The following is a 144,179-nucleotide window of genomic DNA, read 5'->3' as shown; positions in this document are numbered from 1 at the left end:
GAATGAATTTTCTTGACGCTCACTTCTTGGCACTGGAACAAGTGAACCGGTTCTCTGAGCTATTTACTTAACTCCTATTTTTAGTAAACTTTAAGAGTGAGAATAAAATAGGAAAGGTGGTCTTATATTCGGCACTACCCTGGCTTAATTTCCTGGCTTGGTTGCAGTCTTTCTGTGTTACTTGAAATCTTGTACCCTTTTCCACCCTGCAAAATTCTTCACTGTCTAACAGGGTCATTGTAAACTACTGCTCCTTCCTCTTTTTAGGTATAAAGGTACGAAATCATAAAAGTTTATATACATCCATATAAACATTAAGTTAAGATTAATACAGTTCCAGAGCTACCTAGTAACTCACAGAGATAGGATAAATAACTGAATTCATAAAAAAGGCTAACTTTTTATAGACTACAGAAAACTATCTGCAGAATTCTTATTTTGTTCCATAATTTTAACAAAAACAACAAAAAAAACCCCAACCATACTAATTTTTTTTCCCCCAAATCTTCCCCCAGCTAGGATTTAAACACTAAACAGAACACTTTTTTTAAGGCAATTATTCCACATTGTGTCCAGTGATTGTATTAATTATAATGCATTGCTCCAGAACTATTGGCCCAGACTTATTGCTGTGAACTTTGGTGTAAAAGGACTCTCAGAATAAGACCATTTCTATGATCCAGTCAAAATGGTGATCCCATCTGCTTGCTGTCAGAGCTGGAACATAGACTAAAACCAACTCTTCTCAGATGTCAGCAGAGAATTACCACGTATTTGTGGATCTTACTCTTGAGAAATGTTATGCCAAGAACACCCCCACCTGGTCAAGGAAAGAAATGGAGTCAGAGAAAGATTACCACATCCGAAATATATCGCACAAAACCCTACTATTCTGTGCTTATTTTTTGGAAAACTGCTGTTTCATGAATGTCAGCATGAATGAAATTCTACAGGTCATGCAGAGAGAAAATAAAGTTATAATGACAATTTTTAGTATTTTGGTATTGTCCATGAAAATTTGTCACACAATCCTTGTATTTCGGATTGTAGTGTAAATACTCAAGCTAGCTTGCCTGGCATCAGCAGTCAGGCCTCTGCAACATCAGCATAAGTACAAACTAGTTTCATTTGTTGTTACTGAGGAAGACCAGTTTTCTTACATAATAATCCAAGTGCTAGATATGGAATTCCTGTGCTCACAGGGACTATACCATACTGTACACATTTATTACTGAATTCTTTACATATGGCTGTTTATGTTGCCATCTTTTAATTCACAGTTAAATCTTATTTTACAGAATCTAATAAAAAGCACAATATCCATAAACTCTTTCCTCATTGAAACTCCCTATGAGATTTTCAGTGTTACTTTGGTGATGCTTGGACTGTAGCTTGGTTAGATCCCACTGGGAAGTTAAAACCAACAGCATGTTACAGAATTCAAATAGTAATGGAAATGAAGCATATGACCAGACTTACAATCTCATGAAGGTTTCATATAATAATTTTTCTACCAATCCTTTCAAAAGAACTTTTAAGTTACAGCTGGGTAAAGCAATGGTGTTTCTACCCTGTCTCCCGAGAAATGAGCCCAGGCACATTCATTGAAAGAATGCTGTGAATTTTAGCACATGCTTGGGGGTTTTTTTTATTATTTGTTTCTTTTTTTTTTTAGCAAGAAGATTTGTACAGTGTTGAACACTCATAAAGAGTGGCCACCTGCATACAGCCGTGCACACAACACAACATCAACACAAACGTTTTTCCTGCAGTCAGTCTCAACTTTCCAAGAGCAGAAAAGAAAATCAAGAAGGTCTATTTTATTTACTGTAGACAATCAACTTATAATCATCCCTAATTAGGCTTCCAACAAGATGTTTGGTTCCAGTCCAGAAGTTCTTAATTAGTCTATATAGCCATCGATTGCAAGGGGAGTTTTATCTGAGTCAGGATTTTGAATGAGGTCATGAGGAGTGAGCCTCGAGGAAGCAAACAGAGCCTCACCCTTGCGCAGGTGTGTGGGTGAAGTTGCAAGGAGCTTCTTCAGTCTCTGTAATCTTTTTGGTCTCCTGTAGGGAAAAGGCTGTATTTTTAGTGTGGTACTACAGGAATTTAGTAGCATCCAGACAGGGTTGAATGTGCTTCAGAAAAGGAAAACATCCCAGGAAAAACAAGAAAAAAATGTAGGGAAAAGGAATTCACAGTAAAGTTCAGGAACAGCAAAGCTCTAGAACTATGAAACGAGGGTTTCAACTTGACACTGGGTTTCTGTGAAAAAAAAAAAGCAGCTCGTGGCAGGAGACTGGGAGGAAAATGTGAGCAGGACGTGAAGAGCAGTGCCGGCGAGGAGCTGAGGCTGGACGGAGAATCAGAGGTCAAACCAGCTGCCTGGGAGGGGGCTTTGGGAGGTCTCTGGCCAAACCTCCTGCTCGTGCACAGGAAAGAAACTTGGCCTGAGAACTGGTGGGTCTGTAAAAGCGCAGACAATGAAATGAGAAAAAGGAATGACTTTACAGAGAGAATGGGATGACATGTGCTGCTGCGGGAAGATGAGGAGTGAGATGCTGTAAAAGGCACAGTCTTCCCCTGCCAAATGTAAAGCCTCATGGCATGTGGATAATTGGATTACTTAAAGTAAATCACCTCTGCAACACCAACAATATCATATACTTTTCTTAAAACTGATGTATTAGTTTTCTGAAACAGCTGAAGAATTTTGGACAAAATTTTCTATGCACATGCACAGAACTCCACACAAAGCAGATGCTTGGCTTAAAAATAGCAGCCCAGAAAATAGGAAAAATTCTGAACAACTGAAAATGGATTCCTGTATGCAGCAATGCCTTTAACCTTGATAAGATACAGGTCCCCCTCTAAGACTTTAAAATATGAATTGAAAGATTTCGCAGACTGTGTGCATCTAACAGTAGGTAGATGAAGAAGTCCAGCAAATGTAATTGTAGCAATCAATAGGTATGTATTGGCTTTGTAATTACCTTCCTATTAAAGCTAAATTAGCTAAGGTATATTTCAGACACTTGTTATAATTTAAAGGATTGCTGATAATTCTTATCTTATTGAAAAAAAGATTACTCCTTATTGGAAAGGCCATAAAGCAAACCTGCAAATCTTTATCCATGGAGTTTGTCTCACAGCCCATGGTGTCATCAATAAAACACCTCATGGACTGCTCACTGCTACTGCACAGAACTGAGGACTATTAAAAGTAGTAGGTATTGATCATTTTCTGTCCTGACACACCCTAACACATGTTTTAATGTTGGTATTGCTCTTGGATCATGTCTCACTCCTTTAGGACATGTCAGTTCAGCACCCAGCTGACCTATCCAGCATTCCTGGCATACCTTCAGTCAAGCCCCATGAGCTGATATCCATAAAAAGCCACTTCAGCTGACAGAAAGGGTACAATACCCTGGTTTTAAGTGCTGACTTTTTAAAATCTGCTTTGTAAAACTTATTTTTGCCTGGGCCACCCAGCTCTGTTGTTCTTTTGTGCTGCAAGGAGCAGCTTGCATCTTCCCCTCCAGCCGTTAGCAAACAGTCTGAGGGGGGAGAAGGCAGCGGTTAAATCTCTCATAAACCGAATGTTAACTCTCACAAATCACCTGGCGGGGGGAAGAGTCTGCCTTTGCACATGTCCCTCTTAGGTATTCTGTGCATGCTACAGTTTCTCTCCCATGCAGCCCAGGCAGTTTTCTCAGGATTATGTGATTTACATTCCACATAGGTCTATGTGGATCCATACCTCTCAGCAGGAGTGAATTTTACAGATTTACTGTACCAGCCAGAGGCCAGGGTAGGATTTGAATTTTTTTTCTTACCTAGATGTGATTCACAGCAGAGTCTCAAGGGCAGAACATCCCCCAGCTGCTGCAGGCTTAAACTCCTGGGAAAATCATACCTGTCCGAGGTGGAAGGTCCTTCCCAAGGCATAATCCCTGCCTAAGACTTTTTAAAGGAGCTGAAGAAAACTGAGGGCTCTGACACATGATCAAGTCATTGAATATTAATGAGCTACCATGCATCAGCTGAACCACAGCAGCTCCTGCATACTTAATTGTAGCCCATTGCTACCGCCAAGGATAACATAAAAGTATTACCTTTTTCACTGAAGTCTGGTATGACTCATTTTATCTACATTTGCTACAAACTAAAAGCACACACACAGAGCCAGCTACTGCCACTCAGCTGACATGTGGGAAGTCATGAAGCTACGGTCACAGGGGATATAGGGAAATCGGTAGTCAGGTTCATCAAAGTTGCTCATGCACTTCTGAAATGCCATGTCAAATGTCAGCACTGTAGAAAAAGCACTAGCAAATATCTCCTGACTTAAAAAAGACATCCTTCAACTGTCAGGAGAACAGCCGCAATGACACGCTGAGCACTACTTTGACATTGCCTGTACAGTGGCTCTGTTCCTAAACTCTCCCTCTACCTTAGGAGCTTGCACCTCACCCCAAAAGACCTTGTTTCTCACCAGAACTCCTTTGCATGGCCACCATGGTCTTGACAAGAGGATGAAGAGATGGTTTGCAGACCAGTGCAGCCCCATCTCAGTAAGATGTCTCAATCTGGTCCTCTCCTACTCAGTATGCGGCACAGCTTAGCTTTTAAATAATATTTTTTTAAGTTTATGCACACAAACAAGCCTTGTAGGTTAGTGAGAAAAGTGGCCTTTCTGGATTTTGGAGGTGGGTTTTTTTGTTGTTTTTTGGGGGTTTTGCTGCTGCAGAAAATGGCACGTGGGCTTTATCCACAAGAAATGTTTTGCTTTTAGATAATACCAGCCAGTGGGGCAGGGTGTAAGAACACTAGTAGGCTATTGGTATTTGGGTGATCTCAGGGGGCAGAAGCCACTGAACACTATTAAAATGGTGTTGCTAAGGTAATCAGGTAAATACACTATGCTACAGTGATCATTGCCAGTTTATGAACACAAATGCTAGGATAGGAGAAGTTTCTATGGGCCACCAGTGTAAGACACGCTGGATTGTTGCTTTCAAAATTCCTTCCCTGAAATATATGCTTCAAGTGTGGCACTTCTACATGACTTAGAGTTCTTTATATTTGTTCCTAGTTTGATATTATGCAGCTTATTTAATGCAGTTCAGCCTCAGTATTCTAAGGGAACTGAGTATTCTTATGGGCCTGCACCCAAGAGAGATAAAAATCTCATCTTGAGCTTAATTCAAGCTAGCAGCATGCAAATACAACAGTACAGTGCATGGGTGTCTGTGACATCTGTGCATCTAGACCTCCTCTGCACTAATCCCCAAAATTTCCTTTGGTAGGGTTAGTTTACGCTGAGATAATTCACGGTGTAGAAATCTCTTTGCAAGTCCATTCACCCCTACTTCCTGTAAAAACTGATTTAAAAAAAATTCATATTCCCTTATTATATATGCATTATTAGCATTCTGTCAACCTTACTGATGGCTTCCCATTAAAATCTGAATTCTCCAATACCTTCTAAATAGACATTCTAAGGTGGGATTTCACAAAACATATCATTAAGTGAATTTTGCACAAACCAAAGTCACTGAGAAAATTACAGAAAGAGTAGAGTTACGGCAAAGCTAGCAGGTTTTCAGAACAACAACAACAAAAAAATCAAGCCAAAGAGTCACTAACCAAGAACTCCTTTGCCATCGTCACTGCAAAATGACTTCACCAAGTAGACAGGACCACTCTGCTTTGACTGGTGAAGAAAGAATATTGAAAGGCTAATGTCAATGTGAAAAATACATTTGCTTCTTTTCATACCATTTAAATTCCAGTTCTGTTACCATACCATACTGATGAAAATTGAAATATTGAAAACATTATTTTATTTTACTTCCAGAACTCTTAGCCCTCTGAGAACTTCATGCCTTTCCATTTAAGATAGTTCAAGACCTTATATGAAGGCATGATTTTTGCAAATAGCCTTCACTCTTTGTACATTGTTATATCAAAGGACTTTTTGCAGCCCTTCTGTTCCCTGCTCATGCGTGTTTCTTGGAGCTGTGGATCCCAGGAGCACAAAGGAACCCCGCAATGGCTGCGCAATGGTCACGCCTGACAGGCAGTTTTGAGGACCTGTCTCTGGTGGCTGCTTCTAGGCAGAAACACTGACCGTGCCCACAGCACATGGTGTGATGCCCACTGCCCTTACATCTCATCAGGGATGTCTAGCTCCTTCCGTGAACTACATGTGGAATAGAAATGCATGGTTTTCCTGAGATCAGAGGGCCTAAAATCCTCTACCTTCTCCCCCCCCCCCCCCCCCATTGCACTAGAGAGTATCTATACTTAGAAATTAAACCATAGCAAAGCCTGTTCCTTGGGCTTACAGGTCACAGGTTGCTCAGAGCCCCGTCCAACCTGACCTTGGATGTTTCCAGGGGTGGGGCATCTGCCACCTCTCTGGGCAACCTGTGCCAGTGTTTCACCACCCTCATCGTAAAAAATTTCTTCCTTACATCTAGTCTGAATCTACCCTCCTTTAGTTTAAAACCATTACCCCTTGTCCTATTGCTACAGTCCTGCTAAAAAGTTTGTCCCCATCTTTCTTATAAGCCCCCTTTAAGTATTGAAAGGCTGCAATAAGGGCTCCCCAGAGTCTTCTCTTCTCCAGGCTGAACAACCCCAACTCCCTCTCTCAGCCTGTCTTTATAGGAGAGGTGCTCCAACCCCCTGATGATCTTCATGGCCCTCCTCCGGACCCACTCCAACAGGTCCCTGTCCTTCCTGTGCTGAGGACCCCAGAGCTGAACGCAGGACTGCAGGTGGGGTCTCACCAGAGCGGAGCAGAGGGGCAGAATCCCCTCCCTCGACCTGCTGGCCACGCTGCTTTTGATGCAGCCCAGGATACGGTTGGCTTTCTGGGCTGCCAGCGCACATTGCCAGCTCATGTCCAGCTTTTCATCCACCAGTACCCCCAAGTCCTTCTCCGCGGGGCTGCTCTCAATCCCTTCATCCCCCAGCCTGTATTGATACTGGAGGTTGCCCTGACCCAGCTGCAGGACCTTGCACCTGGCCTTGTTGAACCTCATGAGGTTCACGTGGGCCCAGTTCTGGAGCTTGTCCAGGTCCCTCTGGATGGCATCCTGTCCCTCAGGTGTGTCAACTGCACCACACAGCTTGGTGATGTCTGCAAACTTGCTGAGGGTGCGCTTGATCCCACTGTCCATGTCATTGATGAAGATATTAAACAGTACTGATCCCAATACGGTCCCCTGAGGGACACCATTTGTCACCGCTATTGGTGCTTCCAAAACAGGTTGCCTGTGTTCAAATTGCAACTGGGACAAGATGTTCCTGCAGAATTGAAGATGCCTCTGACAGCCTCAGGTCTAACCGAACTTCAGTGTTCAGACACAGCTCCTGACGCTTTACTAGTATATGCCTAATAGATCATTTTCAAGTTCATTACCTGCTTGACAAATAACAAAAAACTAGCACTTTGGTATTTATCTGTAACGCAGCTGTGGTAAATGTCTTCACCTGCTAAGAAGGAGATGAGAAAAAGCCCTAAACTGGTTACCAAGACGGAGGTTAGCATTTATGCAACTACCGCTTCTCCGTAACACTGAGCTTTGATTCTCCAAGGTTGAGAGATTATTTCTATTTTTTAATTAAGATTCGCAAGATAAAGATAAAGACAAAGTTGCCGAGCTTTTAGTGTTAAACATCAGGTAGAGAGGGAAATTGCATGCCCTAAGAAAAAAAGATGCTGTGAGGCAGAGGGGGTTTCTTTTTTTAAATAAGCACGATAAAAGCGTTTAGCAAAAGTAACAAATGTAAAGAGGAAAATAATAAACACGAAGAGGGAAACTACGTGGGTCCTGTAGTGAGGACACGACGCTCATTTCTCAGCTGTGCCTGCTCAGAAAGCGACCGTTTGCTGCAGGTTTAGAGACTCGAAAGTGGCCCCCTCCCAACCTCGCAGAAGTGATGTGCAGTTTTTCGCGGTCCGTAATTCCAGTGCTCCCACGGGGCGTGGAGGGCTGCGGGCGCACGGGAGCGAGTGGCCGGAGCCCCGTCGCCGACGGGAAAAAGATCGGCGCGGCTTGCAAAGACACGGAGCAACGCGATAGGGAAGATAACTCAGCGCAGCGTCCACCCCGACATGACTTTTTTGCTCAATTGCCGGCGTGCTGGCCCGCCAGCCCCCCGCTTCACTGGGATTAGCACGGAGGCTCCGGCGCGGGAGCGGTTCCAGACTGACCGGCGAGAGAGACAATAGACAAAGCCGGGCTCTTTCATCTGGGGGCTGCTGGAGCGGAGCCCTGACAGGTGATGGATGAGCAGAAACCCACACGACTTCCCCACGTCCTCCCCAGCACGCCGCGCTTTATGGCCCGACACACTGCGCCCATTATCCCGCCCCGAGCCCCCGGCTCCCCCCGGCCCTCCCTCCTCCTCCTCCTCCTCCTCCTCCTCCTCCTCCTCCTCCTCCCCGGGGCGGTGGGGGGGCGGCTGCGCCCTCCGCCCGCCCCGCCGAGCCCCCGGGCCGGAGCAGGGGGGGGCGGCCGGAGCCGGGAGGCGCCCGGCGGGGGCTGCGCGCTGCCCTGCGCGGCCCCGCTGCGCGCCCGCGGCCGCCGCTGCCGCAGCACCACCTACGGCCGGCGGCGGGGGCAGCGCCGACGGGAACGGCGGCGGGCGGCGGGCGGCGGGCCGAGCTGCGGGGCGGGCGGCGGGGTGGCAGTGCCCGGGGGGGGCGGCGGGGTGGCAGTGCCCGGGGGGGGTCGGCGCCGCTGCCCGCGCCTCGCCTTGCTGCGCCCGGGCATGGCGGGGCGGGCGCGTCTGGGTCTGGGTCTGTGGGGGTGCGAGCGTCGGGGGGGGGGTGTCCGTGTGCCTGTGTGGGTGTCTGTGTGGGTGTCTGTGTGTCTGTCTGTGTCTGTGCGTGGGTGTCTGTCTCTGTGTGGGGGTGTCTGCGTGCGTCTGTGTCCGTATGTGGGTGTCTGTCTCTGGGGGGGGGGGGGGTCTGCGTGTGCGTGCGTGTGACGCTGCCGTCGCGTGCCGTGTGCCAGCGTGACGAGGGCACCCGAGGCGTCGGACCGTTCAGCGATCCGTCCTCCTGGGTCTTTGCTGCCATCAGCCCCGTCAGGCTTTCGGCCACCTGGGGTACAGAGCGGCCCGGTCAGTTCCTCTGTCGCTTGTGGTACTCCAGGCTTTGGGGTCATAATCGCCGTCAGATGTGACCGTTGCACAAATGCTATGGAACAGACCCCTCGAGGCTCCCGGAGAGAGACTATGTTTAGAGAGGAACAGGAGCACAAGAGGGGGTTCTTCCTGCTCCATCCTTCCCTGGACGGCTGAATTCGGCCCTTCACAAGTCTCAGCCTTGGAGGATTTTAGCCTGTGCACGTGGTGCTTGTCCAAAAAGACAAAAACTACCTAACCTGCTTGGCAGGTCAAGACTTTTCGGTCTGGTTGCTTCTATATGAGGAAATACCCATTAAGCATCTTTACAGCAGCTTGGTTAGCTCTCCAGTGATACAAACATTTCACTCTGTGATTCAATCACTTCCCTCAAAATTGGCTGAAGTCTAAGATGCTCTAAAGTACCTAAAGTCCTCTTGGATGTGTGCTCCAAACTCATACTTACTAAGAAAAAAAAATTAAGCTTTAAAACTTCTGGTAGCACAGCAGTAGTGCCACTTTGGAAGCTAAAAAGGGATCTCTGATTAGCAAGCAGGAAATTCCCTGCAGTTTAACCTGGGTTTTTTCACTCATTTTTTATTCTATTTCAGATAATGAGACAAGAAGGACTAAGTACAAATATTATAAAAGAGATAATAGGGTAATTAATCGGGCTTGGGAGGGAGTGAGGAATGAATGAAGAATAAGTGACCTTTAAAAAGAGCTGAACGTAACAGAGGGTTATGTGTACAAAATTTAGAATATTTATATCTGTCATTGTTAACACAGGTATAGAAATACCACATCCATGGCCTTTTTTATGTATCAGCATAAGGGTGTGCGTTCCCTGCAAACAGGAGTTGTTGAGCATAGCTAATTTGGGTGGGGTTTTGTGCTTCAGGAATAAATCACAGAGAGGACTTAATGTTTGTCTTCGATGTGCACATCCAGTGGAGTCATTGCACCTGTAGATGATGATTCGGAGACGTAAGAAGCAGCTTGGGGAAGCAATGAGAAACCATCTGAGCTTGCTCCTGATAGACCTTGATTGATGTGCCCCCCAGTATTCCCTATGTTACTAGTCAATACACAAAAACTAATACTTCGGCGAAACACAGCAAATGTGATTAATATAGAGGCCTTTGAGTCCACCGTGTTATACAGCTGACAGTTCTATAAATTCAGACTTCAGGTGAGCAATGAAGAATGCATGCCATTAAACTGAATAATAATACTATGATGCCGAATGAGAAAGCATGAATATAAATGACAGCTAGATGGACTGGAAAAGCAACAAGATAGAAAGTTGAGGTGAACTGCTGCAGCTTTGAAAGGTAAAAAGGTAAACCTGATTATCAGCTTTTGGATTGTTTTGCTTCTTAACACTGGCAATTTCCTCACCTCACAAAACACACAGACCTGTTTTTACTAATTTCATGATGCACATCGTATTGTTGATGAACAGAGTTTATTTAGATTTTGTCAGCACATAAACAGGTAATTTAAAAAGCAGTGTAGTAAAGCCATTTTAGGCAGTGATGCTAGTATTTTAAATTACAAAAATTTGGATTTGATACAATGTTAGAGAGACCTTCAAAAAATTCAAGCTCTGGTTGGCATTGCGTACCAAATGTTACCCTTTTCATTGAACAGTCCAGCTGCAAGCCCTATGGATTTACCTAAGAAACAAAACAAAACAAAACAAAAAACCCCAATTCCTTTATTTCTACAACTTGCAATAGATGACTTCAGATTGCCAGTAAGGTTTGTGCCTGTCCTCAAACCATTGCTGGCATTTCCACCATGCTGTTAGATGAATTTGGTTGATGCACTCTCTTCTGCTCAGTTTAAGGCATGGACTGGTGGTATTTATGAAAATTTTTCTGTGCTACTTTGCAGAAAGTGGTTCTAATCTAATTAATAAATGGTTTAAGCATTTTGCATTTTACTGTGATTAGCGAATAGAGATCGTTTTGAGACCCAGGCAAAGTTCTCTGACTGTTACCTTACAGGTTCCCTCCCGCCCCCCCTATAACTTGCTCACTTTCTGGCGCTGTGATTTCTGCATTCCTGAGACCAGCTTTAATAAGGGTGTAGGGGTGGTGGAGCACAATTGTTTGCAAGCACGTAAGTTTTGCTTTGAAATCACAGGAGATCTTGACATTTCTAGCAGGCGGAACTTCCACTTGTGTAAAGCTGCTGGATTCAGTCCAGAGAATTTGGCTTGGATGAGTGAATAAAGCTGAACAGAGAGGCACTGCTGGGCATAGTCAAAAACTTAAATTAAAATTAAAAAGCTGCTTGCTTTGTCATACGTGTGTTTCTGATGATTTTAATGAAACTGTTCACATAGGGGAATTGTGCAACATTTCTCCCATTTTCCGAGGAACACTACCGTATTATATAACATCGTGCCACTGATGTTCGGCTAGCTGCACTGATGAAAGTTAGCTGTGTCACAGTATTCATTTTAAATTGCCCTGATAATATGTTTCCATAAATTACAGCATCTGATCTTTCTATATGCAGTCCCTGTCCATGTGTTGAAACTTCAACTTGTTCCCTACTGTTCTTACAAACGAAAAACATTGCTATAAGCAATTTTCTATATACATATATTAATTTTGGATTACCAAGGTTGCCTAATGAGATTATAATTCTCTGTTAAATATTTCTGACAGAGAATACACAGTACAGAATTTGGAAAACATCTTTATCTCATGATGAAACCAACTTCCAGCAGGTTTTGTCAGAAATATTCCCAAGAAAGCCTTCACAGTTCTGCAAGAAATTATCCTGCATAATGCTAATAAAGCAGAATTAGTTCAGGTTGCTGCTGACAGCAAAAAAACTTCTCAATTGTTTCACACTATCAGGCTCCCACACTTGGAAATTATTACAAGCAACTGCTAGGAACAAGAAAATTAACATGGGAGAAAGTGGAGAGAGAATTTCCTTTCCTCCAGTTACTCTTGGCACGTTGGGATGATCATCCTAAACTGGATCCCAACGCAGTTATATGGGCGAAATCGCCTCCAATGGAGCACCTCTTAACACACCGTTAAAAAGTTGGTTTGGTTTTATATGAATTCTGATTTTTGCGGGACTTCTGGATTATATTTTATTATGCAACACTGAAACAGTAGGGTTTTAAAAGAGAAGATTATTTTTCTCAAATTATTTTTGAAGTAAGATGCTGCAAACGTGTGCTTTACTAACTGATGTTCACAGGCAGGAGTTCAGTTGGTTGGAGGGAATGAGGGCTTTGGTAGTTTTTGGTTTAGTTTTCTGGGAGGCTTTTTTTTTTTCTGGTTTCTGTTTGAGATGCTGCAGCTCTGGTCACCTTGATAGAAATGGTGAATATTGATGCAAGTTACATCTTCTTGTGATTGCTGGGAAATCAGGGAATATGCTGAGCCTTTTACCACCATGTCCTGCTCACTGTGGTAAGATAGCATTGCAATAAAGAAGGGTATACTAAAGCTCTGACTAGCATTAAATAACAATGAATTTGGCCCTTTCCTATTCACAATGTCTGTACTAAACAGAGCCAAAGCATGAAGTAAAAAAATTATTAACTGATCATCCTTGGGTTGTGCCAAATTTAAGGAGTTGTGTGGCCCAAGAGGAAATGAAGCTGTAGAGCAAAACTGTTGGTGCTGAGGACATGATGCCCCCTGTATATGTATTTTGGAGGTTTTACTTAAGGCCAGATCTATTCTGGTGTCATGGACTGAATGCTCATTAGCACCTAGAGCTGTGAAGTGAACTTCTGGAGCACATCTCCTGGCTTAGTATCAGAGGAAAGGAGTTGTTTCATGTGCTCCAAGACAGCTCCACCACATGGGCAAGAAAGTTGCTTCAAAAACTCCATTTCCCTGATCTAAATTAAAAAATTAATGCATACACCCCCAAATATATAGTCTAATTACTACCATGGGGCCTGGTGTATATGGATGCAAACTTTGCCGTGTCACTCACCCTCATCTTAGATCCAGCCGTGGGCTATTATGTTTGCAAAAAAAGCCACAACTGTCCTGCCCCCACCGCACACACATCTCATTTGCAAGAGAAGGGGTGGTAAATGCAACTCACATTTCCTCGACTTAATCTGCAGATTGGATATTAAGGAAGTGGGAAATGTGTGTCTGATGACCTCAGGCTATGTCTATGCTTGAAAATAAAACATGCCACAGATTATAGCTTGGCTCACACCCATACACGTAAGCTCTCTTCCCTCCAAAACCAGGGTCTCCTCAGGTAAAAGCCTTGCTTTCTTGTAGTGAAGTTGCACATCTCTCTTAACCATTTCCTGCTTTTTTTGCTGTTGTTCAACATTTTTAATTTGAGAATTGAATAAAAACATCCGTCACAGCCAGATAAATCCTCTCTCTTTCTTCTCTCTTCAAAAGAGTGGCACTACCGTGCTACTACAGCTTTTTGTAATCAGAATGACAAAACTTCCAGAAGCAGAAGAGCCTTACTGTACACCCTGGCAAAGACTGGTGGAATGGGACATGATGATGAAATGATATTCCTATTTGGGAACTCAGTGTGGTGTACCCATCCCTTATTTAAGCATTCTTACTCTGAGGACCAGACCACAGAGCGTGCGAGCACAACTTAAGTCTGCAGCACCTAACACTTGACCTCAGAGACCAATGCATCTCAAATCCTCCACGCTTTGCACAAAACTAATACAACTCAAGCCCTTCCTGCAGATTCTGTGTAATTTGCAAATTGCTTTGCTTCCCTGGCACCCATTAAGATGCTGCTGATGCCCAGGGGCCCCAGTCATCATTGCTTCTAGTGTTGGCACTTCTGTAGGTGCTGTGGTCTCTCTGTTAGGTAAAAATTGCCTTTTATCCTCAGCTCACACTGAAATCTTCTCTGTCTTCTGCTGTTTTTGATGGGGTTTTTGTTTTATAACACCAAAAATGGTGGTACACGTTTGGTACACATAACACCAAATATTTCTACACAGACAACATAAGTTAAACAGGGTTCAGGTGTAAACTGCCAGTATTTTGCCTCAGAATGCAGTGCTTGGTACAGTCACATCCTCTACTTGGATAAATTAGAGTTGCTCATTTAATAGAGCTATTCTGATTTGCACCGGTTCAGGAGATGGTTTGATATGATGTGAAGAAAAAGTTCCTAAAATTTAGACACAGCATCCCGATGAAGGAATATATTCCTTGTATTTGGTACAGACAATTTCTTGATTTAAAAATCTCTGCATCTATAAAACTCCTGTCCATGGTCACTTTAAAATTGCACATCCAATACTTGTCCATATCAGGAGCATTAATTCCAGTTAGGAGTGAAGGCTTAAGAACTACCTCTTTAGTCTAACATCTGGATGTTCAGGGGGAAGTATTTATTTAAAATCCATTTGTCTAGTAGACACCTTACAATCAACTTAGCATGAACATGGTTGTATAGACAAACCTGCCTATCAAAATGACACACCCCCCCCCAATCCAGGTTAATCCAATCACTTAAATGAATCTCATAAAGGAAAAATGTACTTAGAGTCATCAGTAGTTCATTGCGTTAAGGAAGGTATATATCAAAAGAAGATTTGCAAAGGCCTGTCCTAATGCCCAGTGTTGTTCAATATATTTATAAAAGTCATGGACAATGGGCTAGGGAATACTTTCATTACATTTGTAGATAATACTAGTGTGGGAAGGACTGAAAATGCAACAAAAAGACTCAGGTACAGCTTGCTACTGAAAAATGGTCCTATTTTCCCCAGGCCATTCTTTCCCTCAGACACAATCATTCACGTAGCAGTTGGAACTAATGTGACCAAAAAAACCCTGAAAGGATTAGTTTTCAACTGCATATTGTAGACTGCAAAGTGACATGACACCTGGCTCTGAACAAGGAATAAGGTGGGAATGCGTGAACAGAGCTGGGGGCGGGTGGGGGAGATGCCCTTTTCAGCCACAGACATTGTAAAGAGACCCTGCAATTGCACCCTGATAAGACACTGAAGGCTAGAAGTAGAGTTAAAGATAATCTTGACAAATGGGAAATTCACTGAAAATAGGATTAAATAGGGTAAGAGCAAAGTACTGTACTTAAGTAATATAAATGGCCATTGTAGGTGGATTACAAGATTGCAGTTCCCCCTTTGAAGTTTATTTCCATGCTGACTTCCAAGTGCACCATCTTGATCCTGTGCCTCTGTGCTACCTATGTGAATTTTGGGTTGCCTTTCCAGTTTGGTTATGATTAAGTATTAGGGCAAACCAGAGAGAAGGCTGTTCTACAAGTCAGTGAGCCGATACTCAACCTGCTGCCAATGGTTACTGCAGATAACATCTGTAGTAATCCTTGTGTCCTACAATTGTTTCACCTACAGCCTCCAGTTTCTGCCTTTTCAAACAAGGCAGGAGATAAAACAAACAAAAAATTTGCTCTCACAAGCGAAAATCACAACCTAAACAGTATGGTTAGAAGGCTTCATGTCTCTCATGTTGCATGTCCACAGTTAAACCCAACGCTGAGGTCTTTCCTCAGTCTTCAAGTAGTCCTTACTCAGGTGGAAACCTTGTGGAAGGGCTCAGCTCACCAGAGCTCTCAGCTGCCTTCTCAAGGTATCATTCTCGCTTATATTTAGGCTTTATATTAATTTGCTTTTATAGACAGGCACCTCAAAGATGTACCTGTGCCCTTCTATACTTCAACAGGGTACAAGGCTTATATAGTTTCCTACATTGCCCTCGTTACCTTCCCACTATGAATGAAGCAGTATTATGTATGTCTAACGTGAGATTTCTTTTCTTAGGCTTTTACCAGAGGGATAATAATTTATTTTCCTAGCATTTAGATTAAAGGAAAGCTATTTCTTTTTTTGAAGAATTACCTTCTGATGTCATTTAAACTAATGGAATTACACTAGAATATAAACAATGCGCAAAAGAAGAAACTCAGGCTCCTGAGCCGTGTTTACATAGGCGTCTGAGTGAGGAAACCCTTTTTCTGAGCTGCACACACATCATTCTCCATGGAGCGTGGTTTGCATAAAGCTGTATTGTTCCGTCTTCCAACTCACTCAGAAGGCTTTTTGTGTTTTGGCTGTCTTCTCCCCCCCCCCCCCCAATACACAGCCCATTTTTCTCTTTTTAGCCTTACTGCTGCTGTGTCCTGCTTCTTTCTTTGGCCTCTTTGCAGGATGTAGCAGAGCTCAGACTCCCACCTCTCAGCACAGGAACAGTCTCTCTCTCAAACCAGCCTGCAGTCCGCAGGAACGCACCCTTACATCAGCCCCGGCTGGGGACTGGGAGCTTCTCCAAACAGATCCCGAGACCCTCGGCTTCTGGCGGCAACATGAACTGCAGGGTGGGGAAGTCCGTGGCTCACCATTTAGCCTATGTCAGCAGTAACTCACACACCCCTGGTTTTACTCTACAGGCATATAAAAAAAAAAGCCCCAAAGAAAACACGGAACGTGTAATACTGGATTTAAGTTTGCTTCCAAAACATCGTGCTCAACAGCTCATGCTGAAAAGAGAGAAAGGTCTTCGCCAGGGAGGATCAAGGAGTGGTGGAGCCGAGATAAAGAACGGTTCGCAAAATTCAGCTGTTGTTTGGCACCCATGGTTATTAAATCCATCATTGTAACTATTAGATTGTCTTTTGTTCTTTTCTTACTTATTTTGACTATCTGCTGATAATAATTATATAGCAGCAATAAGAGAGCGAGAGTAACATTTTACCCATATTCAATTATGCTACACTTCACCTTTCTCAGAGTATATTAATTATAATTCATGGCTTTAGCAAACCACTCTTAAAGAGCACTCAAATAAGGAAGAAAAACAAATGTAATCTCTCTGACTCCAGCGTACTCATGCAAGCCCTGTTAACCCACTGATTAAATGATCTAGCCTTGCATAATTATCCCCGTTATATGAACTGGTAAACAAAGGCAAAAACATGGCTTTCCTAGTGAAAACCAGCACGAGGATATCATATCAATTAATTTCCATTGAAGCTTTAAAAATATTATTGTCAGAATGTTAGTATTTTGCCTTAACGTTCACAAATTTCAATCTGGATAAATTCTTACATTTGTAATCAATTATGGTGTTTCAGCAGGGGATGAGATGACATGTAAGTCCCTCATATTTTAGACTGCATGGCAGAGTTTGTACTTCATCCGCTGGCTACAGTTTTATGTAATAACACTTAATGAAATTGAACATTTTCCTTGATACAAATGAACGTATTCTGGTGTTTGTTTAAAGGCATAACTACAGAAGAGGTATAATGTAATACAAACCAAATGTCTGATGAACCATTTTTTTTCCCCACCCAACATCTCTGTCTTCTTGAACCACAGTTCTCCGGAGTGAGATTCAGAGTGCCTACGTGAAAAGGCTACGTCGCTACTAATATATTGAACAGGTCTAGTTTCTGGCTGGTGGGCTGACTGGCATGATCTGGCTACAACCATACCCTTATTCTTTCTCTGCCTCCAAAACAGCACTGTCACAACTGACGGAGCAAAGGCTCGAGCTGTAGGAGGACGTTCTCGGCTACTGGGCTATGGGGTGGGACTGAAGCATGCCAGGCACCGAGAGACTCTCGGCGCTTACACCCGTGCCCTGGCCCCATGCAGTGGTACAGCTGGAGTGTCTGCGTTCCAGAAATGGCTTTTATTCACCCTGAAACAGATTTTTCTAGCCCACATTTCTTCAGCTACTTACAGGCAATCAGCGTGGGGTAGTATCAAAAGCCTCACGGAGGCAAATGACTTGATATTGCTGCTTCTCCTCTGCTACTTCTTCCTCTCTATTAAGGAAACTATACTGCTTTGACATGGTCTGACGTGGCCCTTTACCTAACTGGGCTCTTATTTTCACACCCCTTCCTGATTTTTAAGGGCAGGCACTTGCCTCACCTCCCCTTTAGAAGTAACCACATGCAACTACAGTCTGTACTAAGCCAGTTCATCAAATACCTTATGATGAAGTTCATCAGGCCCAACCTACTCCAAAATACTGAATTTAGCTAAGGCTGGGGTACTGAAGCATGAACTCGATATTTAAGGATATTACTTGCAGCATATCTACTACAGTTATGGGACAATGGTGAAAAAACACTACCTAACGGACTGATCAGCAAGTAACACTGCAAAGCTTTTCTGTTACTAGGGCTGTATTTTCTCCTATCAGTATTGTCAGTGCTATGTGCCATTGGAAGCATCATTCTTTTCTTTTCTCAGTCCATTTTAATGCTTCTATATCTTTAATATTTTAGGTTGAGAAAGATTCTTTCTCTACAAATATCTCCACTAATATCAATCTAGAGTCACTCCACTAAGTCAGTGCAGCAGTACCTACTGGAGACAGTATCTGGTTTTAAGTATTCCAAAGAGCTGAATTGCTTTGAAGTACCTCTTGGTTTCTTTGCCTAGTTCTAGAGGCTTTTTGTGGATCGTAAATATTTTCAGGTCCCCCTGCCCCTAGTTGTTTGTATTCGCCTCTCACGTTCTATTTCACTGTTTAAAGGGCAAGGAAAGTTTACTGAATGGAAAGACCTCGGAGTCTACAATATCAAACAGTGGAGTGACCTCAAAGGAAAACATATTTCATTAAAAAGAAAAAAGAGTTTGCTTGCAAATCCAGCTTGTTTTACCCACCCAGATCTGTCTTTTTGCTGCCTCTGTGGTAACACATGTTTTATATGAATCTATATTAAGATGAATTTTAACCTACAAATAACTAGATACAGCTATGCAGTAGGAGGGAATTCCTACAAGATGATGTAAAGTTTTTTAAGCAGTAAAATTAAAAATAGCACATAAAACCTGACCAGTAGATTTGGATCTGAACCAAGGCAACACATTTGGGAAACATTATCAAGTTTATCAGGGGTAACATATCACAGAAAATCTGCTTCTGTTTATACACCATTTATTATTCATTTTTGACATTTCCCTTTTTTCTTCAACCTTTTTTACCCCTAAGCAAATATATGTTAGACTTAACTGAAATGTGAGATAACAGACTGGTCTTTTAATTTTCTTTCCCTATAAGACAAAAGCAGATCTGACTAGGAGTAAAAAAAATGCTATGAAATATAAGTACAGGAAAAAAAAGTTGCCAGAGTAGCTCTGGTAATAAAGGAGAAATCTGCCTCACAATGAAAACCAAGAAAAATTAAAATGCCTAATAAGATTAAACTAAGGGCCAAATTCTGTCCTTTCCTATGCTGTCTTGCATTTCATGATGTATAAATAGAACATTACAGACTTCTGCTTCACGCAACATACCATATCTGTGATAAAAAGCTATTTTTTATGTCTAGAACACATACATTAATAGGGTTATGCCAGCAGACTTTTTTGCCCATGATTGTTAGAATGTTTGCAGGTCAAAACAGTTTATAATAACCAAGTCTAACTCAGGGAAAAATACAAACAATAAAAGCAAATTCAGTCTTGGTAAATGACCCAGTCCCTCAACTTTACTCACACAAATTCTCACTCATATCATCACAATACACTTTAAATGAGAAAGAGCTATAACTTTACTTGCTTTTGATCTGTCTTTGAAATAAATTAAAATCATTAAAAGTCAGTTTAAACCTGGTATAAAGTCAGCCAAGATTCATGCAGTCTTTCTGCTGAACATAGTTCAAGTTGAAGCTCAACTTAAATTTGAATTCTTTTATGTTAGTTGTTTGCCCATCAGTAGTTTTTAATTTTCTTCAATGGATTCAAATGCAAAATATCAACATGTCTTTGAAAGCTGTTACTGAACAGTGGTTTGTTCTGATGCTGAGATCTCCAGCTGAGGTGAATGTTTATTTTTCTTTGCTTGGATGAGCAAAACTTCTGGAGTGGTTTCAGGAGCAGATCTTTCCTCTGTGTGGTCTAGAATCCACACTTAGACCCCATCCTATCAGCAAACACTCCTTATATCTCAAAGAAAGCAAACACAATAATGGGTATAAAATGGTGAGGACATTCATTTTAAAATGCAAGCAAACCCCCAGAATATAATAGTATAAATATATATTATTTAGTGTTTATTTATTCTTTAATTTTAGTAAATGCTGCAGTTTGTAAGTAGAGGCTTTTTTTTAGAATCTATGTGAAAAAACAGCTCTGTGATTTTATCAGGTTTTGCATACTGTTGCTGATGTAAATGCTTTCTTTGAGTATCTGCTAAATATTTCCAGTTGAACAATTATTTATGGTAATAAAAGATAACTGTGAAGATTCTTGTAATTACAACGTACAATGAGTTTGCGGATTCACACCCAGACTTACTAAGGAAATTTTGGGTAAATCTCCACTACTGCGGCAGAGCATAAAACTCATGTTTTGGCAAATGTAAGGTAACGTGTCTTAAAACACGGAATTTAGAAGATGTCTATTCAAAGTGGATACAGATGGAAGAGACCAGAGAAAGTAAATCAAAAGGAGTTCCTAGTAACCCAGTAAGGTTGAACTGCTGAACCCTGTTGTGGAAATTAGCATTGCTGGTGATGCTGTCAGGTATCGGAGTGCTACTAGACAGAAAAGACGATTTGTTAGCACGCATGAAGAAAAAGTTACAACTTGTAAGAATGAAGAGGTTTTGTTTGGGTTTTTTTTTTGGTTTGTTTTCAGCTTGGCAATTTGAAGGCTAATGACTTGAACAGGCTTTGAATCAGATCCTCAAAGATAAACTAAATGAGAATGAAAACCAAGTCATTTATTTTATATTGCTGCTTGTGTTGCCTCTTTTTTTGCAGTTGCAGAAACCCCTGCACAGACACAGCACTAGACACTGCTCAAAGCAAAAACTTTCAGATACTGGGAACACTTAGATGCTTAGTTGCCTCTCCTGAGGATCAGTGTAGGAGCTGGCATTTCGTCCAAGGTAATAATCCAGGATCTCCATAGTCTGCAGTGGAGAGAGAATAATTTCTGGGGGTGATTCAGTCCACCCTAACATACAAGTCGAAGAAAGAATGAGGGTCTTTAGCGTTCTGTCTCTCCATAGTCTTTGGAGGACTGCACATAGAAGGACATAATTTGCTACCTCAGGCAAAGCCCATGGCTGTTGCAAGTGGTGTCTCTTGACATGTCAAATGAAAATTAAGGTTGTAACACTTGCCACCTGTATTTTCAAGATGTCTGTGGCAGGCAGGACTCAAAAGTCTATGCTTCAAACAGCGTATCAGGTCAAAATGAACACAACTGTGGAAGAATTCATCTGCTTCAAGTGGAGGCAAAAATATATTTTCTAATTTTGAAAAGAGATGATAAAAAAAATTAAAAATTTAATGCCATTAAAAAGAAGGCGAGAGGATGTCCTTTCAGCAGCTCTCATGCCAGTACTCTGACCATGAATTATCTTCATTCTGCTTTCAAGATCAGGGAGGTAAATGACCCGTCACTGCTAAGTCTAGAATGCTATCTTTCATTTTTATGCTTCTTGACCCATGAAGTTAATAAAAGATGTCTCAGGCAATTCTTCCAGCAGAAGTTTCTAGTACAATTATGATACAATTGAATGAACACCCTAGGAGAAATGAACTTTCCAAATACACACAAAATCCCAGACTGACTTTCCACGAGGGCAAAACCCTGCTATTTCATGGGCCTTTTGTTTTACACAGAAATGGTCCCACTACTATCTGGCATGAAAATAATCTGAATTAAATTGAAGCCTGTACCTCTCAGAGCTAAAAACCACAAATGTTTGCTTGTTAGTGTTTATGGGCTGATTTTTATTAAGCATGGCATTTCAAATTGTTCTTGGGGTCAAAGAGGACAGACTTTTTTTTTTTTAAATTTTACAAGTATGAAAGAACTGAGGAATCTCAAACTTTCCAATGTGAACAGTTATCAGTGGCTTGGATACCTGCGTCAAACTCTACCAAAATTGTTCTGTCTTTTCTAAGCTCAGTTACACTGTGCCTCTTGATTCAAACTCCTTGCATACTCAGGTAACGTAATATCTATAACAGTAAACCCCCAGTTTCTATTTGGAAAATACATATATTAATAAGGACTACTGATAACTTGTTTGAAAAATAATCTTGTCTCAGAAGTAATATTTTTCAACAAAATAATTTAAACTAATTTTCAGATAGCATGGATTTGAGTACTTTTGCTGACTTCATTTAACCTACACTGGATTGTATTATTTAAAAATCTGGCCCATTAATCATGAATAACAAAAATAAAGAAAAAAAAATGGTCTTATTGGCATATCTCAATTAAAGTAATTACAGTTATACAACATATAATCAGAACAGCGGGTCTCAATGTGAATGTGAAACCACTGAACAAAAGGAATCTTCATTAGCTTTTTAAGCTTCCAAATTTAATACGGCAAATGTCACTTTGACAGGCTGTGTAAAACAAATGTGGCATTCACCTTATAGTTTTAAAACACAGCTGCAAAGAATTGGCTAAGTCAGTGGTTACAAATAATCTTTCGTTGTATAAATATCATAGATATTATTATGAACATATACCTGAGTATGTGTAATCCAAATGTACATTTCATCTGATACACATAACAAATCTCCACAAAAATCCTTTAATTAGGTTGGCTAGATAACACAACTTTTCTTTCTCCAAATTAAAAATTTTCAGAGAGACGTAATACCTGGTTCAGTCTTATATTGATATATTCATTATCTTAGTAACTAGGACCATGTATCCCTGTTCGGTGAAGTTGCTCCAAGAAACCTAATTCAAGTCCACTGTAAGGAATGTTGTTTGGGAAGGTTTCTATTAAAGAGCCTTTGAGCTCTGATGCTGCATGCTATTTAAGTCTGAGTTTAATAGTTAAAGTGCCTGTAATTAATCACAGCCTTGTATGCAATACAAAAAAAAAAAAAGAAAAAAAAAAGACATTAAATGGATTTTAACTTTTTTTTCCCCAGCCACCCTAAACTAAATCAAACACAAAAGACCATAGAACTACCATATATCACTATCAGACTTTTTTTTATTATGAGTTTATAAAGACACAAATAGGAACCACATAGAAAATTCCTGTGGAAAAAAATTAAAATCATATAAACCCATAGCATTCAATTTAGAAATATATCTGAAATTGTCAAACATTAATACTGTTGAAAAACCAGTGTAAGATCACTTTTTTCCAATAACCTTCTCATAAATGTTACCAAAATGAGGTTCAGTTCCCATCTCTCTGAATTCACTGAGAAGACTGTTTACAAGAGCAGAAGGCAGATGGAGGCTGCGTACAGGTGAGCTAAGGTGAGCCACCTCGCATTCTCTCACACGCTGCTTTACATTACTCGATAAAGCCAAGCATCAAAGAGCAGAGGTTACAGCCTGAGGTGGGCTCTTAAGCAGCCACTGGAGTGGAAACAGGGCTCTGCACAGTGCTGTGCTGCTGCCACAGAAAGGGACGTAAGGTTAGTAAGAGCCCTTAAGCTTCCTCCTACCATGGCATCCTAAAATCATGTCTGTAAAGAGACAAGATTCTTCAGTTTGGGTAGAAACCTTTCCTGGTCAAAGCCCTTCAGAAGTTCTCTGTCCATCTAACATGATTTGACCTTCAGACATTGCCACGTCACACAACCCACCAGACAGGGTAGTTTCTGAACTGCACGGGGACTGCATCCATGTCAAGTCTCCTGCTTTATCCTTGCGTCATTATGGGATATCTAAACCAGTTGAGGTTGATCATCTTCCACTGTCCTCTTCCAACTTCTTTGTGTGTCTAGAGAAGATAGACAAACTCTTCCACAATTTTCAAGGCAATCAGAGAGAGCTGTTTGACACATCACTAAAATCCATGGGAAATTTCTTTGAACCCTAGCATTTCACTGAAGTGGATGCAGAATCAGAATGAGAACAATCACTGTAATTGCAATTTTGATCCAAGCCACATACAAATATTTTAACCTTTAAGGTCTGTTAGCAATTTTAAAATGTCAAGAGGTATGTCAAATTCTTAACACCCAAGCCTACATATTTAATTGTCAACAGCCCAAATACCCAAGACAAGAGAGTTGTATTAATTCCAGCTGGACCCCAAATTAAGATCTGTTGAAAAATCATGATATATCTTCCTCTTAAACTAGGAATTAGCACTTGGTTGGTCTACTTTTTAACTATATACTTATTGATTTTCTAGAACACCTACTGCACTGTTCATTTTAGTTTTAATTTCAAAGCAGTCAAGTGCAAGAGATCTCTGCAAGATTATCATGTTACATCATTGATCTGCAGCAGCAGAAGACTTAATTTGCTCAGTAATAAGCAACTTAGGTCAAAGGCCACAACAGAGAAAAGACAAAGGGTTTTGCTTACAGCCATGTCAATCACAAACAGCTCTACTGAAATCAATTGAGTTACATTTGTCTCAAATCGGTGTGAAAGAGAATTCTGTGTTTGCAGAATTTGGATTGTGTGCCAGTCACGAATTCACCTTTATTAGTCTGTAGAAGGAAGCATTACAGACTACTAACTTAAAATACTAGATCTGATATATTGGATTTTTAACCAAAATGGGTTTTATTCTCCTACTGGCAAATCAAATTCATGTCGCTATTTCAGCTCACTGGCTTCCATTGCATTATCTACCACTGCTTCACGGTATGAATTCACAGATTCTGTGATTTTGCATTAGACAATTCTTCTGAGGTAAGAGAATAGTAATTAGTGTCCTACTTTTTAAAGAAAAAAAAAAACCACAACCAAAAAACCACCTCTGCCAACTATTTGCAACTATTAACAAACTTTTGAATATGCCAGATTTTGTATTTCTTAACTTTTGATGTTCATAGAATCATGTACTTCTAACAGTCCTAGAACACATGCAATTTTAAAAGCATATTCCTGACTATACAACCACAAGCTGATTTACAGGAAAGATTTGGGAATTTTAATTTGACTTGTTCAGGGATCTGGTTGGAAGAATTGCATGGGATACAGCCCTGGAGAGAAGAGGAGCCCAGGAGAGCTGGATTATTTTCAAGGATCACCTCCTCCAAGCTCAAGAACGGTCCTTTCTGATAAACACAAAACCAAGCAAAGATGGCAGGAGGCCTGCATGGATGAACACGGAGCCCCTGACTCAATTCAAACATAAAGAGGCAGCATGCAGGAAGTGGGAGCAGGGACAAGAGACCCGGGAAGAATATAAAGACACTGTCTGAGCATGCGTGGTTGGGGTTAGGAAAGCCAAAGCCCTTCTGAAGTTAAATCTGGTGAAGGATGTGAAGGCCAATAAAAAAGGCTTCTACAGGTATATCAGCAGCAACAGGAAAGCTATGGAAAATGTGTGCCTGCTGCTAATTGGGGTATGGGACCTGGTGACAACGCAGAGAAGGTCAAGGAACTCAGTGCCTTCTTTGCCTCAGCCTTTAACGGTAGGATTTGCCTTCAAGGAATCCCAGGCCCCTAAGACCAGAGAGAAAGGCTGGAGCAAGGATCTCTTGGTAGAGAAGGATCAGGTCAGGGAACATTTAAACAAACTAGACATACGCAAGTCTGTGGGACCTGATGGGATGCACCACAAATGCTGAGAGAACTGGCTGATGTCCCTGAAGGCTTATTTATCTTGACTTTAGCAAGGCTTTTGACACTGCCTCCCATAACATCCTCATAGACAACCTGATGAAATATGGATGAGATAAACAGACAGTGAGGTACATTGAGAACTGGCTGAACTGCCAGGCTCAAAAGGGTTGTGATTAGCAGCACAAAATCCATCTAAAGGCCAGTCACTAGTGGCGTACCCCAGTGGCTGATACTGGGACCAACACTGTTTAACATCTTCATTAATGACCCAGAGGGTGGGACAGAATGCACCCTCAGGAATTTTGCAGATGACACAAAACTGAGAGGAGCTGTTGATACACCAGATGGTTGTGCTGCCATTCAGAGGGACCTTGACAGACTGAGAATTGGACAGACAAGAATCTGTACCTTTTCTGGCCAAAAACAGATGTGGCATGAAAAAATGATGCAGTATTTCCCAAATATGCATCCACCTAACTGGCACTGTATTTTTGTAGGAATATATTGATTCCATTAAACTTCTCAAGAAGTAAATGGGGAAGGGGGAAGAGAGATCATTTGATATCAAGAATTTATATCCTACTTTGTTTAATTCAGAGTAAATGCAAGAACACAAGTTATCTTACATAGTACTTATGTCTTCCAGTTTAAATTTAACTGAAATACAACACAGAAAGCAACACAGAGAAGACTTTTTGTTGCTTTGTAAATTTTAGTAGACATGGAAAACATTACATAATTTATCTGAGTGATGTGGTCTATCACATACCAGTAAATATAATCTTAGTAACTATCCTTCATGACAGCCACTTAGTAGCAGCTGAAAGCTTAGAAGTCATAAATTACGTTTCAAACCCATTCATTTGTTTGCAGCAGCATATTCTAGTCTTTCAAGTTTATACCACCCTAAAATAATATTTTCTTCTACCACAAAACAAGCAAATTTTTTAGGGCTGTTTTGACCCAAACTAGTCACGCTCATTTATGCACATTCTGAAATGCTGTCATTATGAGGCTTAAATATTTATCATAATACAAACATGTATTCTTACATAATGATGAGCCAAAATAAGAAGAAACACTGACAAAATGGAGATCAATAACTTTGACCATTAGTCTATATAGCTCTTCTTCCAAGAGCAATTCATTTGCACTTATCTTAAGATTAAATGAATCATCCTCTGGTGACCTTACTGATTATAAATGCAACCTGAGATGGCCACCATAGCCTAGGATGACTAATGTGAAGATATAATAGTCACAGAAGGGATTCATGCCCTCTACTCTGTAAAGAAGTATCAACAATTTCCTCTGGTCAAGATGACAGACAAGTGCCAAGAATTGTCAGAAAAAGCCAGGAATTGTTTAAGTGACATGTGGTTATATTGTTGTGGCATACAAGTGAAACATTTTAAATGCTTTTTAAATAAACTATAAACTAGATATATAAAGGTAAGCCTACTATATCTCAGATTCAAAACTTCAAATGAGATATTTCTCAACCTGTTTATGTTGTCTCTAAATATAGACAATCCCAATGCTTACTGTACCAAACTTTTTATTATTTGAAACAAACTTCTGTACAAAAACATCAAAGCAGGCAAAGAAATTCAGTGACTTCGGCAAACAGCACATGACAACTCACAGAATGCTTTAACGTTTACATTTTTATTATACAAGTGACAAATAGCTTTCCTCTGGGCTACTTAAAGATAAGACTTCATTGTTTGACAAATAATTGCAGGTAAGCGTGTATTAACTTCAGTTACCAAAGCTCAACAGAATGACCTGTCATCCACCTAGATTTACCTAACTGGAAGTGACTCTGAACACAGCAGGATTTTCCCTAATATACATTTTTAAATGTCGCCCATTAAAAATGGAGCTTGTAAACAGTGGATTTACTACTGTGAAAAAGCAATGTGATCACTGCTTCCAGAAAAAGAAAAAAAACTAGCGTGATTTCTAATTCTGTTCCTGACAACAACATAGTGATCTGCTGCTACAACTGCAGATGTGTGACATGAACACTGGAGTTGCGGTGCTGTCCAGTATCATGACACATGTAACATTGGTGCCTGTGGGTTCTGATCAGGCTTGAGAAACTTCACAGTGTTCTGCTCAGAAATAAACTCTAAAGCAATCCCTACTCCAAAGAACTTACGATATTAAGACTGTTTCAGGACCGAGTTCAATGACTCAATTTCTCACAGCGCAGCCAAATTTCAGCAGACCAAATGCATCTTCAAAGTCTTAAGGTAATGTTTTTAGAAGTGATATGCATGAAAATTCCAGTGAGAGCACACAAACTCTGATTTACGTACACAGGCATAAGCAAATACAAATCTGAATCTGTGCACAAGCACTGGAGTTTTCACACATACATGCAAGCAAAGTACACAAAATTGAACACATTCTCAGAACATGACCTCTGCAAGAATATGTACAGCAACTGCAGACCACCCAGAAGACACTTAACAGAGCATGAGCACTTTGCTGCTTTTGGCAAAGTACTTCTATTCCATTTACTGGAAAAATTACTAGAAAGTAAGAACAAACAACTCAGCAAGGAACTCAACTCCTTGAAGCATCAATCACATCTCAAAAACAAATGAGGAGCAGTCAGCTGATATATATTTCTGTGTTGACTCTGAATCATCTAATGAATAATACTATCAAGGAACCTGATGGAGTGCCTAAGAACAGCTCAGCTCTTAAAACTTATTTATATCATCCCTAGTTTGATGAGGCCAGTTTGACACTAGGGAAGTTTGCTGCTACAGAAGAGTGTTCTGCTTTATACCAGTTTATATCAGCAAAAAAATTACTTACTGGGTAGAGCTGTCTGAGAGATAATGTTCATCATGATGTATTTACATTGACAAACCCTTTCTAGTTAAGTCAAGGCATTAGTATTTTCCCTTTCCTTTCTAATTCTAATAACATTATATAGAATTTTCAAAATCTAGCAATTGTCTTAAAACACATTTTCTGTTTATTTATATTGAATCTGAAAAAGGACATTAATTTCCTCAATTGTTGAAAGGTACAGGTTATACTTAATAAGAAAGGTAAAATGACCTCTTTGCAATACCTTTTTGGATGTCAGCCAGCACATAATCCTTAATATTAGGTGGATCTCCACTTATTACAGGAAAGACAACGTATTTTATGAGAGTGATGACTTTCAGGTATTCTCCTATTCATACAAGTCTGAGGAGATCCTAAAACTAACTGACTACAAAACTGTGCACATGTTCTTAAAACATATCCAGTGAATTTAACTTTCTCTTACACTAACTTTCTCCTTCTTTAAAGTTCCTTTTCTGTGGTATCTTTGACATTTCAGTTTATTTGATTTCCATTTTGTCTTCACTACTACTTACTTCTCTGATAGAGAAGATGTTTAAGGATTAAAATGCACAGATAAACTGTCACAGCTGAAGTATCTAAGTAAAAAAGTATTTTAAAAGTCAAAAGATAAAGGCTAGCATAAAAACTTAGGCTGCACTATATAAAGTCAGTCAGGTTATGAACAGATTCATGTATTTTAGCAATGTGAAGAAAATGGTTATGTAAATACACACAAGTATTAACATCAAACCGTATTAAATTATGTAAACATACACATCTTCTGTGATCAATACAAACATCTACTTGTCTCAGGATACTACTGCAGCATAGCTCGAATTTGTTTTGAAGTAGATTCATCATTCAGGTGTTTTGTAGTGAACCTAGAAATTACAAGTTAAAACAATACTTTATGAAATGAACAGGGATTAGAAAAGTCTGAAAACTTCAGTGCCTGTTTTTGAAATCACTGCAGTTCAATTACACAAAGGAGGAACTTACATGTTCCTCTAGTCACTGATCACTGGAATTTAACTGCTAATAGTCTGGTGCTCTTTATCTTATAAATACCCCTTGCAATAAATTATTCCCTGTTAATAATGGAGAATTGTGGCTAAATCCTGGCTAAAATACTGTTTGCCATCTGTCTATGACATTGTCATAATTTCGGGCCAAAATTATCTTTTTTTCCAGTTAAAAGCCTCAAAAGAAGTAAAAATCATGGAAAGACATAGAAATAGGGTAGATACGAAAAGGACTTAGGAATCTAGATTGAATTTTGGCATAATCTATAAACCTAATTTTAAGCAGCTTTCTTAAATGTCCTGAGAGGACTGAAGAGCTTTAGTGTGGTTTTCTTCCATGTAGCCCCAAACATTCTCCACTGCTTATGTTCATAGGGAGACTGATTATCACATAAACTCAAAACACACCTGATACCTGTAGGATTTAACTCCACAGCGATTTTAATTCAAAAGACATGATAAGCAAATATGGAGGTGGTTATGGCTGCAGTTCTCGCTCTATCCAAGCTAGAGATTTCAATACAGTTCTGAACAACTTGGTACTAAGACTCCCTTCTCAGCTTCAGAGAAGTGTCAGACCATTGTGTCTTGCTTCCCAAGACAGCACCTTAAACACTTAGCTACAAGATTGGGATTTAGGTTGCTGTTTTCTTGAAGTTGTATAATTTAGCAAAATTAAAAAAAAAAAAAAAAGTCTTATTAAAAGGGAAAGAGAGAAGGGAAGTATCAAGGGTTTGAGAAATAGAAATTCTGCTCTGCTTCTAAAATGTTCTAGCTGCTGGGGTATTTTATATAACAAATCTTAGCTCAGATATATCGTTTTCTTTTGAAGTATTGTTTACCTTTTAGATGGCTAAGTTTTAGGTGATAAAACAAACTGTAAGTGTCTCTGAAGAAGGACATTATGACTTCCAATACTAATAGTCATTGCTTATTAAAGTGAAATGGAATTGAAAGAAATGAATATTACTTAAGAAAACCCCAGGTGATGAAGGCAAACCTGAAAGGACAATTCTCTTAATAAATTAATCTTCTAAGGTGAAAAGTCTTAAATATAAAGAGACTGGGAGAAAAACAAAGAGGAATTTGTTAAGGCTGAATCGAGTAATTATTCCACACATACCTGAGAGCATTCAGAAGTCCCTCCACAGTGTCAGGTGGTTGTTCCTTTAAAACTTTTATGCATCCCTTCATCTGGGAACAGAAGCATGCCACTATTGAACAATAATATATGAATTGCACTAGCTGAAAACAAGGAGAAATTTCACCATAGACAGGCAGGTTTTTTTCCTACCGAGTGTTAATGCTGCTTTATATATGACACAATAAAAGCATTATAGCTTATTAAAAATTATCTTAAGTTAAAAACCTAACTTTTGAGAAAACATCTACTTCAGTAAGCGTTTGTAGATAGTAAATTATATATCAAGTGTATGTATTTTAACTTGCACATGATTTCTCCAATTCCAACTTAAAAAAATATCAAGAACAGCTGATATAAGCTAAAAAAAGAGATTTTGGAAGAGCGTTCCATGCCATTGCTGTTAGCAACTATCAGAAGACATGTTTCAACTTTGACTTTTATTTTTATGCTTGCATACAAGGAAGTAATTTTCAGTATTCAGTTTTTAGTTGTAAATCTAACTGGTCATAACTTATGATTTGTTTCATAACTAGTGGTTACAAATTTAATCTGAGATAAGGAGTGCATGATGTTGATTTTAAACACCACACTGAACAAACACCTTCATGGAGACTGTAAAAAAACACACTGAAACTCTGTCCAAATTTACAAAAGGGGAAATGAAGCACACAAAGCAGAGGTAGAACTCATTTGACCCACTATACACTCCCTATCTAGTCCATAGAGAGAAATAAGAAATTCCTCTAACCTATTCAGAATATACTTTCATATGCAATGAATCGTGGTCCAGAAGTACCTATTTCTTCCCATTGCTATGAAGACATCTAATAGCTATCCAGAAATTAGTCTAGATTAATTTCATCTTATTTAAAATGACAGATAAAGATATGGCAGTGTCAAGATTGAACCTTCTAATTTTCCAAGTCACATTACAGTGCTAAATCCACATGCCAGTATTTTCTTTGCAGCTAAAGAGCAACTCTGCCTTATTATGGAAGTTGCTGATGAAATTGAAGTCAGGGTCCACGTATTTGCCAATAAAAATTATTCGGAAAATGTAGCTCAGCCTCCTGCACCATGACCAGCCTAACAGTCACTAATCATTGCTCAGTTGGCTCATTTCTACCAGGAAGATAAAACTAGCTTTGCAAGTAGCAGATCAGATGAAATTCTCAGGGTAGCAGCCCATGTTTTGAAGTGACACAGTTACGTTTCCTGAACTAGAGAAACTCAGGACTATATTCACGTCACTCAGTCCAGGTTTACATGCCGCATGAAATCAGATCAGACAAACTCAAAGGGGATAAAAATTCAAACCATTCTTTTCCATTTTTCTTAGAATCAGAATCCCTAAAACAGTCAAAAAAGAGAAGCTGTTAGGATGTTCAAGCTAGGAGCCTGTAATTAACAGCTTGAAATAGTCTCCAGTCTTGAAAGAGTAAGGAAAGGCTAATTTGTTCCACTGTCCCTGACATTCTCTTGAAATGGCTCCCGAGAAGTGACTAATTTGGAGAAAAGCACTGTTTTTCACAGTAAAACAAACTCATCATCTGAAATATTTTTTTTTTTTTTTATTAGAGAAGAATCATCAAACTGATTAGGCAAATTAAGATTTGGGACCATGTACTCATTTTTAAAAACTGAGTCATACATCTCCTGTCTCTCATTTATATCTAGCTAACTTTCCTGTAAGATTACAGGGCTTTAGGATAAATGTGAGAAACAAAGTACACACATCATATGTTTGGTCCTATCAAAATTTTACTTGTGGATTGTCTCTGTAGGCAAGAGACTGAATTAGCAGTCAGGAAGTCTGCATTCAATTCCCGGGCTCTATCTGCTGCATGACCTTGAGCGAATCAGTTCACCTCTTTGTGACATATCTTTCCCTCTGTAAAACAGAGTCAAAGAGGGGATGTGGTAAAATACTGATATCTGCAGATGAAAAATGCTAACAAAGACTCAGTGTCATGGAGCACAATAATACATATATATTTTTTCTTTTCTTTTGATGTAGGCTCTTTCGTAAAGGGAAAGACTTTGCATCTTTTTTCATGAATTACAGCTGATTTCTACTGAAAGATGTAGCACATGACATCTAGGTTTATAAAAACACGTAGCAAAAATAAGAGTACTTTTTTGTGTGTGCTTGCAGTATCTCAGATGAAAAAATAAGGTTCATTCCCCTGTCACTGGTCATGCCAAAGCTACAACTGAAGGCTCATTATCAGCATTACAACAATAACATTTCAGTTCTGCTACTTCAGATCTCGGACAAAGCAGATAGAATGTCGAATATCTGCTTATTTACAACAGAACTACTGCCAAGATGAACATTTTAGCATAAATAAAGTACATGATTAATAAACAATTATGACCGTAGAACTTATTCCAGGGTAGGTGTAATACAACATTATTTTAGTGTAACCATACAGTTGGCAGGAAAGCAGAGCTAACTAAGACAAATGAGTATCTGTGTCTGGAAGAAAATACAAAGAACAAAAGACTGACCCTTATTTTAATTTCAAACAAAGTACACAGGTGAAGATAAATTCTAAATGTTGCCATTCAAAAGTAATTAAAATGATGTATACAAAGCTGTAAGCTTGTGCTGCAAAAAAGCTGCAGACTAGTATTCTCAAACCTACAGAGTATTAAAGAAAAGTCACTCTTACATCAATCTTTGATGTCTTTGAGAAAGCTCCCACAGGATGAACATGATCATACAGAATAATAACTCCCACCATTACTCGCATGCAGAACATAAGGGTCTCTTCACTGGTGAATCTACTCCTGTACTCTCTGGAAAACAGAACAAAAGAAATAAAGTTGACTTTTTACTGGACAATTTTGCAAACTAGACTATGAGCGCATGAAATCTGAACTAAAACTGTATTTTAAGGTTGAAGATGCATCTTAGTAAAATTTTAAAGAATTTTGAATTGCCTAAGTCCTTGTCAATTTAGAAGAATGGTTAGAAAGCAAATAGAGATATGTAAACCCCTTCTAATAACCCTTCACAGTTCAGATCCTCACTTCAGCAAAATGTCTATGATGATGGCTTCACAGAAGACTTCCACAGTTCATGAAATATGATGGAGACTGACCATACTTCTGTTTAATCTTAGAAATACAACATATCAGGACCTCAAAGGAAAGCTACTCTTTTTGCTTAAATTCCTACTTTGAAACAGTTAACATTTAAGTGGGATCTAATTTCAGCAGCTAGTAAGTTCAGGGCTTCACCTAGGTGGATCATAGTCATTGCTCTCTCTCTCTCTCCCTCTTCTAAGTCCATAGGCAAGCAACTTCAACAACCCAGGTTCACTGAGCATCTAAAATGTGGAGGCCTACTAGACAGGACTGGACTGAACAAAAAGTTTTTCTTTGACTTTTCAATACCAAAATAAGAATACGGATGGCACAGTGTCCTGGTTTCGGCTGGGATAGAGTTAATTTTCTTTCTAGTAGCTGGCACAGTGTTATGTTTAGGATTTAGTATGAGAAGAATGTTGGTAACACACTGATGTTGTCAGTTGTTGCTGAGCAGTGTTTGTACTAAGTCAAGGATTTTTCAGCTTCTGATGCCCAGCCAGCAAGAAGGCTGGAGGGACACAAGAAGCTGGGAGGGGACACAGCCAGGGCAGCTGACCCAAACTGGCCAAAGGGGTATTCCATACCATGTGGCATCATGCCCAGTATATAAACTGGGGGGAATTGGCCTGGGGGGGCTAGCTGCTTGGGAACTAACTGGGCAATGGTCAGTGAGTTGTGAGCAACTGCATTGTGCATCACTTGTTTTGTATGTTCCAATTCTTTTATTATTATTATTGTATTTTTATTATTGTTATTATTATAATTTTTTTCCTTTCTGTCCTATTAACTGTTCTTATCTCAAACCACGGAGTTTTACTTTTTTTTCTTTCCCAATTCTCTCCCCCATCCCACTGGGTGGGGGGGAAGTGAGCGAGCGGCTGCGTGGTGCTTAGTTGCTGGCTGGGGTTAAACCACGACACACAGTTAAGACAGCCCTTATTGGCTCTAATCCTTGAAACCATCATCAGGAAATGAAAAATGAGCTACAGCAGAGAAAACCAGAAATTATCACAATTTTTCTAACAAATATTATTTTGAGTAGATAATACGTACATTTGTCTACTGTCATTCATTGATTTTCAATATAAAACTTGATTTTTTCACCTAAACGTATCATTAAAAATTCTAAAATCTGTGCTATACTACCTCTCAATTTACAGTAACCTCAACTTTCATTCTTATACAGCATCGTAACATGAACAGTTTTAAAGGCTACAGACATTTTGATGTGAAAATGGTTGATTGTCCCAAAACTAGAACTAAATATCAGATAATCTTCTGGTAGATGACTCACAACTTTCTGTTTCTCTACTTTTGCCAAAAAATGAGCTGACACATAAGGTTACTTTTCAATCACTTCTATGATCTCCCGGGATCGTGAGATGAGACCCACCTCCTACATACACTTCTCCAGAATTTTCATAAACAAACACAATAACCTCAGGAGTTCTACCCCCTACATGACACCATGAACAAACAATTCAAAGATGGGAAGACTACCCTGACTCTATCTTGTAGATAGAGTCCACTCTTGAGTCCACTCAAAGAGACCTCTAACCCAAAAAATACTCAACTACATGCATACCTAAACAATAGGAACCCCACTGCCTCTATTTACGCTAGTAGATAGGAACACAGTTGTACAGTTTCCATACAGCTGAACTTTCTCATATCCAGAATAAGATGGCTGCATCCAAAAAACATCTACTCAAATGATCCTCAAAATAGTCCCTGTGCATCATTTGCAAAAGCAGTACTTGGAAGAGCCAGAATCTTGCTAATAACTGAGCAGCATGGGCAAACAAGAGACAGTAGCTGGCCTATGGCCCTAGTTAGAGAAGAGACACAGACACTGAAGCACAAGATTACACTTGTATTTTAATCTTCTGATGAAATGCAGGCTGACCACGTAAACTCTCCGTAACAAAACTCAATGCTAATTCATGAAAAATATCATAAAGTGGTCAAAATAGGAGGCAAGACTTTCTAATACCAGGTCATGCTTTGTATACAAACGTGATAACAACTTAAGGCAAACATACAGGAATTCATTTGGAAAAAAACTGTGTTTATCCCAGATGGCTACTTAAAATACAATACAAATTCTCTCATACAAGAAAAACAAGATTTAAGGTAAAACTTACGGTGTTTCCAACATGACTTTACATACACTAGCCATAGTACTTAGACAGTCCGTTGTATTTTCAATTGGTAACGTTTTGTTCTAGAAGGGTTAAAAACAGCCAATGTTCAGTAAACCATCTTGTAAAATTAAAATCAAGAATGTCTGTGTTAGACCTTTTCTCCCCCATTACCTACTTCTGATACAAAATGTGTAGTTGCATTACTGAGTGTTTTCAGCATTGGTGTGGCTTCTGCATAAAACAGGGACATCCTATTGGCCATTTCATTGTTTACTTCATTCTCAATGTCTAGCTGATGAAAACATGAGAAAAAATAGTCAGTAAAACTCTTTAAAATCTTGCCAGCAGCAAGAAAAAGGTACAGTATATGCTCATGTCAGCAAGCAGATTGTTGCATGAATAGTTCCACTCTAATCACTTCATCCGGACTGCTGATTAACTCTCAGTGTGAAGGAGAGAACATGACAGCTAGTGTATCAAAAGAAAAAACATTACCACAAACGGTATAAATGTGTACTGATAAATACCTCAGTGTGAACAGCAGATCAGATTTCATTTACTTACATGCATGTTGTTTATTCTGTTGCGACTTATTGTCCGCCTGTAATAACTGAAGTCATTCTGAATTGCTGGGTTTCTCATCTTCAAGGAAGATAAAAAGGAAATAATCAGTTTCGGTTCAAAATACACAGAAAAAATCAGCATGTATTGAAAGACTTTGTTAACCTTGAGTTCATCAAAACGAAGAGTAAAATGTAAGATTTCTGCAAACTCTTTCGCTAGAGCCTGTTCCCGTTCCAGGTGCTGAGTTGGAGTATAAGGTGGGCACGTCAAGGACTCCAGTAAGCTCTGCAGGGCTTTCTCTGAATAAAAATCAGAAGCACAAATTCTATTCAGTCCACCTTATAACAAAGTTTTAAGTATTGGGAAGGAAACCTCCGAACACTCAGAGCCCTAATAGAAATGCTTTTTCTTACTATTCTAAGGTGAGAAACATTAGTCAAAGACACCTGTCTCTTCAGGCGCTCTGCCATTTTCTCTCCATTTTGTATCACTGAGATGTTTCCCCTTTTTATCACCCTTTATCTGGGTTCCTTATCAAAAATTCTAAAGAAAGCATTTTTCTGGCATTCAGATATTCAACTCTTTCATCTTCCCCAATTAGCCACCAGCTCAGTATAGAGATTATTCTGGCATCTCTGTTACTAAAAGTGTACTCTTAGGCACTGATAGCAATGTAATTCAGCTCCCGCAGCTATAATTACTAGCATAACTCAAAAAGTGAAAGACTTAGTAAGCAGGATGTTGTAGAATTCCCTTGCATTGGGAGCTCTCCCACTTCATACATACATTTTTGCACACTGGTTCTCTTGCAGAGTCCTAATTCAAGGAGTAATTACAGCATTTTGGAGGTTTGTAGGGATCACAAAGTCAGTGTAAAACGTGCCCAACTTTGGATTTTCACCCTGTGAGAGAGTTTATTGATACCCTTCTCCCCGTTATCCCTGTTTTTAAAGTCTCACAATGTTATTGGTTTACATTCCTTTTAAAACTGAAAGATCCAAATTAAAAAAAATTAAATTGCATTAATACAATATGGACCAGTGAAGTGCTGAAGAGTGGCAGGCACCAGAGAGAATATACAGTTTTACCACATTCTTTGCTTGTACTCTGTTTAGATAATACAGATCTATTCTAAGTGACAAACTAACAAACCATGAAAATTTTGAAATTAAATTAAGATTAAAAATATGCCTTGACAAATGTAATTGCAGTTAAATGTCTGTTGATATCAAGCAGAAAGAATAATAACCCTTTAATATCTGTGGAAGAAGCAGCTTTCTATTTTTTTAATATATAAAGTAGCCTAATAAACAGACATACTAAAACAGGGCTCACCTAATCTGAGTGAAAACTCATAAAAGCGCTTCAGCCTTACAACCAGAGGACATACTGAATTCCATGCTTTTTCTTGCAACTGGATATCATTGGGATTTTGTATTGCCTGAAATGAAAATATTACTGTAAAGAACTGCGATACATGAATAACAAGCAAAAGGTGGTTTGGAATTTTTCTACTACATTATTTTAGAAAGTAACTATTGTAAAACATAGAACAATTATGAGAAATTACATTGCATGGGAATAGGAAATTAGTAAGTCCAAAAATGCCATGTTTTCCACTTTCCCTCTCCCCCTATAACATAGTGATTTAAAATTACTCATTCCAATGCACCACTGACATACAGAAACACGTTTTAACATGTTCTTTGGGGAGCAAAACTATTGTAGAAGCATCAGGTAAAACCTTTTGTATGAAATAGCAGAAATGGCAGAAATAGCCTTTTTTTAAGGTTTTGATGTTTTTGAAATCTTCAACATATTCAGATTCTTAAGTAACCAACAGGTCACACTAACAGTAACTGCGAAGCTGATGCGGGAAAAGGTTTGGTCAGCTGAGAAAAATTTTAAGTTACAGTTCAGAATTGTACTTTGGGACCAGTTTCATGGAATAACATGCCTGTAAAGTGGATGTAAGGTTATAATTTACTGTGGTTCATTATTTCACTTACACAAAAGAACAACTATTTTCAACTTTTTTTATAGTGTATTTCTGACATCTGAGTATTATTTCTTCTATGTTCTGAACTTTGACTTCTACCATGAGATATATGAAACGAGGTATATGAAATGCTGTTTCTTAAAATGGAAAATAATTACTAATTACTAATAGTAAACCTAAAACAAGTTCCAACAGCCATCATTTAATGATTAGAGCTCTATATTCAACATTACACATAATCTGTAACATATTCTCTAAATACAATTTTAATGAAGATTTTTGTATCATTTCATAGAATGTGCTTGGATACAGAACAGAAGCAAGGAACACATCGAGTTTTGCTTGATTTTGCTTCCAAAGAACTGTCATTAACTTTAACAAACATACATCTCTAATTTCTTGTCCAGCTCCTTTGTAAGCCTGAAGGTCTGCAAGCATACTTTCTGAGTCTTGTAAAACTGCACTGATCTGATTCCATACCTCCCTTTCTCCATCTGTGGGCTGTGCATCTAAGAAACAGAAAAGCAAAATGCAAAAAGTCAAAAGGTAGCTGCAGTACAAATGGCAAGATTACTCAGCTCTACTTAACAACATTATATCCAGCTTGACTACGTGTAACTCTATTCTGATGTACTTTTTTAAAATATGCAATTATACTGCACTGCCATTCTGCTAACATCCAAGTTTCTGCTTTCTATAGCAAGGAAGGAAAAACAGTACAGGTTTTGCATGCTCTGAGTCATAATGCCTCTTCTCAAAATGCAGCATTTTAAAGTGAAGCAGTATCATAGAGCAATGTTATTAGAAAACAGGATAATGCATCAGTCCTTTAGTAAAAATGTCCCTCTCTTTCATGAGCTCCACAGCTCGATTACAAAGAATTGTTCATTTTTCTTGCAGCTTGGGGATAAAATCAGGCCTTTCAGTGGATGGAGCAGTGTGGTATTATGCCACTTTGACTCTCCTCCAGGCTTCCTTAACCAGGGTAATTTATTTCTCCTTTTGTAAAACACAGATACAGTACTGTTAAAAATAAACATTTTTCTTACGTACGTCAGAGAGCATTCCTGCTACTAAAATAAATTTAGCACTGTCAATGATCAGTTTTCAGAGTGGGAGTGACCTGTAGACCTTTATTGTTCAGAGAAATGACATTTGGAAGTAGATCAATTCTCCCATTCAAATCCCATCCGATGGGATTTTCACAGCAGTGTGACACCAGGGAGCGATGTTATCCCTCGAACATTGACATATTAGACAAGGTAGAGGAGATCTGCCTTCTTTTGCTTTAAAACATAAAGACGACTGGCACTGACTAAAGAATGGGTGACCTATATATAGAATTGTAGTCAGTATTTGTAGAAACAATCACTTTGTCCCAGCAGATTCCTACAGAGACACAACTTCCCCCCCCCCTTAAATTTGTATTATCTTGTAAAGATAGGATTTTAATTTTTATGGAAGAAAAAAAATACTTTGAAGGTGAATCTTAGGACTTAAGGACTACTTGTTTGAATTAAAAGCAATGAAATACCTTCAGTTCAAAACTCACTGATTAGGAAGAGCTACTGTATGCATGTCTACATTAATAGACAAGAAATATTAAGAATACTTTTTCTATTTAGTCTTCTCACTCTCCTTAAGAAATGAGACACAGTTTTCCACCCATATACCAGTATGTGATTCATTTACCCACCCCCCCATTAGAAACAAATGAATGGGTTCACCTTGGAGAGTACGGAAAGAGCAGGCATTCTCTCCATGACGTTTCAGATTGGGATAATTTGTTTAAATGTGTCAAGTTATCCATGGGCCTTGCACGAATGACACACAAATGGCTCAGATTTACATGTCTGTAGCTCTGAAGCAACTAGTACTTAAAATCTTTCGCATATTCCTATATCACCATAAGTGCCTGGTGGCTGGGCACATGAAACAACCCTGATTAGACTTTCCTTTTATTCTGGAAGTTTTCCCTAATCTTGTTTAAAAGACAGAACAAGTGAAAGTAAAACTAAGCTGGGCTTACTCAGCTGGGTTTTATATCCAAAATATTTCATGTAACTAAAAAATTCCGCTATCCTGCAAAAAGCTAGGGAAAGGAGCACCAAGGGGAAAAACTATCCCAAACAGGAAAATCCCAGCTGGGACACGGCAGTTCAACTGACCTATTAGTCACATTAAGTTTACAGTGTTACTGACTGGTTCTTTCCCCAAGCTGCAAGAAATCTCAGGTATACACCATAAGGGGTCTGTCACCTTGTGATAAAGAAACAAAACCAGTAAATGCTTCTGAGTTTAATGAAGAAAGTGGTAATCTTGCTAAACTGTTACATACCACAGAACAATGGAGTAGGGGCAAGGTAGGAGTCACCTATAAATCAATATCTATATTTTAATAGTTAAACAAAAGTTAATTAAAATAACATTTTCAGCAAATATTAAGTCACAAAAGAGAATAAGTAATTTATTAGTACAATTAATGAGTGTAAAATTTGCATGTTCAGCTCACCTGAAGCATGGGTTGGTTAACAAGGTACTTCTATGTTACTTTTTACAATTTATTCGCTTTAAAAAATATTAGCCCCTAATAGAAATGTAAACACTATACACTGCTCAGCACTTTGGGACTTAAAAATGGCCTTTAGCAACACCCTTTATTGTTAGTCTTTTTCAAATTTTCCCAATTCATCTTTTGGGCGTTGGGGGACGGTTGAATATTTGAAACCCATTAAGCTTTCTGTAGTATCCCAGCACCTGGGGAAGTAGGAGTAAGAGGAAGGTAGGTGGGCGGAAAAGGGAAAGAAAGGGAAGGGAGAGGAAGAGGGCTGCAAAGGCTACACAGCAACAGGCTTAGCTTGCATTTGCAGAAGCGGTTTATATTTATGCTGAAAGTGTTTAGCTTAAAAATAAAGGTAGGGAGGATGATTCAGGCTTTTTTTAAAAAACCATGCATCTTGGTTATGAAATATATGTTATGCAAACAGATGTTCTGCTAAGACCATGGTCATGTTTCAAAAGGGATTCTACATGAAGATCTTGCCAAAAATGGTCAGCTAAAATACCTCTAATCGATCACTTTGAAAAAGATTTCATCTTGCTGTCAACAACAATAATAATAATGGCAACAACAACTAAAAGGAATACAGACTTGTTCATAACAGATTTGGGCTTTTAAAATTGGTTTTCTATTCCAACAATACTAAAGTTTGTTTCTCTGTTCTGAGTAAAAAAAAATACCATTCCTGAATCACAGTGAGGAATCACTGCTTGGCAGTGCTCACCTCTTATCCCCATACCACCAGAGAACCTGCACATGCTTAAGCTTAGAGCCCATTTATAAATAAAACCAGAGCCACTGACTAATCCATGTTGAATGCAAGCCCTCTCCATAATAAGTTACCACAATCACTGGACTTACTGCATTTCAAGTCTGAGTTTTGAACCCTAAACCCGACAACTAAATGAATCCTCCATCAAATTAATTCAAGAGTCAGACCAGGCTTGACTCTTCTGTATACAGCAAATTTCCATTTAGAAAGCAAAAATTTTAGCTCTGGAGAAATGTAATTCCATTGGCTCCATCAGAAATAACCAGGATATGAAAATTCATTCATTCCATGAACAAATGCTCTCTTTCATCTTTACACATGGTCTATTCCATGTTTTGGATGGGGCTTCAGACTTCATTAAAAAAAGGGGGAAAGCTGGACCCACCACAATCCATTTGTGGATGCATTAAGTATTTCAGGTGCATGGTGGGGTGCGAAGGTGGAATCATCATTCTTTTCTTAGAAAAATATCTATTATTTGTTTCAGAAAAAACCCTAACAGTGCAAGGTGTCTACCTCATTCTTCACCAAGCGTGCATTAGAAAAACCGTAGAAACTGCTATGTAGGTAAGACATTAGTACTCATATGGCAAGATTAAATACAAAAAGGATATGAAGCCTTTACCAATACAAAATAAAGTATAACAATATCTCAGTAATTAATTTTTATGAAGAGATAACAAGACAGTACTAAAAGAAGTACTCCCAACCCACACACCCTTTCTGTATCTGAAATGCAGACCAAAAGCACAGAACTTTATTCCACTTTCAGTCAAACTGCATGTTAAGAGGATTCCCACTGAAGCTGGTTAGTGCTTGCATTTCAGTGAATATGGAATCGCATTTGTCAAAAATACATCACACCCTCCTGGCCTCGACTGCCTAGCAAAAGAATAGTGAGTAATACAAGTTGTCTTACAGGCTCTGCTTTCAGCTTTTCTTGTCCTGTCCACTGCTGCAGGTGGCCAATAATTCTACCAGCCACTGACAGCAAGTTAGAGAGCAGCACATGTATTTTACTGTATAATGCTAAAGTCCTATTTCAGGTTTGTCACCATGACAACGATTTTTCCCATTCCAGTCTGGGACAAAATTAGATAAAAGGCTAGTTTATGTCCTTAGAAAACACAAAAGGCATTACAACTACAGGGAATAATGCGTTTTAGGGGGTATCAGAACCTGCTATACTCCATATATTAAAAATAATAGTATGAGGTAGAAACAGTACCCTATCCAGTCTACACTGGATTTTTGAATTTCATCCTTTCTAAACTAGCTAGAGCAAAGTGAAGCTCCTTAAATGGCTAATACTTGCTATGTGCATGGTGCTGTGCCAGGGATATCAGCGCCAGGCTTCAGCTCCGTGGCAGACACAGAGCGGACAACCTTTCTCCGACTGAGCCGTAGCTTCTTGCTTAGGGCACTCTCTGCAGTGCGGGAGACAAGAGTTTAACCTCCTGCAGGCTGGATGCAGATTACATCTCTAGCCTTGCCGCCTGTGGAGTGAGCGTATTAATTAATATCCTATTACGCAAAAAGCGGGCAGTTGCTCTGCTGCCAGACATGTTCTAATAATAGACACTTTTAATCATACATGAACAATAACTGAAAATTGCATGAATCTTTCTGGGAATGGTGGGGGGAAATCCTAGAAAGCAAGTGTCCTTGATTCTTCAGGAGATGAGGGGGATTAAATTAGGATCATGTAACGAGCCCACCTAGCTAACATTTAGGAAAAAAGGGAACCTGCTCAGGTTAAGGTTCGAGAGTTTGGTCTTATAAAAGGTATTTGTATCTGAGGAGGATGGGACTGAAGGTGTCACTTAAGGACACCTCCTCCCAGTAACCTATAAGGGTTAGTCTATTAGGTTCAAAACAAATTGTTACCTCAACCTTCAAGTTATTTCCAAGAATTCATGTGGAATTATTTGTTTACTTTGCCTGAACAAGGCCCTCTACAGGCAGCAGTAATTTGACAATAGATTTTCTGCAAAAAAGAGCACTCGTAAACTGCTGTGGAAAGAGCCTCAAATGCCCAGAATTCATTTACCTGTGACTAATTTAAACAAGGTCAACATCTAAAGAACAAAACAGTTCTTGAACTGACAAAATCAGTTTCAAGAGACTTTGCCCTATGGGCTTGTGAAACCCTGAAATCCACAGACTCTAAGGCTTGCCATGCACTCACTCTTCCTAACATTATTTTTGAGTTGAGAGCTAAGAAGGAATTAAAGTAAAGTAAGTGGTATATAATCAAACCCAATACGTAGCAGTTTGATTAAGAATACCCACACCAGGATACAAGTGTAAAACAGCAATATGGTTCACTTTCCAGGAATGAAGAGATTCTTTTTCTTTATGTAAACCTTTCAGTAGACCTTAAAAAAGAGTAATTTGGCTGAATACATATAGTTTGCATTTCACCTCAAAGAAAAGGCTTTTTCACCTGCATAGAACACTATTCTCCGTATCACTTGCTGAAGCTACCACAGTCCCCATTTGTCCCTGTTTGCTTTCAAGTCTGGACTGAATGGTTCTTCAGATTGCTTCTTCTTGCACAGATCCAGAGTAACCGCCCAACTCTAAAATGATTACCGGAGAGCATAAAGAACTGCTTTTGCTATACAACATTAACTGAAATAAAAGCTGGATTCAAGCTTTTTCAAGTATGAGCGGGGAGTAACAAAACTTGGTTCCCAGTTTGGAATGAAGAATAATGACAGTAAAAGGTGTCCTAAAAATTGCAACTGATGATATAGACAGCTGCAGGAGAGGGGGGAAAAAAGATGATTTTAAACAATTTTTTTTGTAGCCTAAATTTTTCTAGGGAAAAATTAAAATAGCTATCTAAAAAAACCCCCAAACAACTGGGAGGTGAAATTTTGAAACTTACTTCTTCTTATTCTCCTTTCATGATTCTTTCCCATTTTCAAATATAGCACAAGGGCAGAATTTGAAAGAAAACACAACTTTGAATTAGGTGAAAAAATTTAATTTTTCTACGCGTTTCTGTTTCTACCTGCCCATTTTTCAAGACTTCAAGAATTGCATAGAAGAGATGCACTGGAGGGACTAAGGCTAAATATGAAAAAATCAGGTTGGTGAAAAACATGTAAGAGAAAAGTGAGCATGCAACTGATGAAAAGCAACTTGTAATTAAATGTATTTTAAAACAAACAAAAACCATAATGGCATTTTTCAGAAGGTGCAATACAAGATTGTCCTCCTCAAATTTTTCATCAAAACAGAATTCTGCCCTGGAGAACAATAATTCACAGGAAAATAAATTTATTTTTGTTGCATGGAACAACTCATCCTTACAACACACTGCCTATAAAATGTGTATTAATTAAGGAGGATAAGGGAAAACAATAAAATAAAAACCTACTATGGTGACCTTACTGTGTAGCTTCATGACTGACCTAAGATATCTAAATCTGTACAACTGCTTGCCATCCTCTCCTGCATTTCTGTTCCCATTCACATGCCACTGCTGGGGCTCCTCCAACGATGGCATCATCCACATCACCCTGACCTGACTGGAAGAGTAGTTAGTAGGTGGGGGAGAGAGGTAAGGTGGTAGTTTGGTGGGGTTTTTTTTGAACAGGTAGTTCTTAGCAAGTTCATTTTCCCACATAGCTATCATTCACAATGGGTGCAATCCTGTGTACATTTCAACTCTAGCATAAGAATCTGAGACTATGTGGCAAAGCATCACCCATGGGATGACCTCCTTGGAGCAGCACAGATTAAATTGACTGTCAAATGAAGTTAACACCCTAATGTCCTTTTCCCACTTTCTTTACATACACACTTGTATTACTTCTGACCAACATCAGCCCATAAAGCCTCTGACTTTTGAAGCATGGAGACAGATTGTATTTGTTCTACTCCTGCATACAAGGCAAAAAGCTGTTTGTTTTTTTAAGCAATGTTTGTGTTGCACATTGTATGCATAGCATGCACACACCCTCCTTTCAGGTACAATACATACCAAATGAAGAGCAGCAAAAAAAAAAAAAAAACAGGGCAGGAGAATCCAAAAACTCTGTAAACATTTCGGAAGTAGTGCTGACAGATTTACTTTGAGATTTCAGCTTACGGCTAATGAAAAAGTGTACAAAAACTAGAAAGCAATATGCTGATGCAAATGAAATACAGTAAACACATCAACTCAACATACCCCTCATCCTCTGAATGGCCAACTGTAGTGACCATTTTCATCCACAAACTCAAACTGAAAACTAAGGCCACAGAAAGTCATACGTCCAGTGAGCATGCAAGCAGGCTCTTACCTATGTCCACTAAGAGCGTCTTTTTACACTGTACGATGGCTAATTAAAGGAGACCAACGCACATAACTACAGGCATCTTCAGTCACATCCCTTTGACACAATACAGATTTTGTGCCATAAAAACTCCAGGACTTTATTTCACAAGTAAAACATTTTAACCTTTCGCTCAGGAGCATCAAACTCACTGAAATTTGGAGATGATAGTTTTGGTCCTCTCTAGGTAGATGTGCCTGACTAGCATGGCCACGTACTTGCACTAACCACTGGTCACCTCCTGTGGGAGCGGGTGCTTGGCAATGCACTTTTGCAAAAAAAACCCCCTTTGCTGCCAAGGCAATAAAACATGTATTTTCTCCTCTCACCACCACCTCCACTCCACCAAGGCTTCCCACTGCCAGACCACCCGTTTCCTGTCAAATCTGCAGCCTGGGTCAGGAGTACTTTCTCACCATCCAGGACATGATGGGGCTGATTAAACCTGGAGGCTCAGAGGAGCTGAAAACCTTCACGATAGCTTGGCAAAGCCACAGAGTGCTACTGAAGCCTTCGGAAGTTTGATAGAAAAAAATTACGTGGTGGTTTGGATAAAGGTTTGACATCCCAGGTTTACAATAAAATTCTTAAATGATATAGACAGAAGAGAAAAAGGGATACACGGCTTGCAGTACCTTCTCCTAAACCCAAACTAACCAATTAACTTTTTTTCATTATTTAAAACTGATTCTTCATAATGAGGTAAATAAGATATAGATGAGAAGATTAACATGTGTGCAAAGTTATAGTCATACACTCTAGCTCTCATCCAAGAAAGCATGTTTGAACAATTGCAGTAGATGTAAGTATGTGTTTAAATGACTTTTTGAACCAGTGCTTCAGAGTGCATACACACATACAGTCTCGTATCACGTCACTAACATTTTTCAGAAAAATACTTCAGGAATAAATGATTCAAGAAAGCTATTTCAAGGTGATAAAATGTGTGTCTCATCACCTGAAATTGTCTTTTAAACCATGCTTCAAAGTTATTTTAAAAACACTGGCTTCCCTCAAAACTTTTCTGGGTTTGTTTTTGGGGTTTTGTTGGTTTTTTTTTTTTTAGAACAAAGGTATTAAGAGACAAAACATCACACACTGTTAGCATTTTAAATAAAAACCATTTCACATAAGTAGTGAAGTAAGATTAAACCCATATTTAAGGATTTGATGACCAGTTTTCAAGACAATGTCTAGAAGTACATGCAGGGAAACTGTAACCAGCAAAAGTGAAATATCTTTGAATCAGATATAGATATGACAAGGAAATTAGAATGTGAATCACTGTTTTGCAAACTGATAACCATGCAATTAAGAGAGATGCAATCAAGCACATACACTTTGACCACTTCACTACTTTTTAGAAATAATAATAATCCCAGTTAAATCATCACTGAACAAGGCAAAAATAGTGCCACCTTCACTGCTTTTATTTTTTCAGCTTTTTATTTCCAGTATATATTTCCATTCAAGGAAGCAACATAAAGAAATCTTTTTTTAACCCTGATTTGTTAAAGAAAGCTGAGGCCAAGTTCATTTGTATGTAAATTTAACAATGGCTCATAAATGTTTTGAAATTAATTAAAGGTAAGGCTTTACTTGCATATCTATCTTTCTGCCTCTACTCAGAATGAATTTAAGTAATTTTGTATGGTTTTATAAATATCAAAAAGCAATATTTAACTGAAGTGTAATTTGATTTGTTTGCAAATCCCTTTTGAATTGCTTTATGATGCGTAAGCGCATGCAGTTTATTAGGAAATAATAAGCAAAGAAGGCAAGCCAGGCAAGAAGCTTTGCTCACTTTCAAAGTCAAGGAAAAAATTTGGCCCCTGATCAAGCTCTGTGCAAGTGAGAACTTTTAAAAGATTTCCCATTTGGTTCCTGAAAAATAGAAAAGGAAGAGAAAAGGAGTCCTGAGTGAACAAATGATTTTAGAGACAAGGACTTGGACAGATTGGTTGTGCTGGAAAATACACACTGCAAGCAATCAGATTTTAAAAGTTTTTCCTCAGTTCGCTGCTAAGTCAGGGAAAAGATTCTCTCATTGTCTTGTAATTGTTTGAACTTACTTTCAAAATCCAGGAAAAAATGTGGATAGTTTTCAATTTCCCTGGTAAGGACCTTAAGAAGATTACCCATCCCAGCAAACCTAGTAAATGCAACAAAATCATAAACAGTTATATACGTAAACTTAGAATACTACAACTAAGGGCTTGACACAGTCTGCATCATGTATTAAACATCTTGGCAAGTTCTGGACCATGAGAAACATTTTGATGGTCAATTGTGTGATATTTATGCATGGGGACAGAAAGAGTAAGACCTTGGATAAATACAGAAATAATTCTATTCAACAAATTGGAATTTAAACATCAGTATAGCATCACGGAGTACAAACAGATATTTATGAGTTTATTTATTGAGCAAGAGAAACAAACTCAGAACTATATCTGTATTTGTAAATCCTCTAAATTGTTGGACTCAGTATTACTGAATACCAGTCCAGAGTAAAAAATGAGGTCTTAATCCTTGGTTTGGATTCTTTAGCATAAATCCCTGTTATTTCATGAAAGTAACTCAATTTAATGAAAAAAATAATCTAATTTTTCTAATCAGTAAGGTTTTATAAAATATTACTATAAAAATCTATCAGAAAGAAAAGGTAAAAAGCTTGTTCTTTTTAACTTTTAAAAATGTATGGATGCATTTAAAAAAAAAAAAAGAGGAGGTTCAAATTCTATCTTTTTATCTGTTATTCCTATCTTTTATCATCTCGGAAGCCTTTGCATTTCAAGTTATTCCCCCCCCCCAACCAAAAAGTGAATTCTTAAAAAAGCAAGTCTCTATGGAAGACAAAAAGGAAGGAAGATTTGAAGAAAAGTTTTTTACCAGTACAGTCCTTAGGAAGATACATTATTCTAAAACTATGTAAAAGTACAGCTTTCTTGAGCAAACTTAAAACTTTTTTCTCAGAAGAGAGAAAAATTAAACCATGAAAAGCACATATAAGGATAAAGAGGTCTGCCTGGAGGTAGTAGAAAAATGTAATTTTAGATTTAGAACTCAGATTGAAAAGTGATTTTTGCCTCATAGATAAATATTCTCAGTTCTCTAAACCACGGCTCTTGGGGGGCTCACATCTGATGCTCATCTATTTTTCAGTTTAACTCTTTTCCCACTTAAGAAATCAGACCACAAAAAACTTATTCTAAGCATGTACATGGCTAATATTCCATATGAGGAGACAAAGTCTTTTTCAAATTCTCCCCCAAGCATTACAGAAGAAAAAGCATCACCAACCCTAATTTCTATATGCATATAAGGGATATATTCTATAGCAGGAAAACCTAGGAAGGCAATGTGAGGCTTGGAGATTTCAAAGCACCCATAGTCATTCCATAAAATGACACAAATTTAATCAATAATCCGTTCAGAGCATGCAGCTTCATGTAAACCAGGTTTTTGTTAAACAAATGGCTTTGTTATGCATTAGCTACTTCAAAATTTTCTCTCCAGAACAAATCCAGTGAGCAGACTGTCAAGCCCTTTACAGTTAGCAACATCTTGCATATACAATATTAAAACATGAAGAAACATTCTCCATTATTCATAAAGTTACATTCATTTATATGCAGGAAAAAAATTTAAAGTTTTACTTTCAGAACAAGTTCTGCACTGTATGAACTGAGTCTGACCTTCTGATTAGCCTACAGATGGGAAAAAACATGCAAACAGAGCAAAATAGATTTTATACAGCATTAAAACTTGTACCTTCAATAATTTAACATTTTCATCACCCTGGTATAATACATTTTATCAGCATCAGGTAAAAGGGAGAAGATAATGTGCATACACTTATTTTCCTTGTCACAACCTTGAAAGAAACAGTTTATATTATTATGAAATACTATCACAATCTAAATTACTGACTCAGTTTGGATTCTTCACTTTCAGCTTGTTTTAAGCCATATCTTACCTCATTGCCTTCAATCTTCAGAGAGTATCCAACCATTTCTTCTACTGCCAAAGTTAGCACTGCATCCAGAGACTGGTTTAGTTGGGAACATGCTTCGAACAGCAAGGGAGCCTTTTTGCCAAAAACCTGAGGATATGCTCCCTCATTTGCATTGAGTAGCTTAAGGTCATGTGCCTAAGCTCTGGTTTCTGATCCTTCTTACAGAAGTACAGCACATCACAGCTCTGGAGATTTCTGAGTATTTTTCCTGAACTTTTACTATATTTCTTAGCTTGTTTTTCATTTTATTCCCCTCTCCTTCAATCCCTGTGTAGAAACTGATTCAGCTATTTAGGTCACAAGTACGAAACAAGAACCCTGTCACAAACTTCATACCCGTTTTCATGGTCAGCCTGCATTTTCCAATGCTCTCAAAGGCACTGGTTTGACACATCAACCCAAACCCCAGTGATACTCAACATCAACATCTAGAAGACACGGTTCAGGCAGCTGCTAAACACGCTTTACTTCTTTATGATTGGAAATAATTTCTTTATAGTTTCCTAAAAAACAAAACTAAAAGCAAGACCTAGTTCCAAGAAACTTTCACTTTAAACTATAACTCATCATTCAACACTAAGTTTTTACCTCCTTAAGAGGCCAAGCTTCACCTTAATGGAAGTGCTAATAAACATAATTCCTTGTCCCGAACTGAATTATTTTATTCTATATAGCTTGCTGCTTCCCAGTACTTGGATCTTCCAAACTGTCTTTCCCTGAAAATTCTAATAATGTATTCCAAACCTCAGGAACTGTAAGCTACTTCCAGGAGGATTTTTAACGAGATTTCAAAGTAACTAATGACATAAATTCTAAGCAGGTCAGTATGTATACTGTGGTTGCAACAGAAATGCAAATAAACAGCTGATGCACAGAAGCAAGTCAGAAAGGTTTAACCTAAGAGCATAAAATTCCATTTAATTAAACTGGAAAGCATTTTATTATACTTACTATAAAGTTAGTTTAAATGTTGAAATGAGACTCAATGCATATATAAAAATATTGCTGTTGAAGCACTCCTGAATTATAGTGTCCAAATCTCTTAAAATTCCAACTTTTAACAGTATGCTTTAAAAATGATGACATGTTGACATGACAATGATGTTTGCACTTTCATGTTTTCTACTGTTTTCCAAACCATTAAAGCTTATCCTAAGATATTATATAAGCATATAGAAAGCACTTCCTAAGCTACTGTTGACAGTTTAAAGCTCATTAAGCAATTTTTGAGGCTCAACATGTAATTAGTGGCACACAGACACAAATAAACCATAAAAACAGTAATGAACAAGAAGGTACATTTAACATTTTGCGTTTCATATACCATTATCCAGTGGCATACCTAAAAATGTTGAGCTTTAAACAAAATAACACAAGCTAGTTTTCTAACACATCACTTTGTTCCTAAAATTTCATTAATTTAGTTTTGACATTCTAGAGGCATTATCTAGGGTGGGAAAATAAATTCCTTCTCCCCCACTAAACCAATCAGTTTCTTTTTGAATTGTGGTAAATAAAATACTACCCCCCCAAAACAAATCAAAATGCAGCCCTTCAAATCTGCCATAGATTTTATACACATATACTGAAAATATACTGAAATATCTATTTATTATATACTGAAATCCAGTTTTGAAAATTTAGCAAGTATTATCAACTAAATGTTGCATGTCCAAAGCTAGTATCATGTTATTTAACTCTTCTTTAAAATCTTTGTTTACACACTGTTTTAAGAGATTACATAATTTTGAAGTGTGGAGTTTTTTAAATGATAGCTATAGTACTATATAAATTGCTAGAGAAGTACTAATTTATTTCTTCTTCCTTTATAGGACTAACTTAATGAGTACCAGCTCAAAACCATCAGCATCACTGTAGCCACACTGAAGGTAGAACAGACAGACAAAGCATTTAAACCTCATGTTAGTGAAAAAGGACAAATTCACCAGCTCAACCCTTTCCTGCTCATCAGTACTCCTTTGCCAGATACTACTTCCTAAATCTGCCTGCTTACATAAACGTAGTCTAACAGGCTTTTGTCAAACTGAGCTGTATCAGCAAATGGCTACTGCTTAAACTCATTTAGATCACCCAAACGAAGTGGGGCCGGGAGTGTTCTCATGAGCAGTTCCATTAGGAATTTCAGGAGAAAGAGGCTCCCAAGTTCAGGAGTGGCAATGAATGATTAGGAATTGTAACTTCTAATGGCACACCTACATGGGTAAAGACAGCATCCAGTCTGCAGTCTGAGGGAACTATATTGTACTAAGCATATTAGCATCATTAAAGCAGTGGAACTGACCTCACTATGTGAATAATTAACTGTGGTTTCAAAAAAACACCAGCATCAAAAGCAAGATTCCAAATCGTTGTGATATTCACCTATAAAGTTTGTTGAGGTGCTTGTAAGGAAACAGAAGAAGTGCAAGACTCAGAAAACAGTTTTATTCTATTAAGGAATAAAATAAAAATTAACAAAGATTAAAAAATGCAGAAGTTTCTTAATGATAATCAACTTTGTTTTCTGAAGGAAATCCTGTATCACTGTTTTTTGTTTGGGAGAGGAAGGAAGATATAAAAGATCATTTTTAATTGCATTTGCCAAATCCACTACCCATATTTCTGCTTTTTTCCTATGCAATAAACATATTAAACCCACCTAATCTCTTCAAGTATTTGTGTAAGACTAACTCCAAGAAACCTAGAATGCTGCAGTGCTGGGAGTCACGCACAGAGTGAAGGTACAGGCAGGACTGGAGCACTTTCTCATGGGTGCCCCACACACACATCCCCTACCTTGCCCTTTCACCATCAGCACCTGAAGGAGTTCTGCAAGGCTCAGGCAACAGAACGGGTTTTATCGTAAGTCAGAAACTGGGAATATTATTGCTGTGAAAAGTGCAGTGCTGAAGTCAGGAATCGTCAAGGAAGCATTTTGGTTTACGTTCACAGCAATGCCATAAAATCACTGGAGATAGGGGTGGGGTCATCTAGATCCCAAACCAGGAATGGCAGCAGCTCTGTCATTCTGCACAGATGTTTGTCTAATCTATTCTTAAAGCTCTTCAAAAAGCTCTTTAAGCTCAATCATGATAGTTCATGTTTTATTACACCTGACCAGTCTCACTGCCCTTCTCTCTCCCCCTTCTCAGTGGGTCACTCAACTCTAGGTACAGTGCTCCAAATGCATCCAAGTATTGTGCCAGATATAATGCAGGAATTGTGTCTTGCAGAAAACTGTGCTTTACACATGCCTCAAATATTATCTGCATAGTTTTATTTTACCCATTGCTTTCCCTTCTGCATTTTGGCAATTCATTAGTCGTGCTTCTATACAGCACCTTATATCTATCCCCATCAAACTCCACAGTAGGGGTTTTTTTTAATCATCTCTCCGATTTTCTTACTGTTAAGAATATTTTCATGGATATGGTAGTATCATTATCTTCAGTTGTTTTACCAGTAAATGTCTAAATTTTATAAACTGTAGTTGCATTGATGAAGAGAAATATAACAACTGATGTTTAATAGTCTCAGTTGTGCAAATAGATGTTAGTTTTGAAAAGTGGTATTATTCCTCTATGGACTTTATTTCAGAAATAAGCATAAGACTGTATTGTTATACTAAGAAAAAAAATTAAGAAAAAAAATGTAAAAATAGTCATACATTTGTGTTTGTGATGCTGATTGCAAAAAAAACCCCGAAGATATTTCACCACGAAGTACCCACAGTATTGTCTAGCAAAGCACAGATAAGGGAAAAACACACCCAAGTTTCTTCAGAGGGCAAACTATATTCATTTTCCAGAAAAAAATCAAATTATCCCCAATGTTGGCCTGTAAATACTGTATTTATAAGATTCTTATAAGTAACATACTTGCAAAACAAGATGCACCAAGAAGCAATTTACGCACACAAGCGCAGAAGAAACAGTGCCACACATTCCTTAGGCAGGTGAAGCATAAACAGACAAAAAAAACCCCAACAAAACTGAAACCCAAAAAACAGATGTAAAGAAGTGAGAAGTGGAATAAGAGAAGAAAGTTGCTCAAGGTGAAAGTAACCCAAGATAAAAGAATCATTCCTGCTTTGAACAATTATTTTATTACAGTTCCTAGATAAGCAACACTTTAAGCCAAGAACTTTTGCTGTTAACTGATACGCAGATTGCAGGACACAAAACCTACAAAAAAGGGGAGGCAAGTCAAAGGGAGTCAATAAATGGTTTGTAATGACAAATACATTTTTCACTAATCATAAAATGTTAAAAGAGCTGGCCAACAATATGAGTACCTGTAGCCCCAAGGATTAAAGAGCTTGGCTCGTGGTTTCAATAAAATCAAAAGGTTAAAAAAAAAAAAAAAAAAAAAAAAGGATTACCTCAGATGAACTTATAACTTATTCAAGGGGGGGATTTTTCTATATGCCAACCCTCACACCTGAACATACTTTGAACAGAAGTCCTATATATTTTCAAAGTGCATAATGTCAGAAGAGCCATTATAAAAGGATAAAAACCAGGCAACCAAAATATCTGGATTCTGATTCATAGGTCATAATAAAAAAAAACCAAAACAAAACCAAACCCCAACAGAAAAATGTAGAATGGAAGCCAATTAAGTAATTAGAATAAAATTATATTTGAAATTAAGAAAACACTTGCACTTTGATCCTTCCACCTGAGTGTATAGTAACTACAGTAACCTAGCTTGAATATGGCATCGCATGCACAGATGCTTATACTCAAAACAGGGACAGAATTTCCACATACACAATAAATGGAGCCTCTATCAATTGATGCTGTTAGGTAAGCAAAGCAGGATACTAATGTTTACCCAAATGATACACAGTAGAGAGATACCTTTAACAGAAACAGAACAGGTTTGGTTAGTTCAAGTGTTTCTTCCTTCAAAACAAAACCACTTCATTTTTTTGCAGGTGGGGTTTGGCTTAGTTCTTCTGAACTCTTGTAAGAGAAGAGCAGTCACATCACCCTCTTCTGCTTAAAATTTCCTTGTCCTTGTCTTCTCTCACCAAAATCATGATGACAAAGGAAATAAACCACCTTAGAACACACTTAATTTTGGAAATCTGGATTTGGGCATTTGACAAGGTATCTGGTTTCAACATTTTTGGATATAATGAGTGAAAAATCTATTACTGATCATAAACAGATACAGAGTCAGAAACAGGACTTTCAGATGAAAAAATCAGAAACAGAAAAACATGTTGCTGCTCCTTTCTGCCTGTGAATGACCACCAATTATTCAGCCTTCTGACTACGCCATACAGAATATTTTGTACTATGCTCACAGAAAATCCAGTGCAAGTGTCTGAAAAAACCAAGACGAAAACTCTCATATTCTAGTTCTTCGTACAACTATGGTAAAGACTTTCCTCAGAGCAATTTTATTTTCAAGGTATTTCTTGTGCCAGTTGATAATGGGAATAAGTCTTTGCATGTTAACTTTATTCTTTATCTATTTTACTACTCTTTTTAATACATAAATGCCAAAACAGCACATCTAATCTCCATCAAGCCAGACATAAATCCTACAGTGACTGGATTTCTTACTGCGTATTTGCTAGTGATCTGCTCTGAATGTGTCAGTATGTAGGACATAATGCATTTTGCCAGCTAAATTTGTATTTCTGGTTTGGAGGGTAATAATCTATAAGATATGGATCTGACGCAGTCTTTACAAGTACTCTTTTCTGGAAAAGCGGAGAGAAGTCAAACACTATCTTAAAATACTAAACAGACAGTTCTGATCAAAGAAACATATTGACATTACTGGAATTAAGATAGCTGTGGCTGACTATATGTATCAATAGCTCAAGATTTGATGAATTAAAGATTAAATGTGGATCTTTGTAGGGGTTAGTTGTTATTAGTTTAAAATACTTCCAGTTGTGTAATACTGGTCTTATTAAATATCTTATTACACAAAATAAGAAAACTTGCTGACCAATTTGCATTGGAGTTCCACTAGGAAAAAAAAAAATTATTCAAAAAACCACTGTAAATAGACCGAAGGACAATATATACTTTTTTTTTTTTAATTTAAAATTTCAGAAAAAGGTAAAAGAAAAAAAAAAAAGAAGTCTCTGGGTGAGAGTAAAGGAGGAAAGAATAGGTATCATCCCAAGACAGCAATTTGAGAGATCACCTAATCCCCAAAAGGTTGTAAAGGAAGGTTTTGCTGAACTGTGGAGGCATGTAACAGAATTGGGCAAGAAGCTTCAGGAGGGTTCATTAACCATGCATCTGTACAAGCTCCTGGAGTGATAAATGTTCTTTCTAGAACACAGAGGAGTTTACCAGAGGAATGGCTATTTTAGACTTGTTTGATACTTATGGGGAGAATTAACTGAATATAAGGATGGAAATACAGAAGTTAATTAAAAACAGCAGAGGTTACTTAAACAAGGAGAAAACAGCAAACTAAAGATCATGATTTCAAAAAAGCAGTTTCAGTAATCTCAGATATCTGGAAGAATAGGTTTCTTGGAAAGTTGATTTAAGGGATAAGGGATTGCAGGAAACTCGACAGTTAAGAAAATACACAACAGGTTACTCCAATGGACAAAACAGAGACTTAGAAATCAATATGCCTGTATAAGCATACGGAAGAATTGAAGGAAGTGAAGAAATATATAAAAGAGGGAGCTTTGACAAATGACTGGAGATGAGAAAAAAGGAAATGCTATTTAGTACCATAAATTTGCTGCAACACTGAAAATCTGCAAAAGTAGTTGTCAGTAGTTTACTGGCAAAAGAGAGGATGGTATTTTTAAATAGTATCTGGTATCTGTTGTATAGATCTGGTTTTGTTCAATACTTTTAATTAGTGACAGCCAGAGAAAAAGAAAATACACTTTTAAAATATGCACTAAGCTAGAAGGGAATTAAAATATTCTGGAAAATAGGATCATAATTCAAAATCACTTTGATAAACTGCAGATACTATCCAGAAGAAATTAAGTAAATACAAATGTAAAATACTCAACGAAAAAAACAAATCAATCTCACAAATGCAGATGGACTGGTAAGCAGAAAGATTGAGGAAAAAATACTTAATCATTATACTGGAGTATAAATTAAACATAAAGCAGGTTAGAAAGCTGTTAAACTCCAGAATTTTTCAGATTGCTCTCACAGTCAAGGGACAAGAGGACTGAATATTGAACAAGAACAGATCTTCTCCAAAACACTAGTCTAACCTGTAATTATGCAGGAGTTACAGAAAAGCATAAATTCCAATAAAACTCCTCTTTTTTCTTAATTAGCTTTGCATCATTTTTTAATCTCTTCTGATATTATTTCATGAACTCCTATTCTTTCACATTAGACACTCAATTCATTAAAAAGTACAGGGGCAGACTGGGTCCATGGCATTTTTCTGCAAAACAGCTTGCCTTGACAATTGCATTTAGTTAACAGGCAAGCACATTAGCCCTCTTAATGATGTAAACATAAATGAGATTATTTTGCATTGTGCCTAATACTTTAAGAAGCACATTCCATAGTAAATCTATTTCCAAGCAATGTGTTTTACTTACACAGAAAGCCAAACAAGGTTTTGTGCCCCAACACAAGCTGCAAAAAAACTTTGCAATTTTTTTTTTGGTATATTAACAAGTCTGCTATCTGCCTAAGATGACAAATAAGGAGGAGTACTATGGGTGGTGCTGAATTACAACCATCCTTTTAATTAAAAATTAGGTTTCTTGTCAGTGTACATGAAAATTCAAATAACGTACTGACCCTGACAGGCTCTGCAGTAATTAATTCAAATCACTACTGGAAGCTATTCCTAGTTTAGCAATGAAATTTGCACAATAACTTTTTATTAGGACAATAAAACTGATGCACAGTAGTGACTTTATATCCTACTCCTACTCTGCTATAAAATCTATTTTTAGCTAATTGACAAATTCAGATGGCAATTAATCACAAACCCATTGATGACGCAGTTTGCTCCCTTCCCCACTGCAAGATGCAGAAGCCTATAGAGGCCCATTATACAAAGAAAACGGAATATTGTTCAACCATGCGAGCAAAGTTAAACCTATGCACAAAAGCGGACACTGTACAGTTGTTTTGCAACCCTACAATGCTGCTGGGTGGATTTCCTGCCAAGGAGACCCACGAAGCCAGCAGAGGAGCCTGCGGACATGCACTCAGCCGGCACGGGCGGGGTGGGGCGGGGCAGGGTGGGGCCGGGCATTTGGCCACCCAGGCTGGCACCACGCAGGACTGTCAAAGGACAGGCCAGAGGTGCTGACACAAAGCACAGGAAAATCCACGCTCTACGTAAAACCTGGTTGACTCACCTGAAACGCTCGCTGCCTTTACACCCAAGGAAAAGGCCACGACTAGAGCTAACCGTTGGTTCGTATTTGCACTCGGTCATTGGTGCTACCTCACTTCTGCAGGAGATGCATACACCAAACTGAGTTTCTGCAGGGACTACAGCTCCAGTTATCAGTGGATGACTTTCTCCTCTACTCTTGCTTTTCAAACTGAAGCCAAACTAATCCAGACAATATTTTAATAACCACATTTCAGAACAAGGACTGATATTAGAAAAAAATTATATTGCTTTCCCTTTCCTCCCACTGAAACTCAGAATTTAGTTTAAAAGTAACTGTGACTGCATCTAAAATTATGAAAACTGACATTTCTACTCAAAAGGTAAACAGCATACAGCTGACCAGGTGTAGCAGGGAGTGAAGTCCCAAGGCTGGTGAGCGTTCTTAGCAGGGCATTCCAGCCCAGCATCTAACACACGCTGCATCAGCCCCTGGCAGCAGTCCTGTTTTCTCCATGTGAACAGAAATACCATTTTTATTTACACTTGTTCAAGAAGTTTTGATTAGCATTACTTCTTTTGAAGTTAAGAAGCAGACCAAAAGTTGAGAAGGAAGAAATCTGGTTTTCCTTTTGTAGTCTCTGACTAAAAACCAGATACACAGGATGAGATATGCTAACTTCAAAATGCCAGCTATCTGCAATCAAAAATGGAGGGAGGTAGTTACATCCAAGATTTTCTTATTGCCTTTGTTGAATACTCCTGTTTGAAAGGCAAAAGATGCCTTTTAGAGCTAGAAAGTATAGAAGAGACACTACATTTAGAGCTTTATTTTTGCATAAAAACGATCCAAGAACCTTGTTTCATTTGCAATTTTAACTAACTCTCCATTCACACTTCCAAGTAACATAAGTCACATGGAAAAGAAATACACCCTTGTAAAGGCAACATTCATTAGTTTCCAAGAAAATTTCAAATTATAAACAACTATTTAAATAGTTAATTTAAAAATATTTTTAGAACGTTGCTGAAAAACTTAAACTACACATGCACACACACAAATGCACATAACGTACGTACATACACAGAGACTTGCAAATGAGCATGTTTAACCAAGAACTGAGAATTAGTTGCCTGTTACAGGAAAAAAATAGATACATGAAGATGAAAACTGTAAGAAAATCAAGATTAAAATAATTTACTTAACCAAACCTTTCTGTTTGCTGACTCAAAGGCATCTACTCTAGCTATCCAGAGACACAAGCTGTTGTACAACAGCACAGTGTACAGAGGTACGGGGAGGAAGAATGCCTGTGTGATTTCAGCAATAATGGAGTCTTAAAACTCGGGTTCCTCTTTGCTCATGACTTAGATGATGTGAATTCTCTGGAGGATAGGATGAGGCAGAAAAAACCCTCAATTATTCCCAATTTCATGATAAACAAATGGAAGATAGAGATTTTCTGAAAAATATTGTTACTTAAGCCAACAGAAGTCTTTGTATTGTCTTTCAATCTTCATCATTGATACAACCAGCCTGTAATACAGCACTGAAACATGTCTGGAAATTGAATTATGCTTTCTTCCTTCTCCTCTGAGCCAATCTTTTTTTTAGTTGCAATTTATTCAACTGACTTACTAATAGAAACAGCGCAACTGAAAATTTCAGAAAAGCCTGAGAGATCAAGTAAAAAAATGCTCAGTGATCGAAGATTATCAGGGTTGATGGAAAGTAATGGAAATTTACTTAGGGAAAAAAAAGTTCAAAGAACACAGTTTAAAGACTGGAATGGAAAGCAAAGACCTAAATCAATATATGTTTCAACAGCGCAAAAAACCTTTGCCATAAAAAAAGCCATTAACTGCAGAGGATAGTATTCTTTTATTATACAATGGATTTTTTTGATACACTGATATTAGAAAAAAATATACATATATACACAATATAAACTATATATATATGTATATATACATTGGTCTCAGATAAAAAGTTTGAATTTTTATATATTTAAATTTTACATCAAATACACCAAGATATTAATACTACCATCCAAACTACATAGCAAAAAAAGAGTCTTTATGAAAAGAATATATTCAGGAAGTAGTAATTGTAAATTACAGTGATGGAATAGACATCAGGCGTGTCTCACCTTTCTGATCTTCCAAAGCAGAATTATTTGAGGTCTACAAAAGTCCAACTAATGCAGGACCCAGTCCAGTCCTATACTCCCCTTTTGTGTATGCTCTCCACACTGTCATCCAAGAAAAGGCACTAACTACTTTCAGTCAGGTCCTTTTCAACTCAATTCCTGAAGAATCGGCTTGTTCTAGTTCAGAGTTTGCCCAGTCACTATCTTCCAACCATAAGGGCTAAAACGAAGCATTGCCTGAAACACCAAAATTATAACCAGACTACCAATTAAATTTCATTAACCTAAAGAACCAGTGCAAGGAAGACCAAGACTGTAGATTAATCTTTTCAATCAAATCAAATATGCAAATAAGAAGATCCTTATTTTCCTAGAAGACAGTTAAAATTACGTAATAAATGATTCCTACATTTTAATACATTTCATCCAGAAACTGGATATCATAAACTTCCTAAAATGGGGTTGATAATAAAAGGTTCCTTGAACACATGCTATGATCAGCATATTCTAGCCAGGAGGAAAACTCAGATATAAATCAACATAGCTGTCTGCCACCTGATTTGGTTTTGAAAAAAGGCTGCAGTTAAGGCTGTTATCCACTAAGTGGCATTATCAACTCAAACACCTGAATTTGACAAAAAATAATCATAGCACCATGCATTTTAACCTCCTACAAGCAAATTGATGGAAAACATTTTCTTTGGATTATTCATTTTATTCAAGTTTGTCATAAATTTAGGCATTATTCCAAACAGTCAAATGTATTAGTAAACCAGCATTACCAATTTACTTTTCATATCAAGACATTTGCAAATATTTAGCAGGATGGTCAGGTTAGAAATAAAACTATTGTGACAGACACATTAAACAAAGCAACCAAAATACTGCAGTAATATGAGCTCAAATTAGACACATAAAGGTATAATAAGGTATTTTAAAAGTAGCTGGGTTTTCAGAAGTGCTATACTTCAACAATTCTAGTATTGCCTGTTGTGAAGTGTGAAAGTACCAAGTCACACCACATATTTACTTTACTTTAGAGAAAACACTTTAAAAAAAAGTAAATTATTAGATAGACTGATGCTACAAGGTATTAAAAAATTACAGTAATTGGGAAAGCAAGAAAAGTACTATATTTCACTAATTATTTAAGGATTAGTTTTCAAAATGTTACTTAAGGATTAATGACTGTAAATATAGTTTTTTGAGAAACGTTTACTGGAAAAATGCATTCAGGAATAGTAGAAATACAAGAAAAAAGTATCAGAACAGAACTCTCATTTTAAAATAGGTTTCCCCCCCCATTCCTATTGTTTGTCTCTGGTCTTTTATCACTGTCAATTTGTTCATACATAAAGTTCTACTGAAAATAAAGGGGAAAAAAATCAGTATCACTGTATATAAGAGTATAGGAAAATTAAATGAGCAACTACTTCTGTCTCTCTGCCTCATCAAAGTACATATTTTAAGCTTGTGAAACGTCCATGTATAGGACAAAAATTGTATAGAACTGAAAATTCTGAGCATACTTCAATGCTACAAGGATCAAGACATTCCTTTTTTTAAGTGATTTTTTTTCCCCTCGCTAGCCACAGAGGAATTGCATTAGGACATAGTCCTTTTTCCCTACATCCGCCTACGACAAACATTTGCTGCAAGTCAGCGACTCCAAAACCAAATTGTTTACAATTAACTCAAAAAGCCATTAAAAAAAATTGTTTCTTTGTTCCAGTTGGAAAGAGAGACAGCCAGATGTGCGGCTTGTTGATCTTGCTCTTTTCTGACCTCTTGAGTGTAGGAAGAACTGCAGCTGAGGAAGGAAGTCAGCGAGTTGTGTTAATGAAGGTGAACATTGCAAAAAAAAAAAAAAGTTTGCAATTTTTTTTCATGAAAGAAAAATTTACTTGGAATTTTTTTTATTGAAAAAGGTAATATAAAGCTTTACTTTTTGCTATTGGTAAAAAATCAGAGCCTTTGTTTCAGGAGAAGTCAATAGAGTCTGTCTCTGCTACTTTTGAAAAATTCGACCCTTGTTTCAAGAACTTCATGAAGTTTCACTGCTGTGAATTAGCAAACACCTCATCATTAACACCTGCTGGAATACCATCCTCCTTTGAGGATGCAAAAATTCAAGAAAAGCATTCTAATTTTAGGCTCTGACTGAGTCACAGTCTACCACTACAGACCAAAATCAAGCCTAAAGCTGAATTCCAGATTGAGAATGTGCTCACTTCTTTGGAAAACACATCTGGCAAACACCACAAGGCAACCAACTACGGCTTCCACAGTACCTTTCTTCACATTTCTCCCTGAAACACATTTATGCATTGTATCTGTAAAACACCTGACAATGAATTAACTAGTAATCTGGTGTTGAAAACTTCATTACATGGTAGTCCTTGCGACAGTACAGAACATGAATGTACAAGACATTCTGCTAGCATAAAAAAGAACAGTCTTTCAAAAACTGCACAGTAACAGATGTGAAATATTATCATCTTGTTTCTGAACTTTGTATTACTTTCTAAATGTCTAAAATGCATTCTGAAGTTCTATGACCACACTGCTCCTCATTTTATCAAGGTAGCTGAGAAGATAGTCAAAGTTATCAAGGCCTGAGGTGATACCTAAGGACACATTTGCGTGTGAAGCACAAATTCACTCCAGAGATTCAGCTATTAGATATTAATTCTAGCACCTGGGCATCAATCCAGACTCCTTATGCAGTTAGTGAAGCTTCCCAAATGTACTCCAGGCATCCAACTTAATTGTCTGAATTAGGTTAAATTTTTTATGTTTCTCTCACTGCATTGCTAACTTAATCTTAACAGCTCACACTAGTTTTCGTAGAAAATGATGCCTAATTCTTGTCAAGCAGTTACTATTTTACAGATGTACATCCAAAGACCTGAATATCATCCTCATAGTTCACCTTTCAACTTACATTTACTATCATATTATTTGAGAAACTTTTGTATGTATTCTTGGAAAACCGGAAATTGAAAATGAAAACTAGTTTACTTTCTTCTCACTCCACATTCTCCTGCCCCCTAAGGTCATTTAAAAACCAACATTAATAGATCACCATATACGTGCATATGTACACACAAAACCATTTCTGCAAACAGTTATACAAACATTTAATCTGATAAGAAAATTCAAATTCTGGAGAATTAAAACAATATTTCATGTCATACTTTTCAAAACAGTTGTAAGGGATACTGGTCATTTTAAAAACAGCCTACGAGATTGAATCTTTATCTTTGCACTAAGAGAAAGGAAAAACCTTATCATGTAAGACTTTCAGCACAGCTCAAACAGCTCAGAGCTATAAGCACAAAAAATTGCTTCTGCTGCATTAGTATTTAGAAATTATTATTGGCTTGTCACTCTCATATTAAGATTTGATTTTCAGAACCTTTTCTTTTAGAAAAAAATTGTTTAGATGGTTCTACAGCCCATATTTTGTCATAGCCTTCTGAAAGAGTCAATCTTTAAGGTCGTTAAAGGCATATTTAAAGGGCTTCATTTTGAAAAAATAGTTTGTCTTAATATCTGTAAAAGGTCTCCAATAGCAAACAGTTAGGACGTCAAAAATTTATCAGGTAAAAAAAATACTACAAAATTTTCCTACCAGTTGTAGTTCCTCCCAGTTTATTATTTCCTACCAATGGAATTAATCAAAGCAGTGAACTACACTGCAGTAATATTAACTTTCTATGGACTAAATTTAAAAGAATCAATAATTTAGCAAATCTCTATTTCTTCATTTCACAGTGTTTTCTCATAATTTCCTGTTTGTTCTAACATGTTAGAGTGTTCCATCTCCATTCCTACCATTTTTCCTTTTATTCTTCCTTTTCACTCTACTTGTTCTGTCTCCAAGATCTCCCTTCAGCTCATCTCAGTCCCCTCCACTAGCATGGATAAGCCCATGAGGAGCACTCATTTTTGAGATCCTTTCCTCTCAAGCTCAGAAAGATCGTCCTTCATTTAAAGTAGAATGGCCTTAAATTTTAGTTGAAACGCTATCTTTATAAAATTTAATAGGTATGTCATATACATAATTCCTATTTTAAATTCCATACGATGTAACGTAATAGAAGGCTGGAAGGCCTTTTAAAGGAGAAAAGAAAGTGTAAAAACAAAACACACAAAGAAGCTTCATGGGTTAAGTATACAGTCCTTACAAGTATCACATCATTAGTTTACAAGGTAAAGAAGAATAATTTCTTACACTGCAGAAATTGTCAAGCTATGATTATAGCCTTTAATCTTAATAAGTCTTTTCTTCCACCCCTCACACCCACCTCCTCCCTTGGACCTGGGTTTATTTGCCCATCCAGTGAAATGAAACGGGAATACTGCTGTCTTTCAACTACGCCAGTTCCACATTCACCAGAATCCTTTGTAGCTTCTAAATTAATGAATCTCTACACATTCCAAACTCCTCTGCAGGCAGCTTTATTTCTTTTGAACAAACATCCACATGATTAGCAAACACCTTTACTTTGACAGACTGCCACTGAGATCCCTGGGTTCACTTGGGTACTGCAAAGCTGCTCTGATAGAAAGCCAGTCAGGCTGCTGCCATGTTGGGCTTGTTTTTACCTGCAACAAATTGAAGTTTCTGTGGTCATTTGTCCACTGCATCGCTTGTTGGATGCATCTCACAGCAGTGGAATTAATCACAGCATTCACTGTTACTAAAGTAGGGTTAGCTCAGAGAGCCCTCTCCATACTCGATGGTTTCCATCTCTCCAAGAAACCACCAGATTAAAGTTACCATCTCGCATGGCCTTATTTCCCACAATAAAGTAAGATATTATTCCCTTTCAGATTTTAAGTGTTACTTGCTGCAACCACCCAGCTCAAAGGTCATGTCTGCTTCACGTTTCCCAGCAGTCCAGAAAGGGCTGGCAAACAGCGGCACGTTTGGGTCAGAACCACCAGAACCCGTGTACGCAGCCTGTAGCCCTAGAGTCCCGGCACAGTGCTGACTGCAACTAGGCCGCACCTGAAGTGTGACACTGAGATCTGCCTTCTGTTCCCTATAATCTATGTGCTAAACATGAGTAGCCAAATTGTCATGACCTCTAGTATTTCACTAAAAAGAAGGTAATCTTCAGTGACAAATTCTCCGGTAATTACATCTACAGATTAAAACCTTCTCGGTCTTCCCTATCGCCCTCTGCTTCCTCCTCAGATATTGAAGCCTGCAGCTGTTCACAACCCCTTCGTGGTCTTCCTCATGTATCAAACCTTTTCTTGGAGCAGAGAGAAGTGAGAAGTTTAAAGGCAGTAAAACAATTTGTTGATGCAAGTACTGGCACCGATTTCCTTGTGTTGACACCAGTACTTGTTTGAGTCCACAGTGAGCTGATGCAGAGGTCTAAACTGACAGAAAAGTAGTCCTCCAAGAAGTCTTCACAATCCTGTAGATTTTCAGCAGCAAATTCCCTAAACCAGCACATCCCAGATGAGTATAGGTGTTGATGCAAGAGAAGGGGCAGACAGAACTGAACTACCTCTTTGAATGGCAACAAGCTAATCAAACAACGATGCACCCAATCATAAAATTAAATCCCGTACCTAGACAGACCATGCAGAGTTGCTGGTGTGGTTTCTCTCAGGGAATATAAAAATTTAGGACAACTGAACTATTACTATTTAAAATCTCAAATAACATTGGACTCATTCAACAAAGACATAAGCACCCTGTACAAAGTGAAGTCCAGCATATTGCACTCTTTAGTTTTCTCACAATTAACGTATAAAAGAAAGGGGGTACTAAACACAAACACTTGGTTATGTCTTACCTAGAAATACAATGGTTCCAATTCACATTCAAAAATCCAGAGAGGTGATGCTAAACATTCAACGTCCGTCTGTGATAAAAAACATTCAAGATTACACTTGGGATCACTGTGCTTTTCCCTCTCTCAATTTTCAGATGAAACTTTCTATCTTAAAAAGGAAACACCCATGGAAAATGGAAATTTTCTTTGCAAAGTGAAATTTGTAGCATCCAAAATTTTTTTGAAGTAATACCATTCAAAAATGCTGTTGGGTTGAAATGATCAGGTACTTAAACTAAATTTTATCCCATGTAATTCTGCAGAACAGACTCAATTTAATTTGGATTTTATAATAAGCTGTCGCCAAGACTGGTACAGCCAAAGGAAAATAATGTTCATTGGTACTGGTATGTATTATATTAAGAATTAAAAGAAATAATAATGAAATAATGAAAATGCAAATACATTTCCAAAACATTTAGCAATTTATTATAAAGGCTATATTTATTTGAAACAATATTTACATTGAAAGAAGTCTGGTTAAAGCAGTTTTAAGTTCAGAAATTAATTTTCCAATCTTTTGAAACTACTGAAATAAAGAATGTAATTTAGATGCCTAACAGTGATCATTTCATTCTGCAAGTGTTGAGGCGGGAGGCCGAGAGAAAAACCAAGGGGACCAGGTCCTTCATAAGGATCTATAAGGACAGCTGTTCTTATGTTACTTTTTCAACTCTTTAAATAAAATAAGTTACAGAGACACAAGTTTGCTCCCAGAACAAAGGTGAAGTCAACTTAAGAAAAAGAAATCCACTACAGAAAAGCTTGGAAGTGAACTTCCATTTCAACCATAACCTCAACAACGCTAATATAACTCCATAAACTTTCTTCCCAAATATTCTGGTTCACTGTCCTCACAACTATGGAAAAACAGAGGTCCATAAATCAGATGAATTAAGTTTTGCCTTTGAAAAACACGTGGTTGTGTTTCTGCAGCTATATTTATAAAGATATGACTAAAAACTAATGATGACTAATCTAATGATGGATTTTTATTCATTTAATTTCAAAATAGCAGGAGTGCTTGATCACTGTCTAAAGAGGAATTATCTTTTAAAACTCGCAGGTGGCATGGTGCAGATTTTTTTTTTCCTTCTAAAAATACGTTCCTTACTGCCAATTATAACAATTCATTATAAAAGCAGATTAAATTAAATCAGAATGTAACACTAATTTCCCAAGTAGAGCACCCACATAGGGAACTAATTAGGAATAACTCCTCTGTGTAAACAAACCTTTGTACCAATTAGTAGCTGGTCAAGTCAGGAAACTCCCTTTCTCTAGGGGAAAAAAGTCTATTTTCAGCATTGCTTTAGTTTGCTGCTGGCTGCACATTCTCTCCAGTTCTGTAGCAACGGAGGGGTTTTAGAACTTATATTTCAGAGAGTTTAATGGGAACCTGTTCAAGATTTGAAAGAAAAAAAAATGGCAGTAGAAGGCGTAAAAAAAAAAAAAAATCACAGAATTAGGACTTCAAAAGGGATGAGAACAAATCCTGTTCTCTGCCTAAGCCAATTCTGTTCCAAGGGTTTTCACAGACCAGAACACTTAACAGAGAAATGATTCAAAACAAACAGTGGAGTAAATGAAAAAGTACACGGGAAGAAGAATTCTCAGTTGTTGTTCTATAATAAGGAAAGCAAACAAATAAAAACCTCAAGGTGAGAATATTATGCCCAGATACCATTTTGAAAACATCAGTTAGGTGCAAGAGTAAAACTACGTAACAGGATGCCATTCAAGGGAGGCTGAGTATTCATTGATCATTTATGACATTCAAATCTGCTAGACAGCTGTTCTGCGCAAGACAAAAAGTACCGAAGTTGACTCTTACCTTGTTGAAGATGATCCAGAGCCTTCCGATAATTAGATAGGGGCTGCAATCTGTGGATTTAAAAATTTTTTTAAAAGAATTAGTAATTAAAACAGTTTCATTAATAACAAGTAAAAATCAGAAAAGTTACTTAAATGCCTTCAAAACATAGTAATTTACCTTCTTTTTTTTTTTAAAAAAAGCAATGAGTATTGCTGCAAGGTATCTTCTACTGTGCCTTATGCCCAGAGCAAAAGGTCAATTAATCTCATAGCACAGCACATCACGGAGAGTTATGCAGCTTACATGGGAAAGAAGCCAGGAAGGAGGCATCAGTGAATGGGCAAAGCAGGAACACCTCAGGACAGGGAAAGAACTGGAAGCACCTCACAGAACCCAGAAAACCACCATTCCCTATGGAGCGGTGATGTAGTAAGAGACAACTTCTGAGCCTCCAGCCCTACTGGGTTGCAAACCCCAGCTCTAGATACCATCATTTTCTACAGCATTTTACTGGTTGAAGATATATAAACACATGACCCCTTCCCTCTTGACCCAACAAAAACAAAAATGACAAGTCTGAAGGAATCAGAACACCAGCACTAATTAAATGAGCATCTGTGAGAAAGTTTCAAAGAGGGTATCCCACTCACCAGACCATGTTAACTCCCAAGCTACTAAGTGTTTAGGTATTTTGCAAGCTTCATGTAATTAAAGTTAACTGGAAAGAGTGGTTAAGCAACAACGCAGCAAGATTCATGTTAAACAGAAACCAAAGCAAATTTACTACCAGAAATGAGAGAAAGTGAAGGTGATAGAACAGAATGGATGAAAATGAGGAGAAAGGATCACCGGTGGGAGGAAGAGACTGGAAAGAACAGAAATGGAAACACTGCAGGTAAAGAAGGAGGACTGTGAAATTTAGATGATTGTCAGAAATAAAAAAGGTGGAATTAAGCTTTGAAAGGGCAAGTCTAGCACAGACTATGCTGACATAACATAAACTGGCTTTGGAGGAATATCACAACACAAAAAAAGACCCTGCGTCAGTCTGAGAAAGGGGAGGAAAGTATTTGTTAGCTAAATACCTTAAATACATTAATTAATCAATTAAATATCTCCTACCAAAGCAGACACCTGCAGAACTGTATTTATTTGAGCCATGACCTGATCCATTTATTTGATCCACTCCAGAAGGAGTTCATCAATGTGAAAAGATCAGTTTTTAGTCACTGAAGCCACAGGCAATACAGTTTAATTGAATTCACAACCCATTATCACAAGAAAGAAAACAGAAGTAAGAAAGGGAATTTCCACTTCTTTCTGGAAGTATTAAATGGATATACAATTTCAGAGATCATAATTTGAGAGTGAACAACCACTTAATTCCCTTCAAATGCACAGGACATATCTCACCAAATTCTACAGAAGTATTTGAACAGAAATGTTTTTCAGGAAAATTAATTAATTATAGACCAAGACTTACAAGTTTAATTATGGTAAAAAATTGCCAGAAACCTTTAAACTGTTTGCAAGTGGGACAGAAAAAAATCCAGGCTAAAACTCTATGGAATAAAAATAGAAGATTGCTATAAGAAATGAAATAGCATAAAAGTTGTGAAGTAGATGCAAGAGCAGAAGATAAAATATATTTGATAGATACTGTAGAATTTGTATATTGCAAAACAAGACAATTGGATTGTTTAAAAAAACCTGTATGTTCATCAGAGCGCATAAGCCTAGTGAGCTAATTAAAAATCTTGAGATCTAACACAGACCAGAAGAACGGTAAATGAGAATTTTCTTCAGTTATATTCATAATGTCCGTATTTTTATGTTGGACCAGTTTGTTCTGTTACATAACTTGGCTTATTTGGAGAAAATTAACAGTGCTGGCAACAATAAGCTCTCATGTAACAGGTGCAAAATATACCCACAAAAAGCTTACAGACTGTGGCTGGGAAGTAGACAATAGCACAATTACTTTGGAAGTTGAACTGCATTTTTATACAGAAAACCTAAATTTTGGACACAAAAACCCAGCAACTATCAAGGAGTATCTCCTGTTCAGCTGAATCATGAAATTACAAAAATTTTACAACTTATACAGAATAGCTACCCTAAGCACAACTTAAGTAGTAGCTAGCACTGAATTAGATTTTTAACAAAATACACATTACATTCTGGAAGTCTGTTCTTTAACCTTTTTAAAAGTTTATCCCAGGTATCCAAATTTCTTTCAGTCTGAAACAAAATCAAACTAAAACAATCTCAAATGAGATGTAAAAACAATGTCAGTCCAATTCATAGTTAATACAATGAACAGGTATGAAACGTCCATTAAAAAAAGGCTATGAACAGATGCCAGGAAGCACTTCTTGTTCCGCACGCAATAACTCCGTGGAACGGGCTGCAAGGCAAGTTCATCGAGGTAAGACATTTGGACTGAGAGAGATGCCGTTGAGTGGGAAAGCAAGTGCCATGGGAGAGAAAGAAGATAAACTACTCTGACTGAAAGAGCTTCAAATTTCCAGTTTTGGGTCTTTAAAAAGGAATATTCCTTTAAAAGTGGAGATAAACAGTCCAAGATTGATATCACAGTCTTCCATAGGAAGGCGGGGGGAATGAAGAGGGACAACACTGTTTATAAAATAACTAAATACTAAGATATTCCTTACAACAATCCGACCTAAACATGGGGTGAAGGAACATGTTTATGAGCAACTGCTCTTCTCCTCAGGAGAATTCGTAAGTCTGGAAGAAAGGAAAGTGATCATTTCTTAAAACACCAGCATGATAAAAATTGACAGAAATAAATAGACACTCTGGAAACCTTAGCAAAAACCTTAATGCTGCTTTAAGGGAAGGATGTCAACAAGGAGGCAAAGCATCACATGTTAATGCAGAAGAGAAAATTCTCTTCTACTGTTTTGGTAACATCCAGTAAGTCAATTTATCCCTAGTTAAAATGCATTTATACAATGAAACACAGAAGTCAGTTCAGTACCCTCAGCACAGTAGTCTGGGTGACCTGCTGGGAGTAAAGCTTATTATCCACCCAGGGATTTGAGCAGTTGTAGTCCACAACCAATTTGACTTAAGGCAAAACACAGCTGCTACTTTGAAAGTTTCCTGCTGTGTAAGAAATAATTAAGGCTGTATGATCAGTATTCAACAAAGCGTAAATAGCAAAGATGCTAAATTAATTCTACTTGCAAATAAAGAGTTAAGTGAAGTTGCATTACAGAATGGACTACATAATTTTGTAGTTCAAAGGTGAAACAGAAGAGTTAAATAAGATGACGTGTGCGTCAGAGGCCAGACTCCGAATCCTAACTATGCAACCACAATATTACTTCATGTTTTAGAAATCCTTTCTCAAGAAGTAGAAAGTGTATGTTCCAGAATGAAGTAACAAGTCTATATTTTGATTTAAGATATAAAAAATAAAAAAGGAGCAGCAGCAGAGCACACTTATCAATGTATGTACTGAAAAAGCACAGGCTCATTAAAGCCTTTACTACCAAGCTTGTACTATTTAAATATTATGCAGAAAGATGCAAGAGATGTTGATGGCAATACAGGTACTTCAGGACAGTTCATCCTTAGAGCATCCTGACCCGAGCTTCGATTTTGTCCCCACGCAACGCTCAAACCACAAACCACACCAGGAATTCCCAGCCCAGGAATGGCACTTGGCCCGTCACTGTCCACGTGGGGACCAGGAGCTCAGTTTCTGATCACTGGACCACTTCCAGGTGGAGGGATATGTGGCCAGTTCACCAGGCAGCCTACGTCATCCCAACAGCTATTCCTCATCTCCTATAGAAGAGAGGTGGTGAGACAGATGGAAGCGCTCCACGGACTAGAGTCAACCCGTAAGTTGTCTATTGGATCAGACTCTGCTAAGTCATTAGGATGCCAATAGCTTTAACACTGCTTCACAAAAAAAAAAAAAAAACAAACCAACAACAAAACCAGACAAAAAAACCCCCACGCCCTACAGGTTTTGCTAAATATAAAGTTAGATTTGCACCTCCTTGAGAGGAGGCAATCAGACAATTAGAAGAGGACTGAAACATCTGCTTGAGACAGGGATTCCCCAGACAAAACCTAAAGATCATGACAACTCAGGTTTGCTCAAGCAGGTTGCTACTGCTCCTTTAGTTAACAGAAGGCAAAGCTTAGGACAGGGATAAATTTTACACTACTGCCAGGATATACATCCTCTGGTTGAGGACACTGTAGATGCCATCTGCTTACATTTCATTTATTCATTTTGATTTAAAATGCCAGCCCATAATTCTTCATAATTTTTTTTTTTTTAAACGAGCACTTTCCAAATGGCTAATTACACCTGTGTATTCCCTAGGGCTTTTCTTATAACAACAATGCAAAACTCAATTATTCTATGATTTTAAGTTGCTCTGGATTATTTTTCCAGCTCTCCAGACACAGCTTCTCACTTTCAGGTTTGACAGAATTTTTTCTCTTACCCTTCTAAGCACACAAAGAAAGATAATCCTGCCATTGCCTTACCAAAGAAGCTGCTGAATCCCAGCTTCCTGGAAAGCAGGATCTGTGGCCACATATATGTCAGAAAATAAAATAGATCAGGGCACATAGCCACACTCTGGGCGTGGAACCAGGGAGCATGGTAGAGCTCGTGGCTGTACAACTAAAATCCTATCCCTCCAAAACAGCCTGGCCAGATCCAAAGAGCCTTTTGGAAATGATCCATCGTCTCTCCTAACCCCAGAACTATGCTTGGGCATTATCTGGGAAAGCGTTAGTTGGCACAGGACAAAACTGTGTCACGAACAGTACTAAAAATGTAACAGTACAGTCGCATGCCATATCCATTCCTTATTTAGTTCCTACTATGAAAATGCATCACAATTATAGTACCCAGTTCCTTCTGGAGAACATCATTTTTAGAAGTTAATTCCATACGTAGCCAATGCATTTCAGAATTAACAGGTCACCTTTTCCAGGCATTATAGCTTCTGCCTTTAATATCACATCTTAACCTAGGTGATAGTTGCCTTCAAACCAAGAGAACAGAACCAAATAAATGTGTAACAGTTGAGCCTTTCTATTTCCACGTGTATTATATGCAGCACACGTGAAAATTTGCACTATCTAGGTTTTGGAGTTTTTTAATGTGTTCAGACAGACTGAAGATGAGCATCTGACTTCTTCATTTTAGCAAGCCTGGACTGCTGCCAGTAGAACATTGGTCCTGACTGTCAGCTGGTATAAAGCAGGCATAGCTCTACTGACGGCATCCCAATGCACAGCAGCTGAGACTGCTTCTCCAAACTTTACCCACATCGGGGTAGTGGGCAAGGAAGAAATTCACAAGATTAGCATTTCAGGAACAAATCTGTGTTTTTTTCAATAATTCACATACTTATATGTCTTCACAAATTTGTTTCTTTCTTCTAAGTCGGAAATCCCAACTTATTTACTTCAAAAAAATTCATGCAAACCTGAATCAAAAACATTTACTCTTATTTTGCACAAAAAGAAACACAAGCAAGAAGTCTTTGTAAATGCAACAGAGGCATATAAAAATTTTCCAAAGGAAAACACAACTACCATGGTGCAAATGTGGATGTAAATATTATACTTAGCAAGAATCACTATGCTTAAAACTTTGTATAGATCTAAGTGATTATGCAGTACCACAGGATACTGAAAAATTACACTGACAGTACAAGAACATACACCACTTTCACAACCCCTTACCTTCAGATCATCTCACTACATGCTTCTTCATTCCCAACTCTGCTTACCTTGGAGTATTCTTAAAAATGTAATGAATGGTATTGTGCGTTGGGTTTGCGTGGTCAGGTTCCGGTAGTAGGGAGACTACAGGGGTGGCTTCTGTGAGAAGCTGCTAGAAGTTCCCTCCTTGTCCAACAGAGCCAACGCCAGCCGGCTCCAAGACGGACCTGCTGCTGGCCAAGGCCGAGCCCACCAGTGACAGTGGTAGTGCCTCTGGGAGAACAGGTTTAAGAAGGGGGAAAAAACTTCTCAACAGCAACTGCAATTGCAGCCAGAGAGAGGAGTGAGAACATGTGGGAGAAACAGCCCTGCAGACCCCCAGGTCAGTGCAGAAGGAGGGGAGGAGGTGCTCCAGGCGCCGGAGCAGAGATTCCCCTGCAGCCCGTGGGGAAGACCATGGTGAAGCAGGCTGTCCCCCTGCAGCCCGGGGAGGACCCCACGCCGTAGCAGGGGGATGCCCAAAGGAGGCTGTGACCCCATGGAAAGCCCACGCTGGAGCAGGCTCCTGGCAGGACCTGTGGCCCCGTGGAGAGAGGAACCCACGCTGGAGCAGGTTTGCTGGCAGGACTGGTGACCCCGTGGGGGACCCATGCTGGAGCAGTGTGCGCCTGAAGGACTGCAGCCCATGGAAGGGACCCACGCTGGAGCAGTTCGTGAAGAACTGTCTGCTGTGTGAGGGACCCCACCCTGGAGCAGGGGAAGAGTGTGAGGAGGAAGGAGCAGCAGAGACAACATGTGATAAACTGGCCACAACCCCCATTCCCCATCCCCCTGCGCTGCTCAAGGGGAGGACGTGGAGAAATCAGGGGTGGAGTTAAGCCCATGAAGAGAGAGGGGAAGGTCTTTTAAGATTTCGGTTTTATTTCTCATTATCCTAATCTGATTTCATTGGCAATAAATTAAATTAATTTCCCCAAGTCAAGCCTGTTTTGCCCGTGACAGTAATTGTCAAGTGATCTCTCCCTGTCCTTATCTCGACCCACAAGTCTTTCATTATATTTTCTCTCCCCTGTCCAGTTGAGGAGGGGAGTGATAGAGCAGCTTTGGTGGGCACCTGGTGTCCAGCCAGGGTCAACACACCACAGTATTGACAAAACTGCATATTCTTCTGTAAAACCTTGACAAACCATTTATAACTGTTAGAGTACTGGCTGCCAATCCGGTCCAGTGAGTCCACCTAATAACCATCTGTTCCAGCCTAATAGTCCCAGATGATGAACTCCCACACCCCAGTTTACGTGGGAATACTTTAATCATAGTGCCTTGAACTACAGGTACAATTTCTGTCTTTCAAAAAGATGAAAAGATGACAAATCCACCCAACAGTGACATCAACACTCGACTAAAGACCATCACTCCAATTAACCAGAAAACTCACTATCAGATCTTCCAAGAAAAACAACCCAAAACCTACAACACACCAAAACCCCTCCCACATAAGTGAAGTAACAAATTTATTAAATCCCAGCGATGATAACACTGCTGGCATGCGACAGACATCTGTTTCTCACAGATCTTGGCCTACATCCTAGTTCTGATGTGGAAAAAAAATAATTAATAAACCAGCTTGAAAGAAAAAGTGACTTTAGATCCAGAATTAGTATGGTCCTTTTGCTCTGTTCTCGGGATACCTATGGTGACCCTAGAAAAGGATGATGCTAGGAAATGACTGCTCATTACCGAGATCTTCATTTTCTCCAGCTCCCTTTAGACTCCTTGACAAAATGCTTAATTTCATAAGAAAGTAAATGCTTGGGTCGAAGTTCTCCACTTTTCACAGTTGCCAAAGAAAAAAGTCTGGTTTCCACAGGTAGATCCATTCTGCCGTGATTTCTAAAACGTCTTGTGTTAGACTGAGCAAGAAGAGAGACAGCTGATTTACATGCCCCCATGTCAAATCGTTTCACAGCATCAGTAAGTAAAGGGAACGTACGAGGCTGACGAAACCCAAGCTCATCAATACTGTGAATCATTGATGTGGAGACAGCTTTGAATGCACATGCAGGACATCAGCAGGCAGCACAGTTAAAGCTGACAGTTCGAGACCATTCTGGTGCTGGCTGCACACTCCGATGCCAAACCAGGAGCCCATCAAACACCACCTAGTAACCCACGGCAGAAGCTGGTTGGATCTTATTTAGAGCTGTTAATTGCCTTCGCTCTATAGAGAAAATGTGATCCTCATCAGTGGGAGGGCTATGCTTTTTGTCAGAATACGTCAAAGGAAGTCAGGCAATTCTTGCTTTACTGTACGCTGAAAGTCACTGTAAGACTGCAGAGCAAGTGGCCTCAAGGACTTCTCCAGTCACGGAAAGGCACTGAGATGTCCAGATTTGATTTCTGGGCAAGTCTTCAGAGAATCACCTGAATAGTCTGTTTTCTGGAAAATGGGACATGAAACTTTTTAACAGTGAAAAATTAAGCAATAAACTTAGGCATGCCTACCTACAGCCACTGGCACAAGATGGGAAAATACCACCCACAGTTATTCTTTGACCACCAGCAGGAAACTGTCTGCAGGTTTGGAGGACAGCCTAATCCCCGAGAACTGGGATTCTTATCTTCTTTCCAAGCTCATTTATATCCAACTTCCCTTCAGAATCTCTCATCCATATAGAAAAAAAAAAAGTTATTAGAAGAATGAAATGTTTTACTTCAATGTCAGTTGAAGGGAATACTACCACATACTCTGCTAGTAATAGCACATTAAACACAGAAAGCACAATGTCTTGTACCACGTACAAGAAACAAACCTACCTGAATAACCTCCCCCCTGATCCTCATCTTGTGATTCTCTCTAAAGCCAGTCATGTGGCAGCACTTTTCTCCTTTTATGGGCAAAAAAAAAGGAGAAAGGAAGTCAGCACCCGAGCGGGACTGCATTGCCACATGAATCAAGAAGCTCAGAGCTGTACTACTACTCACTCATCCCTACCTCAGTGCATTAAGAATATATACCCTCAGAAAGGGATACCATGAATCAACTACCATTTACTTAATGCATATATAACTACATGTCACCAAGTGTTTCACGCTGAACTTGTCACTAGAGAATGTATTAAAAACTAAAGGATAGAGGGCATGTAATATATTTGCATTTGCTTATCTACCATCTCCTTTCTTTGTGTGAATGTCCTGTCAATAGCATGCGAACTTCTTCTTTGGGAAGCAGCTGTAGTGATAGTATGACGCAAAGCAGCAATTAAAATTACAGTACTTTGCCGCATGAATTTCCGCACGTGTCCCACACCACCCCAGTGCCCACCACCCACATCCAGCTCAGTTCACCTTCCTTTTCTTCAGCAGTTCTACAAGATGGAGTCAGGGAAAGTTACTAATGATCTGACTTACTAAATTTGGCTTTTTTTGAGAACTACGGAAATTTCATTAGCTCAACACTAGGGAAAGGTAAATGACATACAGAATTCGTTATGTATCAGGCAAAAAAGGAATAAAAGCCTTGTTGTTCTTTTATCAAGAGAAAGAAAGAAATCATTGTTTCTGCCTCAATAACCGATATTAGAGTTAAAAGCCTAAATCATGAGGACTCCCACCCATAAATAGCTAAAGAAATGAGAAATTATAAGGAAACACATCTCCTCTCCATGCACGGGTGATGGGATCAGCAGTTTGTAAGAACTCCCATCTCCTGCCCAAGCACAGGCAACAGGGCGCATCAGCCAGACCACCACAGTGTACACACGGCCACCCACAGGACACCAGCAGACATCTTCTGTGCAGTCAGGGAACATATTTGTCAGCCTTACAGGTACCCATCATTGATTCAGAACCACCTTGCTTTCCCTCAGCTGTTTGTGTGCAGTCATTCTGAGTTTTATTTGAGTATTGCAACTTAATATTCGACAGCTTGCTTTGGGAGTGATCCTGAAAACAACTGAATTCAATTACATGAGTTATGCTTGCTGGGTCACAGCCCACGCATCAAAGTTAAAATACAGATAAGCATTTCCAGGGTCAGAGTCTCTGTCCTTAAAACTTTTTTTTTTTTTAAGGAAGGAAACAGTTTCCCTGGTTATCAGATCATTATCATGTCAGATCACATGGCCAAAACAGCAGAGTTCACCAAGGAGTTTAAAATAATCTCATAATTTTTTGAAGTCTAACATTGCTCTTACACAGAAAATGGAATTTGTTAAATGTATGTGTGTATATATATATTTCTTACTGTTAAAGACTACCATTTGCTCCTTGGAAGCTTTGAAGTGTTACCAGTGCGTATTTAATTCTCTTTTGACAAATGTTACTTCAGTATAAACATGGAATATTTCTTTAAAAAGTAGTATCTTAACTTGTAGGTGCCCCTTTGCCTTATGAATAAATTAGAAGACACTGAATAACAGCAACCGCAAAAGTACAAACACTTTATTACGATTGTGGTGACTCAGACTGCCAGGATTTGGCAGCCCACAGTGTTCCTCAGCAGCAGAACAAAAGGGGATTTTTTTTGGCGGATTTACTTTTAGTTCAGTAAAGGACAACATGATACTGTCTGTGCCATAATGAATCAAAACCTCAGTAAAACAAAGGCGTAAGTAGTCAGACCCCAATCATTTTTTTGTCTCACAGTATAAAAATGGACAAGCAGATTATGTATACTTCTAAGGCCTCTAATATGTGTGCTCTCTCCCTATCTCTCAGGAAAAAAAAATAACATAAATAAAAGTAGTAAGATTATCTAGTTGCAGAAATACGAATCAGTTCTACAGGCAACACATTCCCAGAATACTTCGAGATCAGGAAATATTTTCTGTTTTCCTCTTGAATACAAGAGATGTTGATACAAAATAGCAAGTGGATTTTTTAACACCTCCTCTAATTAAAAACATAAACCCCATAGACCTAAGTATCTCACTCTAACAAAACCTCTTGAGTATTCAGAGCATGAAACACATTTTGAGAGAGACTCGTTTTCCAGCATCCCCATCATGATCTCATTTGGAACAGCAAACCATCCCCGCAGTAATTGGTATTACAGAGCTCTGCTGCAGCACAGCCTTGTTGAGAGGGTGAGGGAAGTGTTCCAGTCCTACAGGGCATTTATGCTTTAATAATAAAAACATAGGAAAAACGCTTACACAATATCAGCTCCCATTTCCTCTGCCGCCATCAATTATTACGGAGATGATTACAAACTTATTTCCAGAAGCTTCTAAAGATGCCAATGTCTGTCATGAAATCTTTATCTGAAGGAGTCACCAACAGTCTACAGATGATCCTTGAAGCAAAACACTGTGCAATTACAAAGCAATAGAGTACAAGGAGTCAGACTGTGTATATGTGGGTGGCAGAAAGTATAACTGAGACAAAATTAGACTGTTCCTGGAAATAAAATATAACAAATTTAACAATCTAGCCTTCCAAAATCTAAACATCTATTTCTAAGATCTAAAAATATCTAAAGTTTTTAACAACTCTGAGGCATATTATAAAATTTTCCCCTCACCATTGCCTCCTTCCCTCAATTTCCACAGCATTAAACGAGCCCCTTCCAAAAAATTGGGACCAGCAAATCATCTGTGCCAAATAAATACCACTGCACATCTCTCACGAAGGCTATTTAAACACAATTCTGGAATCAATATACTGGAGATAGGATCATATGGACCAGTTACCAGAGAGAATTTTCCTTCTCCAAAACCAATTCAGCTCCGTAAGTGGCACCATCACTCAGCTTTTCCGTACCAGCTAACAACCAACAGTAATGAAGTTTTGCCCCACAGCTCTGCATCTCTATTAATATGCATGAGAGAAACCAGAAGATGAACTTTCTCCCCCTCTTCCCAGAAAGCCATTAACTCAAGCTAACCTTCCAGACTTAATCCAGGGCAGCTGCAAAACAAAAATTATAATGATCAGGCTAGATACCAAATACACTTGCAATAAAGAAAATAAAACAGAAAGCAGGTTTTCTTTGAAATGTCTTTGAACAACAACAAAACAACCCCTTCCTCCTGCTTCCCAGTCTAACCACATTCAGCTTAGATAACAACAGTCTTAGGACTCTACCGGGCTCAGTTCAGTTGCAGAGGCAAATAGTACCGAGCTGTCTTAAAATACCCCACCTTTCCAGCAGGCGCTAGTCCATCAGGACATGGGTCTTCTAGCCATCTTGCATCTGCTAGCCAAGCGCAGACACAGTGGATGTTGTAAACCATTTCAGCAAGGATGAGATAGATGCCTATGCTAGACAACTGAATCGACCAGCCTCAAATTGTGTTCTAACCCCCAAATAAGGGCTTTCTCCTGTAGGGAACCTCAGTCTTACCAAATTCTGGCCTTCATCCCCCCAAAATCTACACTTTTCTTAGATTTACTAGTCCATATGAGACTAGAAGCACAAAATGGACTCACGGGAGAATTTTGAGCATGGCTACAATAAATTTGGGTATACAATGGAAATTATGATAACTGGGATAGTAAGCAGGAAGCCATCTAACCTAACAGGAAACAAAGTTGTGAAGTCTGTACCTTAAACGTCAGCTGTCCTGGAAGCTCAAGAGGTACCTATGTTATTAAAAAGGGTTGTAAAACCCTCAGGCCTCCCCAGGAGCAAGATGCAAAGTCACCCCTTTCACAAGCTGATGAGGAAAGGAGTCATGCAATTTTGAAGTTTCAGATGAGAAGGTAAGAGCATGCCCCCAAGCACCATTGAGCAATATAAAAGCATCAGGAAAGCAACCACAGAGGAAGTAAAAGTGGGTGGTAGGCTCTTTCCAGGTTGAGAGGCTGGCTCACAACCACATCTCTGCACGCCCGGGTAGTGCCCTAACCCACAGACTATAGTCTGTCCTAGACTATTCCTGCTCAAGCTATGAAATGGAAAAATATTTATCGAATGAAAGAATGAAACACCCATAGAAACCAGATTTCCCTCACCTGAATGCCTTAATTACAGGGCAGGAGGCACTCTCCCTCTGGCCTAATTAATTCTTTTTTTCAAAGTGACACAGTTGCAGGTGAAATAAAGGACAGCTTATGACATGCTGCTTGTTGCCCTTTCCTGGGAAGAGGGAGATGTGAGCTCAAGTTACTTCAAGCTGAAAAGGGGACAGAGAATCAAGCTTCATACTTCATAAGTAAGGGATGTAACTAATGCACCATCAAATATAAGGAGAAGAGGGAGAGAGAAACTTCATTGCAAATGCATCTTCCTCAACTTTGAGTAAATAGCTTACACTTACTTATTTCTTAGCAAAACAAGCTTTCCAAATCCTGAGGGAACATTCCCATCTCAGGATGCCAAAGGCAGTTAGGCAGGAGAGAGATGCCACTCTCCAGAACAGTCATGCTTTAACAGCTCTGGATGGATGCAGAAATGAAGCTCTGTGCATCTGATTTTCCTCACAGTAAAAAATGTGCTTTCAGACATGAGTTTTAGGAACATCAACCTTAGCTTTGAGGCATCTAATTGTAAAATAGGCCACTAAAATAATTTATGAATTCAGGCTGTAATACCACAGGGAGAAGGATTCCCCCCCCCAAATCCCATAAATTATATATAAAAAAGCTTCTAACAACTATTTAAATTTTAAGTTAAACCTATGTGCATCAGAGAGCCATAGGAGAGTACAGAATGGCTTTTATCCAAAATGTTCGTCTACACATCCCCTTAAAAACATCGAACCACCTGCACAGTGTTATTAAATTGTGCGAACTCCAATGCCCAGATATGACGCGGTCATCCAGAGCTCATCACAGACAAACAGGGGACCAAACTCAAGATCCCAGTATGCTCCATGCCATATTCTAGACATGACAACTCCCATGCCATATCGATGCTCTTCAACAGGTCTGAGGGACACACGCTTATAGATCACATTTATTAACCTAAGACTTTACCCAAACTGGACTAGCACTTGTGACAGGCACACATAACACCACAAGTTGCACTGCTACTGGAACCTTCAAAATGAACTTTTCACATTTTACAAACTTCACAAATTCCTTACACAGATTTACTCAAAAATAAGCCTCGGACTTACACATTAGTTTCACCTTTTGCACTGCCAGTCATCCAAACCATGATGTTAAAAGTCAACCTGTCCACTGCCACTACGAACAGCCCTGTAGAAGTATTATCACGGACAGGTAAAAAAAGGATAAAATGCACAAAGAAGTCCCACAGAGCACTAGTTTTGTAGTCTATTGACAAGTTCATAAATTAGACAAGAATACTTCAGCCATTAGCATGCAAAAGTAACCATTCCTGAATTAAGGTAAGACTGACTGATATTTAACTTAATGTCAACATGAAGATACCAACTGTGAGATTATTTCTAAACATTTAAAATCCACAATACTAAATAAAAAACCTTTCAAGCACCTGTGTGTCAGTGCTGCACTGGGTCATACCTGTCTTAAAAAGTATTTGTCCTACATCTATTACTGTTATTTTTCCTACAGAAGCAACTACTGCTACCAGTTTAAATCAAGAACTTGTATCAAGCAGTATATAAAGACAGAAAATAAGACACGTTTTTCATTTTAATTGCAAGTGTGAATTGGAATTCTGTGAAAGTAGAAGAATGGTAAATTCAGTACTTCACAAGAATTAGGACCTGTACATCTCGCATCATTCACATCACTCTCATCATCATTCACACGAGTGCATAGCAGCTTCTATTACAATTTTAATTTAAACAACAAAATTCAAATTTATGACTGTTTTTTGCAACTCTCAAGCTGCCCCATATATTAAATATTTTAATTCATGCCTCTCAAACTGTCTTCTCTGATTTAACGTTACTGTTTTGCATTCCTAGATAACGTGAATAGAAAGCACTGCTAAAAGAATGATTGATAATACTGAAACAAATCCAAATACATACTGAATTCAGCACGGAGGAAACACTAAGAGGTTTTGGCTCCTTCAAATCAACGTGTATTATTAGCATGCATATTCCTCTGTCCACTGATGTTATAGGTCACATTGACATACTCAGTTTGTCTCCAGGGATTTAATAGGAGACCTAATGATGTCTGGACTGCATACAGGTTTTGGATATAGAATATTTTTCTGTTTTGGATGAAACGTGAACTGAACAATCAAGTTCATGTGCTACTGCATGCATTAGGCACCTAGTGCTAAAGAATGCCAGTGATTCTACAAAACTCTTTTACAGTTTCTCTGAAAACTTTAATTAAAAGGGCATTTGGAAATACATATAAATGTGATCAATTAAAAAGGTCTTATTTATAGTATCTGTACACCTATAAAATATGATTTCTGTTAAAGTATGGGAATTGTTAGTCATCTAAATAACATCTAGTATTTTTGACACACATTTTAAGCTCTCGTTTTGTATAACACACGACATGTGGAAATCTGCAACATACTGCACATGCAAATCCTCAATGTCTTTGTGAGACTACCATACTGCTGAGGACAAGATATTTCAGCCTGACAAAACAGTGTCAAAAAATGATGTCACGAAGACAAGCTAAGCACACTAACAAAGAATTATCTTCCCAGCACTGTAAAATTCACTAATAGACTCACTATTATGGAGAAATGACATCTGCTGACAGTAACTATGCAGTAGTATGCAAGATGATCACCATTTTTCCTTTGTGAATTAACCAAATATTTTTTATTCTAATTACTGACATACATTGTCTTTTTAATCACTTGTGGTTTCTTTACTTTCTGTTTTTAATAAAGAACAGAAGTTCACGGAAAAAAAAACTAAGTGTCACTGCAAAAACAGCACAGGAGGGTAGTGAAGAAGTATAGAGCAGGATCCAATAAAAGATTAGAAACCATCTAAACAACCCTGAGAGCCTCGCTTATACTTGCCATAGTTTACATTTAAGTGAAACCTTAAAGACCAGATAGACTATACTATAGTGGTTCAAACTGAATAATTTTATTCTTAGTTGCTACTTTATGCTTTTTATGAATTTAAGTCAAACCCTTCATGCTATTCCCATAAACTGTAATTTCATTTCATTAAAACATTTTTTTTAAATCTACCCTAGGAAAGCTAAATTCATGAGTAGTAGGGCTTTATCGTTAGTTTTTAATTCGGGCCCAGTGAGGTGGGGGGGTAGGGGTATTACAGGAGAAAGAAGAATCAAACACGAGAAATTACAAAGTTTATTCCTTAAAAAAATAAAGAAGTACATTGCTGATGTGTAAGTCTTCCTTACATGTTATAGAAATATACAAGTTAGCATAACAGAAAAAAGGGAAGTATCAGCTTGGTTCTTCCCTGTGTAATATGAGTTGGGGTATTTTTGTAGAGCAGTGCTGAGCATGTGAAATTCTTTGCCCACAAGGCAACCTCATGTCACGACAGCATTTCATTCCAGATCTCCCCACCTAAGAGTTCACAGCCAAAGTCGTTTTCATTTTTTTCTGACCTTGCAGATGGTGAGAACAGGAGAAGCAAAGCAAAAACATCCCTGTCCCCCTTAACTTACCCTTTCCCCATACACATATAAACTGCCTTTAGGAGCTGACAAAAAAAAGCAGAGGGTGCAAAGATGAGCTGTATGGCAGTCAAAGACTACCAGGAACAGGCTGGAAACCAACCCGCATCACCACCCTCAGCAAGTTATTAGCAACACCACTGAAAGCATGTGAAGTTAAGAGTCTTGCTGTGTTGCCAGTGAATTATGGAGCATTCAATTTTACACAGTGGCGTCACGTATTACTAAGACCTTAGCATAACAAAACGCAGATAAATAAAATTAAAGCTAACCGGTCTTGAAATTAAATTAGGGAAATAATAATAATAGGAAGAACAGATGCAAGCGCAGTATCTGTTCACTGTAACACATCTCAGCGTGGACAGAGATTCAAACAACGAGGTGAACGCAGCATTACAGCTCGTGTTTTTCATCTCATGCCTAGGTGCATCCCTCTGGAAGCACCGCGTTCACAGCACCCTGCATCCAACAACCACCAGCAGCCGGAACACAAAGTTTTCGGGATAACCGCAGTTGGGAGCTTAATCCCCCTCTCTCCCCCCGCTACAGCACAGGCGTACTTACTCTTGCAAGGCGCTACGCCGGGCTGTCCGGTCGGTGTCCTCGGCCAGCCTTAGAGCTAAGCCAGGCTCCCCTGGGCCCGGGCGCAGGCGGAGGCATGTCCCCGCACGGGCGCTGCTCTCCCCCGCAGCTGCGGCGGCTCCGGCATCCACCGGCCGGCAACGAAAGCCCACAGATTTCCACCCCGGAGGGCCCGTGCCCGGGGGAAGCGTCTCCCCCGGCGAGGGCTCGCACCGCAACCGACGCCTTTCCAAACGCGGCCGGTAGCCGAGCCGAGGCGAAGCGAGCCCTCCCAGCGCCCGCCGCCCCGGCGCTACAGGAGCCGCCAACGCTCTGGGGCCGACGCTCTCCCGGGCAACAGTTGGCCGTGTCCCCCGGCCCCCGCCGCCAGGCCGCCCCCGCGGCGGCGGTGCGAGGGGCAGCGGCAGGGGCAAGGGCAAGCCCAAGGAGCGGGCACAAAGGCGGCCGCGAGTGCAGGGGGGCGAGGGGAGCCCTGCGGGCGGAGAAAGCCGCGGGGGCCGCAGAGCCCCGTCCCCGCCCCGCCGCCGCCGGGGGGCTGCTGCGAGGGGCGCTGCGGGAACGAGCGGCGGAGGCAGCTCAGCTCGGCTCGGCTCAGCCCGCCCCCGCGCAGCCGCCGGGCCCCCCCCCTCCCCGCTCACCTCAGCCGCCCGTCGCCGCTCGCCGCCGCAGGGACCCTCGTCCATCCCCCGCGCCTCAGAGACAGCCGGCGGCACTGCGCGGCGCGGCCCAGCCCGGCCCGGCCCAGCGCGACGCTCGCAGACCCGCCCCGCGGTGGCTGCGTGCGGCTCCCGCCGGCAGCCGGCCCCGGGCGGGCGCGGCTCCCTCGGACCCGCCTCCCGCCGCCGCGGTCTGAGGGGGGAACGGGGACGGGGACGGAGGGGGGGTGAGGCGCCCTCCGGCGCACCGCGGGGGCAGGAGCGGGAGGAGGGGTCCCCGGGACGGTGGCGGAGGGGGAGGGGGAGGCGCGGCGGCGGGGCTCTGAGCGAGGGGAGCGGGGAGAGGAGGCGGCGGGGGAGCGGGGTCCCTCACCTCGCCTCGCCTCACCTCACCTCACCTCGCCTCGCCTCCTCACAGACCTTACGCGGGGACCCTCAGGCTCCTCAGCCCGGCGGGTGGCGGGGGGGGGCTGGGTGGTCTGCTTAGAAATAAGGGCAGGGAGACGTGCGGCTGTTACCTGTGTTGCACCCGCGCCCGGGGACATCGGCACTGACCCAAATCCGCCCCGTTTCGCAGAGATCCCATCCCCTCTCCTCCCAGCGGGTGGGGTCTTTTTTTTTTTTTTTTTTTTCCGGGACTCTGTGTGTGTGTAAAGGCTTGAGTTCAGCGGGACTGCAAATACAGTTTTTGCAGTTCTGGCTTTGCAGAAGGCAGCACTTCCTCAAGACGTCAAAAGCAGATCTGAGCCCATTCACAGCTCGTGAAAATACTTTGTACTTCCTCTTGCTGTTTTGAGGGTTAAATAAGGGTAAAGTTGCAAGAGTGGCTACGCAGCGCTCGGTTTCCCCCTTCCCCAAAAGCCAGTCTATGAGTCATTTACAGGAAGAAAGAAAAAAAAAAAACAAACCCAAGAAAAAAGCCTACAAGTAACAATATTGGAAGTACAGCATAGAAATATCTGGTTATTTGTTCATACCAGGGTTTTGCTTGCCGAGCTCTTTAAATGTGAGAAGCCATGATGCTGACCACAAAGCCATTACAGCATTGTGCCAATGAACCTGAGAGTTCACAGCTGCGTTCTGCCTGGGGCACACGCTTCGAAGAAAGGGCCTGCGCGCACCGAGAGGTGTGATTCTCATGAATAAGGCAAGTTTTGAAGCGCTGTGAAGCCAAGTGGTTTGGTAGAGCTGTGAGCACACAGGGTCTGCTGCTGACTTGACACTCTGGCCTGTCACTCCCAGTGAGCAGGCATCCCAGAGCGGCATCACTTACACGCTTGAACTTCTTGCCTTTACCGAGGCTGTATCCAGATGTCCCTGAACTGTTCTTCTTTGGCCTGAAAATTCCAAATTTTCTAGTTAGAAAATAATTTGAGTGACATACTTAGTCTATTAAAAGGCTTGGTGTCTGTTACTGTAGCACATATTTAATATAGTTACCCTTACAGCACCCAGCTTAGTAGAGCACTAAGCTGCTGGCTTGCATTTTTTATCCACAAGTCTCAAAGTAACTTGTAAAAGAAGTAAATAGCATTGCTCCACTTTCAAGTGGGAAGAACAGTCACATGGAAAACTTGAACCAGGAGGGAGAACTGAACCTCAGAGTCCCAGCTAGCAGCTTAATGTCCCCTTTTACTTTTTTTTCTGGGGCATGCCTTCTGACTGCTGTATAATGGACATGTCTTCATCTGGATGCTTTTACAAAAGAAGAGGCAGCTGTTACCCATAATTTGGAAATATTCTGACTCTATTAGTGCATGTTGTGTATGCTGTCAGATTGTCTGCACTAAATGCATCAGGGACTTAGCCAGAAGAATATTTTGATTCTGGATATGGATAGTATTTAGGAGTTAGAAAAGTCCAACTTTTAAATCCTGCCAAAAACAAAGGGACCGTTATATATTGATGAAATGAACTGTAGAACATCTACATAGCTCTAGTGTCACATACTGCCGTAAGACTGAACTTGAACAGCCTGTAGGGGGAATGGCAGGCGAGTGATAGATTTCAGATTCTCAGCTCTGGACAATGACGTGAGAGACCAGGAAATAATTGTTTAATGGGTTACTTGCGTATTAGCCAAGCCACAGTGACTCTCTGTGCAGAACTGTCATCCCAGTGCTGATGCGAGACAAATTCCGTTTGAGGCACGTCGGTAGGGTTCAGATTCCTCAATAAAGTCATCTCTTATTCCATAAAGTTCTGCCTCTTTTCTACCAGCCCCATCCCAGTACATCAAACACCCTAAACTTCTCGGATGAAAGGATGTGCTTGCATTTACACAGGTGAATTGTGCCTCTCAATTTAGGTATACAAACACCTGAAAGTTCTTAGACATTAATTAGGTGTCTAATCTCCCATTAGAGTCAGCAGTTGGGACCAGGTCTGGTGCTTTCATATGGTTGTCTTGCACATCACAAGAAGCGGGTAGGTGCCCACAGTCAGTTCTCTGGTGAGCAATGCAATGGACCAGCCACTAAGAGGCTGTGTTATCACAGCTCAAAGCTACCCAGGCTCTGTTGACCTGGGTCCTGATCCATGGGTGGGATAAGCAGAAACACTCAGGGCTTTTTAAGATGCCCCTGGGTATCTTGCCTTGTTTTCTACTGCTCTTCTAGAAGTATCAGATCTCCTGTAGGTCCTGTGACCCATAGAGGTAGCTCAGAATGCCCATTGCTACACAAATGAATCTGTCTCCGTGACAGTGGAAACTTAGACACCTGCATACAGACATCTAAAATTTAGGAGTCTGAATCTCACACGGAATCCCGCCCAAACTGATTTGCAATCTCAAATCTCAGGGGAATTTAACACATTGTATTTCACATTTGTGACAATGTATACACAACCAGTTGCCAGGGCTCAACTGGGACATTGCAGCATAGCAGCAATCTCCCAGTTTTTTTGGATGCTGGCCTTATAACATCTGCTGTAATTTGAATAGTGACATAGAGAACTTTTTTTTTTTCTTTTTTTTTAGCAGGAATGATTCATAAAGTCATCTACAATGTTGGCAAATACTTGAATTTTTATCTACCTGGAACAGTGTTGTCTAGTCTTTTGTAGAGTATGGTGCCTTGCAAGTCTTGAAACTCATGGCTTTATGCGGAATTGCACTAACAATCATCTGGATGCAACCAGCAGTCTCAGAACAGATGGGAACGTGAGTTTTCAGCTTTTGATGTTTAACTTGCTAAGCAGAACTAATGTATTTATCCAGCAGTTTTCTCAAGTTTTACATGTAGGAGTTGATTTGTGGAATAAAAGGGCATCTTTCTTAATGCTCATTTTAGCTCTGTGCAGACTGAAAAGAAGAAGGTTAGTACGAAGAGCATTCTCAGGAAAAGAGAGGTTTAGAGCCCAGTTCAGAGATTACCAAATTCAAAGGAAAGCATCTTCAATTTCAGTGACCATTGAATCAGCCCCTTAACCATCTCTTCAGTCTGGAAGTACTTTATTTTTGTGGTTAACACAGAAAAAAAGGATAATGCTAATATATTCTATGGAGTAAAATAGATGAATATTCAGTATGATCCTGTCATCACTTGCATAATTCATGGTACCACTGATATTGTTTGGAATTGTAGCTGTTCATCACTTGTGAAGACGAACCTCAGTGCTATTTTGAAATTTAGGGACATAATTTTCTTCTCAGTTATACCACTGAAAATTAGGAGTGAAGCCAGTAACTTTCGAGGCATAACAAACCACGAGAGGAGGGAGTTAATCTATCATTTTACAACTCTGAATTGTGTCTGAAATTGTTTCCTATGAGAGAATTGTGCTCTGTGGTTTTGTCAGTATTTTTCTGTCCTCTCAAAGAACTAACTTTGGGGGGGCAGAGAAAACTTCTGCATCTCAGTTGTTGTAGATATCTTCAGCTTGAAGAGCTTTCTTTCTCAGCATACATTGAGCCTTTATTGCAGTAAACCCCGAGTTTATTTCTTGTATCAACTGACGCATGACATTGGAAGAAGCACGGGCAGCCAGCCCTTGGCTGATAAGGCACCAACCATGGCAGATTAGAGCAGCTACACCGTTCACCAAAAATACAGGAGTCTCAACTGAATACAGCTGGAAATCTGACCTGTGTTTATCTACCTGTTTGGAAGTCAATATACAGGAAATACAATCCTCTTTAAAATACATGTACACACCTTGAAGGGCACACAATAAAAATTTATTTATTTCATACGTTAATTGTCTTCATTAGGCATTCAATGCCAACTCATTTTCATTGTCAATCTTACACAAATTAAACAACCCTACTTAGGAAATTGGTATGATTAAGCTTCTGGTATAGGTTTTTAAAGATATCGATATGCATGCATACAGCTTAAAAATAGTCAAGATTTATAAAATTTATTGCTTAAAATAAAAATAAATTATATTTTAGTCATTTTTTGCAAGTCAGATTAATATACATTAAATAATGGGACTTTAGCTATGTAATTGTATAGGAATGTGGTTAGGTCCTAGGAATTTTTGGGGGTATGGTTCTCAACTGTAACTACCTTACCCACATATACATGGAAAAAGCATAGTAATAGTGTTCCTGTACACTGATAGATGCTTGTTGTTAATGCTGTAGCACTGAAAATCATAAAAACAATTAACAGGAAACTTACCTTTTGAATTCAAAAGTTTATCAAGAAGCAAACATGGAATATTTATTCATTCTGTATGCAGCTTCTACAATGAAACTACCGGGTATTTTAGTGGAATTACATTGTACAAAAATTAGTTCAGATTTTCTTGAAATAATATTCCTATTGCAAAACAAATAGTAATAATTTCAATAGCTCACTGGATATGTAATGTTTCATTTATCACTATTAATGTTAATAAGAAAATGTCGAAGTGCCAAACTATTTTAAGCTGGTCGGCACAAACCCATTTTCATTTGCATCTAGCAAGATGTATCCTGGCAACCGTATATTTTTGGATTCGTAACAATTTATTCTATTCATTTTATGCAAATGAGGTAACCAATACTGCAAGAATCATGAGAATTCAAGATGGATAACTTCCATCGTTCAGAGCTATAGATAGATGACTAGGAATCTATGTGAGTCATATTTTTTTAAAAATAATCTATTAAACATTTCCTTCAGTGTATCTACCCAGCTAAAATGTTTATCTGACATAATTCACATACTTTTACTCAAAAATGGAAAGCACTAGCAACCCAAGCTGTGTCCTGTGAAGTAATGATTATCCCACACCACAGCCCTGCTTCTGCTTTGTTATTTTCTGAATAGAAAATGATGCATTTTTGCGCAAACTCACGTAGAATTTATGGAGGGAAGAAGAAGAGAAGAGGCTCCAAACATTGGCCACATCTATGCATGCTGACTTGCTAATTTGATAAGCTAACACAGTATCTACAGCGAACACTAAGTTTAAGTGATATATATGGGTTTTCTATCATATTGTGTGCCAATGTCATTGAAAGGACGTTTTTCAGAAAGCTGTCTTCTGGTTTAGGTGGGTACTTGTGAAAGACTTGTTTGCATTTGCTATAGAAGAAGGTTTACAGAAACCTGTGTATCTTCAGTACATTCTGTTATTATCAAAACCTTTTTTGTTTGTTTTGAGAAGGTCTAAGGAGTTCAGCTGGGACAAGGCTCTGTTTGTAGAAACATACTGCATATAATACCCTCATAAGTGCAGAACATTTATAAAAATAATGAATTCATTTTTTTTACTTGTGTTCTTCAAGAGCTTTCAGCCTGGATCAAAATCACTGAACCTGAATTCTCTAACAGTTAGGCCTATATAGTTCCTTCTAAAGCAGCAACAACAAATGAAACTTTCTGTAGCAGCATAGCTGGTAGACTGAACCAGAACCCTACCAGCTAGTCCTCAGTCAACATGATAGCTATCGTTGATCCACTCTAAGACAATAATTTTCCACTGCTGACCAGTAGGACTCAGTTATACCCAGAAGAAATTCAAACTGGACAACTGAAATGGTCCTCAGTTGCTTTTCCTGTCTGTGTATCAGAGTTAAGTGTACATCTAGCAAGAGTGGTTGAACAGTTTCTGAAGCAACTCCTGAGCCACTAAAGTTTTCAGGTGGCCTAAGACCCCTTTTCCAATTCACCTTCATACATGGTACTGACCAACACAATATTCAGAACGTGCTTCATGAGATAACCAGTAGAGCCTTCCTCGAGTACAACAGGCTCTCTCAAATGTGAGGAGGATAGAGCTGATGAAAATGGAAATTTCAGCCATCTGATTTTGCCCCATTGCTACATGGCAGTCAGTGAACTTAGGTTTGACTGAAATCTTTGTTAGAGAGTTAAAAGGTCAGGACTCCAATTTGATGATGTATGAAGTGATGAGCAGTTGTTACAGGAAATTACACAAGCGTGTTAAAGTAATGGTTGGGTTGCTAAATTAGATTCTTAGCTTTTGTAATAGGAAAAGCCAGGCTTTGAATTGCCCATACAACCTCAGTGTGGATCCCAATACATATACATTATGATATTTTTGCAAACTCCATATACACAAATGCCTGATGTTTATAAACCAACACACATAGCCTCTGACTCAGCCAGAAAGCAGGGTAGGTGCCCAACTGGACTACAGGAAAGATATATTAAAATCTTGATTCTGATGTTTCCTAATTCTTGAAATCTTAACTTTGCAGCTTTAAATACTGTATTTAACACATGCTTTATGTATGCAGCACAATTGTTTAAGGAATACATCAAACCAAATGAGACCTAATACCCTGTCTTGCATAGACTATTTGGAAAGGATTTGCAGGATCCAGGCTCTCCTTTGTAGGAGCATTAAGTTGTGAATGGATGTTATCTTCTCAGTTCCACTGTATCCATAAAGGACATTACCACTCCCAGCTGTTTGTCAACTTCTTGCCTGCGTTTATAGTCTCCAAAGATTTGCTGGGATGATTTGCTAATATAGTCAAAATAAGACAGGTTAGATTAAACAGTTTAAGTAGTAGGTCTTTCCTGGGTCACCTCGTTCCGACTGAACCATATTATGGTATGCTCACCCTGTCAACTCTTCAAGAAGACATGAGTAAATGTGACAACTTCCAGCATAACGTGGAGAGAGATGGGGAGGTTGTTCCTGGAGTGCGCATCTGCTTAGCACCCAGCAAACTTAAGGAATTCAAAACTGGAATTCGTTCTCCCTTCTACTGTTATTTGGCTCTTCTGATATAGCAAAAACTTAAAGCACATGCTGTAAGTTTTGTTAAAGTCACTCGGATTTATCTGTTGTTTGCTGTGTCAAAAAAAAATCTCAGGATATATAAAAATCACTAGGTGTAAATCTAATGATTTCTTCCTGCAGGGTTCTTTTTTCTCTTTACCCATGTTTCACAAATTGTAGAGGACCTATACTACATGCAAGGCAGTAGAAGACTGGCTCCTCTCCATTTTCTTTTCTGTTTTTGTTTGAGAACAAGGAAGATAAATAAGTTTAAAATTGTCTTACATGTTTTAGTCATCTGACAAAAATTCCCACATTCCATTAATTGGTTTTTTTCACCTAAAATCTGAAAAATCAAGAATGGTACCTCTTTAAAAAGGAGTGCTTCTCTCTTTTAGTCAAAAATTCAAAGAAAATTTAAGTGTAACAGCACTGTTAAAGACTCCACTTAGATGGTGCCAACATGAAAACAATTTAAGTCCTCTACAGTCAAGGCATTCCAAGCTTAGACTATCATTTGTCTAGTTTGTAATACAAACAGCATCGCAATAGAAGTGTTAGGAACATTGAGATAATGCTTTCTTCACTTCCCAAAAGTGCATTATTCTTTTTCTCTCTTATTAGAGTTAGAATAATTGTAGCCCACATACCATCTTCCTGCTTCCAGATGGTGTTACAACTGCTTAAAAAAAGGTAAATGCCCTTATTGTTAGTAAACTATCTCGGCCTTTTCTGGCATCTAAACTAGGAAAACTAAACACATTCTCCTGAGGTCTCTAAATAACCTTACATCTCTTCTTGCAAGCATTGAGTCTTTATGTAAATGAAATAAAATATTACTAATCTGAAAGATAAATACAGCAGTAATTATGAAAAGTCAATAGTCAGCACGTCAAGCAGATGTTTATAATGAACAGTGATTAATGCCGAGTCAATTATAAGCATAAACGGAAAGTTCATTTATATGGGTGGAAAAAGACCTGTTTCCACAATAAATTGAACAATCATAGGATCACAGGATCATAAAATAATTCATGCTGGAAGGGACCTCAGGCAGTTTCTAGTCCAACATCCTGCTCAAAGCAGGGGCAGCTGTGAGATCAGTACATGTTACTCTGGTGTTTATCCAGTCAGGTCTTGAAAACCCCCAAGAATGGAAACTGCACTACCTCTCTGGGCAAGCTGTTCTACTGCTGACTGTCCTCATGTTGAAAAGACTTTTCCTTACATCCAGCCTGAACCTCCCTTTGTTTCAACTTACACGCATTTTATCTCCTCCTCCTGCCATACATCACTCTGAAGAGCCCGGCCCTGTCTTCTTGATAACCTTCTCACAGGCATTGGAAAGCTGCTGTTAGTTAGTTCCCCCCTAATAGTGACATACAATAGACAGTAAATCTTTGCCTCATTTTTCCCATCAGTTGCCATGAATAGGAAGTAAATATCTGATTCCATCTCACTTTCTTCTGTGTACCCAATAATGTCACTTCTCCTAATCCCCTGTCCCGCTCCCTGTTGTGTCTTTTGGGATTCATTCACCCCAAAGCCCCCAAAGCCATCTTCCGTCATGATGTTGCCTTGAGCTTTTATTCTAGGGAGAGGAGCTCCTCACTTACCAGTAGTGACAAGAAGTTTCTAGGAGTCAGAAAGAGTGTCTCATTGCATTGGCATTGCTTCTTGCAACAGTCCTAGTTAGACATCCTGCAGTTCTGCCTTCTACAGTTATTTCAGCTTTGTCACTGTGGTGCAAATCAAAGTATTTCTCCGACAATGTGATATGCAAAAGGTCTTAACAGGTGGCAACAGAAAGCTATTTCCCCTATGACAAAAACTATGTTCATTCAGTTGTTAGAAGGTAGAACTGAGCATTGAATTGCAGCACAATTAATTTCACATAAAGCAAATGAAACTCATAAAAAGCTTTTCATTGGCTCCTTATAGATTTTGTAACAGGAGTGAAGCATATTCTCTGCTTTAAGTCTTTCAGTCCATTTTCTACATGTCTTTGCTTACAAGATATGGCTTAATGCTGCTGCCACCACTTTTAAAAGGAGCTGTAGGACTGAACTGAGAGCTGTGTCTCAAAGCAGCCTTAACAAGAAAATGTCTTAACTGCGCCAGAGCTTCCATCGGGATGAAGACAGAAGAAAACCATAGATGAAGATTGAAAAAGAATTAAAGATTTCCTGGATAAGGCAGCCTCTATGTCTCCTAGATGTCTCCAAGACAGCAGAGGAGAAAACAACTAAAATACCTTTTCTTGCCATCATTACTAGATCAAATCATAAGCAGATCTATCTTCATCACAGTTTGAAATTCAGTTAAAATCTGACAAAAATGTGTGACTTAGGTGGATGATGGTCTTCCTAGTACTGCATGCAGAGCAGAAAGGAGCTCTGCCTTTTGCTGAGGTTCAAGATCAGGGAATGAATTTCCTCTGTGTGTGTTTTATTTGTGTGACCAATGGTTACAGATGATATTTTCTTTATCCTGAAAGTTCAGCAGTAATAAGGAAAGCCATTCAATGAACAACACATAATGTGCCATTAGAGTTTTTCCTTCCCAAGCATTAGTTTGTATCACATTTTGTACTGAACTGTACTGACTCCTTCCCACCAAGTAAAGCACAGTATAAAGAGGAGGCTTAATGCAAAAGAGTCGGTGAGACAATTAGTGTTTTAGTCAAACAAGCAGGTTCAATTCATGCAGTACCAAATAAGCATTTCCAGCTCTGCTTCCCTGACAGTCTTTACTATTAATTGAGCACATCTAGCTTGCAGTTTGCTGAATAGCACAAAGATGACGGCATGAGCCATGCTGCTGCACATGGATTGCAGTCCACTGATTACCCTACAGCAAATGGAGAAAAAAGGGAGAAGGTTAAAAGTTGTATTTTCACCTCTTAATGGCTATGAAACCTACTGACTTTAGGGTCTGGTTCAGGGTTTCAGTGTCTGGCAGTCAGCAACTTTCAGATGTCTAAAGGTTTCCTCTCTCTCTGAGGGTAGCTGCCATGTGAAGCTCAGCGAGAAGCAGCACAGATATGCATATTCAGTTCTGGGTACAATAGCTCCATTCTCACTGTCAGGTCAGCAGTCAAGTTCAGTGTAACTCCTCCTTCTGTTTCTGAATCAGGACTTTATGGAAATGCTGAGGATTTTTAATAAAGCAACTCTGCTGTGAAACAAATCTGCCCTTCGTGACAGCTCTTTGCTAAGCAGCACCAGTGCAGAGCTTATTAAGTCAAAATTTTAAAGTTCAAAGGCAGCATCAGGTTTCAGTAGGCGTCTCTCCTCATCTGCTCTTCACAGCAATATAATTTGTTTCCACCCATATTTTTATTACGCAAGTAACGTCTGCATGCTCTTGCTGTTGTAACACTCGGTCTATTTTAGTAACTAGTGAACCATTCACACATTTTTTCTCAAAAGTTAAAATTCAGATCTTTAAACTGATTCTCAGCCTTTTTGTACCTAAATTCAGTTGCATTGTATGATTTCTAATCAGCGGCAAGCTCTTCCATAACCCTGGAAATGGTCATTTTCAGTGATCCATATCACTGTGCAAAATTAAATCCATGCATCACAGAGCAGAGAAGAATATTATGCCATGACTCTCAATTCAGTCATTCATATGAGCTGACTTATGGTCAAATCTTGCTGCACAGAATATAATTTCTCATGAGGGTGAATTCCATCCTTTTAAATTTTAGTGTTACAGCCTTTGCAAAAAAACTGTTGCAGGTGATTATAATCTTGAGTGAAATCAGCATCCAAAATATTTCATTTTTAAAACAATAATGCAATGCATGCCATTTCTGGCGGCACTCAAATAAACAGTTTTTTCCCCATTATTGTTATAGGAAACCTAAAAAAAACTTAAACAAAAAAATCTTTGCACCAATTCATGGGAATTTCTCCTGGTCTTATACCAATTTCAGTGCTTTGAGTTGCAACCCCGTGGAGCCCAGTTTTTAAGTGCAGAGGGCTACTAGTAGTGTTAAATGTATGGAAAATTATTTCCTTTAAATGACTTGTTCTTGTGGTGCCTGCCAGTAGATAGAGTATCAGTCAGCCCTGCAGTTCCCCCATCATTGCAAATCCAGCCACTGGCTTGAACGTGGTATTTCTAACTCAGTGACTGGGTCTCCGCTTCCATTTTTTGAGGATTTATGAATGCAACCTTACTCCTTTCCTTCTTCATCCCACAGTAATCCTATAGATAGCTGCTGAGGATCATTGTCCAAGCTCCCTGGATATTTTTCTGCTGACTGGGAATCCTTCCTCAGCCACTGCCAGAAGAATTAAGCTTCACTCATAATTAAAAGGTTTTGGAAAACTGTTTTGAAGACAGTCAGGCCTCTCAGTGAGTGGAATGCAGTGAGTAAAAAAAAAAGTATTTTTTCCAACAATTTTTTATTAAACCAAATAATTCAATATCGTCTTCTGGGACCAATTTCATATGTGACCAGTGGACTCAATGGGAGCTGGATGGGTGTATCTGAGGAAAGGATCTAACTGATGTATTTTTCCAGGGTAAATTCAGCCTTTTTTTTTTTTTTTTTGTTATTGTTGGTTTTTGTCAAAGTTTCCATTTTCTGTGCAGGAAGTTTTCACCAAAAGAACTTTGGTGTCTGAAATGGTATGCAGCATATTATGTGAGGTGACAGTAGAGTAAATAGGATGCCTGTTAACGAAAGTGAATTTCCTTCTACACAGTCATTACTTTTGTCATGCTAACTTTCCATATCCTGTAAATATGAACCTCACCTCAAGCAGGAAACACATGTGCGCACGTTCTTGTCATTGAAAAAAATGATAGAAGGCAAAGTTAGCTGGCACTGAACTTCTAGACTGCAATGTTTGTGAAAAATCACAAACATACCAAGAGGAGTTTTAGATAGAAAACATGAGGCATGAAGTTGTAAAGTAAGAGCTGAAAATGAACAGTGATATTTATTAGATTTTCTTAAATAGACCTGAGCATTCTGATTTCCTTCCCTTCAGGCTGAAGCCTTTTCTTGTGCATATAATAGAACCTAAAAAAACTCTAATAATGAGAATTCATCTTTGAAATCTTGCAAAGTTTATAATACTGTATTCTACATAATCCTGTAGCTGTCAAGGGCCTGTTTATGTTAGCACAAGCTGATATAGCTCAAACTGCTTGTGAAGTACTTGCATGTGTAAAGTAACCTGTGTTTGTGTATATACAGAAATATCAGGACTATTTTACAGTGCAACAAAAACCCATCACTTCACAGTTGTTCACAAGGGAGACTTTATATACCTTGCACAGAAAAACATTGCACAGACTGAGTTTTAAGGGAATTTGGGCGTGGAACTTCAGGGAGCCAAGGGAGAATCTGATGAAGAAAATCTCTTATGGCTTTAATTACAGAGAAACTACCTGCATGCAGTAAGGAAAAATGTGACTCTTCATCCCTGTTTGCCCATTCACAGCTGGATGCATTAGGACTGTGCTGTGTGGTGTGCACTTCAGTAAGGCATAATGGCTGTGGTGACCTGGATAAGTTGCTAAGAACAGCAGTAATGGGCTGGGAATACGGACATAGCTATAGCAATGATACAGGTTATGAAGGAAAGTGAAAGAAGAAATCTTAAAATATATTTGACAAAGATGCAACATGATTATAGAAATTTACCTCTCTATAGCAGCTGTGTCATCATTTAAGTTCAGCTGGCAACAAAGCACCATGAGGCCGCTTGCTCATTCATCTCCCTGCTGGTGGGATGAGAAGGAGAAAATACAAAGAAATGCTTGTGGGTCGAGACATGGACAGGGAGGGATCACTCACCAATTATGGTCACTGGCAAAAACCAGACTCAACTTGGGGAAAAAACAAAATCAATTTAATTTACTACAAATCACATCAAAACAAGGATAATGAGAAATAAAACCCAAATCTTAAAACGCCTTCCCCCACCCCTCCCTTCTTCCCAGGCTCAACTCCGCTCCTGGTTTTCTCTCCCTCCTCCCCCCAGCAGCGCAGGGGGACGGGGAATGGGGGTTGGGGTCAGTTCCTCACACGTTGTCTCTGCCGCTCCTTCCTCCTCAGGGGGAGGACTCCTCACTCCTCCCGTACTCCACCGTGGGGTCCCTCCCATGGGAGACAGTCATCCATGAACTTCTCCGGCATGAGTCCCTTCCACGGGCTGCAGCCCTTCAGGCACAGCCCGCTCCAGCGCGGGCTTCCCCATGGAGTCCCGGCCATCTTGGGGGGCATCCATCCCCCTGCTCCGGCGTGGGCTCCTCTCTCCCCGGGCTGCAGGTGGGCATCTGCTCCCCCGCTCCCCTCTGTGGGCTGGGGGGGGACAGCCTGCCGTCTCACCGCGGGCTGCGGGGGCGTCCCCTCCTCCCCTCCTTCCTCACTGACCTCGGTGTCTGCACAGGGGCTCCTCTCACACTCCAATCCCCCCACTCACTGCAGGTTTCCTGTCTTAACTCTGTTCTCCCAGAGGCGCTACCGCCATCACTGACCGGCTCGGCCTGGGCTGGAGGTGGGTCCGACTTGGAGCCGGGGAAGCTTCTGGCAGCTTCTCACAGGAGCCGGCCCTGCAGCCCCTCCCCCCCCACCAAAACCCCACCACACAAACCCCAAACAAGCTGTCATCTCAAAACATATAGGTGATGCCTGTAGTGATGAATGCAAGTTGTGGTAGTTGGGGCTGAGGCTGAAATTTGCTGGCTTAATCTGGAAAGCAGTTCTCAAAACCCCCACTTTATTTCACAGATACCTCAACACTTCATCAGTATTGTCTCCTATGGCCTTGATTTGAGCCGTTGCTTAAAATTGCTGCCATTTTAGAGCAAGCACCTACACCGTTATTTCACACATTAAGCCCGTTCTAGGAAGCAGAAACAGGTGCTCTGCTTCAGCCACGTGAGGGGCACAAACTGTCAACACATTCCTGATGCACACCGCGGGCAAGGCACGAGAGCAGAGCTCTACCTGCCAGCCTGGCCGCTCCTTGCGATCGAAGCTGCCCATCCCGGCCCTGTGCGAAGGATATGGAGTATTGAGCTTCTCCCATTCATTTCCTGCAGAAGGCGCCTTGGGAAGAGCTGGGAAATTCTGCGTTTGAAATGATGCTTCAGGGAGCAGCAGGGTGCTGGGCAGGAGTGTGGAGAGCCGAGGGTGCCCTCGCTCCCCCGGCACAGCTCCCCAGTGCCAGAGCCCGGGGGGGACCAGTCACGGTCAGCCACGGCTCCTGCCATGATGCAGCAGGGCCGACACCTGCAAAATTCAGTCCTGGTATAATTATTTTACGACTCTACGTCTGTAAGAAATATGAATTTTAATGGACACTAGGAGCAAAAAGTTTTCTAAGCAAAGCAAAGCTGCTAAATTCTGTCTTCTCACTGGTTATGTGAGAAAATAGTAATCATTTTTCTTAATAGCTATTTTAAAATCCAATGACCCTTTTTAGTACTGGTCTGCTCTGAATCTTCATCAGAGGCTGGTGTTTCTGGCAGCCCTGCAATGTCTGTCGGGGCATTTAATCGCTTTTTGCCTCAGAGATCCATATGTGGCACTACAGACATTCAGATACAACATGGGATCTATCACAAGTGCAATGTTTGTAGGCATTTGTAAACATACAGGTCAGTTCTTGATCAACCCTTGTATGGCTTTTCTTCTTTATAGGTATACACTTTCAGTTAGCTTTTGTTTATAAGCATGCTAAAAGAAAAGTCACAAAGTTTAGGGCTGGTTTCCCAACTGGGACCAGAGCAGTCACCTGAGAGAAGGCTTAACTGTTCAAAGAACTGGCAAATGTGGGTCTTGGCAGCTTCTATGTAACCAGTTCTAAAAAGCCCTTACAAAAGTTCTAGTGAAATAGGATCTTCTTTTAAAAAAATAATTTCTGCACATACTAAAGTGCTGATTGCAGGAAGTGACACTAGGAACATTAGATGTTTGTGTCATAGTCAATAAGTATAGCTCTTAAGAGTCATTGCACGTCTTTAAAATGTTGCTACTTTTTTTTTTTTTTTTTTTTTTCTTCCTATTGCGACACCTTGTAACAAAGTCAGACCAGTTATGGTAGCAGGCTTAGGCTGCAGGAGGTATTCATTCCAACTGTGACAATATTTGTAAAAGAACATTCCTGGGAGGTCTACTGGCTTATTTCAAGATGAACTTTTTATAGAGACCATCTTTCATTTGAATACTTGTTTAACGTTGGGTTTTTTTTCTTTGTTCCTTTGTTTTTTCATGGGAAATCCAGGGTGCAAAATTCAAGATGGTAAAAAAATTGCAATATTCATAACTTTCCCAGAGATACAATATTATAGATGATACAGAATGCATGGAGGTACAACAAAAAAGCCGTGTTACAATAATCACTACTGTGCTTTAAAAGTAGAGCCAAAAAAACCTCCTAAGCCACATAAAATCACTTTTAATAAAAATTCACACCTCTCTGACTACTGCAAAACACAGGTTATTTTCTCTATCTCACTTTCTTTCCTTTCTATGAAACTTCATTTTCTGGGTCTCTCTGTTTTCAATTCATGTGAAATAGCAAGGTGTTAAACATAACTAAACTTTGATCCATTACTGTGATGTTCAACTGTAGCAAGTTCCAGGCTTAGGGGATGGGGAACAGAACCAGGTCACCCAACTGGGAGCTGCCAAAGAGAGCATTCTTCTTGTATTGAAGGCATAAGAGCAAAGATAAACAATACTGCCATAAAGGCTTATAAAACACCTGTTTAATGTAAATATAGGAACACATGTATTTATGTAATATTTAGATTCTTAAGGTTTCTCTCATCCTTCTTACTTCTAACTTATAGGTGCTTCACAGTCCTCTGGCTGAGGATATATATGTACCTCCTTCAATATTAAGTCTTCAGGCTGCACAAGAGCTGCTACTTATCTGAACTCTGACACAGTTCTTCAGAACTGCCTTTGAAGGATATTCAGATTCAGTCCTCCATGTCTTTTCCTTCTTTACGGATTTCTTGGTCCTCAATTCCATCAGGAAAGTGTTTCGACTTGTCTGTCATTATATGGTTGTTCAGCCCCTTGAGTTTTAAAAACATGATGTGCTTTTGTCATGGCCATATACAGTTATTAGCTGCCTAGTAGTAAACGTGGCATTTTCTTGACACCGAAGCCAGTTTGACAGCGAAGCCTACTCATCCTCCTTATTCCTGCTTTCTACTCCTTCTTCTCCTCCTGTTTGCTGGACTTTCAGATTATGCCAGTTATTTTTAACTCCCATAATTTCACTGATCTGCTTACAATCCTGTTTCACAAGGAATTATATTTGCACAACTGAAGATTTGATGAATTGGGGCAAAAGTGAAGGGGATTTTTCTATGCTGAACCAAGCATTTAGTAAAATATTCATCCTAACAAGGCCTTATTCAACTCTCAGACTTTGTTTAGAGGATATAGTAAATCTAGGTTTAGGACAGCTAGCACCAGATCAAAATATAATGAACACATGATAATAATAATAATTATTCCAGTATAAACCAGCTGTGTAAGTTCAAGTCTCTTTTAGTGATTTCTTTACGTGAGGCACAGACCTTGTAGTGGTAGGTTTTATGCATAGCAAGTCATCGTCTATCTGAACCACTTTATGCTTCATCAAATGCTTGCCATTCTCCCATGTTCAGCATAAAGATGGCAGAAAGACATAAAGCCAACATAAATTTTGTGTCATATGTTCAAGACTAACTTTGTGAAAGCATGATTTTCTGCCTGGTTTTAATCCAAACCAGTTTAAAATTCTTGGGTGATCAAAAAATGCTCAGTCAAGTATTGATAATCACATATTTATTTTCTCAATGTGACACTCGTGATACGTTGAGACTTATAAATAATAACAACATGTGAAATGGCAATCATACTTTATACAAATATATAACTAGAATTAATCTTTCCGCCTTCTGACAACCGCAGACATTGTGGTAACAAGTCACTTCAGAAAGAATGTAACTCCTCCCTCCAACTCTGTCCTTGAGGGATACCACATTACATGATTCATCTGATCTAACTTTAGATGTTTACACCTGAGCTAGCCATACCTTATAGACAATGAAGAGAAATGGGCATGTGATTCATCTGACCTATTTTAGCCACATCCTTTAGGATGAGTTTAATTGCAGTCTAGAAATATGTCGTAGTCTCCTTGACTATGAAATTAGTCTACGAGACCTGATCAGATGAAGATGTCTGAAATAGGTCACATGAATACCATTTAAACTATCTGAAAACAGAGACCAAACTATGTAAGACATTCCACAAAGGAAGGGGAAAAAAAAAAAAAAAAGGATTGGATCTTAAAGCTACTCAGTGCCAGGAAAAATTATAGGTGTCAGATGCTTGCTGAGCCATTTTTGTGTTTTAAAGGGATTCACAAACACAAAATATCCTCCATTCACTTGCTCACACATAAGCATCCACTGCTTTTTGAGATGCCTTCGGTATTTGAAAGAATTGAAGAGGTTTGTCCAAATACAACAGAGGTGATCCAGGCTATTTTGGAGTGGCAGGTAGGCACCCGGTCAAACACTAAGACATATCAAACAATCCTAGATGCCAATGTGTGGTCAACTACATCAGCTCTCTACTGTCCTTGTAGAAAGATATCTAGGGTGGGATTCAGCTCCAGATAGAGACACCTATGCTTAGGTTTCTACCTGTAGGAGTCTGTATGTGTGCTTGGTGTCTAAAGATCTTGTTATAGTCAACAAAACTTAGAACTTGATTTTTCCCTGCATATAGGTAGGTAACGGTGTATGAGATGCCCCAGAGCATCATACCTTGCCCCCAACAACCACTACAGAAACACAAGTCTTCCACAAGTAATGTAATGTAATTTCTTAAATAGCAGCAGATGGCAATTTTTGCAATGACTGAATTGAGCTGAGGATGTCCAAATCTGGATCTGAATCCCATTCCTATATTGTGCCAGTCAGTCACTGTAAAGGAGGAATAATATTTTATAAAGTCTAAGCAATCATCTAAAGTAAAATTTATTTTTAGAATTATTGAACAAGACTATCCAGTTCAGAGAAGACTGTCAATGAAAGATACTTTATCTAGTAAGGTAAATGCACTGAACTTTCTCCAGGTTCCTGTCCAACATAACTAATCTGTATTGTTCTGCGTATAAGTTTATATATGAATTTGTATCAATTATATATTGACCTCAGATGTTACCAGGTCAGAATATTGTAGCTATACATCTACTTTGGCATGTTTAATGAATAAATGAATCTCCCATACCTTCAATAGCATCAACTTTATTATGATGGCCAAAGTCACACCTTTTTAATGTGGCATTTGGCCTGTTACTATTCTCTCTCTATTGTTTGTGTTACAGAATGTTGTTTCTGTGCTGTAAAATTTGCTTGTTTATAGTAGACTTGTTCAGTCATTTTGAAATGCTTCTACTGACTGTAGAGCAGGGTATAAAAATGCAAAAAAGTCCAATTTTCAAGTCCCATAAATACTCTTTTGTTTATAATCTCCAGAACATTAATTTCCCATTTTAAAATATCTCATGTTGCCTGTACATTTTTTGATGAATGTCATGAATTACCAGAAAGATTTAAATCTAATTTGGGACACGTTTATAACGCTTGGAATACAGGTAACATACTTCATGTTTGCATGTGGAAATTTAGAATTCTGCTTCTAATGGAATGACAAAACATTTTTTTGCATAATTCAACCCAAGTTATATCTAGATTTAGTTTATGCTTGAAAGACATGCATTTATTACTATTTTATTTATAAACTTTAGTGTCATACAGATTACAAGAATTGCAAAGAATGCATATTTTATATAAAAGTATAACAAAACTGAATAAGCTATAATCCAGAGATTTCTACGTTCTGTCATCACTGACCTCCGAAAAATATCGAGAGGTGAATATTACAGGTGAAGACCTTGCCCATACAGTAATTTTGAGCATTAGTCAGAACTCTGAATATAAATAATTCCTAGATATTATTCTCATATGAATACTGAAAAATAATAAACTTTATGAGGCTCTTAAACCCATGGCAATATTTATTCCCCTACTTACTGTGATAATAAAGCAATCACTAAATAAAGATTCGGATCTGGCTTAAAATGTATGCACATTTGAAGCAATTTACTCTGTGTGAGTGCAAGTGCATATTACAGATCTTGTCGCTTAGAGACATGACAAGACTGGACTATCTGCAGAATAGGAACTCACTACAAACATGTATTTCAGGGTCCTGAGCCAATCTTCCAAACACTGTATCTGTTTTTTCCTCCCTCCTGTCTCTCCTCCCAAACTCTTTGCCAAAATTTACCTTTATTATTCATTTCCTGACTTGAATAGATTAAAATACCCCAAATCTCTCATCCTACTCCCCTTTTTTTCTGCTTTCCTTTTCCATGAAGGCTGCTAAAATAATGACTGCAAAGCTTTTTTCCTATAGTAGGGGTGAACGGACCTTTGATCAATGGAGTCATAGTTTTTTAAGACTGACTATCCCAGTGCACTTCACCATGGTGGGTGGTGGTGTGGGTGTCAATCTCTTTTCCCAAGTAACAAGTGATAGGATGAGATGAAACAGCCTCAAATTGCACCAGGGGAGGTTTAGATTGGATATTAGGAAAAAGTTCTTCACCAAAAGGGTTGTCAAGGATTGGAACAGGCTGCCCAGGGAAGTGGTTGAGTCACCATCCCTGGAGGTATTTGAAAGACGTGTAGATGTGGTGCTTAGGGACATGGTTCAGTGGTGGACTTGGCAGTGGTAGGTCAACGGTTGAACTCGATGATCTTAAAGGTCTTTTCCAACCTAAATGATTCTATGATTCTGTGATTCTATTAAGAGGATGGGAAATGTTTTAGATGAACAAATTAATACTTTTTAGAAAGGCTTCTTAGAATGCTTATCAAGTTTGATGTTTCTTTGTTGAGATAATATTGCTGTACAAGCATATGTGCATTTTGTATATAAACATTTTCTTTTCTTGCATATTCCAAATACAGAAATAGAAAAAAAAATGGTAATATTTAAATAATCCAAAAAGGGACAAATTTCAGAGATTTCTTGAAATTCATCAGGTACTTTCCTATTATCTTTGGCTTTATGTGAAGACACAGAACTAATTGCGATGAGTGGCAACTCAAAACTCAGAGACAAATGTCCTGAGCTTGGCTTTCAAAGATATGCCTAAAAAAATATTGTAGTTAGACATTTTCCCACAAGTAAGACAGTTTCCCCTCACCTGTATTGATATAAAGACAGACTGTATATTAATTGTGTGACATGCTCCCCAGCAGGACTTGTACCTTGAACTTAAGACTGTCAATCATACAAAGATTTAATAGCCTACATTTTCCCAGTGAAGTCAGTGGGAATGAATGCCTTCCTTTATATGCCTTTGGGAACAACCTGTTCCCCAAGGAATTCAGAGAAGGTGTAGGACATGCTCTCCCAGGTAAAATTGATCTTGACATTCATGCAGGAATGTGAAGAAAGCTACCTGAGCTTTATGGAGCAACCCACTAATAGAAGAGCCACATTTTAGGTCTGAACAAGCATCAGCTGTCTTAAGTTTCAACCAGCAATACCAAACTGAGTGTATCGGGTGTGCCTGAGAAGCTCTTTTGATCCTCCTTTCTCCCAACATGAAACAAATTCCTGTTCCCCAGGATCAAAACACGGTGCTTTGTGTTATGCTGTTGTTCTGGGAAGCTTGGGTAAAATTATTCTTAGGGCTGTGAATAATGTTAATACACACATTCTGCACAAATGTGTAAGTGTCCATGCTATAGAACTCCTTTCTCTTGCAAAATACTTTTTCCGACCATAGAAATCAGTGTAGATGCATTTTATCTTTCAAAGAAAAGAAAAAGGTTGAAAAATGCTGTGAGGACAATTAAGTATTATTTCCTGAACCTGAAGACTTAGAATGAAAGTTTAAATACTAGGTAATTGTACTGATGAATTCTTGCTTAATCTGAACCAGACCAGCTGTCTTTACTTCCAGCCCCTGTCCGCCTCCTGATAACACTGGGGCAGACGTGTCACTGCTGAATGAGTTCTACCCTATTTCTACTGAATCTGCTATTTAGCTAATTTTTTTTTATATTTTGTGTTCAGTTATTACTATTCATTTTATTTTTATAAGCTTGTATATGCATCCTTTGCTGTTTTTATAATCTCTGTTAACCTAGTTCTTGTTTTAGGACGCTTAGACTATATCAGGTGGGATAAAACAGTGCCATCTTGTGGCACTCATCAGTTGTATAGCCATTTCCTGATTTTTCAGTTACATTTTCAAGAGTGTTAATTTTTGTTGTGATATAATAGGCACCACTAATTTTAAGGTCTTCAAGATTATTCTTGAAATGTTGTCCAAGAAAAAAATTAAGCAAAATTTTCCTGTTCACCCAGGAACATTTTTGAGATCTTTTATTTTGTTTCTAACAAAAAATTTCATCCTGTTAAATAAAAAGAAAAAAACCCTACCTCTCTAAAAGACATTTCAGGATTTGAAAGTAAGTAAACTGTCTAATCATGCTGTGAAAATATGTTGTTGTTAAAAGGGTAGCTTGACAGGTTGCCTTGATAAAAATTGTGTTCATGGAAAATAGTATTTTTGAAATGGGTGAAGGGTGTCCTGGACACTGATAGACTGTAGACAAAGCACTGAATAACTGAATTACTGAAATGGTTTCAAGAATCTATCTACTATTACAGCCATCTATCTAGCTGGCTATTTTTTCCCCCAGAACTGTGGAACTAACCAATTTTCCCCTTTTTAACTCTGTGTTGCTTCTAATGGGAATGTTAGCACCTGAGGAGGGGGAATCTGATTCACTGTTTATGAGTATGATATGCACTCAACATAAATTAAAGTATTAGAAGGAAGGCCTTCTCTTGACTTCTGTTCTCTGCTTGACCTGGTTCTCCTCTAATTAAATCATTCCTAAAACTCCCACTCAGTAAGAGGTCATTTAGGCCATCACTGCGGACTTTAAAATTAGTTCTGTTGCTTATTTATGCTTCAGTTCCTCCCCTCTGCATAACGGATGTAATAATTACCTGCTCTGTAGGAGTTCTATGAAGCTTCATTAGTGTTGGATAAAACTAACTACAGAAATGCAAAGTGGTGTGTGCTTCTACTGCAGTTAGATTTGCTGGGCATCTGCTCGCGTGATATTTTGCTGTACAGCTCATAGGAGGGATTCTCCAGCTTATAGAATTTCACTGAGATATTATCTTAAGAATAAATAACACGGCTTACATGATATGATTATTAATTAAATAATAACTGCAGTTAACTACAGTTTTTCTCTGGAAATTCAGTTACAATCCAACACAACAATGTTACAATTATATTACAGCATCAAAGTACACACCGGTGTTTGGTTTATATGCAACCGATTTGTGTGTATTGCAGCAAAGCCTAAGAACATACTGGACTGTATTAGTAAGACCGCAGCCAGCAGGAAGAGGGACGTGATCACTGCTGTCTATTCAGTGTAGCACTTGTAAGACTGCATCTAAAGTACTATGTCCAATTTTGTGCTCCCCCGTACAAATAAGACAGTGATAAATTGAAATGAGTATGGCAGAGGGCCATCAAGATGACTGGGGGCTGGTGCACATGACATGAAGACAATTGTAGAGATATGGGTTTGTCCAGCCTGAAGAAGAGCAAGAAAATTGCTTTTTTCAACTATTTAGTGGGTGTTTGTAGAGAAAATGGAGCCAGATTCCACTTGGAGGTGCACAGCCTCCAATGCTAGGGGCAATTGGCACAAGCTGCAGACAGTTAAAATTCCAATTAAGTAGTAGGACAAAGCCAATTACTATAACGAGTGTGATGAAACACTGGAATGGGTTGCCCAGAGAGGCTGTGAGATCTCCATCCTTAGATACAAAATTTGGCTTGGCAAAGCCATGAGCAACCTCGGGGTTTCAAAGTTGGACTCAACTTTGCAATTGGCTCTACTTTGAGTGGGGAGTTGGACCACACGACTTCCAAAGATCCATTCCAACCCAAATTATGCCACAACTCTCTTATTCTATCATAGTAAACGTGTTTTAACGTTAACAGAAATTACAAGAACATTCTTCTCAGGCAGTAAGAGCATTGGCTCCTTCCATATTTCCATAAAACTTAACATTTTTGTTTCCACTTCTATTGGAGCACAGTAGCAATAATGCTGTGCCATCTGGAATACACTAATAACTCCAGTGTTACTGATTTCATTTTTTGAATATCAATGGCATAAAATGATTACCCATTTTTTTATTCTGTCCCCCAGCAATGTATTTCTTTGCTTTTAAACCCCTTAATATTATCATTTGGAATGCTAGAATAGTCACACTGGGACTAAAGAAAAAAAAAAAAGATATTTTTTCATTCCAGAAAGCAAAGCCTCTAAGGAAATTAAAAGGACATTTTAGGACAAAAATATTTTGGCATTCATAATGATGGCTCTTGCTCTACCCTTTGCAGATACATGCTATTATCTAGAGTCCAATGTTCTTGATATATTCACAATAAAATCCAAAGTAGAAGGAATTTATTTACTGTAAGCATTGTAGGCTGTATATTCCATTTGGTCTACATATCCCATGCTACCAAAGGAAAAATAAAAAATGGAAATCTACCTGAGGCGATTTCTGTTTGACACGTCTTTCATGGAGTAAAGGGCTTGAATTTTGGGGCATGTGAATAGAACCACTCTCAAATGTGCTTCTAGACAGGCTCTATTTTGGTCCCTCACTCTGCACAACTTAGTCTTGCCTTTGCCCTCAGCAACACCTCCATTTTGCCTCAATTTGCAGGAAGAAATCAGGGGGGTTGTGACCAAAAAAAGGCAATTCTGTAAGAGAGCCTTCCTTCTTTATCTTATTTCCTCTTCAAGGTATAGCTTGGTCAAGGCTACTTTTGTGCTTAAAAACATTTGGTACAGTTCTCTTCATAACTACTCAGCTCCACACAGATAATAATTGTACGTTAGCGACTCAGCACAGTTAATAAAAACACATTGCCATTTTTCCAAATTATTTGCATGAAATGCCTGTCATAAAACTAATCTTTGCAAAATTAATGTAAAAAAAATTTAAGCAGCAGCTAATGAAGACCAGTGTTGACACTTTAATGTCGCAGTTTACATGCACATAGCTGGTAAGACATCTAAAGTAGGTGTCTTGGGGATTACAAGATGAGATGAGATTGTGTTTTCCTCTTACAAGTCTAATAGTCTCTAATGGGGAAATATCGGAGTCAGTGAAACCAGACCTTTTCGAGAAATTTGGTTGGGATTTGCTAAGGAGCAAATATGCCAGACTATGGCTGCTACATTACAAGGTAGGGTAATAAGCCTAAAACAAATGTGGAAGGTTAAAAACCTATTTTTACATCTGTATCTTCTAACACCAAGTAAACACAAGGCTGATAATTAGGATTAGAGCTTGTCCTTCCACAGGCATATTCTGGACAGTGCTTGCCCAGTGGTAAGAGCAGATTAGTGCCTGATACACAAGCATGCAGCTGTACCACTGACCACTAATTATTTTAGCACTTCAAACACAGTATGCAATCTGTTGACATACTAAGCATCTCTCACGCATTTAGAAATAAATGATAAAACAATACGTCAGTCGCCTAGGCTTTATGAGGATTAGGAGGATATTTATATAAACCACGTGTTGTCTTTGTATGTGGGGGCAAGACCTGCCTCACTCAGGTTGTGTGTGTGTGAATAACCTGTTCTTCACCCCGGGGACGGGTATTAGTGCAAGCTGGCACCATCCAGCAGATGGTGCTCAGTACTAACAAAAAGAAATTAAAAAAAAAGGAAGAAGCAGGGAAAGCATTTTTCTTTGTTTACATTTTCCTGTAACTAACAGCTATTTTGGTGTCATTTTTTGTGATTTATCACCCTGCAACTGATATTACAATGTCGTTCACAAGTGATCATAATGAGTTTTAGGTGGTGGATAAGTGAGGTGGTGTTGATTAGCTCTTGACAGATCTTCTGCAAGCTCCTTAATGGCATCCTGTGGGATTCAGACTGCTTTGAGATTCCTATAAACCAGACTCCTTCATAATGTGAGTAGAAATGACAGTTAATTGCTGTGGAAAAGCACCAGGTTTTTAAAGAGATATTCTGCACATCCTTTAGAGATGTAGTCCTACTGCAGACTGTTCACTATACTACATTAAATAATATTTGGCATAAGAGTCACATCTTTTAAATGTTTGAAGTCAGTATTAACAAAAATCCTTAGAATATGCCTTGGGAAACTGATTAGAAAAAAAATATTAAAAATAAGTCAGATATTGTCCATATTTACAAGTGACTTGCTTCCCAGTCAAAGCCAGATAAATCTCAGATATTTGTTTTGTCTTTGTACAAGAAAAAAGAGCCTTCAGGTCTGTTGTCAATGGGATCTGACAATGACTTGGAAACTTCTTAGCAGATTTTTAGGAAGCAGGACCTGTCACATCTCCATGCCTAAGGGACAGTGCAGAGCCACTGGCAGCCAGGCAGTGCTGCAGAGTCCATGTAAAGTGGCTTTTCATTGCCTCTAAACACACCGTGATGGAGGCTGTGTCCTTGCTGGAAAACACAGTAAAAACTACTTGCTATTGCCCTGGTGCAGAAATACCAGGACACTTCCTCAGGGATGGTCATTCCTTTTTAGTGCACTGCTCCCATTCCCATGGAGGATCTAACTTCATGTTTCATTTTGACCTTTTAAAGACCTCACTGTTGACATTTGTTCCTCTCTTTCTTTTCCTCCTCCACCAACGCAGAAAATAACTGTTATAATCCCAGGCCTAGGGAGAGATCAGAGGCAGATGCCTGAAGTTACTGATAATAAAACAATAGCTACTGAATCCTCTCCTTTCAGAAATCAGGTTAATTTCAGATCTCACTGCATTTAGAATGTAGAGAAATCTTTATTCTGGTCTGTATCCTAACTCAAAGATTGATATGTAAATAGCAGAAACAGAATAGAAAGTGTAGAATAAAAAAATGATTTCTTTTTCTTTCTTTTGCTAAATAAAATCTTCTGAAGTTAGGCACAGCTATATTGCTCCTCCTGCCTTATATACAGCTAAGAGTGAATACAGAATCCTTATGACAGCTCCTTGCTTTAAATAATGTTGCTAGTGCCTAGGACCTAAGCAGCAGGTATAGTAGATACATTGCTGTGTTCCAAAGCAATCATACAATGTCATAAGGTAAATTAACCTGTGTAAACCCCCAAAATCTGTCTACTCTCAGCAAATGTAATGGTAGCATATAAAACTTGGTAGAAAAATGTACCATTGTAAGAGCCTGTAGAAAATTGGGATTTTGACAAGTTTGTCGTTGACAATATGCTTTTAATTGCGAAGCAGTAGCTTTTCTCAGTTGTAATATATGTATACATATACATACGTACTTTTCAAACAAAAAGAAATGTTAAGATTTTCAGGAATTACATCAACAATTTATGTAATATTGCACTGAGGTAATTTGCTGTCTCTTAAAGGTCAGTTCTTAGAAATGTTTCACTGGTACGAGTGGATAATAATTTTTCTTTTTTAGGGGGATGATGGTGAAGGAGTAAGAATAAAGAGTAAATCAAACTCATTTATTTAACACAAACCCCATGGTCCTGACCTAGCACGCTCTATGACAGACTGCACATGGCCATATAGCATAGCACTAGGCCATGTGTCCACATTTGACGGCCCCGTGGCCCAGAGACAACATTTTTGTAGAGTTTTTATCCTGGTTGAGAGTGCCCGCAGCACAGCTGGGAACAGCAGGTACGGGGCAGCCTGCCCGCCACCCCAGCATCAGCGAGGGTAAGGGATGCTTGCAGATGGGGAAATGAGTGGGGCAGAGGGCACCAAACATGGGGTAGATTTAATGATATTGCCTCCTAGGGGTTAAACTGTCCCCAAGCTTGTCCTAGGATTTGTCTTGGAGAGATGTTGTTTGAGATTTCCAGAAAAAGGCAGGGAAATGAACAGTGCTGCAGTGTGGGAAAAGGGTCCCAGTGCTCAGCGTCCCTCCCAGGACATGCCTCGTTCTGCAGTGCAGACACATAAAGACACTGTGGAGAAGGAGGAGGCAGCTGTGGATTGAATAGCCCAATAATGAGGGAAATTCACAAGAGCTAAGAATGTGTATGGATGCAGCAGCCTACATGATAAAAAAGGGCAGAGATTAAGAGACAATTTCTCTTGACTCAGACCCTCCAGACTCCATCCACAGTCAATGGAATGATGTGGGTACCCTTATGTTAGTGGCTGTCCTGGTTTCAGCTGGGATAGAGTTAACTGTCTTCCTAGTAGCTGGTACAGTGCTATGTTTTGAGTTCAGTATGTGAAGAATGTTGATAACACTGATGTTTTCAGTTGTTGCTCAGTAGTGTTTAGACTAATGTCAAGGATTTTTCAGCTTCTCATGCCCAGCCAGTGAGAAAGCTGGAGGGGCACAAGAAGTTGGCACAGGACACAGCCAGGGCACCTGACCCAAACTGGCCAACGGTGTATTCCATACCATGTGATGTCCCATCCAGTTTAGGAACGGGGAAGTGGGGGGGGGCAGGGATTCGCCGCTGGGGGACTGGCTGGGTGTCGGTCGGCGGGTGGTGAGCAATTGCACTGCGCATCATTTGTACATTCCAATCCTTTCATTATTGCTGTTGTCATTTTCTTAGTGTTATCATTATCATTATTAGTTTCTTCTTTTCTGTTCTATTAAACCGTTCTTATCTCAACCCACGGGTTTTGCTTCTTTTCCCGATTTTCTCCCCCATCCCACTGGGTGGGGGGGGAGTGAGTGAGCGGCTGCATGGTGTTTAGCTGCTGGCTGGGGTTAAACCACGACAGTGGCTCAAAGTGACCAGAGGTGCAATGAATAGATGAAACAAAGTTAATTAAATAGATCATATTAATCAAATTAAAAGTATTCAGTGTAGAAGTTCTTTGGACATGTCTGTATTGCAATGTTCATTCCATCCATGGAAAAAATAGGAAAACTATCAGATGAGAAGTCTTCTGTTCCCAGGATCATTCATAGCTTCTGGGATTTATATCAAATACAATTAAAGTAGAATTAAAAAATATCACTGTGGTAGAACTATGTTAGCACTTATATATTATGTTATATTATTCATATAATTTCAGCATCAAGCATAGTCTCATTTTACTAGCATGAGTCTTACTAGCAATAGACTTTAAGAGTAGAGCTGAAAAGTTACTTTGGATTTAGAGAATTAATATAATCTGCAGTAGTTATTCCTGAATACCAATGTATTTAGAAATCATGAGAGTATTTTATCACTTATTCAGGTTAGTCCAGAAACCATCAACATAAATGTGAATAAGATCATTTTATTTCAAAACAGGAATATTTGGAAGGAGTTGCTGAATTAATTTCATGTGTAGACAAGCTCCCAAGAAACCAGTAAAAAAGCAAAGAGTATCAAACAGTGTGCTGAAAGGGGGGGAAGAAAGCATTAAATAGAAATACAAATGGAATCTGACAGGAGGTTGAGTATGAGTATTTATAGGTGACAGGGTGTTAATGTATCATGCAAAAGAAAACACAAAGCTGGTTTCTTTTTCTAGATATTGCACAAAAAACGGTTTAGTAGAATATTCTATCTACAGTGCCGTGTTCCTTCTCCAGCTAAAATGGAGTAGCTTAAGAAATGAAGTCCAGATCATCTTTATTATCCTGCATAATTCCTCAGGGGGCTGAGAGAAGGCTGGTGAGTGTAATTTCAGAGAAGAAGATGTCTGCAACAGCATGATCATTATAATGCCTTGTGCCCTTCTAGTGCTGACTTTTGCTGGCCTATCTTCAAAAATCAGTGGACCTTTTTATTAACAAAGATGAGCCTTTCAGATAATGCCTGAAAGGTTAATGCTTTATGACCCACAAGCGCAGGTAAAACTTTACAGCTGCTTGGCAGCAGAAAAGCAGGATGTTAATGTCTGAAATTGTGTGGCCAGTTACTAATGAATCCCTGTAAGCAAGTCTTTGTGTCCTTGCAACATAAAACTAGGTAGGCTTTGCATGTTGTGATAAACCACTCAGAAATTAAAAGCTCCCAGTGTGAGTCCACCTGGTCTATTACATTCTTTATGTCATATGAAACATGCTGTAGTCTCATGCTCAGCTGTTGCTCTGATTCCCACAATGGTTTTAGATGGGGTGGAGAAAGTAATCCTGTCTTGTCTTCAGTCCTCCTTCTCCCTGGTGGCAATTAATGGCAACCACTAGCGCAGCTCTCAGATCTGAGTTGCTCAAGAAAGGACTGACACAGTTTTTGATGTGAATTCACAATCCAGATAATGTGAAAACAATTTGACCCTGAACTGTACATTGGAAAAACTATCAGATTTGTCCTGCTAATATCATACAGCTATTTTTTCAAGCTATCCTGTAGAGCTTTTAACTTTCTTTAACTCTAAGGTGAGCGTCCTTTTAATGGGAAATATGGCTGTTACAGCTTTTCAGCATGTTTACATCCCATATGATTAACTACATGAAAGCGTACTGCAGCATTTATAAATGACAAACTCTCATTTATCCAGAAACAGTTTATCCAGTTTGCAGATTAGACACTGGCGCTTGCTCTGCTTGGAATATTAATTATGAGTCCAAGCACAGTAGCATGTAAATGCATTTCTATTGCTTCCAAGTGTAGCAGCATAACCACTTAGCAAAGCCCAAGACAACTGCCTGTGGATAACAGACCTGTTATCATAGCAGTTAGCTGTGTTCCTGGAAGCTGGAGTTCTGGAGGTTATGGGGAAGAGACATATGGCTTTATTCCATGTCAGCTCCTATCCAGAAAGATTTATTAATTTTGCCTGAACACAAGCTCTGCAGGAGATGTGCTAACTCCTGCAGATCCTCTTGTGGGTGTTCTTTCTAGAAAAAAAAAAAAAAAGATTTACAGAGAATTCATTCTACAATGCTATAGCACACACAGAGTTAGAAATACAGAAGCAAAGAAACACAGTTTGTATATTCTAGACTGAACAAAATCATGTTTTCTTAAAGAGTACTTAGCCTTAAAACCAAAATCTGTTCAATGAAGAAGGTTTCATGTCTCATATATTCACTTTTTAATGCTGTAGTCCTGTTTGGTATCATCATTCTCAGAAACACTTTGTCTTCCAGAAAGGAATATTATTTGCCACCTTTTCCTCATATCTCTTATTAAATTGTAATTTTGTTACAGTTCCAGCATTAGTGTGTAGACAAATTGTGGTTTTCTAAAAACACCATGGCATGACAGTTTCTTAGAATCTAACCATAATCAAAGTATGCTGACCAATATATATCAAATATATATGTAGTTGCTTCCCTCCAAGCACTGCAGCTTTGAGAAATCATGTGATTACAGGAAATACCTGGCTTTTATAAAAGATATAAGCTCTGAGCTCTCTTATTATTGGAGAAAAGGCCTAAAAATATGCTGAGGTGCACCTAAACGGTGCAGAAACTAGACTAAATAAAATGACGAATACTCACACCACATTTTATGAGGAGTACTATCACCACTTATGAATTCTGTCATTTTAAGCTGCTTTTTATGTTGGAGCCATCAGGTTTGTACTTAAGGTTGTATGTTTGAGAACATGCTCCACACAAGTATAATTTTAGGGCCAAGACAGAAGGACTTAAGTCATTGAAAAACTTATTTGTGGTTAAGAACCTTGCAGCCAACCTCACATGGCAAAATGTGAAGCCTGGAGCTGCAGAAAGTTAACAGCCTCTACAGTCTCTGAGTCTTTGAGGTTTATTAAAGAGAATTTCATAGAATTAGTCCTCTAAAATTGCTGTCTCCTTTAGCTGATCTCTTTCTCCAGCTTACTCTTCTGTTCTCGTGCTTTGATAATTCTGTTCACAGAGCAGTCTCATGAAGCATGCAAGAAACATGCATATAATAAAGTTGTCTTGAGCAGTTGCTTGGTAAATCTATGTATTAAAATGCTTCTAATATTCAAGAGACACATGGATTACAATAATAAAAATAAAGGAATACAGCAGGGAATAACTAACAGCTGTTAGGGATTTAACACCCACATCCAGAAAACATGTTGTACTAATAAGCAATGGTTTATTAGCTGTTTGAGTAATTGCTTTGGATTCAGCATAATAATCCTTTCTGATATGATGAATTTTCAAATACTTTTGCATTTTTTCATGAATACTCCTTATTATAAATACGTAATAACAGATTTTAAAATTTAAGGTAATGAATTTTAAAATTATTCTCCAATAGCAAGGTTTGAGAATCTAGATATAAGGAAGAAATAACAGCTATTCCTACAGAACCCACATGTCCTATTCAGGACCTATTGCTTTGTGTCTGATTTTCCATATTCTCCTGGTTTCAGCTGGGATAAAGTTAATTTTCTTCTTAGGAGCTGGTACAGTGAGTTTTGAATTTAGTGTGAGAATAATGTTGATAACATACTGATGTAGTTGTTGCGAATTAGCACGTATCCCAAATTAAGGATTTTTCAGTCTCCCATGCTCTGCCAGCAAGCAGGCGTACAAAAAGCTGGGAGGGAGCATGGCCAGGACAGCTGACCCAAACTAGCCGAAGGGATATTCCATACCATAGAACGTCATGCTCAGTATATAAACTGGGGGGAGTTGGCCAGGGGGAGCAGATTGCTGCTTGGGCATCGGTCAGCAGGTGGTGGGCAATTGCATTGTGCATCACTTGTCTTTTCTTGCATTTTTTAAAATTAAATTTTATTTTATTTTATTTTATTCCTTTTCATTATTATAATTATTATTATTATTATTACATTTTATTTTACTTATGAAATCATTCTTATCTCAACCCAAGACTTTTACTTTTTTTTTTCGATTCTCCTCCTTATTGCACTGGGAGGGGGAGGAGTGAGCAAGTGGCTGCATGGTACCTAGTTGCCAGCTGGGGTTAAACCATGGCAGTCCTTTTTGGTGCCCAACTTGGGTCTTGAAGGATTCAAGATAATGACAGATTTGATCGGAATGTGCTAGATCAAATTTATAGCTGTTATTGCTGTTTACCTATTAATTGCCAGGCTCCTGTGCTTGCCATGGTCTTGCTTGCCTTACTGTATCTTAGAGTCTAGGGCTTGTTAGTGGCTGCTTTCTGCTTTTGCTGCTCGCTGTACTGCTGTATCGCTTATCCTCTTACTGTGCTGTGCCTGGGAACATTTTGATGACAGCAATGGTGATGTGCCTGGGCTGGCAGATGGCCAGGGCATCGCTGCTGTTTCCGTGCTGCTGTGCTGGACAGGCTGGAACTCCAGTGTGAACTCCAGTCAAAGGGACTGTGACCTATGGATGAGTCCACGCAGGAGCAGGACACCACGAAGTGTCTGTGGCCGTGGATAAGCCCATGCTGCAGCAGGTACATCTCAACGCATCTGTGGCCGTGGTTATGTCTGTGCCGCAGCAGGTATACCTCTGAAGGGATTGTGGCCCTATGGTAAGTCCACGCTGGAGAAGGTACACCTCGAAGCGCCTGTGGCCGTGGCTAAGTCCATGCTGCAGCAGGTACACCTTGAAGCATCAGTGGCTGGGCATGAGGTCATGCTGGAGCACCTCAAAGTGTGTGGCCATGGATAAGGCCCCGACAGAGCAGGTACACCCCTGGAGGGACTGCAGCCGTGGGTAAGGCCATGTTCGAGCAGGTTTACTTCTGAAGGGGCTGTGGCTGTGGGTACGGCCACGCTGGAGCAGGTGTATCTCTGAAGACATTGTGGCCCATGGAGAAGGCCACGCTGGAGCGGGTGCACCTCAAAGCGACTGTGGCTGTGGGTAAGTCTATGCCGCAGCAGGTATACCCCTGGAGACACTGTGGCTCACCAATAAGGCTCCACTTGGAGCAGGTACAACCCTAAGGGACTGCAGTCTGTGGGTAAGTCCAAGCCAGAGCAGGGGCAAGGGGAGGAGTTCACTTCAATGTTAAACGTGATGGTCTGGTCCGAAGGGACCAGGGGTGGAGATTGTAATGGAAATACCTTTAAATTGTTTTAACCCATGGTTTGAGTTGCATGTTATAGGAATTACTATAGCAGGAAACCCTTGTTTCTAGCCAGGCTAGGAGCAAGGGGAGGAGTTCATTGCAATGTTAAACCCCATAACCTGGCCCAAAGGGACCAGGGGTGGAGATTGTAATGGATATACCTTTAAACTATTGCAACCTATGATTTGAGTTGCGTGTTATAGGAATTACTGTTGCAGGAACCACCTGAACCAGTGGAGGACAAATCTTGCAAGAAGCAGTAGAAGTGCAGCAGTGACCTGACCTGGGCTGGCTTTGGTGCCCAGTAACTCCACACAACACACCACCTCTCCTGTCCTGAGTAACCACCATAACAGATGGAGCCCAAAGTCAAGGACTAAATGAACTCAGTGGACATTTTTGTGGACATTTGTGGACGTTTTGTGGACATTTTATGGACGTTTTACAGGGGTGGTCCATAGACTAAGGGAATGATATTTGTGTATTATATCAAAGGATGGGAAGGGTGGTGGTGGGTAATAACAATACAAAAAGTATCCCTCTCCTCTTTTTAAAGAATATCCCATAAGTGAAGAGACCTCATGGTTCCTATTTTTTCTCCAATGGCTTTTTCCTAGTTGAAGATCTGGGTTTTACAATGGGAAGATAGCCTTAACCTCTACTAACACTTTTGGGGAGGGCGGGTGGTGGGGAGGCGTCTCATTTGGGTTTAGTTTTCAAAGTCCATGTTATGAAATATTACTGTCTGAATAATTTTTTCCATTTTTGTCTGTTATGATGAACACATATTTAGTGGCAAGCACAGCCACAGAAGTGAACTTAAGTCCCTAGACTCCCTCTACTAAATGCAGAGAAAGGGTATCTCCTCTCATATATGTTTCATCATTGTGAGTTATATGGCTCAAAGAAACGGGATGACTTATATTCTGAAAATGTGTAGATGTGTGCTCTTAATTCAGATGCCTAAACACAGGATGTCTAGCATAATTTGGGATGTCCTACTCTGTCCAAACATCTGCATGGGGTTGACAAATACAACACACGACTTGGCGGAGACTTGCACCCTTTTCTAGAAGCAGCTGGAGGCTTCTCTAGGCTATCTCAAATAGACATGAATGCTTATGTTCAGACAACTGAATTAAGTCTGTTGTCTCTCTGTTTTGCATAGAGAGCAAGAGATTCAAGTCAGGCAAAATAAATCCAATCAAAAGCACACAGAATCAAGTGAAACTGAGGTGGTGGATGGCAACGTTGTGCAGATGTGGTAAAAGTTTTGTAACATAGATGATAACTCTCCATTCCATCCTCTATCCTTTTTCCAGAATTAGTCATCTCATTACTTTGGAGTGATAACTTGTCCTTTATTACAAAAGAAATTGTGATAGCACAGCAACCAGTGAATTTTGTGAAGTATAGTATTTTGAGTTTCCTTGACAGAAATATAATGTCAGTAATATTGGAAATGTAGAATGCTTTCTAAATTTCACCTATCCCCTTTTCCAACATCCTCTCCCTTTTCACTATTATTCTCTGTTGATAAATAGTACAATTGCAATGCCATCAGCATTAGGCTTTCCATAATGCTGAATAGGATGTAACATAGTAGACAACAAGAAATAGAGACCAGGATGGTGTGGCTGAAGGGTAAAGGAAAGAAAAGACAGAAATAGAAACAATACTTAGCTATCACATGTAGTCACCCTTTTAGAGAAGTGCTATGCAAATACAGAATACTACAGCAAAAAGGTCACCTTAGCTATCTGAACTGTCATAAAGTTTAAAATTGAATTACTCAAGCAAATAAGAAAATCAAGATTTAGTGTGCATTTACAGAGGCACAAACTTTCTATAATATTCTTCTGCATGTTAACTGTTAAAATATTCTACTGCTCCATTTTGCTGCTTCTTGAGTCTAATGATGTTATGTTTACTAGAAGTTATGGACCAGATTATGAGACTATGTAGAAGGAAATATAGAATTTTTTGTAACAGTACTGAATTTCTATCTGGAGCTGCTAGAGCTCAAAGCACAAAGATCACAACACATGGTGAAAGTTGTTTTCTTTTATGGATCAAGTGATGCGTCCTTGTACAACTCACTTTACAAAATAGATTGCTTAGATTACAATATATAGAATTGGATGTCACAGATATGACTTTTATTTGCTGGGCAAAACTAATTGCCATATTTTATACATCATAGCCATAAGATCAATCATAATACAGTAATAAAAATTAGCTATTTTATACATTTTAAATTATTAGCAAATACCAAAATTACCTTTGGTAACTTTAGCAGCCTATTAGAATCAAGGAATTCATATTATTCTAGCAATTGCCATAGGTGGTTCTACCTTAATAAAATATTTTGAATATATTTATAAAAGTATTTTCATTACATGATTACAGAAAAAGCAAGGACTATCTATCGATCTTATGCTTGATTTTATTTAGGAATAGCTGACAAGCGGGAATTTATTCTGCTTGTGATGATTGTCTTTTATTGTCATATTTACCAAGTGTTTAGTTGTTTGAGTCTAGTTTTTCATCAATATGCCGTGTACAGTCATCAGATAAGTTATGGCTTCGCTATCTGCTATCAATGTAGATAAAGAAATGTATACTCATATATTTAACCTGACACAGAGAAGGGAGATTTAATTAACAGTTCATAAATCATATCATATTGCCAATCTGGTATAAATATACCAGAAGGCTTTGATCTAATCTGAATTTCTATGTACACCAAATCTATCTTCCTCCTTTTTTCACTAATCACCAATTGCTTTGGTACTATAACAGATATAATAAATCATATACTTGTAGTAAAAGGCACTGAATAACTTGATTGCTGTTTGCACCATCACAATTCAAGACCTTGATTTTATTCTCAAATTCTTAACAAATTTCACAGAAAGGCTTCACTGCAAGTGGCAGTTGGATGACTCGTCTGCAACCCAAACTGCATACATATCATCGACAGCAACACGGATAACCCTTCTAGTTTGTGCAGAATAGTATATTTGGTATGTTTCAGATGGCTGTGGACAGAGAAAGAAAAAAACTACAAACCATAAGCTCAAACACTGGAAATTTCAGTATTATGTTTATCAGTCATGCAGGTTGTTCCTTTTACTTCTGCAGTGGAAGCCAAAGAGTTCGTTTGGCATTAATTAATTATTTCTAATCACCTTCTCTCCTTTACTAAAAAGCCAAGTTCATACTCTCTTCAATACTCAGCCCAGCTGGGGTCTAACTAACCTTAAGAAATCTTGAACATTGCTTTAAACAGAACAGAGAATTCTGTAGCCAACCTATAGGATTAACTTTGGTCTTCTTAGTCCTGATTATGTGCATTAATCAGAACATCATCACTATTCTTATCAGCACTTTCTTAGAATTAGCTATGTCTGAAAGCTGTCAAAACTGTTAATAATTGAAACCAGATAATCGTAACATTCCAGAATCTTTGACACCCCGTTATGACCCTTGGCTGAGGGAACGGCTGGGTAGGATACTATAGCTCTACAAGAAACATTTCATCTATGGAGGAAACAGAAATCATAAATCTTTCTTCATATATGCCAAGGAAAATAATTGCTTTTTTTTTTCCAGTTTCTTCTACCATGGTCTGTATATCCGTGATACCTGACATTGAAGCTATAAGTCATTTATCAAAGACAGAGAGAAATTCTAGGAAAGGAAGTAGGACAACATTCTAGCTTCAGAGTGTTAATGGATAGATGCTTTCTGTAGTTTGTGTCAAATTTACTGAATAATAAGAGAAATTCCACTTCATGTTTCCTTGGTTACAAATCTCTCTACTTAAGGCATTAGAATTTGAAAGTCAAGCACAGAGTGAAAACATACAGTTCAATATAGTCCAGGCTGAATTTCTGAATCTCCTTCTAGAACAGGGTAAAATATATTTATGTGTTGAATCCCAATGAGTGAGATCCTCATTCTTCACAAATCAGGGGTCTAAGCATTTTCATTAAGATTAAGGTATGAGAATATAGAAAAAGAGATGCGAAGGTTTTCTGCCTTTTTGGATGATCTGTATGTTTTCAGATATTCTTTCCTTGAGATCTAGGAGTCACTACTGTTCCCAGTGGGTCCAACTTGTAATACAGTTGTTCCAATGTGCACTTTAATCAACTTCTTTCTGTAGCAGAAGTAGATGAAAACATGATCAACCCCCTGTCTCAGACAACAGGATAGTTTTGGTGTGATCAAGGAAATATATAGCCAAATTAGGAAAACAACTTGTAGGTCATCAAGAAGTCCCACCCAAAGTGTTCAGAAGTGTCCAGAACAAGCAGACTGTGAGCGCCAACAATAGTGAAGCAAATCAGAAAAAAACAGTAAATAAAAAAAAAAAATGACCTGATCATCAGCGAGGTGTTCTTCAGTCAGTCCTACAGCTAAGGACACTGAAGAGTACTGGGATAACCAAAACTGGCTGAAAAACGACTGCAGGGAGGGAAGTCCCACAACCATGCACCAGGAGCCGGGACCATCTCTTCATCCTCTGGGGAACCCATGGAACAGAGAAGAGACCAGGGAAGCCTCACAACCCTGCACCAGGACTACGCATAGCACAGAAGCAACTACTACGCTCACCACCAAGCCTCCCTGCAGGACTGCACCATCTGTCATGTGGAACAAGGAGGTCATGCAGAAGCCTCTATGTTAACCCAGCTGGCTCCTCTCCCCCACTGCACCATCTCCACCACAGCACAGGGAAGTCATGTAATTAATAAAACTGCATATATTGGTGATTAAAGTGCTTTAGTATGCAAATCTATTTACCCTCTATTTTACTGTCATTTGATTTTATATATGATACATGTAGGTTCGACTTACTGGGGCTAAGGGGAGTCAGGGGAAGCAGCTCTTAGACAACAGCAACCTTGAGTAACCTAGTGAAAGGAAATGGATGGTGATGCACTACTTTTTGATCCTTTTTGGAGCTGAATACTATTGAACAGCACTAAGATCTGAGGGAGGAATCTGCAAGTAAAATGTGCTGACATTGTGACTGCTTTCACTTTGAGAGGAATAAAAGACAGTTTAGAGAGATCTTTTCACTGTTGTTACTTACATTAGCATGATCTGTTCAATACAAGCTAAAAATTTTCTACTCTTGCATAGAAATGATTTTAATTATTTTTTATTTAGATGCAAAATACTTAATGAAAAAGTTTCTCAGATTCTACTTGATTTAGATAAAGTATATAATTCAGCAGGGAAAAAATGCTAAATGAAATGGAAATTATCAGTGTGACAGAAAACAATCTGCTTTTGACTTATCTAGCTGACCCTTACATGTTGGCTGCAGAATGCTGGGCATTATTTCTGAGCCCCCCAGTATCTTATTGGTATTTGTAGCCTTGTGCAGCGAGCAGTAATTTGCAGTAAATCTCCTCACACAGGGTTATATTCAGAATGAATTCTTATCTGAATAGTGCAGTGAATATTGATGATAAAATACTGAGCTTTCATGCTTGGTAATAAGAGACCAACTATTTCATAACTTCCTTCCAAAAGATAAAGGCAAAATCAACAGGTGGAAGAAAGCAAATTAGTACCTTGGAAGCACTAAAAAAAACCCCCAAACCAAAAAAACACAACGCAAGAGATAATTAGATAATTACTTAAAACACTAGATAATTACTTAAAACACAACAATATCCTTTTGCTCTCTTGACTCCCCTTTTTTTCTTACCTGTCTGATGTGACAAATCAATCCTCTAACAGCACACATACCACTTGGACCATTTTGGTTTTCTGGCTTCGCATATACCCAGAAGAACAAATGTCTTCTGATCCCACTAGCAAGTAGCTTGAATATTCTTTAGTTCTTTCAGGCCCCAGCAAGGGAATGTGGCATGAGAGCAGAAGCTGCTGTAGTCCTATTCAGTTTCACCTAATAAAAAATTAGACTGCTGTTAATGAAATATTTGCGAGTCTTGTAACACAAGTATGGTTTTTGTCTAGTGAACATTATACTTCTACAAAGACATTTCCAAGAGTAGGTCTTCCCTCTCTTCTCATTTTCTATATCTGCGCAAATAAAATAGATCAGGCACATTCTTGATCATGATGCAGTCTGTGTCCTTACAGCTGGTCTTCCTTATTCCCATAAACCAGAGGGTTCAAATCCAAACTTGCTGTTGCTCACGCTCCTGGCAGGTGCTAACCCTGAAGCATGCCCAGGCACTGTCTGAGGGAGCATGAGTAAGCTGGAGCCAAAACCATGCCATAGACCATAGCAGTTTAAGAGTATGGATGATTACATGGCAGCGCTCAGGCCCATTCCCTGTTCAGTTTACTAGTGTAGATGTAGACACTGAGAAGAGTTGGGAGTGCCAGTGAACATGAAACAGCATGTGTTTTTTCAAGGACAGTTTCACATAGGTTTTTGCGAGAGCATAATAATGGATTCAACGACAGATCAATATGATCATAGTTGAAGACCCTTTACTAGAGCATCAGACATCATTTTATACATTGGTTACATCTGTACATGCGTTTAGCTATTTTACTATTGGTTATACACATTATTCACACGTTGTCCACGCGCCTAGTTACACTTAATGATTGGTTATATCAACACTGTACACGCGCATAAACATAAGACATAATTGGTTATACTAACTGAAACATGCGAAACTTGTCTCAGTCTAATTGGTCAAGATAAACTGCCGAATTGAGGTTCTTTGTGCCAAGTTCCCTTTATCGTGGAATGCGCACCTGTGTTCTTCTAATTGGCATCTTTCTTTTTTTGTCTTCTTGTTTATTCTGTTCAAGGCCTTCTAAAGGCATCTGGAACGCTCTTGCGACCGTTAGCTAAATATGTGTCCACAGGTTTTGGTACTGTTGAACATCAGATCCACAGCTTTAAAGAACATTAAGTGGAATCCTCTTTCTATAGCAAGGACCAGAATTTTGCAGATTTTGTCCTTAAAGAGAAGAAAAATTTAAAGAATCTAACTTTGTTAGAACAAGAAAAATGAAAAGGAAGTGATTCACATTTATCAAACATTTCATTTGAAAGAAGTTTGAAATGTCAGAATGGAAAAGTCAAGAAGAAGCAACAAGGTCAAATGTGTTTCATGTCAGAACAAAACTAGAATGATTTGTATGGCCTGTTCTCTGTAGAAGATATAACCAAAACAGAAACGTTCCTGCAAAAGCTCCCATTTTTCATTGGAAAATGATTTGGCTAAATTTTTATTAACCCTTTTAAGAACTCTTCATCAATGTTTTCCTCTATGGTTCCACTATATCTGTTACAGAGGGAAGGACAGGTCATCTAGCAAATGGGGGTGACATTTAAACTAATTATTGAACACTTCTAACTGAAAGTGTCATCATTGCTTCATTTCAGATTACTTTTGGTTTTGGGGGAAGGAATGCCAATTCTAGGTTATTACTGTGTATGAATCCTTTTTTTTTGTGTGTGTAGGAAATGCATCACTTTTCAACACACACAGTGTCTCATTCAAAACTGCTGACATCAACATGTGCAGTATGTTGGCATCATCCTAAACACATTTTACAGAGCAGCTTTGCTCATGGTGCACTAGAATGAGGAATACTCATGGGATGTCTTAACCTACTCTTAGATTTTGACTTTAGATGCACCAGGAGATCTGACATAGCCTCCAGCTGCCACAAAAGACCATCCTGCATCTGTACATGCTGACATACAAACACCCAGTTGTAGTTTTTTAGCATCAAACTAAATCCTGCTCCTAACTACTAGTTGACAAATACATATCTCCAGCCCCTAGACACAACATTCATTAAGCATAAAATTTGAATATATGAACAATTCAAACACTGTTAAACATAGACCAAGTTAGTTAATGGCTAGAAAAAGAATGTAAAAATGTTTAAGACAATGCAATAAAGCTATAAAATACTTATAAATGCAAAAATTAATACAGATATTTAAAATAATACTTTTTTTTTTCTTCTGGGATAATATGTCACTTAATCTTACTTTTTCTTTCACTTTCTCATTACCTTTTATACAAAGGAACCTAAATTTAATAGGTAATTTCAGTCAGGAAGTCTGGTGCTAATGATACCTTCAAAACCACTTTGCCAGTGTAAGCTGTGACTACACTTCAAGCTACAATACGCTTTTAAAGGAAATCTGGCCTAAGTGAAATCACTTTCTGCAGACCAACATTCCTGATGTCTTTATTCTGCAACATCTAAAAATGCAGGGTGTAATCTTGGCTTCTCTAAAAATAAAAAGGATTCTACCCTTCAGCTTCATACAGCCAAAAATCCACCTGCAATTTTGTAAGTGTCAGAGTGAGCTGCTGCCATGCAATGAACATGTTCTGTAGTAGACAAAGTTGTGATTAGTCTTGATAGAGCCGTAGACAAATTTAGTGGAGCTATGTTTAGGACTGCAGAGTTTCTCAATTCCCCTCCACTTACGGCATGGCAAAACTAAGCTGATTTGGGTTGCAAATATCTCTGCTGAATGCAGAGATTCCCCTCTTTACTCTCCCTGCTTGCCTCGCATATAAAAGATTGGGTATTTTAAGAGTAGCCCTACTTATTAAAGTAGAACCAAGAAAGAATCTTTAGTGCATATCCACTGTTACTTGCATTAGTAAATCATACTGCTTGTTTGGCCCAACCCCATGTGTTACATATGTCTGTCATTAATGATAGATACTATAATAGTGTATTCTATTGCTATCATGTCAAAATAGAATGAACTGAATTTATTAAGAAATAGAAAACAAAGACAAGACAGGATATACGAGTGAATTTGTTTAAAATATAACTTTATATATGGCAGAAAGATACTGTAAGGGCTTTGCAGGTATAGTAAAATAATAAGGTAATTAGCCTATTACTTAATTTGAAATTCATGGTTGTATCCACCTACTCCTGTAGTTCTGCAAGGCTACAATTGTATGATTTTATAGATAATTTACATTTCCATATTTGACTGACTGACTACTGTCTGTGGACATAGAGTGACAAATGAGAGGCAGATTTGTGTCATAGCTGGATTGCAAGGTGAAAAAAACCCAGCGAGATGTGTCATTTGCATTCACTGCTATACTGGGAAAATGATGGAGAAAATCACATTTGGAAACTCTCTAATTCAAAGCACAGCCTTCTGATGCTATGTGCTGCAACAGCAAGGGATTTCCAGAATTATGCACTCTTGACAGGAAAATACCTTAAGAGTTATATCTCTTAAAAATAAGCGTGTAATAAAAGCACAGGGTAACAACTAGTGATACTTGCGAGAGGCTGGACGCAGTTAATGCCTCAAACCGCCGTCCTGATGGACAGAGACGGGCCCTGGCTTTTGCGGTTGAGGGAAGGAACGGAACCGGCTTGCAAGGCCGCACAGCAACACCACACGGGAGGGACTGCCGGAGTCACTGTCTCCAGCGTCGTGGCGGGGCGAGTTTTGCCCTTGCCCGGCCCCGGCCCCGGCGGTGAGCAGCCGCGGGCACCAGGCGCAGGGCGCGGAGCGGCGGCCGGGCCGGGCCGGGCCGGGCCGGCGCCTGCGCAGTTCCCTCTTCGGAGCCGGCGAGCGGGGCCGCTGCCCGGGGATGGCGGCGGGTCGGGCGAGGGTCGGGCCTGCAGGGCGGGGGAAGGGACTCCCCGAGCGACCCCCGAGCCCGCCGACCCCTTTCCCCGCGGCTCCGGGAGCACACGGCCTCGCTCGCTTCCCGCCGTTCTTCTCTCGCTCTTCGTCGCCCCCTCGGACGCGACACCGCCGGGCCGGGCCGGGCCGGGCCGGGCCGAGGAGCGGATCCGGCCGCCCCCGGGCTCCTCTCTGGGAAGGAGCCCGGGAAGCCGGGGGGTCCGCTCCGAACCCGCCGACCCGGCGGGAGGGCTCTCCGTGTTCTCCTCCCTGACCCGCTCCCCAGAGGAGCCAGGCTCGCGGTACCGGTTCGGTGAGGTATGGTTCCCGCGGGTGACACGGTTTGCTGAGGGAGTTTCCCGCCCGCTCCTGCTGTGGCAGACCCCGCCGCCTGCTGTCTGTCACCCCGCCCGAGCTCGGGCCGCTCCCGCCAGGAATAAAGCCTCCCGCCGGCCGCCTGCTGTCCTTGCCCCTTCGTTTAGCCCCAGGGAATTCCCAACTCGCCACCACCCCTCCCTGGCCTCCCCGGCACGGGTCGTCACAATGCTGTATTGCATTTATATTATATTCAGGAAAGCTTTGCATTAAAGGCTGTATTAGAGACTGCAGAGGCTCTTGTAAATGACTGGCTGAAATGAATTTATGAAACTCTTCAGTAGGAAAGAGCCTAAGTGGATTGGAAATGCTTGGGAATTTAGGTCTTAATTTTCAGGGTTTCGTATTTATAGCTGCTACTATTTTGAATGATAGCATCTCTTCCTCCACACTCATTGTGGCTGAGGTGTACTCGCAAGACAATTTAGAAATGATACTGTAGGAAAATCACCAACTCTTTCTAGGGAACATTGCTGATAGACACTTGCCTCCTCTGTGGTTTGGAAATCTGTGATTTCCATGATTATTTTTCATTCAAGTTGTTCAGAATTCAGATCTTGATTTTTTTAATCTATTCTGCTTGAAAGGTTTCTTAAAAAATAGTATTAGACAACTATTTAGTATTTCTTAGAGTTCATAATTAAGGGGTCCTTCAGGTTTAAAAGACCTTCAGCACCCATTCTACCCCATCACTTTTCTTTCCCTCTCCAACCCACAGTGAGAATATTCATGTCATTGAGATGTTGTAAGACAAATTATAGCTGAGAGATATTTAAACTGTACCTCTTTTTCTTGCACATAGGAGGATAGTCAACATCTGACAGAGAGAATTACTTGGGAGAATACCATATGCCTTAAACACAGACTGGGGAAGATGAAGATGATGCTGGCTGACAGTAGGGAGCATTCTGAGGAACTTAAACAAGGGAAGATGTGCATCTATCTCTTACTGAAGAGATATTTTTCAACAAGAACACCCACTGTAAATACAAGCAAAGGAGAACAGAAGTAACTTCTTTCACCTTTTAGTTGCCAGAAGACTCTAGATATTTTTTTCCCCACAGATCCCTGTGGTTAATGTTGCCTACGCTGTTCTAAATTTTAACAACTAACAAATTGTTCCAAACTGAGTGATGAATGCTGCCGTTTCATTCCAGTAACTTTAGGATTCGGTTACTATTTTCTGAGTGGGAAACCATGGTGAAACCATACTGAAAGTCATACTCTATGCCCTAAAATAGCTGCACCTTCATTTCTAGAGAAGGCCAAAGTGCAGGTTATTAAAAAAATATTGCATGACTGAAGTTATTATTGGGCAGAAATACATTGTTTGCTTCTCCCTTTCAGAGATGAAACACGTGAGTCAGAAGTAAGGGAGTCTCAGCAGTAGCCTCTTACACAGATACAAGTGCAGTGAGCATATTGTAACTGTGTGGCAATAAACATCTAAACAATGATGTTTCATTCCTTATAACCTCCCAGGTGCTGTGCAGGGCTAGGCACACCTGTAAATTTAATGTGTTTCTTCTTTTTATAAAAGCATTGTCCTTTATAGATACAAATAAAATCAGTGAATACATTCCTAATTTCAGGACCAGATCGACTGTTTAATTGATTTCCCCATGTAAAATTAATTGCCTTTTCATAACAGCATGCTTCATGTACTTACAATGCATTGCCTTTCAGAAGAAAAAAGACTTCACAAAGGTTTAGAAACTAAACAGCTCCAGTGCTGGTAAATCCCAGAATAGCAAAATATTTAGTTATTGACAGCAATTCTTGTCCTTGAAATCTCAGCATTTTAGGCTTATTCACTGTAGGAGCCAGAAGAAATTGGCAAGTAGTTATTGTTCTTTGTTCAGTTTCCATAGCAGCAATAATAACAAGTTGGTTTTTTTCTTTTTTTTTTTTTTTTTCATCTTTACAAACCTCCCTTTTGCCTTCACAATACTGGAAGTTTCTGGAGATTGTAACCCATCTGCCACCGAACATACAATTGCTCTGCTCCTGCCTAGGAGGAGCTGTGTTGCAACAAATACTGTTTGAGTATAGGTATATGCTTGAGAATTTGTCATTGCGTCGTAATGGTCTTATGTTGTGACATGGTGAAGTTTACCACTTAAGAAACCATCATGATGCAAACATACTTCTCCCAGGCACCAAGTAATGTTCCGGTTTCCTTTTTTCCCTCTGGTAAGGAAGAAGCATTGTTGTCTGATGATGTATCACAGGAAGAAGTTTAATTAGACTATGCAGCTTTACAGCCATCTCCAAAATACTATTTGATAAATCTCAAATAATGGCAGCAGTGCTCTCAGTCTGACTTCCACAGAGCATGGCTTATACTGGTCAGCATCCATCCTGTTCCACATGGAGGTCTGAGGTGAGCCATATCCTATGCTCTGACTTTTATGGAAAAAAAAAAATCAGGAATCAAACAGCGATCAAACCCACAATATGCTTCTTGATCTGCTCCTGAGTCGTGCAGCTCTGTTTAACCCTCTCCTGAAGTTTACACCAAAGTGCCACTGGACTTTTTGAATATGTCCCTTTCAGAGGTGTCATGGGCAGGAGTCAGCCCTTGTTAGATATTGTGGGGGGTACGTGAGATGTTGCCAATTTGTGTATCACTGAAAAGTGGGAGAGAGAAGGTTCATGAACTGGGAAAGGAAAGGAGCACAGCAAGTCTGGAAACCTGCCACTGCTGTGCTGAACCTGCTTCCTCCAGGGTGAGGGAGGTAGAGCTGGAGAATGTTTTCCCCAGAAAAAGAGAAATCCCCTTTCTGTGGAAAAAGGGAATGGATGTCACCTCTCCTAAGCTCTGCTCAGTGCCAGATCTGGAGGAACTGCTCTTTCTATGGGCTAAACACACTGAACTCCCAGTGTGCTCAGGATCTTCATGAAACAGGCACTGGATAATTATTACAACTTTTTTTGGTCTGTTTTCTGTCTCTGTCTAGATTTTGACTTAATGTCTGCACAGATGTGAGCTGACTTCTCTTTCTCATAACTTCAATCTCTCTACATGTTTATTTTCATTTAATTTTGTTTCCTGTGTAAGCATTATGAAATGGAAGTGTTTAACTTTGGTAACACCGGCACAGCCACCACACTGATTTTTAGGGAGCCAATTTGTTGTCAGTGAAAGAACTGCTGAGATGAATAGTGTTGTCTACTTTCATAGATTATTTTAGCTCTCATGCAAAATAAGTGGCATCTTTGACAGGATAAGCACCCAAGCTAAGAAAATGCATGGAAAAAAAACCCTCATTCTACGTGACAACTTTGTCATTTATTTGCTTAATGTCATGGTCCATGAACAACTAGTGGTGAGAGACTGTGATTTTGATATGTGTATACTTTTAATGATACATGAAAACTGAAATATCCCAACACCTTCTCACCAGGGAAGCTCTGTATGCTTCTTTCATTTCCTGAGTTACTAGCCCACAGTCTGATGAAGAATCAGTTACTAGCTCTGCTGTGTTAGCTGACATGCAAAAGAGCCTTAACTGTGTCTTTATCAACTTTCTGTCCAATTTTTAATGAGGGACTGAAGACTGCTTTGTCTTGCTAGAATAAAAATGTTCTTTTAAAAAATATCTTCAATCACTGAACAATTCTAAAAATGAACTTTGGTAAATGTGATGTGCTTTTCCTTCGTTTTACTGTGAACTCAGTGAGACAATTTTGGAGGTGCAAACAAATCCTGTCACCCTCTTCAGAGCAAGATTTGGAATCTCAGGAGTCAGGGTGCATTGCACATCAACCTTCAAGAATCTACTTGAAGATTAACAGTGTTACTATCAGTGCATGAGGAGAACTCTCCTCTTTGGCGAACCTTTGTTCATGTTTTCCGGTTTTCGTGTAGAAACTTTGTTCCATATTTTACAGACAAGATGCGAAAACTAGGAGTCTGAAATAATTTGTTTTCCAAGATAGGAAGACAATCATAAATCTTTAAATGTTATGATTCCCTGGCATAAGTTACACTTTATACATATCCAGGTATAACTGAAGTGGAGCAGCCAGCTTCTGAGTTGATCTGTGTCAAAAATGTCACCCCCCCTTTTAGTAATCCTCTATCCATTTAAAATTTAAAATTATTAGGGAAAAGGTGATACTTGCGGAAGAACCTACAGGCCTGTTTGAAATTCACAAAGCATAGGTATTGACTCCTATGTGAAATGCCATCAGGCATGTGGGACATCCACCTTGACATGGCTGTATGGGAGACCTCTATCTTTCCACAGCCGGCCAGGTAGGACACTCTAGTGCTTCAGTTGCCCATGTTTAACGAGCTAAACTTAGCCCTTTGTGTCATTCAATTAAAAATGTTTTTTGTATGAAGAGAGAATGCATATTCTAAAGGTAAAAAAGATCTTCAGCTTATATGTGTTCAAAACCTCCATCTTATGCAGGGAAGTGCATTTTCCATTCTTTCACATCTACAGTTGTGAACTCTGATGGCATGGTACAACAATAATAATGTTTTCAGCCTTGACCTATGTAGTATTTCATGAATAGACGTAATATGGTCCATGGTCAGGCCACAATGTCTTATGTGGCCGTCAGATCCGTCGGCACAGGGTAGAAAGCGATAGAGGAACAAGATTTGCAATAGCTACTCACATTACAAACCCACTTAGGGATGACCTGTAAGTTAATATATAAATAAACAAACCACAGCTGAAGAGGGGAATAGGATGGACCTCTGGATATAAATCTTTCATTTGCAAGTAAGACAAGTGATGATTTTGTCCTCCTCTCCAAAACTGTCAGACTCAAATCTGTGAACTTTTTTATTATACTGACTAGCACTTAATTATGTTAAAGAAGTTAATGAAATCAACTACGTGCGGACCAAAGGCAAGGACTGCTCTGCATAGTTGCGGGAGCACAGTCCGTAATTTTAAAAAAGATTTTGTATGATTTCATATTTCTGGTATATGTTCAAAACTTAAACTATACTAATAACTATAGCATAACTTATTGATACCCAGTATGTGCTTTTCTCAAAGTAGCCCTGCAGCTTTGAAGTACTTCAAAACACAAGTTTAATATGTGCAGCTTAGGGACTGCTGAATATCAGGAGCGCTTTCAGTGAAAGACAAGCTGCTCATATCTTCCCTTTGAAAACCTCAGTGGAATCCAAAACACATCCCGCTTCAGTGAGTAATTCCCCTGAAGCTAATGGCTTTATTGACAATTGCAACTCCATCAATTCTTCTGGTTTATTTGAAACGGCTCGTATAAGCCAAATGTATTATGTACACTTAAATTGAAAATGTCCTAGTTGTATTTGTGTAATAGCTTAGGCAAATACTCATGTACCCAGTAGCCATGGTTTAAAACGGGAACAGGAGAAGACATTCAGCATCACTAGTTTCAAAGGATCATGCTCTGAGCAAAATCCAAGTAAGAGTTGAATGCTTGTGGAAAGAAGGAAAAGCGAAGCTCAGGTCAAATCTCAAGCACTATTATTAAACACTGTCAACAGGTAACTCAGGTTGTTTCCTGTTCATTTGGATGGGACCTCTCACACAAATAAGAGGTCACCAATGTGAGTAAGAGTTCAAGAGACTGACCTTTCTCTATTTTCACATCATTCTGGCAACTGTGTACTGTGGAAAATAACCAATGCTCTACCATTATTCAAACAAACAGTCAGACCTATGCAACACCTTAACTCGGAGGCCTTCTTAACTTGCTATTCTAAATTCACTTTTTGCTCTCTTTCTGACATCTTTTTCTATCTGCTAAGAGTGGCTTTATTATCATGGGTCATAATGTCAATATAAAAAAAAAATCTGCAATAAAAAAATCCTCCTTTAACTGTCAGAGTTCAGCACACATATAAGTAAGTAAATTCAGACAATGACTGGGCAGATTTCCCCAGCTCCCTCCAGCCAGTTGTAATCATCAATCTAAAGAGCAAATCCAGGTTTAGAATCTCTGACATTCCAGCTCTGGGCTGTGAATTGAGAATTTGTCTCAAATCCCTGACAGTGAAGCTGGGCTCTTGAAAAGTGCTGCAGATTTGGAAGACGTATGACTGTGTTGGATGCTTTTGTGAATCTCTTGGTGGGAAAATGAGAAATGGCAAGTGTAAGCTGTTGAATGGGTAGTTCTATAGTCAAGAAAATAGGTGTGTGTAATTAAAATATAAATACCTAGTGCCCAGTCAGCTGTTCTTAGATCAAATTTTAATCTATAAAAAAAAGAAAAAAAGCAAAGGCTGGCACAGAAACAAAACTTTTCCAAAATTTCCTCACAAATTGCATTTCCTAATGTCTACAGCTTCAGTTTTGCATGTTTGTTCCTCTTTCGTTAGCTGACTGGAGTATTTTATCTATTTATATATCATGAACATTGAGGAAAAAAATAGTGGAAGAATGAGCAGAGTTATTTCCATGCATAAACTAAAGACAATTTCACAAATAATAACAAATATGCAGCTTTCCATAATTAGAAATCATGCAATTCTGCAAATATTTCTAAAGGTAATCTTATTACATGCAGTCAAATGGAAGGGAAGCACAAGGAAGTGATGTGCCTTGCCTAGGATGACCCAGCAGGTAAGACCAAGCGCGTGGGAAGAGAGGTCATCCGTCTGGTGACCCAACCCGGCCTCCATTTAAACACACTTCTTGCTTTGTACTCGTACATATGGTTTGGGGTTTGCTACTGTGACCTCTTTGGCCTGCAGCTGTGCCAAAAGGAACAGCCTCCACTTTGTCTTCATGCGCTAAAACAGCCTTCCCGGGGCTGTCCCTGAAACTCCTTGCTGGTTACTGCTCTGCTTCATTGTGTATTTCATGCTCAGATGTGGACAGAGTCACAGGAACAGTAATTTTCTTGTTACCACAGGGCTCTACTCCCATTCATATTTGCCAGCAATTCCAGTGGGGAAGATAGGATTAAATTTTCCCATTTCTTTCAGCACTCTTCACAAATTAAAATTTCTACTGCTGCAAAGCAAAGCAATAAAATCCCAAATGCTTCACATGACAGGTGCTCTGGAGGTCAGACATCTGGCCCACATATTTCTGTGGCCTCAGTTATAATCTTTGGCAATGAATTTCGCCATTGACCATTACAAAGATGTTGCCCTTACACAAATCAACAAGAAATAGGAGGAATATCCAAAAGGCTGGAGAATTGTTCTAGAGAAGGAAGTGCTGGGGGGAGACAGGACTAACAGAAGTTGAGAAATAGAGAATGAAAAAGAAAGGAGAAAGAAGTAAAAAAACCCCCAACCCACCCCACAACAGAAGACAATATTCCTCGCCATGAATCTATATGCTCCTTCTGCCTAGTAACACTCCTGATGAGAAATGTAAAGACATTTAATAATATTAATCACAATATAAAGAAGCAAGCTGGCAAACAGCAACATCAGTTACGTAAGGTTAGGGACTCTGTCAATCGCAATCTTTCATTAACATCACGTTGGCATCCTGGGATTTTTAGGACAATTTTAACTGTACATTTACTCTCCCCAGTCCACAGGCCACCATGATTTGCCCCACATTTCTGGATGTATTTCATGTCCATGCACAGCCTCCCAAAGTAAGTGAGCATGTAAAATTGAGTGCCAGATCCTGCAATTCTTACACATCCAAATGGGCACATTGAAAGCAGCAATTATGCCATCACATAAACAAAGATTACATACAGTTTTAAGAGATGCAGCCAGAAATGCTCTGAGAAGCATGTCACTTTTTCTTTCTAACTTGTACTTTTCAAAAAAAGAATATAATGGTAAAGCCAAGTGAGCAAATTAAGGCATTAGGAATGTTGTGAGAAAGTGAAAGATGGGAAAATCTTGCCTTACAGAGTGAATATCTGTAAATTAAGTGTTGCTCTCACTTCTGATCACATCCTGGATTCTTTTTTAACCATACTGGAAATCATCCAGTCTGTATATTACCTTAGGCAAATCTTCTCATTGCCCTTTCTGTATTTTTTGCCCCCCCCCCTTTTTTTTTTCACCTAAATATATAGCTGAGACTACTAATATTTAGATTTTGGGGGGAGGTGGGATGTGGAAGATTTACATTAGATAAAACAAAAAAAATCCAGCAACCACTAAGCCATTACTAAGCCACGAACTTCACTACTAATATGCAGCTCTTGAACAAATGTGAGGTTTATTTTCAAAAAAGTATTTTTTTAAATCTGAAGTTTCTTTTGAAATTTATATTTGGTATCATCTATTCCAAATTTTATGCAGCAGAATACTCAAAGCTGGAAGTGTTTATGCAGCTTTGCTAGGAAGACAAATTAGGTAAGCTTATGTAGCTTTTTATTTTTTAAAACATCATCGATCTCAAAATATGTGGCAAGCTTTCATCAAAAAAACAATAAAAGGCTTACAAGGTTCTCACCAGTTTTAGAGGTGAAGAGAAAGACATATTTTGTGGCAGATGAAGCCAGACATAGAGTATGTCATAGCTAAGATCAGAACTCGGAAAACTTGACTCTATTTCCCCATTTTTTCCATTGCTTTACTAAATGTTGCCCACAGGACTTTATAATATTTGCAGGCTGGTTTTGGCTGGACATTAAATGAGTTCTAGGGCAATTACACCTATACTTAAGGAGTACTTTGTCTTTAAATAGATCACAAAGAAAAGGGACTATTTCCTATAGACTATGTAATATTCTATTAGAATAACTTTTTCTTCAAGCAAAATTCCTTTTTGGTATATTGAATGGGTGAAATGAAATGTCAAGCTCATCTAGTCTTCAATATGTAGCCTTGTGCTACAGCAATGTGAGGAAAAAGCTGAAGGCTTATTGACAGCAATATAATCTCTCTAATGCTGAGATTGATCTAGTCTGCAGAGAAAGGGATGGCTGTGGTGCATTCAAATGAAGAAGCCGTGCATTTGGAAAGATTGCAGTGAGTCTGATCTGTCTGTCAGCAAATGAGTGAGGTTGTTCACTAAATATCACAGCCCTCAGCTTAAGAAACCATGTACAGGAGGCAAAAAGAAGATAACATGAAGGATGAGTGAAGAGAAGAAGCACCTATGTTCTCTGTGCAGGCTCTGATTAAAACACAATAGAGGAAACCAAAGTTCAATGAATAGACAAGAAAGTCAAGACAGGGGCACAGTCAAGAAACTTTTTCCTTCATCCTGACGCTGTCAGGACTGTGAGAAGCAGAATGAAACCATAAATTGTTAAAACTATTTCAAATATGATTCTTTTTCCTGTTCTTGGTAGGAATCATCATGAAATGCTTCTTGAAGGTATTACAAAGCCTACACATTTGTCTGTATGTTTGGCCAAGTGGTTGTAGTCAACAAACTGGCAGCAGATTCTGAGGAATTTCTTAGCATATTTAGAAACTGTTAAGACACAAAGCATAAATTCATAGGCACCTAAAATGAGACTTGAGCACCATTTCAGAGTTATCCAGATTCTTATATAGAGACAATTAACCGTGCCAGGGACTGGACACAGCTACCAGGCCTGAGGAAGATGTTGAATGGGCAGTTAGAGTTGATCAGACAACTGGGGTAGCTCCCTGCTACGTGGAGCAGTAGTTCCCAACTTCCTAGCATGCTCTTCCTACAGTACCTGATGCAGCAATCCATCCAGGTCTGAGATCCACCATTTTCTCAGGATAAGAGAGCACAGCCAAGGCAAAATGTAGTAGGCAGCATGAGACTGGTGGTATGCATGATGGACTTAAATATGCATGACAGAGGGTGAGGAAGAGAAAGCTGAAGCAGGCTTTTCCTTGAACCTGCAAATACGGTGGTGCTGCTCACAGACAACTGCTGTTGCCAGAGAAAACTACACTTGGTATCCATTTTCTTTGTAATAAAAATGCATTTGCTACTCATGAGATTTTTCATTTTTACTAGACAGAGGTGGGCTGTACTAGGTATAGAGTTGCAAGCTCTCAAGAGGTCTCCAATGAGAATGAAAAATCCCTGTCACCCAGTACACATGGATACTCTCTCCTAAGAGCTGGACACTAAATGTAGTTTTCAGTTCTCAAACAGTTAACAGCAAACGTTTTTAGCAGGCATAAATGCAATGCCCTGTCTATAACTGTCTTTCAGCTTATTGATCATGACCCAGAACACATTGATGCAAACCATGATGTAAATACAACAGTAAAAGTATGGGGAAATCCTGCAGTTCCCTGTGGATGGCATCCTTTTCCCACAGTAATTTCCTATTTATTAGGTGAAGGAATTTATTACTTTAGACAGGAAGGGTTTGGGGAATGACAGGTGGAACCCCAGTAAACACGAACAGCAGAAATCAAACTGGAAATTTTTCTATTATGCTTTCTCCTGGCTCCATCCCCCTTGCATTTCCCCATCCACACAAGTCTTGCGTGTGTTTTTATCATGCTCATACTTTCTGTGCAGGGAGTGCCATGTAGCAGAATTTACAAGTTGTCATCCCCTTTCCAGGTCTGGTCTCATGGCCTTGCATGGATGACCTGGCCCTCGCTACCTCTAGAGAAGTGTTTATGAGAGACTGTGTCTTCTGGCAGTGCTTTCACTTAAGTTCCATTATTTTTTTCCTATTTTCTTTGTTATTCAAAGTCTTGTATGATAAGCTAATGTAGAAGAAAGAGAAACACTGAAACTCCAGAGGGAGTGGTTGTTATTTGGATGTCTGTTATTTTCAACAGGCTTTCCATGCATGTCTTCATTATACTTGTTGAATCACTTCTTTTTTGTTATATCTTTTTCTTATTTCTATAAAAACAATACATTTCTCTGAGTTTGTATTGATACAAACTAATGAAGAAGTTCACATTGTTGACTTTAAATTATTGAAACTGCTTTGTTCAACCTTGGTTTGTGTGTTTTGTGAAGTTTAAAGTCAAAGCAAGTTTTAAACTGTACTACATTCACATTATTATAAAGATATCTTCACAAAAAATTATAAAAGCTGCTCATTCTTGCCTGCTATCACCAATGACCAACACATAGTTCCTGCATATATATATATATATGTGTATATATGTATACATACTGTGCTTTTATACCAGCATGGTATGATTTATAGCTTAAAAATTGGATTGATTATTAATTCATCAGCAAAAAAGGTCAACATATCTTTAAACCTTTAAAGCTACATACTCATTACAATATACAAATATACTTTCAGTCATTTCACATCCATCAGTTTCTAATGGCTTCACAAATGAGTACAACTGAGTGTGAGTGCCAGTAGCCATAGGCTAAAACTGTGACAGGAATTGTGTGAAAATTAAGCAATGTGGACAATTGTATGTTTCTGTTTGAGCCTGTGCCTTTGCTTCATTTAGTGTAGCTCTAGACTTGAATCCAATCTAGTGCAATCCAGTTAAAAAACTACAGGAGCTGCTTGCATGAAGTTCCTTCTGAAATACTTCCATCTCCTCTAGAAAGAGAACTGAATAGGCATTAAAAACAGCTCTCCCATTTCTGCTAGTTGTCCACCCTTTGGGTTATTACAGAAAAGGTAGATGACAGTGCTTACCGCAATTCAAAACAAGAATCAAACTTATTTCTTTTTTAAAAAGACATCATGTATGAATCTTTTTATCACAGAGGGCTTTCAGTCCCTCTGGGCAGAGAGCTTCCTTAGTTTCCCATTTATTTTAGGTACAAAAGTTCACAGGGAGGTGATTCTCAGAAATAACTTCAGGTTGACCACTTCTATCAATTCATTCCATTTATCAGAAATAGTGTGACCAGCAGGACTAGGGAAGTGATTGTCTTCCCTGCACCTCGAATACTGTGTTCAGTTTTGGGCCCCTCACTACAAGAAAGACATTGAGGTGCTGGAGCGTGTCCAGAGAAGGGCAACCAAGTTGGTGAAGGGTCTAGAGCACAAGTCTTATGAGGAGCAGCTGAGGGAGCTGGGGCTGTTTAGTCTGGAGAAAAGGAGGCTGAGGGGAGACCTTATCGCTCTCTACAACTACCTGAAAGGAGGTTGTAGCGAAGTGGGGGTCGGTCTCTTTTCCCAAGTAACAAGTGATAGGATGAGATGAAACAACCTCAAGTGGAACCGGGAGAGGTTTAGATTAGATATCAGGAAAAATTTCTTCTCCAAAAGGGTTATCAAGCATTAGAACAGGCTGCCCAGGGAAGTGGTGGAGTCACCATCCCTGGAGGTATTTAAAAGACATGTAGATGTGGTGCTTAGGGACATGGTTTAGTGGTGGACTTGGCAGTGTTAGGTTTAGAGTTGGACTTGATGTTCTTAAGGATATTTTCCAACCTAAATGATTCTGTGATTCTATGATTTTATGTGCTTCAATGCAGCTGTACTTTGAAGTATCTAATTCTCCCCAGACCATGTTCAGGGAATGCAGGTATGGAATCATCAAACTTTGGTTTACACTGTATGGGGCTACTGGAGGTGAGTAGAAGGATGTCCATTCTAAATTTTTTACTTTATCTGGACCTAACAAGTCTGCAAGATCTTACACAAAACTCCACTGGTGAACAATACAGTCCTCTGTATTCTAGACAGTCTTCTAGCCTTTGTCACATAAAATGTTTTATTCTCTTTCAGTGAAAAATTGTATGGTATATTATTCCTACAGGGATGTCATGGTTTAACCTCAGCCAGCAACTAAGCACCACACAGCCGCTCACTCACTCCCCCGCAGCAGGACGGGGGAGAGAATCTGAAGAGTGAAAATGAGAAAAATCGTGGGTTGTGATAAAGACAGTTTAATAGGTAAAGCAAAAGCTGCGCACAAGCAAAGCCAAACAAGGAATTCATTCACCACCTCCCATGGGCAGGCAGGTGTTCAGCCATCTCCAGGAAAGCAGGGCTCCGTCACGCCTAACGGTGACTTGGGAAGACAAACGCCATCGCTCTGAATGTCCCCCCCTTCCCTCTTCTTTCCCCAGCTTTATGTGCTGATCATGACATCATATGGTCTGGAATCTCCCTTTGGTCAGTCGGGGTCAGCTGTCCCAGCTGTGTCCCCTCCCAACTCCTTGTGCCCCCCCAGCCTCCTCGCTGGTGGGGTGGGGTGAGAAGCAGAAAAGGCCTTGGCTCTGTGTGAGCCTGCTCAGCAGTAACGAAAACATCTCGGCATTATCAACACTGTTTCCAGCACTAATCCAAAACATAGCCCCATACTAGCTACTGTGAAGAAAATTAACTCTATCCCAGCAAAAATCAGCACAAAGGAGGATGTTTCAGGTACTTAGCAAGTGACACTGCTTTTTGCAATAATGTCAAGAAAATGAAAGAGCTGGAAGCAAATTGAAAGTTTCCCAGGCAGGAAAAGCTATACATAAAACACGAGCATCATGTCACCCCCTGACACAAAAATGCCTCATTACATGTACTTCCTGAGTGCAATCAAAATAATAATAAAAAACCCTCTGCCAAACTGGTTTCTACTGCATGCCTTCTTCTGACTTCAGAACTACAGTAATTATTTATTTTAGCTGTAATCTATGAAGGATTCCTTGATCAGTGAGCATGTAGGACCAGTGGTGAGTTGCAGATACTTTTTGCACTGACCCTTCAGTAGCCCTTGGAAGAACTCTTTGACTCTTAGAAGACTTTAAGAAAGTTACTAAGCAGGGTCATTATTGCTGAAGGTGAACTATATGGCTCTAAATATTGGAAATTATAGATTTCTTTTTCACGGTTTAAATTGATTTTTTTTTTAATAACTGCAGAAAGCAAAAGGACTGATGTGAAACAAGTGGTAAAAGTTTGGTTGTCATAACAACTGAGCTTACTGAGAAAAGAAGCCAGAATAACCTAATTAATTTTCCCCAATGTGCAAAACCTTTAGCGTAGTTTTGTTCAACAGTCAAGTAACAGTGAGTCAATACCTAAAAAAGAAGGAAAATAAAATAATATAGGGGATAAACATATATGTTAAAGCCAATATCCTAAATTCTAACTCAGACAAAAGTCATTTTGATTTCTGATCTCACTGAATTATGATTGGGATTTTAAAGATTTTAGTCTGAGAGCCTGTGCAAAGTTATTTTGGAATCAAAGAACAGAAAAACCTGATACTGTTGGCCTGAGGTTTCATTAAAGAATCAGGTGCTACCTCCACTGAAATAATTTATTGCTTTACCCAGACAAAGGGTCTTGAATTTAATATTGACTGGGGGGCTTGAATTTAGTACTGGCTGGGGGTCTTGTCCTGAGATCAGGTGAATTATCTTGACTATATTGACTTCACTGTCACAATGCAAATTTACCCCCATAGAAATTGAGACATCACCTACAAATCTACTTAATCTTGTACCAAATCTTTGGTCAAAGGCTAATAATAAAAACATTTGAATTCAACAGGAATCATAGGTTTCCCGGAATAAAAGGCTGCGGGTATGCCTACAGTTTTCATTTAACTTGTTTTCCTCTGTGACTCTGTTCACACTGAAAATTAGTCTAAATTCAGCCACTGGACTCCATGCCAACATATCAGTTAACCAATAATCCACCTTTAATGATAAAGAAAAGAAAAACTGTGCTTGGTTTTTTTCAGTAGACAATTTAGTAGTGCATTAAACTTGGTTATAACACACGCCATAAATTGTCCTGTTTGCTGTATTTTGTTTGCTCACTGTTACAAGTGAACATTGTTTCTGCTTGTGCCTCTGCTGTGCTGTATATAGAGCAGAGTGGATTTACAAGGGGGCAGCTTTCACTGCTCCGATAGTGCTAGCCAGCTTGTACTTCACGCTACGTGACATAGAGCAGCTGAGCTCTCTACTACACTTTTATCCCCAACAGGGGAGCCCTGAGGCACCCCGAATATTGCATTATACACCTAGGCTGTCAGTCGCTCATGACTTTTCCAAACGGTGAGCATGCAGGCTGAATTTACTCTGTCTCGGGCAGAATTCTAATGGGATTTAGTTACTTTTCTTATATAATCTATTGCTTTTCAATAAGTCTTTCTGTGATTGCAGTGGCAGCTAACAATACATAGTGACTCAACTGGTACCACACAGATGACTCATCAGATCTGCTAAGGTGACTGCCAGTCTATCAAGGTAATGCACATTATCCCTATCATCATCCCACCTAAATAAATACAAATCACTCACTTCCTTATTTTTTCATCCCCTGAATCTGCTTCTGTAAGTCCCTCACTTACCACAACACAGGATACAGTAATTTTTTTA

At 39.2% G+C, this 144,179-nt stretch overlaps 1 protein-coding gene and 1 long non-coding RNA gene across 10 annotated transcripts; both read right to left on the bottom strand.

Annotated features, from left to right (window-relative positions):
* Positions 1 to 27,213: 27,213 nt before the first annotated feature.
* Positions 27,214 to 85,950, bottom strand: CYRIA (CYFIP related Rac1 interactor A). Of its 9 annotated transcripts, none has more exons than XM_052809494.1 (13): positions 85,772 to 85,950; positions 68,331 to 68,380; positions 66,458 to 66,526; positions 47,959 to 48,038; positions 38,882 to 39,003; positions 37,831 to 37,936; positions 36,658 to 36,794; positions 36,496 to 36,573; positions 36,107 to 36,223; positions 35,932 to 36,011; positions 33,367 to 33,493; positions 30,671 to 30,792; positions 27,214 to 29,406 (listed from the first exon to the last, which is right to left on the bottom strand). In XM_052809494.1, exons 4-13 carry the CDS (start codon positions 48,029 to 48,031, stop codon positions 29,343 to 29,345), a joined length of 1,026 nt encoding a protein of 341 aa, XP_052665454.1. In that variant the 5' UTR covers positions 48,032 to 48,038; positions 66,458 to 66,526; positions 68,331 to 68,380; positions 85,772 to 85,950; the 3' UTR covers positions 27,214 to 29,342. The 9 variants fall into 9 exon arrangements, with proteins under 9 accessions (XP_052665454.1, XP_052665457.1, XP_052665459.1 ...); XM_052809497.1 differs by lacking the exon at positions 47,959 to 48,038 and adding an exon at positions 48,227 to 48,306 and having other exon boundaries at positions 85,772 to 85,949; XM_052809499.1 differs by having other exon boundaries at positions 30,671 to 30,741; positions 85,772 to 85,947.
* Positions 85,951 to 121,887: 35,937 nt separating this feature from the next.
* LOC128152224 (uncharacterized) lies at positions 121,888 to 125,074 on the bottom strand. The gene is made up of 2 exons (XR_008238559.1): positions 124,753 to 125,074; positions 121,888 to 123,189 (listed from the first exon to the last, which is right to left on the bottom strand). It is a non-coding gene; the product is annotated as an uncharacterized LOC128152224 (long non-coding RNA).
* Between the last annotated feature and the right edge of the window lie 19,105 nt (positions 125,075 to 144,179).

This window comes from Harpia harpyja, chromosome 15 (assembly GCF_026419915.1).
Source record: "Harpia harpyja isolate bHarHar1 chromosome 15, bHarHar1 primary haplotype, whole genome shotgun sequence".
Lineage (NCBI taxonomy): Eukaryota > Metazoa > Chordata > Aves > Accipitriformes > Accipitridae > Harpia > Harpia harpyja.
The sequence above is the reverse complement of the archived record's forward strand: the minus strand, read 5'-3'. Positions and strand labels throughout refer to the sequence as shown.

Coding starts and splice junctions, on each gene's coding strand:
- CYRIA (XM_052809493.1), bottom strand. Junction 36,574..36,657: donor TTCGTTTTGATGAACTCAAG/GTTAACAAAGTC, acceptor TCTTCCTTGAAG/ATGAGAAACCCAGCAATTCA. Junction 36,224..36,495: donor ACAGAATAAACAACATGCAT/GTAAGTAAATGA, acceptor TGTTTTCATCAG/CTAGACATTGAGAATGAAGT.